Below are 144,179 nucleotides of genomic sequence, written 5' to 3'. Positions count from 1 at the left end.
TCTCTCTGCACCACTGCCTTCTGTGCTGGTTGAGATTTATCCTGTTTGTTTTGGTGCTATACAGTAGCAATGTGAACCCTCCTCCCCCTTCTCTCTCTCTCTCTGATGCAGATACCGGTATATGCACCTTCACTCCTTCAAAAGAACAAGTACATAATTACATATTCACACAAGGAGAGTGGGGGAGAGGGGGGGGGGGTACATTACAGAACGGCGGAGCTGATAAGGTTTCTTTCATCGCGCCGTTCCACTCTGAACATGTACATAAAGTAACTTTAACTCATGCTGTGGACCTTGATTCATAAAGAGCACACCACGTATAGATGCACAGTAATGAAGACAAAGTAGATACAGTTCGATATCAGGTAAAGCCCTTGGGAGGAAATTGTTGCTTTTGTAGTTCAGGAGTGTATATAGCCCTATATTGTGTGTGTGTGTGTGTGTGTGTGTGTGTGTGTGTGTGTGTGTGTGTGTGTGTGTGTGTGTGTGTGTGTTCATGCGTACATGCGTGCAGTGCACTCACGTACAGTGTGCATATCCCTCATGGGAGATGTAAATAATGTTTTGGACTACTAGCAGACAAATACAAATGCAGAAAACTAAATTTCAAGTAAATTCAGTGCAATTGAGTTAAATTTGATTTTACATAATAGAGCAGAGATCCGACATTGTCCGACCCTAAGCAAGCATTTTTGTGACAATGGACAGTGGAGGGGAAGTCTGCTGGCTGGTCACCCAGTCTGGGTCATGTAATCCACACGGCAAAATCTAAAAAGTGTCAACTTGAGAGTGTAAGAATACACCCCCTAATACTTTTGCACTTTTACTCAAGTCAATTTTGCCATTTGTCTGTGAGAGTTCAATTAAAACTTAATAATAATATCTGTGACTTATATAGCGCTTTTCATGACACTCAAAGACGCTTTACATGCTTGGAAATTTAATTCTGAACAGGTGGGTTTTCAGTGCAGATTTGAAGGTAGGAAGTGAGGGGGCATCTCGGATTATGTTTGGGGAGAGCATTCCAGAGGGTAAGGCCCTGTCATAATTCTACCACACAGGCACGCACGCAGGAGTGCCCTGGGGGCACCACAACAAACAGAACAGCCTCGATATTAGCTCATTCTCTTTGTTTAAAAAAAAAATCAATCCATGGTCCTGGAGCTGTCATCTACAGATGATGAAAGCAACTTCACAGAGGGACGTGTTTGCCTCATGCTCCTCGTATGCCTCTCTGCACCTTTCTCAAACAGCAAGGGGGCTGGGTGTGGGAGAAGATGCATCATTTAAGGTAACTGGTCTTCACTTGTGACAGCTGCTCCTAATGGGGAATCCCTCCAGAGAAGCCATCTGTCCAGCCCTTCTCAACCGGCTCTCCTAATAATCATTAAAAGACAGTGTGCGACGCACCGGCATGGACATGGGGGACACCAGAGTGTATGCGAGCACACTCTATATGATTCACATCACACACAGGCAGTGTCTCTCATTAAAAGGTGCCACCACGTCCACTGGCCAGGGTCACCCAGGGGCCAGTGGCGGTCCTCTCTCCACGGGGGGGGTCAACCGGCAATTTGAAATGTAAAACCGTCCCGTCGCCTTGCCTCGCCTCGCCGCCACTGACGAAAACAAATGGTAATGGCTTTTAAATGTGCGGCACACTCTGGGCACTTAACATGCAATGCATGAATAACGCCAAAGTATTAACCCGATAGTATGCATTACACGCCACTGCAATTCTCGTAGAATGTGTAAGAGATACCGAGCACTGGAGAGGGAGGAAGATGGATTTGTCTCGCTCTCGCTCGCTCGCTCTCTCTGTTTGATGTTGCGAGGCTGACAGACTGTGTCCACCGTGTGTTGGATTGTCACGGCACAGAAAACACAGCAGCTGCTGAACGCTAATTGCGGGCCTCAGGTGAGGTGGCAGCTGATGTTCTTTCAAACACCTGAACGGCGCGGGGATCTTTACCTATTGTAAATATGTCAGTCTATATGAGCAGACTGGAGGATGGCGTTATGTTTTGGACGCTGCGTGACCTTCAAGAGGCTGTTTTATACCCGTGACATAATATGCGATCCCTGGAAACCACAGTCTCCTGCATATCGGCCCATGTACAGTAATGTAGGCCAGAGTCTGTTAATGTATACAGCAAGACAATATTGTACAAGGATAGGCTTAATTGTAATCTTCCACATTACAAATGGAGACATATGTGCATGCAATATGCATGAGAGATAAAGTAGACATTTAAAGCATTTACCATTACTTATAAGAGTGTGCACACTAGCTGTGCTTATCAAGGTCACAGAGAGACAGAAATATTTCTATATAGTGTCTGAAAAAGTAAAGACACGTGAAGAGAGCTCTCCAGGACAGACAATGACAGGGCCCTGCGCTTCAAGGGGCCTACGGACTGATATGGAGCGATATAACAGGTTGTATCTGCTTTTATGCATGTTCATTTGCTGTTCATGTTCATATCACGAAGGGGATGTTCATGGTCCCATAATTGTAATCATTAAATATGCCATTTCTAAAGGTCTTGAGTTTATGTCTACAGCCCTTTTATTGGACTCGCCGCATCACCACACACACACACACACACACCCCTGCACAAAACACACCCCTTTCTTACCGTTTTGTCAACTGATTTTCTGCTGCCACCAAGTAAATGGAATCTGACAGAGTTGCGCGTGAGCAGGAAACATGGGTAATTGCTTATTTATTTTTTAAATTACATGAAGTCAAATAAATGCCACACACTAAAGACTATAATAGCTTTCTAATTGAGTTTGACCTCTTTTCCTCTGTGTGTGTGAGTGTGTGTTCGCACGCACACACACACACACACACACACACAAACACACACACACATGCGTGCAAGTGTTTGAGTGAGAGCAAGACAGACACAGAGCGAGAGAGATGGTGGAAAGGGGAGTAATATTGCTCTGCATCCGCTCCCCTGTTGCCCTGTGGCGATGACATGGTCTGTAGGACTTTCTCCATTAGGACGCACTGACCTAATGTAATAAACATCCAGGGCTGATTCCTCCCAGACTGTAAGTACTTTATCACAGATGATAAACCCTGTTCTGGTAAGGAATGAGGGCTGGAGGGAGGGATCGAGGTGGAGGCGTAAGGGCTGAGCACCACAGCTATTACAAAGGGCAGAGACAGTCATGCCATGTTTTTTCTTCTGAAGCCCCCTCTCTCTCTCTCTCTCTCTCTCTCTCTCTCTCTCGCCCTCCCTCCCCCACGTCTCTCACTGTGAATTCTGCTTCAGTTGTCAGGAAAATTGGCAAGCGTACTGTAGGGATATGAAAAAAGAGGGATCAACTTGAGCAAGCACCCAACTCGGAGACTGTGTGCTCAGACATTGAAAGAAGCAAAAGTGAAGGCCCTCCCAAGTAGAGCCCCCCCCCCCCCTCTAGTAGAAGTAGAAGTAGAAGAGAAGGAGAAAATAAAATAAACAAAAAACTAGTTATTTTTAGAACACTCTGCTATGGAGGTTTTATATACGACTCGTTAGTCATGACATGTGTACTAGCAAAGATGCATCTGAAACACCCACTCATGACCGTATGTGGAATTGTCAGAGATGGACCATGTCTGCAGCATATGACTTTATGCCTGCAGACAAAGTCAAACAAGCCTTTTTTCCCACTTGGACTTCACTTTCCCCAAACTCGGGTATACGTTCAAATAAAAAAAAGGTGCCGGACAGCGGGAGTCCTGTGTTGTCCCTGGAGCGGCTGTGCCTCTGAGGAGAATGTTCTTTATGTGGCTGTTAAACATGATGACATTCCTCACCTGTCCGTCTGTAGCAGGGCTCCTCACTTCCTGGGCTGCAGGAGAGCCACAAAGAGCGTCAGAATGTAGGGCATTCATCTTACTGGGGATTCTTCAGTGCAAGAGAAACATAAAAATTCTCCAAACTGAGGCACGGAACCCTCTGGTTCACACGCACTATAGTTTACGCACGCGCGCCCCGCATGCATGCACGCGCGTGCAAGCGCACACACACACACACACAAACACACACACACACTCTCTCTCTCTCTCTCTCTCTCTCTCTCTCTCTCTCTCTCTCTCTCTCTCTCTCTCTCTCTAGCCGATAGCCGATCTACAAGCTATGACGCGTTGTGAGCTTGTGGATCTGCTATTTTCAGGATGCAACCAAGTGTAAAATGACTTATACTGGATCTCATCCACTAGTCCCTTCCTAACATTTTAGTCTAGTTTTTATTTGTCGACGAAATGGTCAGTATATTTAGTCATAGTTTTTGTCATCATGGCTTAGTTTTCATTTAGTTTTCGTCAGTGAAAAAAGGTAGTCGGCGAACATTTTTCGTCTATAGTTTTAGTCGAGGAAAACAACACTGACGCAAGCGCTCGGCACAAACACAGAGTCACACAGACTAGCTTTGAACGCTGTATCGATGTTAAGACACCCTGCTTTGTTTTACTCCGAGGCGACTAACCCACATGCCTGTTCAAATGAAGCAGGTGGGCTCAGTAAAGAAAGCAGTGGAGGATTTGGTTGGCCTGGTGTTACTACCTGGGGCTTTAGTGATTAATATACCTCCCACGGTGCCGTGTCATTTATCAGGCAACTGGCGAGAACCGTGGGAACATTTGGACGTAACTCAAGTAATGGCCTCGATGCTGCCTGACTCACCTTGCTTCCCGTCTCCAGGAGCCTTTAAAAAATGTGGCTTTTAGCAGAGTATGTATGTTTGTATTTCTTTGATTCATCATTGTGCAAGAGGAACATGGCCCCCTTTGCTGTTTGCCATGCCAGGGCTCAATCACACACTGCCATTCCTGACCTTGCGAGCGAGTTCTTCTCGAAATGCAACAAAGAAAGGGAGACTGTGTAGGTACACGGTATCTGGTGCCGGGCCTGACCACTCCAATAATATTGATGTGGCCAACGGAGCTGTAATGGAGAGTCAAGGCTGAGGTTGGAATCTCAGAGGGGGGGGGGGGGGGGGCTCATACAGAACTAGAGCAGCACACACACACTGTGGCATTGCCTTTTTATACCGCGAATTTGAGATGAAAGGAAATAACGCTTATGTCAGAGGAGTGGAGGCACCGCTTGGCGGCGATCCAGTCAACATCCACTGTCCAGGGAGAAGCACAGAGCTGACACTGTGGACCGCCGAACATTGCAAACACTTAGGACTGACACCTTTCAATGGGCAATAAACGCGCCAGAAACTTACCACTTCTGGGGGTTTTTTTTTAACCCTTCTGAAAACGTCCATAAAAAGTGGAATCCTGCATGCTTTGCATTATAACTGAGCGAGAGAGCCGGAGGTTGGAGCTCGACCAGGCTGCTGGTGCCAGGTAATACATTGTAGTAAACCCATTAGAGGAGCCATTGGTATCTAATTGTCTGATAGGGGGCCAAGGCCCTGGAGGAGTTCAGTCCTAATGGGATTGGCTGAAGCGATGGCGCTGGCTGGGCTCTTTGTGTGTGTGTGTGTGTGTGTGTGTGTGTGTGTGTGTGTGTGTGTGTGTGACTGTGTGTGTGCGTGTGCACGTGTCTGCAGCCAGCACAACACAGGCAAAAGATAGCAATGACCTTTTCCTCCTAGTCGTACTGTATACAAAGCAAGGAGGGGATGCATGCAGCCATAATTAATTGGATTGTTTTTGGATGCAAAAGGCTGGAACAACACATGCACAGCTTTGTTGATTTATCACACTGCTGAAGTTGTGTGTGTGTGTGTGTGTGTGCGTGTGCATGTGTGTGTCATGTCCCTGAAGAGAGTATGCATAGGAAGCTAATCAGTGATTAAAAAGAAAAAGAAAAAAAGAAGCCCCATAAAAGTTACTTTGCACTATGCCTTGAAGGTGAACGTGAGGAGATGCTGCTTTGAAAACAAAGCACTTTCCTTGATCACAAAGTTAGAGATCGTTCTATGCCTTTGTCACGTGGCTGGGGAATTAGCCATAGCCTATTAAAGTTTCTATTAGCGCGCTGGCTGTTTATGGGAAAGGCAGACAAAGTCCACCCACTTCAGAATCAGTACAGTATAGATTTAATCCCACCCATTTATCCATTCAAATTAAGCGCATTGTGTGTGTGTGTGTGTGTGTGTGTGTGTGTGTGTGTGTGTGTGTGTGTGTGTGTGTGTGTGTGTGTGTGTGTGTGTGTGTGTGTGTGTGTGTGTGTGTGTGTGCGCGTGCAGCGCGCGCACGTGTGCATATGAATAGGATTTTGTAATGGAACATTTCTTCATGACCCAGGGGTTACTAATTTGTAACACACATCTATTGTACTATGCAATGTAAATGCAATGTATTCACTATGCACATACAATTATGTGATCAATTGATTGATTACTTCATTAACATTTTGCAAAAGTACAGAGGTACAATAATGCTAAACAGATAACACCTAAAGCTGAGGGCAAGTCTCTTGCACACCTATACAAAGGCGACAGGTGCATAGGAGAAGACCAAACAATGGTCCCACGCAATGGAAAAGAAGTAGATCCCGCACCCGGTCTTCAAATGCAATTAACGGCTTTAATGGGAAATATTAGACCTTCACCAGGCTATGATTATGTAAAGTGTAAATGTTAAGATAGCCCGATGAAAGTCTAATAGACCGAAACGTTGTGATTTCCCATTAAAGCCTTTAATTGCATTTGAAGACATTGCAGGATCTTCTTTTTTTTCAGTGGCATAATACAGTAGTAGAAGGAATTCATCTTCATGTTTGTGCCAAATACGGGAGGAATTAGATCTGTGGAGCTCCCTCTGGTGTTGGGCCCATGGGTGTCGTTAGACACAGGTATATGTACAGATTGGGCACTGGTCTGTGACTGTAAGGTTATGCTAATTCTTGCCACAGTATGTTCCTCTCAGTGGCGGAGAACTCCCTCCTGTGCGCTCAGGGTGTTAACACTTGAACGATATTTTATTAACATTTTTGAAAACATTTGAAGTCTTTTCAGATAGGGGTCCATGGCAAAATACAGATTAATTTGGGGGTCCTTGACAAGTGTCCTGGACTATTCTGCTGTCATACAGCAGATAGTTGAACTTCTCTCAAACAATATAGCACATTTCAACATTAATTCAGCATTCGTTGTCCTAATCAAGTGGAAGTCTCCCACTTTAAAAGGGGAACTATAGTGGTTTTCTGTAGTCCTATTGAATCTCTCCCCACGTCCAGCATGCACAGTGCATGCTTCCTGCTGGTAAATTAGCATTTCCATACATCTTCTGACAAATCCTGGGGGATCTGGGCCATTAAGAACCTGGGCTAAAGGTACCGTACGTGAATGCTAAATGAGCTGTTAAATAAAATCACCTTTTTCATATTTCTATGATGCGAGAAAGATCAGCGAGCACATGCAGTGAATAGTCCCGCCAGTGATATATTAACTGTACTGTGAGTGAGTGACACCGAGTGGAACGTACAGTAATGTCTCCGCTTTTACCTGCGAAATGATGCTTTTAAACCCACTCTCTCTGCAGTGGCCGTGTTTCTCAAACAATGCCTGCTACTAGCAGAGTTGCATGAGTGGTTTAGACGTGTTTAGTACATGTTTCCAAAAGATGAACATTTTCTCAAGTAATGCACGCCTGTTGAGTTCTGAATCCCGTAAAATATCCATTTGTATAACTTGCTTCAGTATGTCACGTACGAATCTAATTTTAGTAGATCAAATACGGCTTTATATTTATCATTTCCTGGCTGTGACCAAGGTAGGATTGTGACAATTAAGGCTTTTTAGTCGGTACAAACAAAATCTTCTCAGGGAATGAATTTAATTAACGCCGGATCATTTCAAAGACTTCAAAAGACTGCCATCTGCATTTATTAGCCTCACACATTCATGCATCTGATTGAAACACGGGCACACACACACACACACACACACACCAGTTGTTTCAGGTCTTTAAAAAAAACGTGAAGTGGTTGAAAGGCTACCCTCATTTGAGCTATCATTATACAGTTCACCTTTGCTAAATGGGTGAACTCCAGTCATGTTTCTTTTCTATACTGTGTGAGGTGGTGTCAGCTCTGAAAAGGGCGTTCAACCATATGAAAATGTTCAAACTTAATTTGGCCTTCAACTTGGTACCCACCCACGCACGCGCACGCGCACACACACACACACACACACACACACACACACACACACACACACACACACACACACACACACACACACACACACACCCCTTTCTGTCTCATTCTCCTCAGCCTGTCCTCCCACTGAGCTACACATTAAAGCTGAGAGGAGAGACAGCAGCTAGTGAAGGGGGAAGAAGTGCTCTGATTTGTTACTTAAACAAAAGTAGCAATACCACGATGTACACAATACGAAACATAATACACATAATATACAATACGAAAGTACAAATTTGGCAAACGTTTTCGAAAATTGTAGATCCACAAGCTCACAACATGTCACAATGTTGGGAGCTCGCAGATCAGCGAATTTCAAATTTCCAAAATATATAACAGTGCAATATTTGCGATAGCGTAGAGTAGAAGCATAAAGTCTAAAAAAGAAAAAAGAAAAAAAAAGCCTGGAAGCTGAAGGGAAGTACCACAAAATCACAAAAAGTACCACAAAATCGACTTAATTACAGTACTTGAGTACATGTACTTAGTTACTTTCCACCATTGGGAGAGAGTGGCTGGCATGCTATGAGCAAACGTGCTCCAAAGACCATGTCCGCTTTGCATGTCTGTGCTTGAAAAATGAGAAAAGTTTAATGAATCAATCAGTGAAACTTTAAAGCACTCAGTATCTTGTTTAAAAAAAAAAGAGAGAGAAAATATGTGGGATTATTTTTGCAAACGTTCTTCATATAGCCCTGAATCTGACAGCACTGTGAGGGCTGATATCAGACGAACATTGTCTGGCAGGCTGCCGCCGCAAACATCATTCCCCTGGCAGGGTCAAGGCCTGCTGAGAAAGCAGCAATTAGCCAGAACTTCCCGGGCATATGCATGCATATTCTTGACACCACACAGTACAATCCTCAGTGTTCATGTGGAAATGTAAAAAAAAAGGGCCCATTTAGGCCTGACGTCGAAAAAAAAAAAAAAAGTCTTCTGAAAGAATATATATTCAAAGATTTGTGCCACATTTTCACGATTTTTCAAAAATAGCAGACCTACAAGTTCATAGCGCACCACTCGGTGGCGCGCTATGAGCTTGTAGATCTGCTATTTTTCAACAGCTAAAGTATAACATAATGCTTAGTTAAAACACCAAAAGGGGCTCCCGCCCAGATTGAGTTAAAAAGTTATTTTACTGGGTCCATTCAGCAGAACAGGATCTGAAGTGGTACAATAACTGTGTAATGTCAAATCACATACGAAACAATTTAAAACAATCTTGTGCTTTAAATAAGCCAAGCAAGTAATCATAATCTCCTTTTAGTTTGGACAATGGACATACACGTGTATGTGTACATACGTGTTTCTTGAGCTTGTTTGTTTCTATTCTTTCGAAGGCAGTGTTTATGACACAAGAACTGTGTTACGAACAATGGGTAAGAAATTGGGTATGTAGTCATTGATTGATTGATTGATTGAAATATCAATCAGGACAACTATCTTCATATAATAGTTCCTCACTAATAATCATGATAAAATGGCACGATTTTTTTCTACTCTGTTTCTACTCTGTCCTCCTGTTTCTCATAGGAGGGCTGTGGGCAGTTTAGAAACCGTCTTCCAGTGACATCATCATTAGGCAGATGTTTTTACAAAAATGTTTAGATTTGCATTATCGTGAGAACGATGGCTTCCATTTTCAGTTTCTATTAGCTTGTATTCCCCATCGATGATGTCACTGGAAGACGGTTTCTGAACTGCCCACAGCCCTCCTATGAGACACAAACATTGCGCCATTTCTTCATGATTATTAGTGAAGACCTAGTATATGAAGATAGGTTGAAAAGTGGTGAAGTGGTCCTAATGGGTACATTTCACATGAAAGCACAACTCAATGACTCATGACCATGGTAAAAAGACTAAAAATATGCATTGTATTCATTACCAAAACTAATATAAAAATAATTCTATGCCCAATGCTACTCAAAGTGATACAGCATTGGGATAAAGCCTTGAAGATAACAGCATTTCAAAAATCCCTGTATCCTTGTAAGAATTTCTAGGGCATTATTAGCCCCCCCCGACACGGTCGAGGCAGATGGCCGCCCACCCTAGAGTCGGGTTCTGCCTGACGTTTCTTCCTAAAGGGGAGTTTTTCGTTACCATTGTCGCAAATTCGCAATATTGCTTGCTCTTTGTGGAACTTTGTTGGTTGTAAAGTGTCTTGAGACAACTTGTTGTGATTTGACACTATAATAAAATTGAATTGAATTGACATGGCGAACATCAAACCATGTTGAGAAGAAACAAGAGGATCTAGCGAGGTATTAAACCCTCATTTGTGTGCCTCCTTGTCTCATTTCTATCTCTACAGTTGCCCATGAATTGACCTCCATTGTATTGATTCGAGCAGTATTACATGAGAAGGCTACATGGCTTATGTTATGGAATATCTATAGCCATGAGAACGTGTCATCTCTTTTTTTTCTTAATTATGCTACAAATTATAAACGCGTCTATCATTAAGCTCAAACAATAGAGACAGATGGTAGAAGTTTTAGGATCTGTGGCTTTGACAGATTCAACATTCTGTTCATATTGTAAGGGAGACCAGCACTATAGTTGCTTTTTGCTTTCAATACATCACAGTCATTTATAAAATAAACTCTTGTGTACAAATATCTATTCTTTAAATGGGTATTTCTCACATTAATGTAAAAATATAAATGAAGTACAGTAAAGTAAATTTGTGACAAATTGCCCTATACTCGGGTATGTTGTCACACTATGCAGGGTAAATTGTGACATTTTAAAAGACTGATTTGTTTAGACAGATGTTTCAAATACTATGGCTTCATCAGTGTTAATGCATGAAAAAACTAATGAATTAACATATGACAATGTGCAAGACAGATTGTGTAAATAAATAAAACATTTATTTCCAAAATTTCATCCTGGCATGACTTTTTTCAGTTCTAATTAAAAACCTAGGTTGCTTGGTTCTGGCATGGCTGAGGCCTGGTGAGTCTTTGGCTAGAATAGGGCATTTTGTGGCCATATCATTTACAACAATTTAATTACTACTGCTAATACTGCGTGAAGCATCATTAGAGAACTGGGGTCAATTAAGGAACTATTTTGTATTTTATAAAATGTATTTTATAATTAGCCTACTACATGTTTTTGTGAGGTTACCTACCCTAAGGGACACGAATATGTATCCTGTTTTTGTTTTTATTCATTCATAATGCCAGACTGCATAATTATACTGTTTTTGTTATGAATAAAACACAACCATTACTTCTATGGTTGAAAAATCTTAAAACTGTTAGATTACAGTGACATACGTTGCATGTCAAGAGATAAATGACTTCAGAACAGTGAGCTGCACATACAACTGCCATTTTGTTAGATAACACCGTCTGGTTTTGGAGATACTATAGCCAGTGTACCAACTTACCCATGAGACTAGCCCGATAGTCTCTTACAATATTTAGAGGCTAATTAAGGCAAGTTTATTTATATAGCAAAAAGGGAATTGCTTTACCTAAGGCATAAAAGATATTAGAAGCATAACGATATAGCAGAAGAAAATACCGTGTTATATAAAATAAGCATACGAAGATCATGGGGTTTATGGTTATTCATCAGGAGTATAATGTATAACGTATTGTGTAAGTGCATTTTTATAGCACATGACTTTAGCCAATGGGCATCCACACACCAAGCACTATGACTAACTGTAACTATAACATATGTATGATGACTATGTACGTACTGGTTGTACTGGGGAAAATCTCTACAGTGTCAGACATTTCTCCTAAGATTAATGTCCGTAGTCAACAACAAATCTACCTACACTAGGCACCTCAAACAGGCTGCCAAGAACAGATGATGTAAAATTATCTTGGGAGGAAATAACAAATGCTTTTAGTGTTAATACATCTGGCAATGGTCCTATGAGAAGCTGAGGGACGGATATCTACGAATGACTGCTGCTTTGGTTCCGCGTGAACATATAGCAGGCCCTGAGCAGATGTCTGCCCAGGAGGTCTGTGCTGTGCAGCAGTATGTTTTTTTTGTTTTGTGTACATGCGTCCATGTGACCTCTCCATGATGAATGTTGCCTATGAAATGGGGTTAGTACACTCTGACTATTCTTTGACCTGCAGGTGGAGGACAGCTCAAACTGTGGCCCTCGACACCCAAATCGCAGTGCAATGACACACCTCATAGACTCATATTCTGCACTTTTCCTCCAAGACCAGTTCACAGTTACTACGCCAGATTGTAGCATTACGAGGAAGCGGGGATTGAATCCGGGGCTCCCACTCGCCAGACCAATGCGTTACCTACCGTGCCAATAGGGCTGAGCCCGATTGGCAGGTCTGTTGCAGGCTGGGTTTTGGCTGGGGGCTACACATACAGGGAGGAAAAAAACATGGTACTTCACCTTCGGGAATTGTCTATTTGTCTGTCTGCTGTGCGCCTCAACAAGGCTGACTCACTGGTAGCTCTGAGAATTTGTTTTTGTGAAGGTAGAATAGAAGAGGTCCAAGTATTCAACCTTGGTTAACTCCATTTCACGGTATTTCACTCTATTGTGTATAGCCTAGTTGCCAACGGAGACAAAATAGTCAATGTTATTGTGTTGTATATTTGAAAGAAGTACCCTGCCAGAACGTCCAACACAGTTTTCTAATCTGTATTCCAGCGATATTGTATGGTCTACACTCTCCACACAGTGTCAAAGGCAGCACTACGACAGAGAGGACAGGAGTTCAGGGGGATATCAGTCCTATGGGGAGTTTGTCAGTATATCAACAGTATTACGTTTTGTAAACTATGTTAGGGAAAAAGGATTGTCTAGACTAGATTTTATCAGTGACTGACAAGCTGTAAATGTGCAGTCTCTTTATAGATGTCCTGCCATTTCTGGCATTCTCTTTTCTGGATATTTACAGAAGTAGCATTTCTCCATGGAGCTTTTTTAGTTTTTAACCCTAACTGGTGCAATATGACAGCCATAACATTTACAATTTTAGAATGTAAATCATCTACTAGAAGGTAATTTACTTAGATTGAAGTTAGGGTTGGAAGTTGATCAAATGGCCTTCGAGTGAAACTAAACTAGTGTGTTCACATTGATCTACTGTTCTAACGCTATGATCTCATTTGGATATCAGGAGTAATAGAGATACCAAAGAAAACCCAGAAATGATCAGACAAGGCAAGGTCAATCATAGCAACCGTTGCTTGAAATATTGAATATTCAAATTAGACATGGCAAAAGTACAAAAGCGTCAAATGGAAAGAAGTTCCTATAGCATTATTGTCACTGGAATTATCAATGAATATTAATGTTATTCATACAGTAGTTATCACTAGGTCAAAGTAAATGGAAGCCTGCCAGTTCAATACAATGAATATTTTGCATACAAATTGCACTACTATGTGGCATACCATCCACTGAAAGGATTGTTCTAGAATCTAGATCTATGCATTTCATTTTGTTTTTCCAACTTGTAGGCTTAAGGCAACATTCTTATTTCACTTGACTGCACTTAGCTGGAGTTTTAGGTGGAACAAAAATAGAAGCAAGCTTTCCTACTGTACCATCGTCAGAATGCCCTGAAGACTTTCAAATCCTCTGAGATTTGATGATATATTTAGAAGTATTTGATGCATTTTGTTTTCTCTTGAGGCAGCCAAAACTGCTAAATGTCCCAAATACTTTCAAGGCCCCACAGGGCCCGCTGTAGGCATATCACAAGGATATATGGCCATTGATTGATTGAAATATTTATTAACAGTTTGCAGAATTACAGTACATTTCAAGCACAAACTCAATACAAAGACTGTGAGTGGATGACCCAATTAAGCATTACACTTGTTTACAAGAGGGTCCACCATGTTCAATTCATCAAAACATTTAGAGACGTACAAATAGACACTTCTATAATATAGAAGTGTATAGTAAAATGTATTATAGTATTATAGTATTATAGTAAAAGAACAGAACAGGAATTCATCATAAAGGAGGTAAAAAGGGAAAAGAAACATATACATTTAAGCACATTGTTAAAACAACTGAAAGGTTTCTATACACTTCACCCTAAATGTGGCCGTGACCGTTTCGTTAAAAATGTCTGTTGGTACTGAAATGTGGAAATGGTTTTCATCTTCTTCTGTTCATTATAGCCTACAGCAGATGTGTGCACAAGCAGGGTAGTTAAACACTAGTTTTTCTTCGCATGCAATTATTTTGTTTTGGACATGGAAATGAACTTTGAATGTTCTGTCCACTGCAAGATTTGCATTGCATTTATATTCCACTATGAACTCGGGATCCGGCAGGTTGTGTGTTTAATGAGTGTGGGGGGAGAATTATGCTGCCGTGAATCTCCCTGAGATTCCTTTCTACCTCCTGTTCAATCAGCCCCAGGAAATTACCTCAAACGGTGCAATGCATCCTACTACAACATGCACTCATTTTCTACAACATTTGCAGACAGCAGCTGTTGGAAAATTAAGTATAAAGGTGACTGAATGTGTGTGTGTGTGTGTGTGTGTGTGTGTGTGTGTGTGTGTTTTTTTTTCTTTCCAAGGAACAGCAATGTCCGTGTTCACCTATGTGTTCACCTATGTGACGTTAGTTAATGAGCCAATAGCCTGACCTAAGCAGAGACATTTCTGGCCTAGATGGGAGGGCCGCGGCTCAGAAAAACGCGCACCCTGATTGGATCTCATCGATCTGTCCGTCACCCCCGGCCCCTCCTCTCCCCCCTAGTGCAGCGCTACGTCACATCATTTAGAGCGACGCCTACGCGGAAGGGTTGACTCCCACTTTTAGACTGGTTCAGCCCACGGCTTTTTCCAGGCTTTCATCTTTCGCGCAGACGAAATGAAAGCCTGGGTATCGAGGCTAATGAGCCAATGACTATGAGTACCAGTAGGGGCGCTGTTGTGCCAGAAACAGAGAGAGAAAGCTAGTATTAGTGCTGCACTGTTGCCTGCTAATGAGAGAGAGAGAGAGAGAGGAGAGGGGAGAGAGAGGGGAGATGCACCACTCAGTTCACACGGGTGTGATTTATTTTTTTATTTTTCTGGTTTGTTCGCAAACCAGAAATAAGAATATAAGCTGTTGCAAAATAAAGTCCTGAGGCTAAATATTGTTTAGGTCTGTGTACAAAAAACAGAATACTGAATACGCCATATAATGCATGGCTTATTAATTAATTCATTCACTGCATTATGATTTTTTACATAAGCCAATAACATCGCCGCTAAAAAGCTTTGTGGCTGAAAATGCTCATCAGATCGTCACTCTTTTTTGATGCTCCCATCTCCCTCTAAATGAAGACAGACTGTTTCATTTATTTGCATAATTTATGTCCTATATCAATTTGTTATTCATGGGATATGAGAAATTGGCAGGCGTGCTTCCTCTGCTGTCTTCTGCAGATATCAGCACTTACAGTTCAAGCGCTACGGATGCAGTTATGTAACTTCTTGATTGAATGACACCCCCCCCCACCCCAAACGCACACACACACACACACACACACACACACACACACACACACACACACACACACACACCCCTAATAATTTTATAATATTAATTTTTCCTGAAAAATAGCACCAATAATGGCATTAAGCTCACAAAGCCTTGCAATGAGATGTGTTGGGATGAACTTATAGATCTGCTACTTTAAATTGAAATTGTTCAACATTTTTGTAAATAAATGCCCAAAATTGGGACACCATGTACAGTAGACAGAGGTTCAAGGAGTGAAAAATGTTGTGGAAATAATGGATGGATGGAAATATAACATCCATCCAGCTGTTTGTTAAACAGATTACTGGAAACAATTCACTAACGATCATGCAAAAATAATTGCGATTAGCCCAGGTGATTATGTAATGATTGTGACAGGCCATGCTGTGCTTGTATCCTCAACAACCTGACGGTGATTCATTTTCAGACGAGAGATGTGCTGCACTGGATTATCGCAAATGACGAACAAAATAAATGAAAAGAGGTGATTAATGACCGCAGCCTTGTTATTTGAAATGAAAATGCCATTATCGACAGGGAAGCAGGAAATCCTGTTTGACCTTCATTGAATCTGATTATGCGTTTCTCAGGTTCTGCCAGCGCCTTTTGTGTTGCATTCGGATGACATTTCCCATGGACCAGATCTGATTGTTCCTTAACAGGGATGTAATTACAACGACAGTGGATCACTCGAGGGGAGGATATCCATCTCTACTTGAACAGGAACATGTGCGTTTACACTTGATCACTCCATGCCTCGTTCCATTCATTGTTCCACCTCATTAAAAAATAAAATAAAGTAAAATCAGCTGTTTGCTGTTTACACATGTCTGGGGCCTGAAATGTCATGGTTCTATATTTACACTGGGTTAATGATCTCAGCTCATGTGTGACAGATCCAGGATACAGCGTGTTCTCCTTATTTAACACGTTGGGAGTATAATGATCTGCACTAAGAGGATGGGGGTTCTATTGAGAGCAAGACATTCCGGCCCTGTGTCCCCCTAATAAGGCCTGTCACTGGTCATTAGAGACTGTTGACAGGCCAGGCCCCGTGCGTTTGGCGCCTGCCTGGCACCAGACACGGCACGCAGGTTCTATTTCCTCCCCTTTTTATTATATTCTACCCAACTATGCACCCCAGCAAGTTCCTGTGTAAGTGTAAGTGTGCTTATACACGCACGCACACGCGCACATGCTCAGCACAATCATTATGTCAAACATGGTTCACAGGTCATGGTGGGGGAGATGTCCCCTGTCAAACCTCTGGGTCTCAGGGCCATGCTGGCTGATGGCCAGGTCTCTCATCAGAGGTCACTAGTTCACACTCAGTCAGCACAGCCCAGTGCAGCCGTTTCTATTCTGATCTGCCCTGGAACTTAAAGCTAAGCGCCGTGCCATCTACCAGTCTAGGGTATTTAAAGCCTCCAGGATTTTCCGCGTTTTATAGTATCTTCTGTCATTGACGAATAACCCCCTCTAAATGTCCTCTCTTGTTCTTCTGAAAGGGGGGACGGACCTTAGGCTAATTGTAAAGGAATGGCCGTGTCTCTTCCAAACGGCGTGTAGAAAGGTCTAATGACCTTTTTGGGAGCATGGGTTCGAGTGTTACAGACGGTACGTGCATTCCACCCACACACACACACACACCCACACACACACCACCACCACCACCACCGTGTATCTAGAGATTTAACCCAGGGCTTCATGCAGAGAACCACAGCCTCCAGAGAGACATGCTTGTATTTGACCCTCACCCTTAACCTGTGCTTGTACACATGGCCGTATATACAATTATACCGCGGCACAGTTATGGCATACTGAATACCGGCAACCTCCTCCTCTGTGCTGAGGGCAAAATTAATTTGTATGGAAGTCAAGGATAACTAATGGGCAGCCTAGACGAATAATACAATAAGTGCCCTCTTTTCCCACCGCATTACAAACACACAGGGCTTATTTAATTATATACGCACGCATGCTCAACCTTATCCACGGGACCTAATGACATGATAACGCATTGTTGTAAGCATTAGGCCTGATCTATCTCGGCCTAAACTACCTTGAAAGGCAATCACACCACAGACCCCAAATCCCCCAGAGTGCGTTTTACTTCTCGCTACCACTCTATTCTTCTAAAATCAGCTACAGTATTAATTGCGGGGTGTTAATTGCACATTGAACTACAGTTGACCTCTGCTGCTCCGTTGCAGTGCTGTATGCCCTAAGAGAACGGGCTAATAGATGAGAGAGAGAGAGAGAGAGGGACAGACGAGCGAGACGCGCTCTGCGGATTCAGTGAGTCTCCGCTAAACAGGAGCCAGTATGTCTGTCTTTTTGTTTTGTTTTAAGAGCACATTGGCAAAAGAGGAAAGCCAAAAGAAGCTGCCAGTTTTCATTTTAATTAAATAGCCAGCAGTACATTATTGTTACTCATCCTTACTGTACCTTTTCCCCGTCTGAGGACTACAGTAGTAGTACTGATGCACCTTTCCTGACCCCTGTACTATGAATGAAGTACGCGCTATGACTCTCAATATCCCCTAATCTGTCAGATGATGTGCTACGTGTCCTGTACTTAGTGTACCATGTTCATACATCAACAGACCCAAGTCGGCCAAATCTTCTATTCTCAGCGAGCGACACTATCGTACGTCAAAGTATACACGTCAGTCTTTAGGATGGACGTCTCCGTGGCGAGTGAAGGTACTGTGTCAGAGGAATCTCATTCCCCGCACCTCGAAAGCCTTTCTGAAGCTCTGAACATTTGACCTTTCTTTGTCACGATCCATCATATGCCAGCCATTACTCTGACACATGACAGCCATCTACCAATCAATTGCAGCCATAAATCATTTTTGTCCAATCAGACAATGCGGACAATGCCATCCGTGTTTGAGTAATACCGGCGAATGTAATCCGGCACATGGAAGTGGAGAAATGGAAGCGTGCGGTCGCAAGACTGACCGGGGAGCTGTCACAGCACGGCCAGCTCGGGTTCATGGGCCTATCAGCAGCCTTGTTGGTTGGGTATGTGGGCATGCTGTGAGCATTGGCCTATCAGCAGCCTTGTTGGTTGGGTATGTGGGCATGCTGTGAGCGTTAGCCTATCAGCAGCCTTGTTGGTTGGGTATATGGGCATGCTGTGAGCATTGGCCTATCAGCAGCCTTGTTGGTTGGTATATGGGCATGCTGTGAGCATTGGCCTATCAGCAGCCTTGTTGGTTGGGTATGTGGGCATGCTGTGAGCATTGGCCTATCAGGAGCCTTGTTGGTTGGGTATGTGGGCATGCTGTGAGCATTGGCCTATCAGCAACCTTGTTGGTTGGGTATGTGGGCATGCTGTGAGCGTTGGCCTATCAGCAGCCTTGTTGGTTGGGTATGTGGGCATGCTGTGAGCGTTGGCCTATCAGCAGCCTTGTTGGTTGGGTATGTGGGCATGCTGTGAGCGTTGGCCTATCAGCAGCCTTGTTGGTTGGGTATGTGGGCATGCTGTGAGCGTTGGCCTATCAGCAGCCTTGTTGGTTGGGTATGTGGGCATGCTGTGAGCATTGGCCTATCAGCAGCCTTGTTGGTTGGGTATGTGGGCATGCTGTGAGCGTTGGCCTTAATCGGCCATGATTATAGTGAATAGCTGTAATGATGAACGCTCTTCCACAGCAGGACAGTGCAATTAGGATCAAGCGATTTCAGATAGCAGCTCCCCAAGCAACTCTGCAAACTCTCTTGCCCTCACATAGTCTCTCTTCAGACAAACCTGTGTGTGCGCGACGCGTGCAGGTGCGTACAGTGTGCGTGCGTGTGTGCGTGCATGTGTGCGGTGCACGTGTGTGTCCCTCTCTCTCCGGCTGCATGTTCAGCATGAGAAACTTGTGCTGTATAAATCTCTGTGTTTTTCTTGATCATCGAGCGTGACTGCATTATTCATCATACAGAACTTGCCTCTGGATGAATTCTTCTCACCACCGACTGCTGTTTTGTTTATAAAGCAGGATTGAAAGCCTCTCTAAACTCTTCATACCCACATCTGACATTCTAAGGCTGCCTAAGGCCAGCAATAAGTCAATGTCTATTCACTCGATTACATTTGATTTGGTAGCATTACTCAAAAGACTCGTGTAGCTGGGGTGGCTATATACTATAGACAGTTGAGCAAAAGTTAGGCGTATATGTTCAACAGTCCAGCAGAGCAATGTTATGATTCATATTTAGCACCAGCAACGTACAGTTGATTGTGTAGGCTTTGACATAGAATTTATCTGGACTTGTATTTGACTGCCTTTCGGTTGCCCTGGATACTATGATCCTAAAAACATTGCAGTAGCAGCCGTGTACATTAAGAAACACAAAGTGTGGTTGACTTTAAGATTATAATTTTTGTTTTTGTCTATATGCCACTCCAGAAATGCATTATGCACACAGAGAAACAGATGCACTCAAATACACACGCACAATACTTTCATGAAATCAAGTCCATGTCTCCATGGAAACTAGAGTGGAATAAAGGGGGAGCCTTAATCACTCGATAAGTGCTGCAGAACCCGCTCTACTTGAGTCAAAGATGTCCAGTTTCCAATATGATATCAATTCCAATGTGTGAAATATGTGAAGTCATTTCATTCCATTACCCAGAGATATACAGGCTGACATCTGAGACAGCTCTCCAATACGTTGTACTTGGGGTTAATTAAAAACGTAATGGTCAAGTCTATATTTCTAATAGCCGTGACAGCGGCTCATATTTCATTCAAACTGATTAGATATTAAACTAGTGGTGTGCATAACCAGCATTCATAGCCATAGCCACGAGAAACAATTATCCTTGAATCAATGCTGATGGTCGCCCATTGCTCTGGACGTGAAAAGAAACCTTAAGGAAGCAATAAATGACTCTTGAATGGTTTATACTCATGGACTACTAATCCGTGGGCACGATGACATGTGAGAGTTGTTATGTGGGAAGCTTATGGCTAACATCACTTCTCCTCTAAACTATGTTTGATAAATTGTGACTATATATCACATAAGGGGACAAAAAAAACAGAGGGGAGCTTGTGCGAAGTGTCATGACGTTGCCATTATGCAAGCAGTGTGACAACTATCGCTCCACTGACTGCAGCTGTTTTTGATTTACTACAGTATGCTGGAACCCAAAAAAACCAAGCAGTGATTGATGTTCTCGTTGCAGGTCATCACTATAGCCGGTTCCAGGGGGACTGTGCAGGTTCACTCTGTGTACCATTCCTTTCCCCTGAGGTACGCGGCTCTTATGTGGACGAACTGAGGAATTATCCTTCTGGGGGAGAAAAGAGGCAGCTGCCTTTGTTTCTGCTGTTTCTTACCAGTATTTCTCATTTCAGTGGATATTTGCAGCCCCCAAAACATAGGTTATATGTCTTTCGTTTGCATTACATAATGAATCATCATCATTTTCTCAAGTGAATACCAAAGTTGAGTGGCCCTAAGGAACAATGTCAGAGAAATAATGTTTAAAATGTGCACAAAACACCATATTTTCACTGACAAATCTAAAGTAGTTGACACAGCAATCATGGCAACGAGAAACTTCTGTCTAATTATCAGAACATTGTCCACAGAATGCAACTGCTAACTACCAAGAGAGTTTGTTGAATTTGTTGCTCGTTTGTTGAATTTGAGAAACATTTATTGTGCTGCATGTAAGTTTGATAACTGAAAGACCACATAATTTACTTTCATGCAAATATGTGTTTGTTGTTTTGAAGCACTGGAGGTTTTGGTGCACCTCAGGCAAACACTTCTAATTTGTTTAAGATGCTTTTATGTTAGACTTTGTTTGTGGACTTATATGTTTATACATCAAAGCAATGTCAGTTTGAGAAACAATATACTGTATCTAATACTCTCTGCGATGGCAGAGGTTAATATTACCTCCAGAGGCACAACCAGGAGGCCCCCCGCAGGCACATTCTCTCCTCCCCAAACTGTGGTGGGTTTGAATAAAGCATATTGTGCTCATTAACGTCATCATTATAGCATATGGCTTCTTTTATGTCCTATTTGCAAACCATGTCAGATTTTCTTCTTTTTTTTAAGATCAGCTAAACTGCGCGGAATCCAAGCAGATATGCCGTAGGCTACAGTACTTGAACACGGAAAGAATATTTGATTCACCATGGTGGGAAATAAAACATACTACAGTGTTACTGGGTGGCATATGACCCGCTGACACTGAGACCTCAAAATAATGATGTTTCGAGCTTCGCAAATGACGTACATATGTTGGGAGAAAAAAAGAAAACCAAGTGAATCCGAGCTGATTATCTAAAGTCACGCTAAATGTGTGGCCTTCATGGCTTTTGATGTTTTATTTGTATTATTTATTTAATACTCCTATTTATTATTATTGCAATGTTTTGCACGTCGGCGAGCTGTTCTGTTCTCTGTTCTGGTCCTGGTGAAATGGAGCCATTATACATCTCAAGAGACGTGCACCCATAGCTAAATACACCGCCTGCATGTGCACTTTGCCATCACAGATGTACAAAATGTACTTTTTTGCGAACAACACACTCTGTTTCATTTGTTTATCTTTGTAAATATGTGCAACATACTGTACAATTCATAAAGTGCTTAGTTCCAGTCATCAGAATATATAGCAGTGCTGTTCTGGGCCAACACTCAGGCAGGAGAATGTACAGTATGAGAACACAAGCTTGCACAACCCAATGCATAACATGTGAACACGATTATTATTTCATTAAAACCAGTAAGACGCCCTGAGGTCGAGGGGCAGTGTCTTGAGGGTACAGGGTTTGATGAGGGACCAGGTAGGGCCGGGCCTACATTTTCGGGCCTGTTGAGAATTCTAGTTTTCGCCCGCTGCCGGGCGCGGCTCCGCTGCACTAATAATTTTGGGGTGGGCCCGTCTAGAGTTTGAATGGACAGGTATCAGTCAGAAGGGAGACATCGAAGAGGAAGGACTGGTATGGGAGGATCAACATGTGTAATGTCAGAACAGAGCAGCTCCATATATGGAGATCTAAGGGTTTGAGGTCAGATGTAAAGTTGCTGGCCGGCTCACGAAGCGTGACGGACTCACGGCCATATATGGTGGTGGTGTGACACGTCACGAGGCGTGAGGGACCGACGGCCATATATGGTGGTGTGACACGTCACGAGGCGTGAGGGACCGACGGCCATATATGGTGGTGTGACATGTCACGAGGCGTGACGGACTGACGGCCATATATGGTGGCGTGACGGAACGACTGACAGGTCTTATGGTCGCAATAATCTTTGTGCAATGTGTGTGTGTGTGTGTTTTGGGGGGGGGGGGGATGACAGGCCTAAAAATCCCAAATCAGCCGCTGATTGTGTTGAACTTTCCTTCCTAATGGCAAATGAGTAAAGATTATTTGTTTGATGTCAACAAAGCTAAAAGCCTCTTCCTCTGACTCACTCACCATGATTAAGTAGTGGAGGTGATTTAATAGCAGAGGCTGTCGCCCCAGAGCCCAGACTGCCGGTACTGAGTCACACACAAGCAAGCACAACTCCAATCCAAACCAAACATACTTCTGTTAACATCATCTCTCCTACCGTATAGTCCAGTTCTTCTCTTATTCCTACCTCCGGGCTGCTTCCCTACTTCCTTCACAGGTTAGCGATGATACTAATTAAGGCTTTGTTCCATTTAGTGTAGTCTCGCGTAGCCAGACAACTATTCCACAGTCTCCGAATCCTATATAGAGTCTGGAACTATAGCCCCCATGAGCTGAGTAAGAAAGCTGCCATTTCTGTTCACGAAAATATATTTTAAAATATATTTTATTTTCTGCTAAGTAACAAGCTATATATGTTTAGATGATTCATATTTATATTAGAATAAATGTGCGCTGTCACGGGGCAACCCGTGCCCTATATACAAAGACACAAACTGCTTTCTATAACATGCAAAGACTATTCCATTATTGTGTGGTGGAATGAAAATGATCACTGATTGGTTAGTTGTCTTTCCTGCACTGCTGGTGGCATTTCCCTTGATGAGGAAGTGGCCAAGTGCTATGCAGGAGAGGGGTGCTTTGAGTAATTGTCATTGAGTTTTCATTCTGATTTATACTTGTTTAATTGTAACACATTATTGAGAATGTTTAGGTTACTGTTTATTCAAGGTGGTTGATGGAAGTATTTATATTGGTGAAGTATGTGAGAAGAAATGTGCTAATTGAGTCTGTGCCCAGTGGTAGGATCCACTCCTATTTAAAGGAGGCTGCAGGGACAGGCTAGTTAGTTAGAAGTGGGCAATGACACAGGTAACATCCCTGAGGGAGAGCTACAGGGCCTTGTGTGATCAGGGTACAGCCTGAAGAGAGCTCTTATCCAGTTGGGTTTTGTTTGTAGTGTTTGCTCAAGTGTTCATTTCATTTCTCAGTATTATTATTATTTTCCTGGTTTCACACTGTTGAATCTGTACTGGACTTTGGTGGAGGAGTTTTAGGGAAAAATAAAGACCCTTAAACTGCATTACTGACTGTTCTTGGAGCCTTGGCTGTTCGGGCAACTTCACATGCGCGACTGTAAAGACGAAATGGAAGTGGGGAGGAGGCTCCACTTCCGCTTTATCGCTTACACATGATGGCTCTTCCATTGGTCCAGACTGTATGATGAAGCATTTGGAAATTGCGAGAGTCAACAGTCTGGTAACGCGAGACTACATTTAGTGTGCAGTGGTTCTCAAACTTTTTTAATTTCAAGGACCTCCACACTCTCTGATTTGAGACCCACTGGTGTAGCAGAGTGTTTCCAGTGAGCCATTTTGTTACGGGGGAGAGATTATTATTCAGGGCTTGTTACAGGTGGGAGCCACAAATGTCGATGTGCTGTAAGTGGAAAAATGACATTTATATTTTCTGGACCATTTTCCCCTTGTCTAGCACTTCAGAGTGAAGATTTATAAATTTGGCAATTTTTGAGGTGTCAGAAAATAGACTGAGGTTCAGCTTGAACACCAATATAGAGTTAGGTGTGGCTGTAAATTAATATTCTCCTATTTCCCAGTTGCCAAATGTCCCTGTCCCTACCCCTTATACCCCTTATTATATTAAACTATCAATCTATACCGTTGATGGCGTCCTTGGTTGCTTGTAAATGTAAGTTGTGAATGCAATTGGGAATTTAGCCTAAAATCTTGACGTATGCAATGGGAAATAGCATTTTCAAAACATGGTTTTCCCTGCCATCCCTGGCACAACATGTTTCAAAATTCACTGGTATGGACAACACATTCGACATCATGGTGGCTGTCAATATAAGTAACGTGAATCATAATATAAGCTTACATTGCATCACTATTTCGTAGGCGAGCCGTAATCTGAACCTCCGGGAATATTATGCACTTTTCTGACATGAAAATGTGCTTTCAGAAATGTGATGAGAAACCGTAACCAACGTGTATATGCTGGTTATATTTTCCACATGAACGGCCAAACTCACATTGTACGTGCTTCACCATGACAGACAGTGTGACCTTGCATAATGCATGGCTACATCCACCATCACCTCTCAATCAACATGCAAATGTTTTCAAATTAAGTAAATCTGCATGTAACTCAATTGTTTCATCTCTAAGGCTTCCAAACAGTGTTTTAGTTCACCTCTTGGCCTAATCTCATAAGAGTATTTTATTATTTCCAAAAGCCGGGATGAACTTCACGCCCACCAAATAACAGGTCAAGTGTTTTCTCTTCTCTATCCACCATTTAATGTGGTGAGGTTTCGGCTCAGGTTAATGTGAGAGCTGTTGAATGTGAGAGCTTGGCTGGTTGGGTGTAAGTGGATTTATCTGTGCTGTTGACCAAAGACCTGGCACCCTCAGAGACATGTACATTTACTTACTGTACGTACTGTACTTAAGTACAGTATTTGACTCAATACATTTCTAGGAAAGGAAAATGTGCTTCATAAATTAACCCCTTAAGGCTGTACTTCAGTTATTTTCACTATTATTGCTTTTATTCTTTGAATATTTTGGTAAATAGCTACATTTCAACACAGCAATGCATTGATATATAGAAGAAAATGTACTTTGAAATTTGTACTTTTGAATACTTCTGTATATAAATCTTTTTTAGAGCATTTACTTTTGAATACTGTTTGACAATACATCTTTCTTGCAACATCAAAGAAAAAGAAAACAGAGGTGGGGGAGAGTAGTAGCAGTAGGATCATACCATAGACAGAAAAAGAAAACCGAGGTGGGGGAGAGTAGTAGCAGTAGGATCATACCATAGACAGCATCAAAGAAAAAGAAAACAGAGGTGGGGGAGAGTAGTAGCAGTAGGATCATACCATAGACAGAAAAAGAAAACCGAGGTGGGGGAGAGTAGTAGCAGTAGGATCATACCATAGACAGAAAAAGAAAACAGAGGTGGGGGAGAGTAGTAGCAGTAGGATCATACCATAGACAGAAAAAGAAAACCGAGGTGGGGGAGAGTAGTAGCAGTAGGATCATACCATAGACAGCATCAAAGAAAAAGAAAACAGAGGTGGGGGAGAGTAGTAGCAGTAGGATCATACCATAGACAGAAAAAGAAAACCGAGGTGGGGGAGAGTAGTAGCAGTAGGATCATACCATAGACAGAAAAAGAAAACAGAGGTGGGGGAGAGTAGTAGCAGTAGGATCATACCATAGACAGAAAAAGAAAACCGAGGTGGGGGAGAGTAGTAGCAGTAGGATCATACCATAGACAGAAAAAGAAAACAGAGGTGGGGGAGAGTAGTAGCAGTAGGATCATACCATAGACAGCATCAAAGAAAAAGAAAACAGAGGTGGGGGAGAGTAGTAGCAGTAGGATCATACCATAGACAGAAAAAGAAAACAGAGGTGGGGGAGAGTAGTAGCAGTAGGATCATACCATAGACAGAAAAAGAAAACCGAGGTGGGGGAGAGTAGTAGCAGTAGGATCATACCATAGACAGAAAAAGAAAACAGAGGTGGGGGAGAGTAGTAGCAGTAGGATCATACCATAGACAGAAAAATAAAACAGAGGTGGGGGAGAGTAGTAGCAGTAGGATCATACCATAGACAGAAAACAGAGGTGGGGGAGAGTAGTAGCAGTAGGATCATACCATAGACAGAGGTGGGGGAGAGTAGTAGCAGTAGGATCATACCATAGACAGAGTAGTAGCAGTAGGATCATACCATAGACAGAGTAGTAGCAGTAGGATCATACCATAGACAGAGTAGTAGCAGTAGGATCATACCATAGACAGAGTAGTAGCAGTAGGATCATACCATAGACAGAGTAGTAGCAGTAGGATCATACCATAGACAGAGTAGTAGCAGTAGGATCATACCATAGACAGAGTAGTAGCAGTAGGATCATACCATAGACAGAGTAGTAGCAGTAGGATCATACCATAGACAGAGTAGTAGCAGTAGGATCATACCATAGACAGAGTAGTAGCAGTAGGATCATACCATAGACAGAGTAGTAGCAGTAGGATCATACCATAGACAGAGTAGTAGCAGTAGGATCATACCATAGACAGAGTAGTAGCAGTAGGATCATACCATAGACAGAGTAGTAGCAGTAGGATCATACCATAGACAGAGTAGTAGCAGTAGGATCATACCATAGACAGAGTAGTAGCAGTAGGATCATACCATAGACAGAGTAGTAACAGTAGGATCATACCATAGACAGAGTAGTAGCAGTAGGATCATACCATAGACAGAGTAGTAGCAGTAGGATCATACCATAGACAGAGTAGTAGCAGTAGGATCATACCATAGACAGAGTAGTAGCAGTAGGATCATACCATAGACAGAGTAGTAGCAGTAGGATCATACCATAGACAGAGTAGTAGCAGTAGGATCATACCATAGACAGAGTAGTAGCAGTAGGATCATACCATAGACAGCCGGAATGTTTAGGGTGAGGTGAGCAGTATGGGTTAGTGTTTGACTGAGCGACTTTCACTCCTAGAGTCCTAGTTGAGTAGTGTTTGACCAGGGGTATCTGCATTTTCACTCTAGTACGGGGGTTGAATACTTTGTCTACCACTGCCAGGGACCTCTCAGACGATGTCTGCAGGCCTGAGACAGTAGTAGGCTCTGATCGGATCGCCAGTCAGCTGAAACTTCATTAAAAACGCATGGAGCACGGAGATGCAAAGAGGATATTGACATGTACCATTCCCAAGGGACGGTTAGTAAGAAACGGAGGAATGTCACAGAAATCTAAAGAGTGGAGAGCACAGGGTGTCTACCCACTGAATAACATGGTGGATGGTCCATGATAAGTTGAATCCTTTACAAGATTGTTCTGGTCTGACAAGAATCTGACAAGAATCTTCTATACCGTATAGTGGTTGTTCCTGCTCTATTTAATCACATTAAACCTGGTGTACCCTTTTTGGATATGTCATTATACATGAAGATCATTCTTAATAAATGTGATTATTTATAAATCTTTTGTGAAAAGTTCTCCAAAATGGTGGAAATTGCAGATCTACAATGTTACGATGTGTCACACCGCGACACATTGTGAGCTTGATCTTGTAAATAGTAAATGGTGCACTTTGTATCCAACTGCTATTTTCTCACGACGTCCACAGAGCTTATTTAACCTGCCAGAAACTAATTTCAGCTCATTACAGCTGTAAAAGACATATTACATGTACATTATAGTGCATGGGATTCTGACTGTGCCTCCCTGTCAGTCACCGACGCTCACCGCATACTCTTGTTTACAACTTCATTTATTATATATTTTTCATGTTATCTTCGCAGGATGAGCAATTTAGAAGGACGAAAAGGGCACCCTGTGTTGATTCCGAGAAGCTCCAAACTTTTAATTAGGACAATCCACAAAACAACAACAGCCGCATTAACACTAGCATGCAAAACAATAAAAGGGTAATCATCGCGCAGCAATACTCTGGCTGCCAAGAACTCCATAAAACTAATTACCAATGTCTGACAGCAGATGGTTTGGGGGTGGCAAGTAATATCGGGAAGGTGTGTCTGTGTGCACGCACATACTTATAATAGTATACACATACACAAACATGCAGATGGCAAACACGCAGTAGTATATGTACGTTTGTGTGTGTGTGTGTGTGTGTGTGTGTGTGTGTGTGTGTGTGTGTGTGTGTGTGTTGTTGATTTCCAACAATATGTTATTTGTAGTCTGCCTGACTTTAGGTATACTTATTACCCCATGCAGCAATGCATTGCAGTGACAGACAAGTGAAAGAAAGACTGACAGGATGTCTTTAGAATTCAATTAATAAACAGGGCCGCCAGTATGCTCATCCAGGTCTAACATTTATCTTCTCTTTTTCTTTCTTTTTTGCTACAAAGAAACAGATTGGCAGAAGACGCACTGAGCAATCACAGTAGGCAACCAATGACCTTGGCCAACACTGCATTTCTTCCTGCACCTTAATAGCACATACAGTCCTCATTATACGGTCTCAATCGACCACATTCATCTTCAAAAGTGAAATAATTGCCTGCATCAGCCGCTGACAGGTGACTAATCCACAGATTTTCCATAGTTCTGTTACATTTTGCAACTGCAGGAAGATGCCAATAACGTGCGTGCGTTGTTTTATTTATTTTAGGGTTCTACATTATGAATAGTTTTGTAGGGCAATCCATATTTCACCTGTCACAGCCAAGCCTTTGAATATGACACTATTTGCACTTTAAAGAGGGAGAAGAGACCTCATTCCAGGGTGCATACAGTAGGTCGGTCTGTGGAATCTCAAAGTCCCTCTTGACAAGCATAGAACGAAAGACCTCACCTGGGACGTATCCTCAGTGATGTATCCCAAGGTCCTCGGGGTTTCGGGTCTCGCAACATCATACGTATACCCCTCACTTAGGTGACCCAGCCGGGGTGATCAAGTCCCAACTTACGTCCCAGTAGCTACCCTCAGTCCCATTAGGGAAAAACCAGGGCCACACAATCCGCTGCTCCAGAACTACTCTGCCGGCACTGGGCGGTAGAACCATCCGGTGAGTGGAGGGACTAGGCTCTTTGGGTTGACTCCTGGCCGGGCACCTCCTACGCCTCACCAGGTCCACTCCTGCTCTCACCAGGTGCAGCCAGGACCTGTGCGTTGCACCAGATTCCCAGCACCAGACACTTCATTCGGGATTGGTGGATTCTGCAGGCTCCACCTACAGGGAAACAGTGGTGCCACAGGCTCCGCTTGCGGCTTGAATGGCCCTCCTAAAGGCCTCACGTGGGTTTTTTGGGCTGGGGCGCTAACCCATACTGCTCACCTCTACCGTCTAAACCAATAGATCACAAAGGCTGTGCAGGTAGATCGCAGGACATGTCCCTAAAGAATATTTAATTTAAGGTAAGGTAAAAAAAGAAATTGCCATCTGCCACTTGAGTTAAAGGGTTGCTGTGCATAAACGTCTGTATCATTACAAATTCAATACAAAGAAAACCCTACTATTAGATTACCCCCCCTCTATTTCCCATTCCAAGTGCATTTGTCCTATACTGTAATGCCAGCGCCGCTATGCTAAAGCACTCTCAGGTCAACTATTTTCAGTAATGGTGGGTAGATCTTGTTGAGCTGATCATTTTGATCATAAAAGTGTGGTCACCCCTGGTCTAAACATTCCGGCTGGCTATGATATGATCCTACTGGATCGAGGAGGAACACCAAAGACAGTGGCTCTTCTGAAGGAGTATGAGCCATTTCACTTTCGGAGGAAGTAACTTTTTGAAGGTCACGTCTGTGTTTGTTTGCTCGCCAGAAGCCATGGGAGAACACGTGTTCCTGCTTGTGGACAGACGTCAGTTATCTCATCTTATCGGTCAAATTAAAAGAGAGCGCACCAAACAAACAGCGTTTAGTCAAAACAAACATCCCGGGATGGACTTAGAGGTAATGGGACATATTCAAATATGTCAGAACAAAGCGACAGCAGTCACAGCACATTGACGACGGGTCAGCATGCCTTGTTGCCTGAAGCCATGTGTTTCACTCAGCTTTAATGCTGTAAAGATTATATCTGGCCTTTTAACATGTACTTCTGCCTCTGTTCCATCGATGGCCCCGCGGTGGCTCTGTCTGTGTCTGTAGAATGAAATAAGGCCTTATTATTGAGTTTCAGGAGTGATCGCTCAGGCCCGTTTAAAAGGCTCTAACCTGGAACATGTTGAGGACACCACTTTATATTCCTGAAAGCGCTGTGGCTGCTTTCCAAAAGCACTGGGATAAATGTAATTAACAATTATGGTCGGCCCTGCTTGACATCTCATTATTTGAGCTTTCCTGATGTCCTTCGCCTTACCTATCCTAGGTCTCATTTCACTCTGCCACGGAAATGTATTAGCCAGTCAAAACACACAATGACAGTTTAGGGGGGTTGGGTGGAGAGACCACAGACAGACAGGAGTCTAAGGGAAGGTTCGTGTTTAAGTACATTTTTGGCCGGAGCTTCAAAAAGGTGGTTGAAAGAACTCCCAGCAAACAAGTGGATTAGAAAATCCATTTGTGTGCCTTGACACTGTGGTACCGCCCTTCGGTTACTTGGACATGAAAGCGTGGGCTGGCATGCACACATCAAACACAGTCAAAGATGGCAGCCTAATGCAAGCCTCTAGGCCCAGCAGGTGAAGTGGCTGACGGATGACATATCTGTCCGTCTTGAATTATTTCCATCCAGCTCAGTACATCATTTACTTTATTCATTCAGTAGATCCCGTGATATTTTGTGGCCAGATGTAATTTCCTGGGGTGTAGTAGAACTATAGTAAATGATAATAAAGAAATCGCTGTAAAATGTTGTCAAAAAAGACATATTTAGCCACTTTTTCAAATGCCCCCGCCCCCGTCAAAAATAGCTAAAACCGCTAATCCAAAGAAAGCATGAAATGAAAAAAATCTAACACTCATCTTTTACTTTCTTTAATATCACCAAAAACATGAACCTTGGTTGGAAAAAAAAACAAAGTTGTCCTTAAGTACTGTACTTAAGTACAATTCAATGTGCTTTACATAAAACAGTAAGCAAAAGAAACAGGAGATTTAATGGTGACAGCTACTTCTTGTGTTTATTGATTTTTGTGGGTGTTAGGTTGCATCCTCATCACCCCATCCTCATCACCCCCCATATTAAATACACACGACAGTATGTCAGTATCAAATATGTATGGAAGCTGACTTTCATGATCAACTGCAAAAGAGCAGCTATTGTTACAATGCTTACCAGTGAAGTAACGTTGCTTACCAGTGAAGTAACGTTGCTTACCAGTGATGTAACGTTGCTTACCAGTGATGTAACGTTGCATACCAGTTTCTGGGATACAGTTTCCCAACCAGTGTGACGCGGCACTTTAGTGTGCTGTGTAAGATGACGATGTGTGCCGTGAAAATAAATTAATGAAAGAAGTACTTTCTACTTTTACTTTACAATTGTCAGTACATTTACTTCTACTCCACAACATCTCAGAGGAAAATATTGTACTTTTACTCCACTACAATTATATGAAAACTTTAGTTACTACTTCAGCCATATTTCGGCCATTTGAAAATAGCAGATCTACATTGCGACACATTGTGAGCTTGTTGACCTGCTATTTTCAAAAGATTTGTATTATACATTTTGAACTTCTTTGGACATTCTGCACAATGAGTACTTTTACTTTTGGTAGTTTTAAGTACATTTTGATACAAATACTTCTACTTTTACTCAAGTACATTTTGAATTCCGGACTTTTACTTAGTATTTCTACATTACAGCATTAATACTACAAATGTGGCCCAGGCCATAGCGTAATGGTCTGGGCACCGGACTGGTGATCCAGTCGCGGTGTGCCGCGGGTTCGACTCCCGGACCCGACACGGCCTTTACCGCATGTCATCCCCCCATCTCTCTCCCGTTTCCTGTCAGCCTACTGTCTGTCCCTTAAAAAATCAATAAAGGCGTAAGCCACAAAAAAATATCTTAAAAAAAAAAAAATACTACAAATGTGAGTACTTTTTCCACCACTGGTAATTAGTTGCACAACAGTGTCTCATACTGAAAATAGCCAATCTACAAGCTCGGTGAGCTATTTTGAGTGGTGAGTATTTTCTGACTGGTGGGAATGCTCATGTAAACTCTGGATCTGCTCACCTCTGAGCATTTCATTTGTTCCTTCATGCTTACAGTTGTGCCTCAATGATAGGAGGCATTCAGTTGGCACACAAACATGGACTGAATCAACAGTCTTTGTGTAAAAGGTCTTTGTGTAAAAACACGTTCATAACTGTATTTTTTATTTTTCTTCTTTTTTATGGACATCACAATTACATTGCTCATTGTTGCACAATTGTACAATTAGTAGATGCATTGCTTACAGTGTGTTAGCACAAGTGCTAATTTTCACCACCTGTTCACAGAAGACTTTTCAAAAAATACAATAACACTTTAGTTTAAAAAGAACAAAAAAACAATCAAGTACAAGAAAGGAATATAACATAATCACTCAGATAACCATGTGAGCACAGTTGATTTGATTTCAACCATAGTTTGAGTCCTAGGTAGAACACGTTACCATCCGTCTCTACTTTTAGAACAGTAGGCAAGGAGTTCCAAAGATTTGCCCCCTTTACTGAGAAGGCAGACTGTCCGAATGAGTTGTTACACTTGTTGAGGCTCGTGTAGTTGCTCTACCTGAGTAGTATTTATCATATTCTTTATCACTTAAAGCAGCTATAACATTCATTTTAAAACTGTTTTAAGCGGACTTGAACTCATGCTTCCTTCATGCAAGTGTCCAAGTTGCTCCTTTTACACCTGACAGGGGGGAGTTTCCCTGGTTGGGAAGGAACATGTTATTCCAACCAGTTCCTTTACCCTCCATCAGGCACTCCAGCTGGCCAGGGGGAGGCAGTTTAGAGACCAGGATTACTGCATGTTTTTTGTGAGGGTACCTACCATGCTATATGTAGTAGGTCTATACTACCGTAAAAAAAATAAACATGCATTGCAGAGTGACAGCTGGCAACTTGAAAAGCACTAGAACGGTTTGATGAATACATCATAACAGAAGCCTTGATAAGAGGGCTACCCCACTGAGTCGTCATCGTGCAGATCTGGAACCGCCTTGTCAGTCACTCTGTGACCTAGTGCAAGGTCTGATCATTTACTACATGCATCAAAGAAAAACAATGTGCGCACGCATGGCTGATGGAACTTTTGGAGTTGACAGCAGTAGCCTCTCTCTTGTATCACGCATGGCTGATGGGACTTTTGGAGTTGACAGCAGTAGCCTCTCTCTCGTATCACGGGAAACGAGAAAACCACTCCTGGGCAAGTTCACTTGGCAAATCCTGCTTAACAGATAAATTATTCAAGTCTTGGCTTTGGGAAAGTGTGCATCATAAATCCAAAAGAGGAGTATGAGCCTTCAAAAGAGGACACACAACATGTGGTACATATCAATTAGAGGTTGATTTCTTTTTTTACAGAATAGCACTGTTTGTGTGTGTGTGTGTGTGTGTGTGTGTGTGTGTGTGTGTGTGTGTGTGTGTGTGTGTGTGTGTGTGTGTGTGTGTGTGTGTGTGTGTGTGTGTGTGTGTGTGTGTGTGTGTGTGTGTGTGTGTGTGTGTGTGTGTGTGTGTGTGTGTGTGTGTTTTGTCCGGAGGTAATCTCTCAAATGTATTGCACATCTTTAAAAATGGAGAACAACAAGTAGTGTTCTACATCTTAAAACATGTTCCTATGTACAGTATTTACTGTAGGTTATAGAATAAAAAAAACACTTAATTTGGTTCACACATGCAATGACATTGGTTGTCATGCTACAAATGCCAGCCCAAACTATCACATTTAACAATGGTGTTTTGCCATCATTTCATGGATTACAGCTTTCCTCGAAGGAATAATGCATGTAACTTAAGGATCTTAAATAGATCTTGAATTGACCCTGGAGCATTTTCCCCTGGCTGCTCTGAGAATCCCTGGGAAGGTTTGAAAAACAAGCTATACACTTGACTGAGATCAATACCTATAGTATAGGACAAAGTAAAATGGATGGTGCATCTGACCTGCAGCACTTGTTGGAACAGCACTGTGGGCTCCACTGGAGCATTCATGCAGGATGAGAACAAAGGAGACAGACCTTCAGCACGCAGAGGCCACGGAGAGGGCACAAATTATTAAGACTGCCACGTGCCTCTTCCCTATACCAGCTGAGAAACCCTACAAGTTGTGCCGTTGCTATCTCGTCATATTGAAAATAACATTGTACAGAGACAATATATCTCTTCGAAGGAGCAAGGACACCATTATTGGCACCTGCCGAACTGAGAGCGCCAGCTCTGAATTAAATGTCCTTGTTACTCTGATGTCTGTATGAAGTGGACCTTTCTTGTCACATTAATGTATCACATCTCTGCCAGACCATTACGTGCTCAGGTAATAGCCCCTTAATTGATTCGATGGAGCCTTTTAATGTACTTTTTATTATTAAACTTCCTCTTACTATTGATCAGGTGAAAATATACAATTCCCTTGCTCTTCTATAGCAGAGGAATCACTCAGGAGAGACTGTCCTATAATTACGAAACTGCCCAAAACCATTAAACCACTGCGAAGCCCGAGCTTCATGCGGTGTTGTCTGTGCAGCCTCCAGTGGTCCATTACTTTGATCTACAGGTCACAGAGGAACAGAACTCAATACGCAGGCTTTAGGCCACGTTATGGGCCATATCAAGATGAGTTCGTTGTCGGGGCTGGAAAACCATGACTTTTCCATATCAGGCCCTAATTTCTCAATACGATGGAGGAAGGAGATAAAATAGCTTAAGACTGTCACAGCACATCAATTCCGTAATACAGCTGAGCGGCAGGGACGGTGACAGAATGCATGAATAGGAAGGCCCCCACTCCAAACAGCTCCATCTAAAATAAAAAAAAGATAAGTGCATTCCACCACATTTGAATTTCAGTGGCACTGCCTGATGGGGTGCCATACTTCAAACGATAAACCAAGGCTCTTGGCATAGTAAGGACATCTACTGTACAGGCACAGCACTGAGAGCCTGTTCTTACCTTCAGTCTATATTAAGCATGCACTGACTAACTAGTATAAAATGATGAAATAATTCATGGTTTGCCAACTCACGCCTGGCCCAACGGTCTCTTCCTGATGGGGCCCTTCCTCTGTGGTGAAGCAGAGAGGATGCTGGCCTCTCTTCATTGGAACGAGAAACCTGCAAAGATATTATCTAGGCACGTTTGCACACGCTATCGTAAAACAACACCTCTTTTAAGGTGATATGAATGGGGTTTGTTTTGTACACCCAACCTGATACCGATAGATTACTGTCTAGATAAGTCATAGGTGTAAAAACACACAGGATGGACAGCTTGCGGTAAACAGGCCGGCTGAAGGTTTTACGGTCAACATCGTGCATCTCTCAAGACTAGTACAGTACAGTAAAGTACAGTGCTACATGCTGTTGATCACGTAACCATGAGTTGACACTGAGCTGACGTCTATGCATGATATGAAAATCATAACATTCCACCACATTTGAATTTCAGTGGCACTGCCTGATGGGGTGTCATACTTCAAAAGATAAACCAAGGCTCTTGGCATACTGTACATCTACTGTACAGGCACAGCACTGGGAGCCATAATGAAAAATGCTGTTCTTACCTTGAGTCTATATTAAGCATGCACTGACTAACTAGTATAAGATGATGAAATAATTAAATGTTTGCGCAACCCCTTAAAGTTTATTTAATGAGAAAACTGAAGCTTCCTGACAATTACTACAGACTTTTTACTTTACCACAACTCTCTAAAGCCCCAAACTACTTTCTATCTCACTTATAACAGTGGTTCCCAAAGTGGGGTCCGGGGACCCCCAGGGGTCCTTGAGGGAGTTCCAGGGGGTCCCCAGCTAAATTATAGTTTGGAACCAAATGGACCCTTATGGGTCTGTAACTCTGAGAGTGTAACAGGTCCATTTGGTTCCATTTGTACACTCTCAGAGTTAAATTAACATTTATTTTACACTATTAATTGAGGGTCCCAAAGATAGAAATGCCATTAAATGGGGGTCCGTAGACTAATGCATGTCAAACTGGGGGTCCTTGAAATTAAAATGGTTGAGAATCACTGCTAGAGCCGTAAAAATCTTGTCCTTGACATGAAACAGTTTGGGAACCACTGACTTATAGTACAAAGTTGATTATGTATAGGAAAGAGCAAGGCAAGGTCAGATACGTTTATTTGTACAGCATTCTTCAACCACAAGGCAAGTCAATGTGTTTTACATAAAACATTAACCAAAAGTAACACCGTTCAGTTCACACCTATGTGAACATCCAGGCCCCCAGGAACGTGCCGGCTCGGTTCCGGCGTGCCGCCCCGTGTCTGAAACGGTCGAGAAATGACAGAGTTACCGTGTGGGGGTCGCTGGAACTGGGGAGGCACCGCTCCAAAATGATACCATTCATGGAAACATGTCATTGAAACAGGTCACTTTATGTACATGCTGTGAGTAGCCATGATGACATACAGTATATTGACACGGGTAAATTCCTGTCCTCGGTATACAGTATACAGTATTGTAAATAGCACAAATCCATGCATTTGTAAACTGGTTCCCCACCATGTGGAATTCAACAAGGATGTGCTTCAAGTGATTTGTCTCCATAATTACCATTGGATTTGGGCTGCAAGCTTGAGAAAACCTTGCCTTCCCACACAACCTATCAATTCAACATCTGATTCCAATGGTTATCGCATGCAGGCAAATGGTAAATGCTGCCTGAAAGGCTGTGTAGAATATCTGGCTGAAGAATTTGTTTCCCTACAGAGAAAAATACCCCCTAAATCCTGCTATGAATTTGCAGAATGCTTCCATGCTCATTATCTCCTTTTAAAGGTAATGCATCTCAATCTGCCTGGTAAGAATTTCACGGACACTACAGTATAGCACAGCCATTCCTGATAAAGTTTCATAGGTTCTGTCCTGTCCTTGAAAGACTGAATATCACTATTATGCATTTAGTTATGCACAGGACTGTACAGCGAACTCCCTGATGACCAGACCACCTACTCAGTGTGAGAGACACTGCCAAAATGTAGGCTAGATCCTCTTAACTAATGGAAATAATGTACTGTCTTTGCTGCCTTGTGTTTTGAAACATTAAGCAGTCTCTCTGTGCTTCCAGGAGAGAGAGAGAGAGAGAGAGAAAGAGAGAGAGAGAGAGAGGGACTTTCTGTGACTCCTGATTGAATACTGACTTCCATCAGTGTGGTGAATTTAATGGTGTCATTTATAAAGAAGAATAGATTCACAGTGTCATGTTGTGCAATAATATAATTTTCATCAGAGATCCCTCCAGATCGTGGCTGTCATTGCAGGTGACAGCAGCAGAGGTATCCATAGTATTCCGGTTTGGAAACATACTCCCTGACACCTTCATAAGTGGCAGTTAGTGACAGTTAGACACAGGAGATACTTTGTTTCTCCTTTTAACAAGTTTTTTTATATATTTTTTGTCTTCTCTCATCAGCTTCCCGTGTTTGTTTCTCCCTGTCAAAACAGCTTTTGATGCTAATCGCGCGCAACTAAATTTAGGCATCGGGAAAATTGCCTTTCTGCTCCCGTGAAGATATATACTCATTAAAAGCAAAAAACACTGGCTTTGAATGTCCCCCATCTCGAGGGAGGGCCGATCCATTCATTTGCGGTACAATCTGTTCCCTCATCTTGTGTCATATCAGTCATGATCAGCTACTTGTAATGAGGGAAAAAAAGGAACTTCAAACATAATGTTCACTGAAAGAAGTGTGAAGGTAATAATCATAAACATAATCAGAAACAGTATGATGATGATGATCCACTGACTTGTTCTCCATGCTCTCTCTAGCTGTTTGTCCTGTTATATTCAGAATCCTTCCTGATCTCCCTGTATTCATGTTTCATTCATTCAGTCTGCTTATTTGTTTTCATGGTCACTATTTCTTCACTCTTTTCAGATCCTTACACTCCCACATGCCCTGTTATCAACTCGTTCCATTTGATTGATTGATTGATTGATTGATTGATTGAATACTTTATTAACAGTTTGCAAAAATACAGTTATACAATAATGCTAAAAGGATAACACAAAAAGCCCAGAGCGCTTGTTTCCCATTGTGGTCTGTGATATGTATGTGTTACATGTACAGTATACTTTATGCTAAGCCTTCCAGCACTCATTACCGATTCCTGAACCTTCCCTGCCTGCGTGTGCCTGATTACCTGGACTCTGATTCCCTGTCAGTTAAGTTTCTCTTCTCTGTTATTCTCATGTTATAGCTCTACCATGAGGCCAATTAGAAAATATAAGTTATTCCTTGACCTTGTCGTACTGGGAGTGTGAGTGCAAAGTTTCATGCCGATCAATCCAACAGTGCCAGAGATTAGCTCACAGACTCACAGGAGCGGAAAACAATGCATCGCCTTCACCCGCTCCGCTCTAGTTATAGGCGGAAAGGGGCTGAACTAGATTGTATGTTCTGTATTCTAGTGAATATATGATATGATATGAATACATCTGGCCAGTTCGTTGGTACTTTGCGCTCCTGCGTCGTTCGCGAGTACATCCACGTATGTTGGTGTGGGACGTCCTCGTGATCGATGCCCGTGTGTTGGTTCCCAGAGCACCAATTTGCTGGCTGGCAGTTCTCGATGTCTTCAAATTCCTCTGAGAACACTTGGACCACTTGTCAAGTGACATCCCTAGTGAGTGGAGGTTCTGTCCACCGAGACCACCTCGGACAAGCCTGGCGAGATGTCGGGGATGTCCCTAGAGGGGGGTTTCACTCACCGTGAATCCTTTCTTGTTCTCTCCATAGTCATGTTTCATTCATTCAAGTCTACTCGTCTGTTTTCATGTTCACTAACCTTCGTTCATTGATTCTCTTGCTCTGACCCTTGTCTGTTTACTGGAGTAAACCTTGTGAACGTTACACAGGAATGATAGTGAGTGATGTTCTGTGAGGCCTAAGTATGGCGCTTTCATTGAGGAATCAAATGGGGAACACGGAGCATGAGAGTGGCAGTGCTATTCTGCACTGGCATTGGTGTTGCTGTTAATAGTATAAATAAATGTACTTGTTATTGTTATTTTGACCTTCACTTCTTCAATCTTTAGACTCTTGTTGAATATATTCTTCCCATTGTCAAGGCAAGGCTACAACCTGAATGTCGACTTCTATTTACCAGTGTTAACGTTTGAGTCGTATCATATTTCTGCTAAAGAGGGTGAAGAGGAGACTCGGCCAGGCTGTTGTATAATTTTGGTTCAGGCTTACATCCACTGTATGATTTCACACTCCCCCAATTCTACTGGAATTTGAACGCCTGTTTATTTTCCTTGTACGTTCCTTACTGTAATTTAGACGGGGATAAACACAGTGGAAGGTTATCATGATCCGTGCCAGATTGGGGAGGAATCGTCACTGAGGAATTAATAAATCTGCTACTCAATGTCCAACTCCTCTCCACAGTGTGTGAGGCGTCACAGAAAAGGCATTCAGGGTGAGGCCTGTATTGCGATATCGCAGGGTGTTGGCATAGAGAGAGGTCTAGGAGCTGCCGGCACCATGGTGAAGTCATATTATGTCGCTGAAGCAGTTTCAGCCAGAGCCCAGGAGTATAACCTCTGTAGGAGCCAAGGCCAAGAGGTGTAGAATGTGTGGAGTATTTGTTCAGCTTATCTGCATGGAATGACTTCATTGGTTTCATTGTACCGGGAACAGATAAATGGAGAATGATATCAAATATTGACACGGGAAGCAGGCATTGTGAAAAAGCAGCTGCTCCATGTATGAAAGTACTGAATGTTTGAATTGTGCTAGGAAACCGTTCACAGCAAAAGGCCATTATTGTGCTGCATCTCTGTACAGCTGCAGTCCCTATCGGCTAAAGAAATCTCAAGAAAGGTCAATGAAACCAGCTCACCCTATTTATACCTTTGTGGCACAACATGATTCACTAGTTTAAGCCTCCTGACAAAATGTCAGTGAGTGACACAAGATTGATAGAAGCATTTCCCCTATGTGCCAAAGATGTAAGATAACAGAAGGCTGCCTATTACATATGTTATGGAACTGCCCACTTTTAATTGATTATTGGAAGTTCATCTGTCTCTGATATCATAGAGGTTGAAATACCACATGATCCAAGAATTTGGTTACTGGGTGACATTACATTGATCAACACAAATTTCAACTAAGCATACTTTGTGTTACTCGCCAGTACAGCTGTGAAGAAAATCATCTTGGTTAATTGGAAATCTGAAAAATCACCTTCACAGAGACACTGGCTGAATGAGCTTTCATCATACTGTACCCCTGAAAAGAAACTGTACAATGTAAGAAGAAGGCCTGCTACTTTTGAAAAGATATGGGGCAGGTTCTTTGAGGTTCTACCTTCAATATCTCCTCTGGGTTGATTTAGTTTTAGTTTTATTTATATTGTTATTTTCATGTATTTATCCGAGTTGTTGCTGTCAAGAGGTGTTGTGTACAATACAGAGTAATGAGAGCTGTGTAGTTTTCCTTTCTGGGGTTGGGGTGGGGGGTGGATGGGGGGGGTGTTTGTTTTTACTGTTTTTTGTCTTTTCCTTTTTGAGTTTGTCTTGTCTTGTTTAAAAAAAAAAAGAAATCATGATTCTGTTATTCATTGTTGTCTCCACCAGGCCGAAGGCATGGGGAGAGAGTATGTTTTGCACTCCGTCCGTCCGTCCGTCCGTCCGTCCGTGTGTGTGTGTGTGTGTCCGTCCGTGACCAGCTAATCTCGGCCACCGTTAACACGGTCGATGCCACATTTTGCACACACACTCCCTGGATGCCAACGATGAACCTCTGCCCCAAACTTTCCAGAACGGCCTGTTATAGCGCCACCAGGAGGCCGCTTTGTGCAAAACAAGTTTTTGCACAGTACACCTACAGATTTTGTCCAAACATCGCGCAAATTGGTACACAGTCTCTCTAGAGCCATTCAACGAAACCGGTCTTTCAGATTTCTCAGACTCCATCCTGATTGGTTAAGATTGGCTTCCAAAGTTCACAGGAGTGCTCAGTTTCAAACAAAATGCTGCAAATCATGAACACATCGCGTGATTTCCGTGAAATTGTGCACCCACATTCCCACTAGGCCGAGGACGAAATGCCACATGAACAATTTCAACTCAGCCTCAAGGTGGCGCTATAACTGGCCCAAAAGTGTTTTTACCTCTAACTGCACGGATCTGTGGATAACTTTGTATGCCAACTCCCTAGAGGCCAAGGAAAAACCTTTGCCTGGAATTTTTCACATTTGCTCATCCTGGTGGAGACCTGTGCCCAGAAGGGCACTTTTTCTAGTTGTAAATGATATCTGCATTATCAATAAATAAATCTTTAAAAAAAAAGAATGTCAGTGAGTGAGAGTGAGTGAGTTTTGTCAGGCAAATGGCGGAGTCACCTTTACTGACGGAAAACATAATTAGCCAGTGTGCTTTATTTCTCCCTTTTGTGATAGCTCACATTACAGCCTGCTCAGGCGCTCAGGAGACATCATTCATCAAACAACGTTACATTTGTCACGTGAATCAAAGTGTCCGCTTTCACCTATACTTTTGTGACGTATCAATCTGTACTGCACCAATACACAGAGAGCCATAACAGAGCTCTGTTCAAATCAAAGGGATTATTGAATGCAATGATATTAGTTGGATCAGTGGTATGCAAATTCGCCAGACAAATTCAGTTTGTGAGCCGGCATTAGTGACATCCCATTTAACAGAGCAGCAGGCAGGGAGCATATATGCTCCGACTGGACAGGAGGATCACCGGCAGAAACCCAGATAAGTGCCCAGCAACAGGGACATATTAATTTGGGAAACATCAATGGAAACTGAATATGTAGCTTTATTACCTCGCTCTGTATGGCTGTAAAACGAAATGAAAAAGAAGGGGGAGAAAATGCATGTGGGCTTTGACCTAGGACTAGGTTGAAGACTCTGATGTGGCTGCAAATACTACTGATGCGTTTTGTCCATATGGATGCTATTGTATATCTCCTTATTGTTTACCACAAACTAAAACGTTTTTTTTTTTTTGCCACAACATCACATGGTGTCAGATGAAGATATGAGTTTTATCATTTCGTCAAACGCTTTTGTGAATGTAATTTAAGTGCAGAAGTGACTCTGTAGAAGCAAAAAAAAAAAGCTAAAAAAAAAAAGGACAAAGGGTGTGGTTCTCACTGACACTGAAGTATTAAACCACATCAACCCTAGAGTCCCAATCATAGACTGTAAAAAATATGGACAAAGCGTTCCCCGGGTCTAACATGAACGTAAAATGAAGCCTGAAATCCCTTGCATTCTAATGCACTGTAAGTCGCCATCTTTCAAGATCCGTTTTGGCCCAGCTGGCCATTGGCTGGCCCAGACAACGAGGCGGGACTTCCCCCCTTCTTCTCCGTTGGTTTTTATTTTGACTCGAGTGGGTGGGGGATCCCGATCATAGACTGTAACGGTAGCCACGCCCCTCAGAACATACGCGACTTTATGGTCATTTCTTTTATAAATGGGACCATAATTTTCCAAAAAGAATATTATGACATTAGAAATGAGACTTTAAACTAGTGACTGGAAGCAGAAAGTATTCATGACCATGTTTATTAAGGTAATACAGTCTAGGTGAAGTTGGGCCAAAATACATGGGCCTCTATGGAGCTATGGGGCTTTTTGGGTCCAGTCCAGCGCCACAACAGGCCATTATATGAACTACCGATTTCAAATGAGGCTTCACGAAGTATCTGGCTGACTGCCCCCCTGGTCCCAATTCACAGGCAATCAGGCAAATGTTCACAATGCATTGCACTTGTAGATCAGCTATTTTTGGTGAAGGGATTGAGGGGGGGAAAAAGAGGGGGCCACAGTATAGTCCTCCTGGAAGACCCCGGTCAATCGAAGTGTATAGAGTTTAAAGGAGAATAATGGAAGCTGAATGCAGCTGAAGCTTGGAGGGCCCTGAACGTCATGGCTAGTGAATGGAACTCCAACCTCCCCCTTCAAACCAAACTCGGCTTCTTCTATTCAACGGTAGAGTCTGTTCTCCTATACGGCATTGAATGCTGGACCTGAAGCCAACAGAAGTCTCTCGATGGGTGCTCCACCAGAATGCTGTGTGCAGTACTTAACATCAGCAAGAGTACACATGTTACCAATAACAATCTGCATGATGGAATGCCAAGGGTGAGCCAGAAAATAGCAGCCAGGAGAATGAGACTATAGCAGGACACTGCCAAAGACACCAAGAGCTGCCTATACCAGCCAGCAAACTAATGCTGTGGAAACCAACACACGGGCACTGGTCACAAAGACGTCCCACGTTCATTAACATGTGGATGTGCTGAAGGAAGACGCAGGAGCGCAAAGCACCAACAAGCTGGCCAGATGTATGGAGAACCGGGATGACTGGAAGTGACGATGGAGGCCTCGTCTGAGGACGACCTAGAGAGAAGCTGGCCGCTGACTGCAACAGAGTCCCTTGAGTGTATAAAAGGCGACATTTCATTCTATATTGAAATTCCATCCACTTGAATAGAAGTACGCCTATCTGCCCCAACGCTTAGCATCTGAAGATTCATCAGCGCAAGTAATTATTTCTGAAGGCACAGAGAAGTCCTATGATAAACAATCCTCGCTGACAATGAAAACAGCACAAGATGTGTCAACTGTGCGAGCATGATTAATGATGATCATAAACATGATGGCGCATGAAGGACACCGGGAGGAGAAGTCTAGTTAAACATGCCAGTATTCACATATGAAATTTAATTAGCCACTATCAGATAACATATTTCTCCTATTTTGCATGCAGAGAGATATTCACGTGTCTGATTGCCCCTTCAAATCTTCGGATGAGAATATGAATTGAATTAACATTGTGATGATGTTACAGGGGACAATCTTCTACATCCTATTAATACAGTTTATTATGTTTGGGTTTCTTCCGCCCTCAGCGACCGGAGCTGAAGTGAATGCTTATGACGGAAGGCATTTCGAATGTCTGATGTGCTTTGTAAACAGCGTACAGACGCTAATGCACAGAGAATCAGAGCACGCCACGCGAGAAGGAATGTCTTCTGGCAATGGATGTGAGCCACGTTACAGATCTTCAGCCGCAGTTTTCCGCTAATTTAATCAAAACTCCCAGTGAAGGTTGGTGAAGGACAATAAAGCGGTCCAGCTGGTTGGCTCGGAGCATTGGCAGAGCCGAGACCATGACAGGACGCCACAGAGATGCCTGCTTCCATCCGCCTGCCTATAAGTAAAAAGAGGTCTTCATCCCATCAGGCAAAAATCATCAAAAAAGGCCTTCATGAATGCACAGAGGCATCATGCATCAAAATGAATAATTATGCCTGTGACACAATTAATATGGTTCCAATGAAAGGACAGTAACCTGGAGCAGTGACTTCCATCCCTAGCCACCCTGCCAGGCTGCCAACCATGTTCTGTGGTATGTATGTAACATGACAAGATAGAAGCCACAGGGGTGGAGTTCTCTCTCTCTGTGTGTGTGTGTGTGTGTGTGTGTGTGTGTGTGTGTGTGTGTGTGTGTGTGTGTGTGTGTGTGTGTGTGTGTGTGTGTGTGTGTGTGTGTGTGTGTGTGTGTGTGTGTGTGTGTGTGTGTGTGTGCGTGCGCACGGCCGTGGTGGGGGGAGGCTTGGATTTTTGTTTCAAGTTCACAACATAGAAGCCTGTTGATCAGCAGAGGAGCGTAAAGCTTTGATCTTATTGTTGTTATCTGACAAACAAGGTTATAAGTCATATGGATCTGAATATCAAAACACAGGTAACATGCACTCAGGGCTGTGTGCTTTTGTACATAACTATAAAGAACAGAGTTTGTTGTTTTTACTGCATGACTGGTAGGGGGCACGCCTTCTAAAACAGTTTTTGTGCGTGCGTGCGATCAGAGATGAATCTATGCTGTCAGTACGTAAGCCAATCTCTGAATCCTTTTCACATATTCAGTATTTAAGTCTGACGTCATTTTACAATTACAATTTACAATTTAGGCATTTAGCAGACGCTCTTAATCCAGAGCGACTTACATTTAAGCAAGAACAAAAAGCATGGGAATACATCACATAAAAGCATTTATCATGAAACATGCGTAAGCTAAGAAGGTAACAGTGGAATATCTATATAATGAAACTATACATACACTATACATATAAACTATACATATTTACTACTATGCTATACATATGTACTATGGCGTGCTATGACTATATACAATACAATTATAGTGCTGTCTACATAACATGCTATAAGTCTGTGTCAAATGCTATCTAAGCCAACAGAAATGCTATCTAAGGGGTTAGGGTAAGTGCTATGGGCCATGATGGAGTCTGAAAAGGTGGGTTTTCAGACTGCGGCGGAAGATTGGGAGTGATGCTGCAGTTCTGACTGTAATGGGAAGTGCATTCCACAGTTTTGGAGCCAGAAGGGAGAAGAGTTTGGGACGTGTGGAGCGTTGTCCCGGCGTTTTTAGTGAGGGTACTTCCAGTTTCCCTGCGTTGGCTGATCTGAGTGCGCGGGAGGGTTTGTAGGGTTCAATCATACTTGCAAGATATGGGGGAGCCATACCTTTGGTTGCTTTGAATGCCAGCATCAGAGTTTTGTATTCTGTGCGGGCAGCGACCGGGAGCCAGTGGAGGGAGCGGAGCAGGGGGGAGACATGTGAGAATTTTGGCTGGTTGAAGACCAAGCGAGCTGCTGCGTTTTGGATCAGCTGGAGAGGCTTAAGTGCACATGCTGGTAGGCCAGTAAGGAGGGAGTTACAATAGTCGAGTTTTGACAAGACTGTTGTCTGGATTAGGAGCTGGGCTGATTCCTGGGTGAGGAACGGTCTAATTCGTCGTATGTTATAGAGTGTGAACCTACATGATCGAGTGACAGCTGTGATGTGAGCTTTGAACGAGAGCTGACTGTCCAGGACAACACCAAGATTCCTGGCTGTTGGGACAGACGTTACCAGGGCGTTGTCTACGGAAATAGTTAGCTCCCGCATAGGGCAGGGCTTAGCTGGGAAGAAGAGAAGCTCAGTCTTGTAGTGCTATGTTACGTCCGGGTCCAAGTGGCACCAGCTCCCGTCCGCATCTCATTGTAAATTGAATATCTAAACGCGTGAATCTTTTTACAATGACGTTATTTTTCAGAAAGTAAGACATTGAGGGTTAAAATGGGTCAATGCTTCCAACTCGAGTAGAATTATTAATGTTTTTTTTTTAAAGCACATATTACATACAGTATTACTCAAGTTTTTGTTGGCTACCGTTGGAAAACATTTAGTTTAAAAGGTCAAGAGAAATTGCTGCTTTATTTTGTAACCTTTTTGGCTGATTGGTGACTCTTATTCAAAACAATTTGATTCAGTTCTAAAAGAAGCTGACTAAACAGATTGTGTTGTTGTCGTGTTTTTGCAGGTGTGTGTGTGGGGGGGAGTAATATGTAATATAATAATATAATATATTACTCTTGATTCCAAGTAATAAGTAATATAATATTGTAACTTTGAGAGGGAGTGCCACAATTTTTGTATTTTTCCAGTTTTTCACGTGTCTATGAGGTGACAATACTTCATTAGACACCCTGGAGTCGTTTTTATGTGCAATGGTGTATTAACTTTGTATTTAGGGTTTCTTCCTGGAGGCTGAACCCTTGACAGTCAAACGGGCCAATGAAATAAACAGTAATATAGTGACATCACACTATCAGCCCCTCCCCTAACCCCTCCCCCTTTATCATACAACTACAGCTGTGGGTGTGGCTTCAGTTCAGGTGGATCACCACCCATCACCACCCACCAGGCAAACCAGGCCTACTTAATGAACTGGTGGGCGTGCCCACATAAAAACAACATTTTAACAAATACTGTACACTTTTTTGAAAAAATTATACCTCCTTATATAACAATAAGACCTGATGATCATGTTTCAGGGTGGAAAAAAATCATGGCACTCCATCTTTAATAATATGCAGTACAGTGCAGTACAGGTACAGTATACAGTACAGTACAGTACAGTAACTAACAATACAAGTATAGTTGCACCACACAGGTGTTATGTATTTATTAGTTTTTATTAATATATGTTTTTAAACGTAAATAAAAGGGATATTTGAAAAATGGGTCCGCAACACAAAAATGGGTTCCAACCCTATGGTCCCAACTCGTCGTCTGAGGGAAAAGTGACCTACAGTATGTGAGTGTTCAGTTTAAAAAGTGACCTACAGTATGTGAGTGTTCAGTTTAAAAAGTGACCTACAGTATGTGAGTGTTCAGTTTAAAAAGTGACCTACAGTATGTGAGTGTTCAGTTTAAAAAGTGACCTACAGTATGTGAGTGTTCAGTTTAAAAAGTGACCTACAGTATGTGAGTGTTCAGTTTAAAAAGTGACCTACAGTATGTGAGTGTTCAGTTTAAAAAGTGACCTACAGTATGTGAGTGTTCAGTTTAAAAAGTGACCTACAGTATGTGAGTGTTCAGTTTAAAAAGTGACCTACAGTATGTGAGCGTTCAGTTTCATCCTGTGAGTTATACCTCGCTGCCACCGTGTTGAGCCTGACCCGTCCATCTGCACGGGGCTAATGTGAGACGACACTCTTGTCTCCAGAATCCTAAACGGAACCACTGCACAATCTGTCACTGCAGTCAGGAATCCATGACATTCATACAAGCTTTTCTGTCACTATCCATTTCTGTCTTGTTTTAAGAGTCCAGGAACTCAGCTTACCTGCCAAAAGATGCTCAAACCTGCAGTAAATCCATGGCCAAGACAAATGGTCGATCTAGCACAATATTTTCCTAACGTCAACATTTTCAGCGCAGACACGGAAAGATGTAACTGTGAAGAGTATCTTTCTTCTTTGATTTAAAAGCCCATATACCATATCATAAACACATCAAATCAATCTGAACTTTAAAATGCATTTAAATGCAACGATAAAGTAACTTTGACAAAAATAAAGGTGTTGGATTACCTATCTGAAGAAGAAAAAAATATATGTTACTGAAATAAACAGATAACACTTCATCCATGACGTCCGCCACGACCAAAAAAAATCGAAACAAAAAAAATGCTTTGGAAAATGGCCGGCTGTATAATGTCAAGTATTTATACCATGAGTCATAATCAGTGGGCTGTACATGCCAGGCCACCAGTATGCTCTTATGAAATGCCATTTTGATACACAAATCCCTTCATCCCTTCATTTGCATGCTGAAATGTACAGCCTACTATGCAAATATGTATCATACCCCCTGTCCAGATTATGCAAATTAATTAACTCTTGTGTAACTGAACCAAGCAGCGCATGCAGCGCTTGTAAAAAGCAACCTCCCACCATCAAGGTGACGTCTCTGGAATTTGGCCCGCTGAGGCAGACCTTAAATTAGGACCTAATGATGCATTTATGAGAGGTAATTTTTGACTCTCAAGGAAACAGAGTTAATTGGGTACAAGGGCGCAAAGATTTGGGCTCTTGACCCTATCACTCAAATCACGTCTGGAGTAGGCTACTGTGTGCTTCATATGCTGCTAGAGAGAGATGTGAGGTAAGGCATGAATAAATAACATTGGAGAGGCATTAATTGAAGGTTGATGTAACCTTTACATGTGTAAGGTTGGGCAATCAGTCTTAATGTGGGGAGGCCAGTGCTCTGTTAACCTACTCAGGTTGGATCACATCTAATAAGTCTGCCTTTTTGCAATCTGCCCGCATTAGAAACGCAGAGTAATGAACTGAATATGGGACCTAATTAAAATTTGACCATGTATCTGTATGTCAAAAGGTCAGCAATCTGTCTTATTGTACACCAGGGCCTTGCCGAATTAACCCTGTCAAGACGTATTAGGTTTAAACTATTCCTGACAGACAAAGAACCATAGCTCGAGTAAAATAACGAACTGACCGATGAAATCAATGCAGCTTTTTTAGACGGAGAAGCCTTAACCTCGGTAAGTTACTGCTCCCACGGCGGTCCAGGCACAGCGGAGTGATTAATGTTTCTATTTTTAGACAATTCTCCCTTGCTTTACTTTAATTATTTACTTACGTACTTATTTTTTCTAATGGAGGAGGCAAGACGGCCACGCTGCCAACAGAAATACTTTGTCAGCAACTTGATTGCATTTACATGGTAGAGTGGAGCCAAAGCCCCAGCAAATTAAAGAGCCGACTAGCCCCACAGGCTCTGCAGGAACAACACCAGGCACGTCTAGCAACACTGTGTATACTCTTCAAAAGCAACACTCCTCGAATCTCAGGCTTTTCCTGTAAAACATGCCCCCGAAATTAATACCACGTACGCACTCACCCTGATTGTGTCTATACCAGGCAGCAGCACATCTCCCTCTCAGTCTTCAGTTCTCTCCCGTTTATAATACCAATACCCCCCCCCCCCATCACCCCATGCTAAAAATAGGCACCAGGAGGAGACGTTAGGATTACGAGAGCAGCAGGGCCAGATGCACATGCTCTGTGTCAACTGGCCAGTTCATCGTGAGACTGCGTCGCTTGCCGAAAACTTTAATGCGCCATAAAGATATTTATTATGCATCATAATCAGCTTATGCAATCCTATTATACAATGACGAAACCTCTCTCTCTGTGTGTGTGTGTGTGTGTGTGTGTGTGTGTGTGTGTGTGTGTGTGTGTGTGTGTGTGTGTGTGTGTGTGTGTGTGTTTGTGTGTGCGTGCTTGCGTGCTTGCTTGCGTGTCTCTCTCTCTCACTCTCTATGTCTCTCTCTCTCTGTTTCTCTCTCTTTGTGTGTGTGTGTGTGTGTGTGTGTGTGTGTGTGTGTGTGTGTGTGTGTGTGTGCGCGTGTGTGTGTGCGTGGGTGCGTGCCCGTCCCCTCGCCGATCGATCTGAACTCTCACGATAAGGGTGATGGAGCCAGTTTTTCACTTTCCCCCCAAATGTAAGCTGTTTATTTGCGTTTTTGTAGCTCCGTCATACTCTAAGCAGCAGAGTTACGGTCCCCGCAGGCCGTAGGATCTGCTCTGTTTTCATGGCTGAGGTTGACTTAGCTTTGTTTGTAGCTACAGTATACTGACTGTGTGTGTACATAAGCGCACACACACACACACACACACACACACGCACGTGCAGTCACACACGCACATGCGCGTGCGCACACATAACACCATAAAGAGAAGAATAGCAGAACAGCTAAAGTTATGAAGGACTTTAATTCAAGAGCCAGCCAGGTCTACAGAAAGCGTTTCATGAGTGGAGGATCAAGTTTGGGTATCATGTCCATAGGGCACTCAAAGAGCATGTATTCACATGTGCAATGTTCGAATGAACGTTTTGCTATTATCAGCACAAATATAGCTGAACCAGGACAGGACAGGCTTCAGACGCGCCTCCTGCATGAGACTTGGGCTCTGATCTGAACCCATTTGATTTGGAGTTTTGTTACCATTTGTGACCACATGCCCTCGCTGACATCGACCACCCAGCAGGGCTCGAACCCACACCCTTTAGAGTGAATTCGTCTTAACCCACAAATTGCGTTGTGAAAAGTAGAGTAGTGATATAGCGATATAGTAGTGATATAGCGATATAGTGACCGATGGTCACTATATCGCAAAAATACTATATATACACAGCCATGCATTGCGCTGAAAGAGAAATGCTGACACTGGCATGATGTCATAAAAAGTGACAGTATGAGGGAGGGCAGAATCCATTTGTGCCGGCTTACGGGCCGGCCGGTAAACACCGTCGGCCGGTCATTTTAAGGGTCGGCCGGTCCCTGGATAGGTCGGCCGGTCGTTTGATAGGTTGGCCGGTCCGTGGATAGGTCGGCCGGTCCATGGATAGGTCGGCCGGCCAGTCGTTTTTTTTTTTTTTTTTTTTTTTAATTTAATCTTTAATTTAAAATTTGTTCCGGCCCGTCGGCCTGAAAAAAAATGGATTCTGCCCTTGCTGGAGGATAGTGTCCACAATGTATTTTTGCCAGGTGCTTGAAAAGCGATTGGACTACATTTACTAACGACCTTACCGACGATCGTAGTGACGCGTAATGACGAACGTAGTGGACACTTTCATGATTGGCTGCCTCTAGGCTGCCTCTAAGCCAATGGGAGACTTACCCATGAAACCCATAGTCTGAACGGCATTTTAAAAAAGCCCATAATCTGAACGCCTCAATGTGGAGCCGTATTGGCTGCTGTTGTGTAAGGGGTTTGTATGAGAAGGCAAGTGGAACGCTGCAAAAGAGCTATAATGTAATAATATAATAACTAGAGCTAGAGGAAAGCCATAACAAAACACAGTGAGTGAGTGAACCGACGAAATAACGTCAGAAACGAACGAAAACAACGGCCCGGAGGTTGTGACAGAGAAACAAAAGTTTATGACTGAGTCATAAAGTCTATATTCCTCCACATAAAACTCGGTATCGAAGGAGTGGTGAATGAGTTACTGGTTTTGGGCACGGCCATGGTCACTAACTAAACACTATACCATCATGCATTGCACTGGAATAATTGACAGATGGCCGAGAGGAGAGAGAGCAGTGCAACCTGTTCATAAATGCCTGTGTTTGGATGGTTCACCAGCCAATATTCATCTGGCACATTTTGTGCGACAGCAAACCGGGTAGTGTCCCCCCCGCCCCCTTTTTATTATTCTTTCTTTTTCTTTTTTTTAAAGTTCACTATAATAGTCCTCATAGAACTCCATATCGGGACTAGGAAGTAGTGAATGAGGACTTTAGGATTTTAGACACATCAATGTGATTAGAATGTGTGTACAGTAACTGATCCAAGATTAGCCCTCAGGATGTATTTACAGATTTACCCAAATGTAATGTGTTTAAGATTAAAAGCATTTTTTTAAACTCATGAAAATAGTCTCATTAACATATGTGACTTTATGTTAAATGTCAATTTGTAAATTTTGGGACTTAAATGAACATGTTACTGTGCATGGACACAACAATTCTGTATGTCATCGGGAAACTGATTTATGTAATATCCTCTACCTTCTGGCCCCAGAGTCCCGCTGACACAGCAGCTGTGTGCTGTGTGTACGTGTGTGTGCGTGTGAGCTTGCGTGCTTGCGTACATGTGTGTGTGTGTGCGTGCGTGTGTGCGCATGTGTGTGCGTGCGAGTGAGTGTGTGTGCGTGCGTGCATGAGCATATGTGTTTGCGTGTACCCATGCAGGTGGTAAGAGAGACTCGGGACAGCAAAGTCTGTGAGCTGTATTATGAATCTAGCAAGCTGCACACCTGAGGAGCTGTCACTGTCATAATCAACCGTTTATAATGCAGGACAGGAGGGACGAAGTGAAAACGAGGACACAGTTGGCAGGGCTCTGCCTGTAATATACACTTTCCTATCCTCTCTATTGCTGTATGCAAAAGCACAGAGGCGCTGCTGGTCGCTTCTTACTTCTCTTCTTTTTCTTTTTTTTCCTCCACACACTCGGCTTGAATCTCTTGACACTTTTATTACCCAGCAGCGTTCTTTCACAGTTTGTTGCCGAGCCAGAGAGCTGCATGGCTCCAACTCTCCCTCTCTCTCCTTCCTCTTCACGCACAGGTTGGCCCGGCAGGTGTGCGTCCTCCGGACACATCCTCCAGGAGATCCCAAGGTGACACGCTGACGGTGGCGGGCGCACGGCTGGCGGATGAGTGTTGGTTGTGTTTGTCCCCGGGTCTCACTGCCACCATGGCGTTCACCCTGCTCACCCGCTCCCTCTACTATAGGCCCATATACCTGAACAGGAGACCCATAGAACAGTGGGTAGTACACACAGCAGAACCCTCAAGCCTTTCGTTGTTTCGGCTGAGGTGGCTAATGCACTACTACTCTGTTGTGTGGGCTAGTGGAGCGGCAGGCTGACTCGCTTCCAGCTCTCTGACACAATCATTCAGGGCTCATTGTATAGGGAGTGTTGGGAGCTGGAAGAGTGCTTTTCTGCAGGGTCAGTGGAGCTGTGGCCAAACCAGCGTCATGGTGGATAAATCAATAGAACCCAATTAGACACAGAGAAAAGCCAAGGTGAGAGGGAAAATTGAATAGCTCAAAAAGAAGCGAATCTATACCTCCGGTATTCTTTTGTTATCTATTTTTTTTTGCAGAAATACCGGAGATCGACATAGTCATTCATTTAATGACTATACTTTCTGCTAGACCTCGTGTCTTGTGTGCATCATAGAGAGAGGAAAGCATTAAATAATGTATTCTCACAGTATCACTGATATGCCAATGAATGCAGTGCCATTTAAAATGTCATTGACGCCGCCTATCACTGGAGACAGATGTCTTGTTGTGGGTGGAAAGGCAATGTGAAGTATGGAAATGTATGTGTGGAGGAGTGTTTTGTGTGTCATATACAGTAAATATGTAGGCATTTGTTTGATTCTGCTGAACAAAATCAAACACTGTGGGCTGTAGGATAATGTGTAATGTTACAAATGTAACTTGTCTTTTACAAAAGGAAGATAAGAGGAGGCATCTGGAATACTAACTGATTGCATTGTTTGATATTTCAGACATTTTCTGGATCCAGGTGACCCTGTAAAGGCCGTGATGTAGTCTTTCAGAATTTTGTAAGTACTCAAGCGTCAAGGTTTTTATTGCAAGCAATTTACTGGGACACAATCTGTGCCAATGTTGCAGGCAATGACATTCTTGTGTACACACACACAGACAGATAATTGGTGCATTCATAGATAGATATACAGTATATTACACTGTATACTGTATACTGTACTGTATGCATATAATAGATATCACAGGTCACAAAAGTAGCAGCAATACTGACCAGTTTAGAATCATTCTGAGTACTGAATGCTGTAACTGCATGGGTGTGCCAGTATGTGCGATGGTATCTGGGAGTCACAGTGCGTATAGACTGCGTCTCATGGCCTGTGGATAGAAACGGTCCATGAACCTGCTACATCAGGCCCGCTGCTGCTCCACTGTACCGTTTGCCAGACAGTAACAGAGTGAATGGGCGGAGCTGGAAGAAAGGGCTGCCATATCCACTCTCTCTGGCAATGTACGTTCTGAAGACTGCAGTCATGTGCCCACACGCAGGGCAAGAGGAAGGGGAATATGCCTCATGATCACTTCCTGAGCCAGCCAAATGAGGAACCCTTGGCTCTGAGTATGGCCCTACAGCTAACATCTGCTGTTTTGGCCAAATGGTGATGCCTTTTATTTATTATTAATACTCACATCTTCATAATCACATACATTTTTGGTAGACGAGAATGACCATGATCGAATTCAGTGACGGCGATTGCATATTATATAATATTTCTGTTTAATGAAGGTCTTTCTTGGTAATGACAGACTTCTTGTACTAATTGGTGGATGCTGAAAATCAATGCAGCAAACACGCTTTCATTGATCATAAGGTTAAGCCTGATTTGCACTCAGTTGCACACTGGTGTGAAAATAGCAATGGCAACGGCAAGCTCACAATCCGCCATGATTGATCTCCTATTTTCGGTGTCCGTCAAGACAGCAATGTCTGTACAATATAGGCTACCACAGCAGCAGCACTCTTCATGTGCAAAGTGTGATATTATGCATAATATATTAAAAAGGGAAAAAAATCCCCAGCAATAATTCTAGTGAAGAGAGAGCCGAGTCTATTTCTGATTTAACAAATGGAAACGGCATCTAAGCATATGATAACCTGCTGACTATTCATGAGTGGTTGAGAATAGCTTGGCGGTGTTATATGCACCAGATTGTAATCCTGTTTATGTTGACAGCAGGAGAAAAATAAGATACCGATACCCTAAGGCAAGTGCGTTGGAAAAGGTACTGTGACAATTTCCACCAAGACAATATCTGATTTGAAAAACAAAATAAAAATAAACAACTGGAATAACATGAACAAATAACATTACTGAATAATATGTGTGTCATGTGATGACGATATCTAAAAATATAATATGACTGAAGAATGATCAGAAGCATTGTGACTTTGACAAGTGCCTAACTAATAAACAGAACTTTCTTTCTACCAGAGTGACCTGGTTGTCCTCTCCATCACATTCCCATTGTGATTTTAATCCACTGAAATGGGCACCTCTCTTTTAATCTTCCAAATTTACTGAAAGCAATCCAGTCCATTGCCAATTTGTTTGGCCACGGCATTTTAGGACCATCCCTTCTAATTATTATATACCATGCAAGCAAGCAAATGGATGTCAAAACTAAGCTATCCCAGCTGAAACCATTAAGACAACAAAAAATGAAACGCTTATTGACGGAACTTCTAATCTTGTTAGCTTTATGATTAGAAGAGCCATTGCCTCATTCCCTGGGTGCCTCCAAAACAAAGATTTTGCTGCCGCGTTGCTTAATTTTGTTCTCTCTCGTACAAAGCTGAAAATAGCACGACACCCGTGTGCAACGACGTATAAATCAGGCTAACGAATGTGTGTGAGGCACAAGTGGGTGGACATTTTGGATTATCCCAGCAGTAGTAGCAGCAGCAACAGCAGCAGCAGTCTTTATATAAATCCATCCCAGGGCAGGCAGGCTGATGGCCCATTCCTAAATCAGACAGACCGAGCTGTCAGGGCCTGACAGCTCGTCCCCCTTGCAGATCAATAGTGATAAGGGGAAATAGAATTCAGGCCACAAATATCAAAGTTAAAGGAAGTGGTGCTCAGGTTGCACACGCAGCATACAGTCACACACACACACACACACACACACACACACACACACACACACACACACACACACACACATGTATATTTGAATGCAGCAGAGGAAGTATTGCACATTATACAGGCAGACTGATGAAGATGACCTAGTTAACTTCATTTACACCTGTGAGAGCTACTGTAGACAAGTAGATAAACACGAGCAATGCATCACTTTTACAATGAAGGGAAAAGGCCTCGCTGGGATGATGTATGGTTGTCATATGATCCTCACTGTGATTCTGGGTATACTGTAGGTTCCCTCATTATATGCATACTTGCATGCACCGTGTTTGTCATTGCTTGTTATTGCAAATGATCTACAGTGTGGTTGTCCTTTTGACTGTACACAGTACAGTACACGGTATGTGACATGTCTTCTGATTTTTTTTTGTCTCCGCCAGTCCAAAGGCACCAGCCTGTTAGATTATTTTTTCCCCTTCATATTACTCTTACAGATTTTATCCACACATCAGGCAAATTATTACATATTATCTCTATGGGCATGTGTTCAAGATAGTTCTGTGACTCTGTCTGATTTTTTACTTCAAATTTGACACACTCGTTCCAGACCACCACATGGAGTGCATGCACAGAGACAGATACAGATCTCCATATGGGCATAAAAGGGACACAGACATATGGGTGGAACGGGTACTCTGACACGGGTACAGCGGGTATTGCATAGCCGGGTGGGGCATGGATCTCCAACTCCGGTGCTCTACAGCCGGGTAACACTAGGTACACAATGGAATGGTTAACTGGACATATTGTGCAACAAGATAACAAGTGGTGCACACAAACAAATCATTGGTTTCTGTTGCCACATGTGCTAGCAAAAATCAATAGCCACACTTTTATTGCTTCATTAAAGAACAGAAATCACACGATTCTTTCCTCGGTTTTCTCCCGACTTCAACACAGTGCACCTTAATCAGGTAATCAATCGCCATTAGTCATCCATGCCAAAGCAACACTCAACAGGCAGATGTGGCCCCCAGCTAAAACTACAACCCCTAAATTAGGCCAGACAATCAATTTGCTTGGAAGATGAGGATGGGGGACTGTCATCTTGCACAGAAACATTTGTCCAGGCGAGGCGGTGGCTCTGCTCTGCATGCAGCTCCTCTGAACTTGACATGTCTTTTCACAAGGAATTAAAATGGAAACTCTTTGGTTGAAATTAGATATGTATGATGTTCTTGCAGGGAACAATATGCGTTTCTTCGCTCTGCGTGCAGTGATCCATTAATCCCAGATGGTCCATCAAAACATGTCACACCGCAAATTCATGGCGTTCATGAAATCTGTCTGTTGGAAACATATGTTTGTTAAATATGGTACCAAAAACAAATAGTACTGGACTACTTTACTTTATTTGTTTATTTGGTTTATATTGATGAACATTACATTAAGAATGCAGTGTAAATATACCAGATTTAGCTAAATTTGCTCATTTCCATCTGCAGTCCCCAGACATTAAAAAAACATCAAACAATACAAACAGGACTGACATACAGGACATAGCATACAAATACCTAGTACATTTCAAACGTAATAAGACTAGTAAGAATAAGAAATAAGAAAAGATTAAACTATATTAGATTAGGGTAGGTTTACTCTAATAATCTCTCTAACACAGCATACAAAAGAAATACACCTAAAATAATCATGAATGGTTGCAGCTTTGGTTTTCAAGCAACCATTTTTTCAGATTGTATTTAAAAGAGGAAAATGTAGCACATTTCCTTATATGCAGAGGACGTCCATTCCATTTTACACAGCCCTGTACTGAGAGGACATTTTGGCCGAATGTTGGTTGCCGGTGCGGCACTTCGATTGCACATCGATTAGAGACTCAGCTTGCTATTGCATAGCAGCCGGTAAAAACAAGAAATGATTACATAGTAATATTTGTTAGGTGAAAGAAGCGCTGTCTCCGTTGTGTTCTTGTCCCTGTTGTGACGTCGCACACGATGTCCCTCATGTCCCTCATGTCCCTCACACGAGGATATCACGCTCCACGTCCTGCCGACTACGCCAGATTGTAGCATTACGTGGAAGCGGGGATTGAACCGGGGCTCCCACTCGCCAGACCAACGCGCAACCTGTCGTGCCAATAGGGCTGAGCCTGATTGGCAGGGCTGTTGCGGGCTGGGTCTTGGCTGGGGGCTACACATGGATGCCGGCCATAGAGTGTAGTAAAAGGATAGAGACCGAACCGGAGCAACAGCCCCGCCCCCCCGCTACTCACTTTTTCTATGGAAGTTGCTCAGTGGCGTTTTGAAGCACCCGGAAGAATGGTCTACTTCCACAAATCTTCGATTTAGACCCCAAATTTGGTGTCCAAAATGCGGAAGTGCAAACGGGCGCTCAATGTTAAACTCCAGCGGCACGGGGTTTCCTCGTCATAAATCCATGGGTCCGCCTGCAGTCCCACCTCTTACCAGTAGGGCCGAGTGCTTCAACGTTGGAGAGCCTCACTGGGGGCTTGATGCCGACATGCCGTTGCTTGCTATCCCATTGCCCAGAGGTGAGTGTGTGCATGGATGCCGTGAGGCAGACGAGGCAGCCGATCAGGCTCGTCAGTATGACAAGGGCTAGATAGGTCGTCTAGTTTTCAGGAGCTTTCATTAGTCAGGTGGTTTCACCTGACAAAAAGAAAAGAAAGAAAGCCACAGACAAGCCCCTGTATCAGACATGAACACAACACACTCACACATGTGCACGACTGCACGCACGCACACACACACACATTGAACGAGACTATTTGGCACGAGAGGAAAATAAGGATCGCATATCTGTGGCCCTTGGAGATCCTTTATTGAATGCATAACAATGAGGCTAGATTGAAATTGATAGCTGCTTTGAAGACCAGGTTGCTCCTCTTCACTCACTAATTTGTTGGAGGGCAACCTTTGACACGTCTAGGAATTCCTTAGGCTGCCTAATGATGTAATTAATCGATGGCTGGGGGTCAACATGTGTTCCGAAAGAGAAGATTTTTCCTCAAGACGATTGAATTGCTCGGGGTAAACAGTACACCATTGTAACCCTCTTCTGCAGCGTAGCTACTGTCATTTTACAGATTGTTATTGTACACTTCCGTGCACCAAGTAATGGGCCTGCTCCAAAACGACCACATACCTCAACAGCACTGCAAGCAGCAACACTGTCTGGGACCAAACAATCAGCGGCTCAGCCTGCTCCAAACAGCCTGAGCTGTGCTAATGTGTTAGGTTTCTGGTCTAGAGGGGCAGGTCGCGGCTCAGATTTGCGCATGCCCTGAATGGATCTCACCGATCTGTCAGTCACGGCCCCGGCCCCTCCTCTTCCCCCCTAGTGCAGCGCCACGTCACATCATTTGGAGCGCCGACGAAAATGAAAGCCTGGTACCGAGGCTAGGTATGGGTACTATATTTGTGTTCCTAACTTCCTATTCTAAATACATTATTGTGGTATAATTGTGTACTTATTTATTGGACAAAAATGTATTTTTGAAACAGATTGATGTTAATAGTTGTGTGTCTCACTCCCTGTTTGCTATACCGTAAATGTTCCTGCATGTAACAGCACGGGACATTGGTTTTATATAGGACAATAAATGTTTTGTCATCAAAGTTTTTTAATGATTTTTCAATTGTATATAGGACAATAAAGAAGAAATCTGTCTCAACCAAATTATTCAAACCAAACTTACACCCTTGGTGTGCATGCAGTGAGGGGTGCCCGGGCTGTCCATACCTAGGGGGCCTACCTAGGTGACTGCCTACATGTCACCTTGCCAAGTACTGCCAGCCACCGTTAAGCATTATTCAGAATTTACTTGGGGTGTTGAGGGAAACGCTCACCACGAAGACCTGCGTTGTCTCCTGCTTGGCCGGGCGCTACAACGAATACAACTGCCAGTGTTTGGCAGGGGAATGTGTCTTTGTCGCCGCACTAGCGACTACTTCTGGTTGGTCGGGGGTCTGTTCAGCGGGGAGGGGAACAGGGGAAGATAGCGTGAAACTGCCAGGTGTTACACTCTCCCAGTGACGCTCCTCACTGCTGTCAGGTGAAAGGAAGCTTGTGTCTCCATGTGTATAAGAAGAAACATGTGTTAGTCTATACCAGGGGTATTCAACTAGATTAGAAAAATTGCTAAATCGACTGAACTCTGCTAAGCTGGCATATGTGGGGGTGTGCAGGGTCAAATCACCTGTGATATCCCTGTAGCAGCACAAACACGGTGTGAATAAGTGCCGTGGATGTGAAAGCGCTGCTGACCTAGTCCGTTTTACTCCCGGGCAGCATCAAGGCCATATCGTGCCGCAACGCCCCGCACTGCATCCATTTGTGCAGAGTAATAGGCATGGAATCAAAGGACCTCCCAGGCCACCAGACCTCGGACACCGGCACTTATAAGAGTCAACAGCAGTGTCAGCAGCATGGCCCACATGCATCGTACAGCAGCTTCACAGATGACCACAGAATAATGCTTTTTTTGTTTAAGTTTAGATACTTAAACCAATGCATCACTGAGAAAGAAAATACTCTGAGACCTTCATGATCATGACTGAAAACACCAGCGATTGAACCTTTAAACAACCTCAATTTCAATCATCGACAAGAACAACAACACACTCTGGAAGAAATATGCTGCACAGATAGTTCTCAGGGGCCTAGAATGGCTTTATGAAATATGGAACATGATCTTGTTTGATTGAATGCACTGAGTCATAATTGGATTCCCACTAACGCCCCTTCCCCTCCCTGCCAAGATGAGCACTGATGAAAGATAACCGCTTCTATGTTAATCAGGGGAGGGGGGATTTATTTTCTTTTTTTTTATCCTACTCTAAATTAGATCAGATTACATAAACTTTAACAATTTTCTCTGAATATATGCTATGGGTATCAACAGGTCATTCAATTTCATCTTTCGCACTATAGGCAGGGTAAAGCCAGGACAATACAGGTTGTTCAGTTCTGGCCAAAGTAACCCCCTTGTACAAAAAAGGGAGTAAATTAGAACCCGGCAACTACCGCCCTATTTCTATTCTAAGCTCCATCTCGAAAGTGATGGAAAAAATAGTCTATGAACAGGTTGATAGACATCCCACTCCACTGACACATGCCTCCTCTATTTGAGCGACCACATCAAACACAAGGTGGATGCTGGAAAATACTGCGGCATGGTCATGCTGGACCACCAAAAGGCTTTTGACACTGTGAACCACTCCATACTGGTTAACAAGCTTAAAGCTATTGGTTTTGATAGCACATCAACGAGCTGGATGCAATCCTACCTGGAGGGGAGAGAACAGATGGTGGAGGTGAACGGAACACTCATCCCTCCTCCCAGTGAGCTGTGGCGTCCCACAAGGAAGCATACTAGGGCCTTTACTGTTCCTAATATATGTTAACGACATGACTTCAGCTTGTGACTGCAACTTGTTCCTGTTCGCAGATGACTCAGCACTGCTGGTCTCGGACAGAAACAAACTGCAGGTTGAAAAGACCCTCAGCTCTGAACTCGGTAGAATCTGCACTTGGCTCGCTGATAACAAACTATCCTTACACCTGGGAAAAACTGAATCCATTCTCTTCGGATCAAATAGTAATCTCAGCAAGGCAGATGGCTTCTTGGTTAGAGTGGGTGACAATATTATCACACGAAAAGATGAAATTACCTACCTAGGTTCCATCCTGGAGGCCAATCTTTCCGGTGATAAAATGGCCACCAACGTAATCAAAAAAGTCAATCAAAGAACAAGATTCCTTTACAGGATCTCCTCGCTGGTCAACAAAAACACCTTGAAGACCTTAACAGGAGCCCTCGTACAAGGTTTCTTTGACTATGCATCCACCTCTTGGTACCACAGCACCTCAAAGGCCCTAAAAATAAGGCTCCAGACCTCCCAAAACAAACTGGTCAGGCTCCTACTTGGCCTCACCCCCCGAACCCCTGCACACTTTGACAGGCTGGAATGGCTTAGGGTCGACGACAGAGTACAGCATCTTGCAATGGGTCTGGTCCACAAGATTCGATACACCACCAAGATACCCATGTACCTGTCTAAATACTTCCTTAATGTAAACGAAGTCCACACCCACAACACCAGAGGGAGTACAACAAACCATGTACAACCCAGATTCGGCACAAACAAGGGACTTAATTATTTTCACTCCTATGCCACCAAAATGTGGAACGCCCTACCAACAGTCATCAAGACATGTGAATCCCTTGACTCCTTCAAAACCGTTCTCAAAGGGCACCTACGGATGGCTGCAATTCGAAACTGGCCTCTGTAGAATCTGAATCCCCCCCACCGCCCCCCCCCCCTTTTTCCCCTCACTGTATATGTATCCTTTCCCTTTTTGCTTCCTATATGATGAATTCCTGTTCTGTTCTTTAACTACATAGAAGTGTCTATTTGTATGTCTCTAAATGTTTTGATGAATTGAACAATGTGGACCCTGTTGTAAACAAGTGTAATGCTTAATTGGGTCGTCCACTCACAGTTAACAGTCTTTGTATTGAGTTTGTGCTTAAAATGTACTGTCAATTCTACAAACTGTTAATAAATATTTCAATCAATCAATCAATCAATTTAAACCCCATTTATCAATTACCATTTCATTCCATGTGGAACATAAGGCTGTGACTATCTGCCATTTATCAACGATTTACGGAAATTCTGACAAATTTTCATATTACTCTTTTAGGAGTGGTATTTAATTAAATTCATTATATGACTCGCCAAGATACATGTATGCATCAAGAACAGTCTTCCTGAAAACTTGTTTGAAAAACAAAGTAATTCATCTACATTACAACAACAATTGTTGCACATCCCTTCAAAGTAACTACCAACAAATTAACAAACACACTCCGTCTATGATCATGAATGCAAATCAATGCGAAGAATGTGAAAATGGCAATTGTGTGTTACAGCATAATTATGTTAACTGTCACTGAGCACTTTCAACAACTGCTATCCAACCCACTCTCCTTCCTGAGTATGCTTAACCCTAAGTCGTATGTGACGGGGCCTGCTGTTTGTTGAGGATTACAGAACGCTTTCAGGTTGCTTTGGTTTGTAGGAGGGAGAGAACAGCATGGTTTTCATCACATACTCCCTTTACCATTTCAACACACCAATAACACAAGATTGCCTTGGACTTGGAGGAAGCAAACCAAAAGTCACCCCTTGTTTATTATTTGGAGTAGTAGGAGGGGGACAGGGGGGGGGGGCATTTTCTAGTTAGACCAAAGTGAAATATCTCTGTGCCATGCAGGGATGTTTTCTATTCCACAGAGCCATCTCTGGATGGTTAATTATGTGTCAGCTGCAAAACTGAGGTAATTTAACCTTCATCAGGATTCATCATATGAGAAGATAATGTAAGGGAATTATTCATTGCAAGTTTTAGGGGAACACAAAATAATACTTTACTTACTGTAGGGACTCTAGGCTTAAGTAGGGATGAAAGAACTGAATGCTAAATTAGTAAATTCCATATTGAACAGGGACATTTCTGAAACAGTATGTTGCACAAAATGTCTATAGTATATTAGAGACAGACAGACAGACCGACAGACAGACAGACAGACAGACAGACAGACAGACGCCCCTTTGTTCAGGATCTCATCAACATATAATTAAGCCTTCCTTAATCAAAAATCAATTGCCAATTAATAATCCTTAAGATGGGTCAAGAGCCATGATCAAGGGTGTAGTAAACAATTATCTGAAGGCAATGTTAAGAAAGTTGTCCATCTAATGATCAATACAGGTTCTGCTTTAGTATTTGTCAAGGTGAGAGTGAGTAATAATGCACTCTAGCACTGGTCTTTGCATAATATCTGATTTGACTGTGCTGTGCCTTCCCGTTATTTGGCTTGTTATTTGAAACTTTCTTCTGTATTCTCTCTTCCCTGTAGTGATTCCTGCAATGTTGAGAAAACACACACACACACACACACACACACACACACACACACACGCACACAAACAAATGGAACAAATGGCTATTAAAAATGTGTACCGGTAAATGTTTTCATTTGGCTTAAAAGTCACAAAAATAGTCACACATTTAAGAATACTAAGCAGTAAGCACGAAGAGTTGGTAAATATTGTGACTTCCCTGGGCATAACATCTTCACAGTCTGTTCTAACAGAAAAGCACATGATGCATATAGCACAAAACAGCATCTAGCACATAACAACACAACACCAAGACAATACATGACGTTCCCAAGATACACAAACACAAACCATATATATATATATATATATATATATATCTCTCTCTCTCTCTCTCTCTCTCTCTCTCTATGTCTCTCTCTCTTGTGTGTGTGTGTGTGTGTGTGTGTGTGTGTGTGTGTGTGTGTGTGTGTGTGTGTGTGTGTGTGTGTGTGTGTGTGTGTGTGTGTGTGTGTGTGTGTGTGTGTGTGCACAATGCACACAATTCATGAATTTCATATACAGTTGAGTAGGTCTATTTTGAGGTCTTCACTCTGTGCACGAATGAACAGTGAAATTGGCAAGACGGCCAGTAGGGGTCAGTGAGGTGAGCTTTTAGCCCCAGTGGCCTTTCTTTTTCATTTTTTGTCGGTGTTGGATTGCATGGGAGAGAGTTCGCAGCAGCAGCACTGAGCAGCAGCCTCAGTACCAGGCAGTGATCTCACAGAGCACTACTATTAGTGGAGGAGACACTAGACACTAGACAGTGGATAGAGAGAGAGAGGGGAGGCTGCTGCATGCTGCCGCCGCTGCCTTTTGTCGTAGCCGAAGAGGGGAACGTTTTCACCACGACCACGCCGAAGAAGCAGGCGGATATATAGCGGATTCCAAGGGGATATATTCGAACCGTTAGCCGGTCGGCATCATGATATCCATGTGCTTACACGCGGCGGGCAGGGGTCTCCTCATTCTGTTCGCGGTCTTGGCAGGACTGCAGGTAGGAATGACTGCATTTTGTATGTATGTATAGGGTTTGGGACGAGAGTTGAGTTGTTGCACCCACCCGGTTCCAGTTTGAAGCGCTTGGCTTTTTGAGACGATGCTATAATGCGATAGGATCCATCTGCCTTCCTACTGTCCACTTGTCCAGCCGTTTGCTAGCTCGGACATGTCCGTTGGTAGTTTCTAGCAGGCATGCGGTCGGTGGACAGACAGATATATATGTTGGTTGATGTACAATTTGAAAAGAAGTCTACGTCGTTGACGGGATATTCACATCCCTTGTAAACGATTGTGTCGACGTATTGCTTTGTAAAACAGTGGGGAAAATCTCCTGAAAGTCCGTTTATTTCAGTTGATCCGTTTTTATATCGTTATATTATATAGCCCCCTTTTACAGAGTTCCTGTCGCGATCTTGTTTGTTTGTAGTTAGGAAGTGTAGCAGTATTGTGTGTTGTTGCAGTTACTGGGTTTTACTTTTAAATAACATAAATGTGATTTATTATCAGGTTTGATGCTGCTTCATAACTGTTAAGGGTTGGCAAATATCGTTTGCCATCAACAGTGCTGGGTAATGTGAGCCAGAGTGAACTGGCAGACAAACGCCTTCAAATTTGTCTTAGTTAGCTCAAATAGCCTACTGACGTTTCCTAGAACAATGATCGTTATCTGTCTACTTGATTTAATTTGTTCGATTTATTGCTTATTTAAATGTCCTAGCCAGCCTACATGCCCAGAGCATTGTTCTTGTCCCTTTAAAGTTACGTGGGACTCGGGTTATCGTTTTTTTTAAAGAGTAAAAACAAAATAACATCAAAGCAATTGTAATTAGGCTAATTAAAGTTGTAAATCTAACGTTTCCTCAGCACACAGGTTAACAAAAGTGTTCTAGATTGTGGATTGGGTGGTTGAAAGGCTAACTGCTCCTCCCCCTTCCCAAGCATCCTCGATTTAAATTCCACTGATTAGAATGACAAGTGGCACGGATACCCACAATGCTCTTTTTCAGTGGGACTTTCTTTTGAGGGTTGCATCTGAAGAAAATAGGATTAGCCCTCTGTGGGTTAATGCCCACCCTATATGCTTGAGGAGATTTGCACATGCCTGTACACACACTGGGTTATTTTGTCATTTTCACAAAACACCCATCTGGGTTTAGCCTACATTTAGTTGGAATTTCTGTCTTTCTTTGCGTTATAAAGTCTCACAATGTATTTGAAATATATTAGTGTTTTCCTCCCATACAAGTATGTCCTGATTAATTATTTCCCAGAAAACTGATGTTCCAAAGCCACTGTTTGCTTGATTGTTCTGTTCACAACACTAGATGAACAGCCCTGACCTTGCAGTTCCTTGAATGATCATCAGGAAGGCAGCGTCATAGACTCATTATGCTATGCTCGCTTATTCAGAGTTTGACACACACACACACACACACACACACACACGGAATAACCGATAATATTGTGTGTGTGTGTGTGTGTCAAACTCTGAATAACCGAGCATATGATAATATGTGTGTATTTGTACACACAATATTATCATTATGCTCGGTTATTCAAAGTTTGACACACACAAATACACACACACACACACACACACACACACACACACACACACACACACTACTTTATTCCAACAGTGGTGGGTTGTAAGTGTCAGGTTTTACTGGGACCATGTTAATGCACTTCAAAGTGTTGTGTTTGTGTAGCGTAGTGTAGTGGTCAGAATACATGGCTTGGAGTCATGGATCTGACCGAAGCCCAGGCCTGGGCCCCTCCAGAGTATAAATGGAGCTTGTTCTTGCCTAGCCATGCTTTTTGGCTAATGCTTAACCCCTTTGGCCTCATTATCCTAATTGCGGTCCCCCTTAAAACAACAACAGATGCTTTTGTACAACTTCAGGGATTTCAGAACATGGCAGAGTTTTTTTTTCTTCGAGGAATTCAACTGCATATCGGAGCGTTGATTTATGACTCATCCATGTCTTCCCGCAGATCGCAGCGGCGGGCACTCTCACCGACCCCCAGCATAAATGCCAAGATCCACATTTCTCTGACTTTGAATACAATGAGGAGCTAACAAATGAGAGAGACGTAAAGATGGGAGAGTGGGTTTTCAAAGGTAAGGAGCTGTGTGTGTGTGTGTGTGTGTGTGTGTGTGTGTGTGTGTGTGTGTGTGTGTGTGTGTGTGTGTGTGTGTGTGTACACGCGTGCGTATTGCAATACATACATGTGCAGTTGTGCAGGCAATGTTTGCTTATGTAGGTTTAACATTGAGTGGAGACTCACAAGGCTTTGGCATCAGTATCAAATCTACAAGTTATGTAGATTTGCTTGTAAACCAACTAAAATGTAGATCCATTTTATTTTTGCATGCACAAAGAAAAAATCACACCTGTGTGAAGTGAGGGGCGCTCTTATCATACGTCATCATCTTCTTCTGGCCAATCACAATTTGTGTCCTCACTTTTGTCTTCAATGTATGTTTTTAACCAATTCTGGGCGGGAACCCATATTGGTATCTTACCCCCTCAGCCCGGGAACCCATATTTGGGTTCTGTACAGTATGTACAGTATTCAAAAATGTATTTTTTTTAATGCTGCTATATAAATATTTGAAGTTTTTCAGAAACCTTAGGTCAGGATTTAGAGGCGTTTTTAGAATCGGCCTTAATACTTTTGTCTTCAACGTGTTTACACAGACCCTCAAGAACAAACTAGCTCATGATGGTACTAGCAAACATTTACTTTTCAGCAGATTGTTACGAATGGCAAACTTAACATTTTGTTTTGTAATTTCAATTTAGGCCTATGTTTTCCTGATATGGATATCAGAAATAGCAAAGCTGAAGTTATTTTCCAAACATTTATAAAGGTGGCCAAAGACCACAATTCACCCACAGAACACTTCTAACCTATTTAAAAGTGTTTTGTTAGTGCAACAGAGTGGGATTAGATGACTCTTTGTTTCTCCAACCCACATATCCTCTTGCAAACAACAAAGTGAAAAATAATGGTTTTTGTAATAAGCCATTACATAGCAGAAAGCATGACCAATATCGCCTCCTTACTGTTTAATATCGCCATGCAGAAGCTACGTTGCTGGGCTTTACAGAGTACAGATGGCAATAAAATTGGAATATATCACCTGTGTGCCATTATAGAGGCCAGATCCTTGAGGTCATTTGGGCCAGAAGGCCCAGAAAACATTCTTGCTTGTGTTGGATTTCACAGTGTGTGCCTAAAACTCACAGGCAGCTGTTTGGTGGTGTGAGTCAGAGAGATGGAGGTGGAGATAGAGATGCCTATACGAACGTAAGGAGAAAGTAAGGAGAAAGGCAAGCGGGTTGAAGCGGCTCAACCTTTTGTCTTTCCCCCTCACTGTGTGTGTGTGCCCTACCTTTGTGGGGTTTAGAAGGGGGGAGTGGAGAGCTTTCACTGGAACTTACCTGCCGCACAAGCTTCCATTTGATCCTTTGGGTGATGGATTTCCCTCTCTGTTGGCTTGTGGATGAGCCGTGACCGGGGGTAATCAGGTTCCCCTTTGTTTGCCCCCCCACACCATCTCCTTCACCCTCTCCCCTTTTCTTTACCGTCCCCTCCCCCAGTGGGGCTGTTGCTCTCTATGGAGGGTTCCTTGACGGAGCAGCTCCCCTGCATCATTGTAATGCAGGAGGGGCTCAGCTACGTGGGATGATGTTAATGAAACTCCTTTCACTAATGAAAGGCTCCCGTGGCATGTTTTTGAAAGACAAAGCCCCCACAGTGTGCAGAGGAGGCCGGTAAAGCCCCACATTGTTCCAAAATGTCTTTCACCGTGCTGATGTGGAATATTGTTTCTGACAATCTGACCAGCAGGTCGGGTTTTTTTAAGGGTGCTCTGACAGCCACATGAGGTGAAGCAGGCTGAATGCCACCATGCTCTACTATAAGGATGACTACATGCATTTCATTATCTTTCTTAATTGCACCCAGGGGCCGTAAATAATGAATGAATGAGACCTGAGTGAATCTTGGGGAGTCATTCTAGTCCTCATTCCAATGCAATGCCCTTGCTTTGTTCAAAATTACCATGCCAGCTCATTTCTATATAGATACTTTTTTGTCCCTATTTTAGAGCTGGATTGTTGTGAGCGACTTCTATCTTTCTGGAGGGATCAGTACATTGCTTATATGAGAAGGGATATGTGTGTATAGTGTGTGTGTGTAATAGTACCAGGACAAAGTATTAGGTGACAGAAATGTGACTCCATTGCTCCTGCTTGTGTTGCTGTTGACCCTAGGTACAGTATGCATGAGGTGATGTGGGGGTTAGGCTATTGAATATCTCTCACATCATTGAAGGCTTCCTCTCATGGTTAACAGAATACACACTCATCCTAAGATCTTTTAAAACCTGGAACTAAGCAACATTCAGATGCAAACGGTCAGAATTGAGTGTTCTAACGTAAGCACATCCTGTGTATTAAAATAAATAGTTATTTCCATTTTTGAGATTGAATAAAATAAATGGGTGACTCAAGAGATTAACCCAGGTGGATATTGAATTTGGCCGATTAGCAGAGCAGTCAGGGAGGACAATTTGTGTTTAGACTATAAGAGATCTCCTCTCCAGTGATATTTTTTATTTTGGTTGTTTGTGGCTGAATCACCATGTGAGGCATTGGCGGGTTCCCACAGCCTACTCTCTGGGGCCCCGTATGACCTTGCCTTAAAGATTAGGATATTTACTCAGGCTTGATACAGAGTGGGAAGGAGTGACCAAACATGGCTACTCATGTCTCCATACTCGCACCGTCACGTCACGCACATGCCGAGAACACGGATATACGGGCTTAAACATTAATGCGGTATTTCCTGACGTCGTCGTTTAGTTCCTGGATAAGTTGAGTCATTCTGTTTAACCGTCTTCAATTGCAGGTGAAATGCGCAAATAGCAGTCTTGTTACTAACCGCTAATGGAATTCTGTTGGCTTTAGAGGTCTGACACACACATTGTGATCTTCTTTCGACGAGGCCTTTAAAAGGCCGGCTTGTAAAGTGAGCCGGCCTGACTCTGAGAATGATTCAGCAGAGGCTTCCCCCTCCAAAACTGGGTTAATGAAAAGCCCAAAAGCCTAATTGAACTTAATACACTCTTATGCTGCTATTCTGCCATACAACCAACCCCCAATCCATCCTACTTTCCATTTCGTGTGTGTGTGTGTGTGTGTGTGTGTGTGTGTGGGGCGCCAATTAAGAATGCTCTGGCGATGCGAGGGAAGTAGTTCAGACTTCTACGTTTGTGTGCTTTTTATGACCAGCATGTTTGGAATATCCAGAGATCTGTCTCAGTAGTTGACATTCAGACTTTGTTGTGGAGTTGTAGTGAGCTCAGGTCATTCATTATTGTTGTATCAACTATTCAGGTTTGTTACTTAAGTGAAAGTAGCAATGCCACTGTGCCATGGTATAAAAAATATATTTTAAATGTTGTTTTACCAAAAAAAAGGTCTGGATTAATTAAATTTATAGAAAAGTCTAAATTAAAAGTATTGCCATCAAAATATGTTTACAGTACCAATGTAAAAGTATCCATACATGAGCACTCAAATTGTACTATTTTCTGATCTGGTAGATCAGCTATTTTAAATACTATAAAATAGGGCTTAAAGCACGACATTACCTGTTTTCAACCTATCTTCATATAATTGGTCCACTCCTCAGCTAAACATTTTTTTTACATGCAGAAAAATAAAGGTAGAGTACTAAAAGTTAATAAAACATTCTGTGAAGTGAACGAAATCCCACATCTAGTTTTGACTAAGTCCATCTATAAATGTTGTTGTTCTGGGTCCCTGCACTCTGTCATGGCTGTGATCGTGATGGCCCCCCTGGTACAGCTGGGGCCACTCTCGGATTTGTCGGAAAGGCCCCAGTGTTTGGTCAAACGTGACCCTGCTTGACCCCCTCCCGTAAATTGGGCCAAGTGCTCACTGCTCAGCAACAGACTCGACCTTTAAAAAAAAAAAAAAAAAGGAAAAACCCACTGGAGGTTGGTGTTTTTTTGCCATGCTCTAGCTGAATGGAAGACCAGCCAAGGGGGTCCTGACCCTCACCAGGGAGGCCCCCGATGCACGGCACCTCTCGGCACATGTTGTCCTGACCTGCAGAGTTGAACATCTATCACTGGGACAAGCGGTGTGCCAGGCCAGGCATTAAAGCTGAGGTGAACGGGCCACGACGCGACTCAGAACGTCGCTGCTGGATTTGTACAGATTCTTCAAAACCTTACTCAGACAAAAATGTTTTGGTTTCTCTCCAATTCAATAGCATGATCGATGAACTTGAAACACTTTCTGTTGGGTTCATTCAGTAGGGTTGTTGTAGCCTCCAGTCACAGACACAACGTGAGCTTGCGAGTCTGTTCGAGGCATATACTGTAAGGCCAACGACTGATGTCTGTGGCTAAATAATTCAGCAGTCAGTCATGACATTTTTTTATGTTCAAATCCCTGTTCAAGGAGAGATTCTGGAAGTCATGCAGTCAGACATGGAGTACACAAAGCAGCAGGAGACGGCCGAGATGCGCTTACCTTTTTTCATTAGGGCGGCTTCTGCGTCTTTCACATATTCTCATCTCTTTTTTTATGGTCGGAGCACATCAAGCACTACCACACCGCACTTCACTGTTTGATAGGGCTCTAAATCCCCCTCTTCTCTCTTTTTTTCTTCTTTTTTAAAGCCGAGGCAGCACTTCCACTGTAAGCTTGTTTGCCAGACCAGTCCATTGCTCTCCTTCTCATTCGACTCTTGTTTTTTTTTTCCTGTTTTTTTTCTTTTCTTTCTGGAAGCATGGAAGCAGATCAATAAATCCAGGGTCTTTCGTTTGGACTAATCAATACGTTGTAATGAATGCTGCGCTCCAATTCCCAGCCAAAGCATCGCTGGCGGGTTTGGGAGGAATCTGCTCTTCCTTCTTTATTGTTATGAAACCCAATAAATTTTCACCACCCATCACTGTTGGTTTTTCCTGGGCATGCCATGGCCTAGATAGCATCCACACATATTGTGCTGGCTAATTGGACCCTGGTAGCATATGGCTTAAAATCTAGGCTACACCTTTTGATGCAATTTTCCTACATGACAGAATAAAATGGAAGTAGCGTCAGTCTAGTATTATTCAGTGGTAGGGCCATGACACGGTCACACATCGCCGTCTGCGGCTCCATTGCAGTCCTGTAAGTGACCTGTGAAATAATAATGTTGTTAGCATATAAGCAAGCCCATCCATCTGTGACGTGTGTGTGTGTGTGTGTGTGTGTGTGTGTGTGTGTGTGTGTGTGTGTGTGTGTGTGTGTGTGTGTGTGTGTGTGTGTGTGTGTGTGTGTGTGTGTGTGTGTGTGTGTGTGTGTGTGTGTGTGTGTGTGTGTGTGTGTGTGTGTGTGTGTGTGTGCGCTCGCTCTGACGGTGGCACTGAGTGCTTTTAGGGCTTACTGGGTGGTGTGACAGGAGAGGACATATTTTATTTATGTCTGACCTTTGCCGGCACCTTCTTATCGGAGCAGGTAGTCTGCATATCCTCTCTTCACATTTCGGAGTCAGACAGGGACTCGTGAAATGCCTGAAAGCAGATAAAGTATTGTGTTGGGGGGCTAACATTGCCTGGTTGGCTTCTCAGCACCTCCGCTGGTATCGTTCATATCAGCCTGGAGCCATGCCCCCTGCTATTGGCGGCTGGGAGTGTGTGTGACGCTGACATTGGCCAGTCGTTAAGGTGCCTCTTTTTGTGTGTGTGGCTGTTTGTCCTTGGCATATAATTAGCTTGTTCAACCCTAGTCTACTCTCGCATAGCCAGACAACTACTCCACAATCGCCGAATTCTATATAGAGTGTGGAACTACACCTCCCCGAAATCGGAGCAAGGGATCTGCCATTTTGGTTCACGAAAATATATTTAAAAATATTTATTTTTAGAATAAATGTATGGCTTTATCGCTTGCTCGTGATCAGAGCTTCCGTTCTCCAGATTGTACGACTAGTTGAACTTCAATCCATACAGGTCTCATGTCAGTGGAAGGTGGGGGCTCCTCCAGAAGCCTCCGCTGTTCATTTTGACAGCACATTTTGATTTAGTTTTAGCCATAGTCTTTGAATACATTTTCATTTAGTTTGAGTCACATTTCAGTCACCTGAAATGTTTTTGTGTTGATCTAGTTTTAATCGACTAAATGTCATAAGATTTTAGTCGACTAAAATGTGTTTTGCCAGGCCTTGATGGTGTCGTAATGCCAGATTTTACACTTGGTTGCGCTCTGAAAATGGCAGATCTACAAACTTGAGCTTGTAGATCTGCTATTTTCAGAGCGCAGCCAAACATAAAATGACTTATCTTTTAGTTCTCTTGTCTAGTCTAGTTTTTAATTTGTTGCCGAAATTGTCAATACATTTAGTCATTTTTATTCGGTTTTCCTCCGTGAAAATAGGTAGTCGACGAATATGCTTTGTCGTAGTTTTAGTCGACGAAACCAACGCTACTAAGGACTAGGGCCGGCTATGTGTTCTCAGACCGCCGCTGTCAGCACACGACGTGACATTTGGACAACCCCTGTTAATTCAGCTCTTCGGTTAAATGTAGATGAACTTTTTGTCTTTTTTCCCCCCAACCGTATCTCCATAAATCGGTCCTCCTCACTACTGCTCATTATAAGTTGGTATAAGGTTGTTCCTGTCTGCTTGGCTCAGTGTCTCTGAGATGAAGGCGAGCTGTGGAGAGATTCAACATGTACCTGCCGCCCATGATGTCATCGGTGGGTTTCGCGGGCTAAAATTGCAGTTGCACTAATTATAAAAAACCTTTAAAGATAAAGCGGGTACATCCACGAGTAGACTTTAATGGTACTGTCCTTGTTTGACTCGTATGGATATGAAGAAGCATCTGCATGGTGAGAAAACGCTAATTTACTGCCACCAAATTAGTTCACATTTTGCCAGAAACTGACTATATCGTAAACTATACAGAGGCACCTCCCGACGATATCGCCAATGCCGAGACAGTTTGTTTATTTTCGGACCACAATGATGCTTATATGATAACGATTTTAAGATTACCCCATAGAGAAAAACATCCGCGACTCAGGGGATGAACGAGTGACTTCGGGCACTCTAGAGTGAGTGTGAGTGAGGACCAAAATATAGGAGATATTGTTGTTGAAACTTGTTTCCCTCTACAATGAAAATGACTGATTTTTCAGCTCACACCGCGGCACGCTGCAAATTGCAATGCATTGTGAGCTTGTAGATCGGCTACTGCAAATTTTCTGCAAAGAGGTTTGGTGTAGAGGGAAACAAAGGGCAGGCCGCCAAGTAAAGAGCTAAAAGGTCAAGTCAAGTGTACTAACTATTGAGGGTTGAAGTGGTTAAGTCAAGTGCACTAACTATTGAGGGTTTAATTGGTTAAGGTGGAGTATAACTGTGTGCAAATGAAAATGTCATATTAGTGAGTGCATTCTATTCCACGGGGAATAGATGTGGAGTTGAAGAGCAGCCCCGCTAACAGCATTGCACCGTCACCCAGCCATATGAAGGTTATAAGCTTTTATGGGTGATTTGGCTCTAGAACACACCTGGGCCCATATAGCCTTGACGCGGTATTGCTTAGGTTTTCACAGGGATGTGTGTGCTTCAATCTAAAAGACTGTCAAACAGGAAAAGATTCATTTCCTTTTCTAAAACAATCCCTTCCAGGAAGTACTCAGTCATGACATGACGGGGGGGGCTGGAATCAGACCTGGCGATTGGTGGTCCGCTGGGCCTGACTCTTTGGTTTAGACGTGTGAGTTTTACTTAACATAAGAAAAGACATCTAGAATCTGCATAACATAACCCCACTAGCAAATGAGGTCATGTATTAATAGCAGTATTTGACCTGGCTTTCCGCATAACGGTATATACCTGCATTTTTAATGGCTAGTATTATTTCTTGCCATTAAAACAGTGTGAGAAGAAATGCTAGATTGCACGTGGAAGAGTGTCAGAGATCAACACTAGAGTTATATACTAAAGCACATTCTGTGCTTCTTTGGCGCTCTTCGCAGAATGAACAACTCCTCGCCTGCTAGAGCTATACAATAAAAGCACAGCTTAGAGTGTTGCTCCGGCAGTTTATGCATTGAGCAATATGCCGACCCCATTTAAAACATGCCTGCCTCCAATTTGTTCTTTCTCCTCCTCCTATACTGTGCTTGTTTTTCTCATCATAGTACCGAGCTTGCTGAGGGTGTGGAGAGCAACGGGCCTTCTCCATTACGTCCCTCTCTAGACCGTTGCTGGGGTCGTTCACAAGAATTCCCCACTACTTCTCTCTCTGTGTTGATCTTTATTTTTGCTGGAATACTCTGTATTCTTATCTTCAGTCTGGTTGGTGACTCCAGCTGCACAAGTGTTTGATTCGGCTGCCTTACCTATGTCAGTGGTTCCCAAACCTTTTTATGTCAGGGACCCCCAAATCGACACTAATTAGCCTGCAGACCCCCATTTGAAAACATATACCAGGGACCCCCATAAGAGAAGATTTGTACGGCTCTAGCTCAACCCGTTTAATTTAAAGGACCCCCAGTTTGACATGCATATTAGTCTACACTACAGACCCCCATTTAATGGCATTCCTATCTCTGAGACCCCAATTTATATTGTACAATCAATGTTAATTTAACTCTGAGGGTTTACATTTGTTTCCAAACTATCATTTAGCTGGGGACCCCCTGGAATTCCCTCAATGACCCCTGTGGGTCCCCGGACCCCACTTTGGGGAACCACTGACCTATGTCACATAGCTGTGAACAAGAGACTCTCGCATACGCTTCGGGTTTAGTTTAGTTTATTATTGTATATATACTTTTTGTCATGTAACATGTGTTACGGGGTTTTACAAACCTCATGGTCGCCGCAATTCAACAAGAATTGTCTGCACTATTATTCCTCTTGACAACAAAAGTGAAATTTGAGGCAGGGCTACATTAATTGACCCAGATACTGTAACCATGTTCACAAAGACCAATATCCTGGCAGAGAAGAGACGGCCGCCTCCCGCCGGGCCACGCCAACTATTGTGTTCCAGCCCAGGCTTCTATTTCATTGCACCAGCGGTTCCCGGGGATCCAACCTCTGATGTCTGGCTATAGGTCATGTCTCGTGACATCCCCTCATGCAACACCCTCCCTTCATCTGTACCGCTGTCCTACAGCTTATTGCCCCATTACACGCGCGTGTGCGCGCACACACACACACACACACACACACACACACACCCCCCTGAAGATGTACGAGCCCACATGTCTGATTGATTTGGCTTAATCCATTTAGGCCTGACCTCGCAATTTAAAAAAAGATCTTCTAAATCCTCCAGTTTTCTGAAATAAATATTTTCACGATTTTTCAGACCTACAAGCTCGTAGCGTGCCACCGAGTGGCGCGCTAGAGCTTGTAGATCTGCTATTTTTCAATAGCTAAAGCATAACATGATGCTAACACCAAAAGGGGTTCCTGCCCAGAATGGCTTAATTGAGAAAAGTGTGAGACATTCCATTCCTGACTCTTATAATGTGTCAAAACAAACAAACAAACAAGCCAGGCTCATTTTTGTGTGATGACCTCTGCTGTAGTGTGAGTTTGGTCAAGAAGAGTGTGAGGTTCTGGTTATTGCTGGCTTCTAATATTTGCTAGCATTTATTTTCAGTTTGCCCCCCCCCCCCCCAGGGGAGAGACAGGATAGTAAAACGGACTATGTACTCGTGACCATCCATTAGTCAAGGGTCAGATCACCAGGCACCTGCTGCGAGGGGATGGGTATTGATATTTGGACCGGTCGTTATCTCGATTTTTACTCATTTGATCAAGTAGTTGAATCTTGATGAGGAAACATTGACTCCCGTCCCCTACCCAAACTGTTTGCTCATCAGATGGGTGTGTGAGGCTGTCTGTATCTCGTGTCTGGCCTGTTGAGTGATCGACTGGCGCTGAGGCCTTTGCTGACTGCGGCGCCTGCCGTCCAGGGCTGTACTTAAAAGTAAAATTTTTAGGTATTTGTGCTTTACTTGAGTATTTTCTGATTTCCAATCTCTTACTTCTACTCCACTACATCTCAAGAGGCAAATATTGTATTGTTACTTTGATTATTATTACAAAAATACATTAAACACGTCGGCCCTATATACATCTCGGCCCTTTGAAAATAGCCAATCTACAAGCTCACAATGTGTCGCATCGCGAGCTTGTAGATCGGCCATTTTCAAAATATTTTCATACAGTTGACATCTTGAAATGGGACATTCTGCATAGCAGGAGTAATTTCTACTTTTGGTACTTTAAGTACGTTTTGACCAATACATTTGTACTTTTGCTACTTTTACTTAAGTAAAAACATACTTTTTCCACCACTGGCTGACTCCGGTGTGCCTGCCGTCGCACGGGCGCACTGTATGATTGACCCCCGTACAGATTTGTACTTTACTATTTCAGCTGAACGCTGCAGGGGTGAATGCAGCATATCGTTCCGTGGCCCATATACATTGTCTGGGCTTTATCTCTCTCTCTCTCTCTCTCTCTCTCTCTCTCTCTTCCTCTGTCGATATTTACAGAGGCATTAAAGACTGTGCAGCATGTCGCCACTTTATTTCCTGTAGGATCGCAGGCTCAGCATGGGACTGGGACCGAGGAGAGGTTGTAGGGGCACTGGAGGGTGTAACTACTGCAAGAAGCTGAAGGTCTGCTCACTACGCCATGCATATCGGCTGCTCCGGTATTGCAGCCTAAGCACATTGAATGCACCGGGGGAGATGCCCGATAGGAGAGTGCAGTATACAGAGCTGGCAATTATTTTTATATTTTTTGTGATTTATTTGATTTGCTTGATCCCGTAGTGGATGATACAGCATATTTAGCCAGTGGTATTAAATGCTGTTTCATGTGAGTTTTGAACATGAGGAAACCGAGGTGAGTTTTTCTGAGTTTACCAAACGAGGAATGAAATTGAGTTAATATCGTGTTTCGTTAAACATGCCAAAACACATCCCAGAACACCATATTATGCAACCGTCTCTGTGAGCTCGGCAAACAGTTGAACTGGTTATTGCAGGTGCCTCGTTGGCGGCGTGTCACCCCGCCCACCACCACCCCCGCCCCAGTATATACGTAGTACCACCAGAGAGCTAAACGCTCAATCGTGTATAGATTCTGTGTCAGCCTTTCACTCTCACACTAAGTGTTCTAAGCACTGTGACCTTTGTAGAAGATAAGCTTCCTTCGGCTGACTTGAAGAGTTTGGAATAACGGCCTCACCCATTAATTTATGGCATTGCTAACCATATGAGGGCTATGAGCCAAGGTTATTGACCTTTCACGCCTGTCAGTAGTGATAGAGGGAGTCGGGCCCTGGAGGAAAATGAATTGGCCTTATTAAGGCATGCGGGGCATTGAATCATACAGAGGGGCAACTCTATCTTCCCATTTCCGCTTTCATCTGGGAATTTAAATCATTACTCTTTTACACTATTTGACCAATTGTCTTCTGCCAAAATGGAAACGGAGAGCCCACGCAGTCACACTGAAGAGTCACACTGGATCACGCTCTGTGTGAGAGAGAGCGAGAGAGAGGGAGAGATCAGACCCAAATGTGCCAACTGATTGAAGGATTAACACTCGCGGCACAAACGTATTACAGCAGCTCATCGTGAACCGAGGTCATCATTATCAGATGCAGATGAAGGCCCCCGTGGTTTTCTAAATCGGCGATCAAGGCCTTCACACGGCGGGGATTTACACAGCTGTGGCGTGGCTTCGTGGCTTTATTTCAATCAGTACAATTGTTTTATCTTATCCGGTTCTTTATTGTTTTTGTGTTATTTATTTGCTTGTTGTTGCAATGTTGTCGAACATAATGTGGCTGGCTGTGGAAAGACAAAAGGAGAATGGTTGAGCCGGGCCAGAACATTTGAATTAATTGAAGTATGTGAGGAATGCTGTGCTGGACGTGGGAGCAGCAGTTGGAGCCACGCATGGGGCAGGGAGAGATGGACCACATGTTCTCTCTGCCTCGTCCTCTCTGAGTGAGCCACGCATGGGGCAGGAGGGGAGATGGACCACATGTTCTCTCTGCCTCGTCCTCTCTGAGTGAGCCACGCATGGGGCAGGAGGGGAGATGGACCACATGTTCTCTCTGAGTGAGCCACGCATGGGGCAGGAGGGGAGATGGACCACATGTTCTCTCTGAGTGAGCCACGCATGGGGCAGGAGGGGAGATGGACCACATGTTCTCTCTGAGTGAGCCACGCATGGGGCAGGGGGAGATGGACCACATGTTCTCTCTGAGTGAGCCACGCATGGGGCAGGGAGAGATGGACCACATGTTCTCTCTGAGTGAGCCACGCATGGGGCAGGGAGAGATGGACCACATGTCCTCTCTGAGTGAGCCACGCATGGGGCAGGGAGAGATGGACCACATGTTCTCTCTGAGTGAGCCACGCATGGGGCAGGGAGAGATGGACCACATGTCCTCTCTGAGTGAGCCACGCATGGGGCAGGGGGAGATGGACCACATGTTCTCTCTGAGTGAGCCACGCATGGGGCAGGGGGAGATGGACCACATGTTCTCTCTGAGTGAGCCACGCATGGGGCAGGGAGAGATGGACCACATGTTCTCTCTGAGTGAGCCACGCATGGGGCAGGGGGAGATGGACCACATGTTCTCTCTGAGTGAGCCACGCATGGGGCAGGGGGAGATGGACCACATGTTCTCTCTGAGTGAGCCACGCATGGGGCAGGGAGAGATGGACCACATGTTCTCTCTCTGAGTGAACACCCCCGGTCTGAAGAGCCTAGTGGGAGGCGAGAGAGGCATGCATTTATATTGGATCAGCATGCCGCGGTCCTATTTCTCCAGCCGTGGTACTTTGTGTGTATACTTGCACTTTGTCCCTTGTGGGGGTTCAACTAAAACCATTTTTATTGACTTTGGAGAAGCTTATCGGGGCGCAATACATTGTTAAGGTATTTGTGCATATAAGACCGCCACCACATCCCAGTGGAAATGAAAAACAACAACAACAACATTGAATTGATGGTGCACCATTTCTCTGTTTGTTATTAGAAGCTGTCCCTGGTGAGGTCCAGCTGGAAAGGACATTTTTAATAATGCACGCGCAGCTTATTAGCCTGGGTTGCTCAGTGATTCATACACACGGAATACTTCACATATTACATCATGTAGCCTCGGCTATAGGCTGATTTGGAGAGCAAAGAACGGAGAAGCACTGATGTTGTCACAGCCGTCCTCGGAGGTATTCATTCATTCAGATTCCCTTGTTGAATTTTTCAAGTGTTTGTTTATATGCCGCCAGATTGCCATGGACAAATGTATCGGGGTGTGTTTATGTGTGTATTCAAGAGGGTGCGTGAATGGGAGTGTACTGTATATGCAACACATAAGTGTGTATGTGTGTGACGTCTCCGGGGGATGGGGTGAGGGGTTCTGTGTGGGCCCAGAGTATACTTTTCATGGCTGTGTACTGTAGCAGCCACAAGGGACAGTGTATGCCTGTACGCCCCTAACCCAACGCAGTTCTGTACGTAGTACTACATACTACACGTTCGTGTCTGCAGGCGTGCCGTGCACACGCGCCACACATGTGCACAGCAAATCAAAAATCGTTCTCGGACGGAGACACAGCTTCTTCCGCCCGCGTAGTATACACTTTCATCTCTTCCAACTGTCAGGGCAATTTCCCTCCCAAGAATTGAAGCCCATTTGGTTTGTCTTTATCGTCTTTTAACGCTGAGTTATTCCTGCTGTTAGTGATGGATCTTCTTCACTCAAGCAGTATAGTCTATAGGTATTCTTTTCTAGTGCATGTGCAGTGAATATACTTGTCCGCCAGTCCGAACATAAAGTATAGACAGCCACAAAATCTGTGAGTCTGCACGGGCGTGTGTCTGAGCAAGCTGCTGGCGAAATGTACATCATGCTAGTAGGACTAGTGGACCCTAGCTAGCAGATCCTCGCAGCTGCGGACACAGAACTGTGTCCTTAAGACGAGTGTGTAGGTGAGGCATGCGTTTGGGGAGGGGTCGGTCTATTTTGGAACTGGAAAAGCTCCCTATCGCAACACTCACAGGAGGAGCATGGACAAGTGGGTGCCAGCTGACTGGGATCACATAAGCACTTCTAAAGCCTCTGTATGTTGTAGACGGCTGACCAAGAACATAAACCATTCCAGTTTGACATGCCATTGTTACGTCTGTACTACCAACTGTTTCTTTTTGGCTATAGGCTAATACTAGAGCTGCTCCCTAGTCCCTCCTACAAGCCTCACTTTAAAGTGGACTTTATTGGAAGATCAGCAGAGAGACAACTGTGGTGAAACCATCTGAATGAGAAAGGATTGTTTTTCCCGGCTTGTGTCCTGCTGAGAATGCGTTGTCTAGGAGGACTGAGGTCACACCGTCACAAACAAGCCATTGTGTTGCATTTACCGGCCCTATTCTGTGCTGAGTGACTAGCAACCAATGGGGGCCATTGTCTGGGCTCTTTTTATGTGTCCACTCTGAGTGATTGCCCGGTTGAATAGAAATGTGATGAATGCACTGTTGCAAACTGTTCCGTATCAGTTGTGTTCCGTTTTGACTAACAGGATAATTAATTGCACTTTCACGGTCGTTGGATAAAAACATATTGACCAGTCGCGGTTGTGGTCTTGTGCGCACGGAAATGATCAATGTCCTACTGGGCGTGTTGATATGTGGAGGAGCTCCGAGGCTTTACAGTGATGGATGTTTGACGGATGCACGATGATGAAGCACGTCACAATCCACTTTTGCTGTTTGATATTTTAGACTACAGCGGTTTTACATGCAAGCAAAGCATGCAGTCCTGCTGGTGCATTGTCATGCCTGCAGCTGTGCACACTACCCATGATTCATAGCGTTTGAATCAGACAAATGGATGTGGTTCCACAGGGCTGGTGCTAAAGTAGGACTGTCTAGATGAATAATCCGAGTGCAAAGCCAGGGGGAGCCTTCTGCAATGACTGTGTTCTGTCCACACCCACCTGTCACACACTGCTTGAATCAGTCTGTCGCACGCAAGACATTATGGCGGCTTTCATGGTATAAACCAAGCTATTGTCATTCTGAGGCTGCAGTTCGTTTCATGTACAGTAACTACATGCCCAGGCTCTGAAGGCAAGGCATTAAGGGGGCTGCGTGTGTGCAGTATTAAGTGCCGGGGACCCTGTCAACAGCTGGCAAGAAATCCCATGCCACTTAGCCATAGCTAGGTGAAGCAGTGGCCTGTCCTCGGCCTATCCCCTCCATTCCTAGCCTCTGATTAGACCTGGACTATATTTATTGGTCCGGCGTCCACAGCATGCTTGGAAAATGTGATTGCACCAACATCGATTTGTGTCTGTTTGAAATAAGGTGGTGCGGACACTGTGCACACAAACACACGCATACATAAGTGAGTTTTTCCTCTCTCCCTCCTAACCACACCCACACCCCTACCCCTCACACCACCCCTCCATTTTAAGCGAATCCATCCTCAGACACGGCATACACGTACAGAGGATGGCAGCATGGCGCGCTGAGGCACGATAGCTAGCTGCCTCGGCGTGTGTCATGATGCTTGGCACCCACACCACCAAGGGTGGTCTACGCAAGTGTGTGTGTACACATGCAGCTGTGTGCACACCGCTGTCAACTTCCATTCTGTGTGGGATAAGTGGGGATTGGCATGTTCTGTGCCCATCAGACGGAGGTTTCATCTGCTCAAAACTGCGACAGCTGGGCAGAGCTTTGGTCTATGCCAAGTCGCCAAACATCTGATTGCAGCCTTCCTATTAGAAAGAGAGAGGGAGAGAGAGAGAACGCGAAAGAGAGAGTTGCCACAGCTTCCTGACTGTGGCTTGGAGGAGCAAAGCGAATGTTGGCACATGTGTTATGAGTTAGTGCCGACATAACAGCTTTAAGAGTGGCCTAACACGTTAAAGATGTGTGGCTGTGCTCCTCCACTTTCTCTTGTTGCTTTCTGTGCTGTAAACATAGAGTGGTAATAGAAGGAAGGGCATACGAAGAGTAATTTATGTGCGGAGGAGAAGGCTCAGATGAGCCCTCCCTCAGGGATTAATGGGAGTCTCTGTCTCTCTGTTCACAGGAAATATGAAAGGCCCTTTGTTGGTGAAGGGCTTGCTGCTGCCAGCAAATAACTACCCCTGTCATATCGAAAATCCCCCCAACCTCTAAATTCATTGCCTACACCACCTCTCATCCTTCAACCTTATTTATTTTTTCTCCCCCGTTCCTTAAGCCTGTGTGTTTTGTGTCAGTCGCTCATTTATGATTCGGCGGCCGTGCCGTGCCTACCGCACAGTGACCCAGGAGACGCCGGCTGCCGCTGTTGGTATTCACTGTCACTGGTGGAGTTCCGGCCACTGGGCGAGCAGGAGGCAAGTGTTGGATGAAAGGAGAAGTGCACAGGTGGACCATTGATTCAAACAATCACCTGTGCTGCTGGCCGTCATATTTTCCTAGCTGCTGCTTTTTGTCTGCTTCCTTTTCTTCATTTGTGTGTGTAATGTGTGAGCCAGTGGTGCGAACTGTTTATTTTTACTGAGGTGACGTGTGCGTGTGTGTGTGTGTGTGTGTGTGTGTGTGTGTGTTTGCCTGTTGGACTAAGCTATTTGTAAGAACAAACATGCCACCCTAGTCTGAGGGAGAGATAAAGAACGACCTATCAGTGAAGGGGAAATGGACATTTGGCACTCCATTGGGAGTGTGTCTTTCATCAGGTCACACTTGGTGTTCTCACACCTGCCGCTCAGGACAGGAAGGTGAAGGGAGGCTGGGAGGTGTTAATTGTTTGAAGACACCTGCTAAATAAGGAGCCTTGTCTGGAAAACAACGTGTGACAAGGAATTAAATCCCTGGCCCTCATTTCCTCAAAAGTCTGTGCAAAGGCTTTATTCCATTAAGCATAATTGTTTTACATCGTTCTTTTTTTATATATATATTGGGAGAAGTAACGTGTCAGATGCTATTGTTATGTTCTTCTCTGCCCCCCCCCCCCCCCCCCCCCCTTGAAGTGGAATTCTCTGTCTGTTAAGCACTTCAGTACAGTACGGAGATTAAAGTGTTTTATACAAAAATCCTCTTTTCTCTGAGCTTACCAACACTACTGAAAAGAGTTCCATTATAATTTTTCTTCCTCACTACATGTCTGGATCTTCTTTTTTGGACGCAGTGTCTCCAGGAATGTTCATTTCCTCTTTCTTTTTTTTACCATTTGTTAACATTTGCTGGGTGTAAGTGGGATGTTTGCCGTAGACACCTTTAAAATCTAGAGGAGCTGTTTGCGTGAAACCAACTCCTCCTGACGGATTAGGAGGATTCAGGATCAAGATAAAGAATTGTTTGATTTGTTCTTTCGGTGTTTTTGAACTCTCCCTCTGTTGTTTTAAACCGTGTCGTTCTCCCGTCCTACAGAGTGGGCTCAGAGTGAATCTATATTGGCTTCCTCAGGCCTTCTCCAATGGATTTGACATGGATATCACTGTTGTGTTTATCATGCAAGGGGGAGGGGGACTTAATAAAGGCAGGAGACCCCCAGCTGGAAGAAGCTAAAAGAAAAGAAGAAGAGCTCAAATGAAGAGGACATGGGTTGTCAAGGGCAACTGAAATGGCTGTGCATAACCGGCCTGATTCTCAGTTGGCTGCAGTGGTGGACAGTAACTTGTACAAGTAATTTACTTGAGTACTGTACTTAAGTCAGTTTTTGGGAATATTTGTTTTTAGTTTTCGATTCATTACTTTCTTACTTACTTTCAGAAATGTAAACGGCACAAATTACGATTTCGGTATTTAGCTTACTTAATCCACAGCGATTTACAATAATGTAACGAAAACATCCAAATACCTAGAAAAAATAGTCATCAAGAATCATACATACTGTAAGCTAAGAACGTAACAGTGGACAATATACAAGTTTTCAGTGTGAAGCGTTCAAAGCTTGTATTTTTTTTTGGATTTATTTTCAGTACTTTTTTATTCTGACAATTTCTGAAAATGTACTTTGTAATTTATACTTTTGAACAATTGAGTATTTACTTGAGTATTATGCTTTGTCCGCTTGAATGCACACACGGGACAGGCAGAGGTTCACACTGAATACGAAGCAGACATGGAAGAGATGATGCAAAGACATGTTGGATTCCGTAGGAACTTTATAAACGTTTTTTTATAATCCTGTTGACCCAGGCAGTGTACACCGGAAAATCCAGAGTTATCCCTGAGTGTCACAGGTCCGTTTGTACACTCGCAGATTAAAATGAACACTCCAGATTTGACTGCGTCGATGCGATGAAGTAGTCCCTAAATGAGTTACAAAGTTCTACTACGTTATATTATTATAATTTTTTTGTTTAAATGAGTTACAAAGTTCTACGTTATATTATGTTTTTTTTAATGTAACTGTGAGGAAGTCATTCGTTTGTTTAATTCACTGTACTGGGAGTTGATGGCTGGGCTGGCTTGGCGCGGGGGGGAATTTAATGGCCGTCCTCTGGAAAGGGATAAGGCTGATTAGGTCTGATGTGCCTCCTGTCTCATATAACCTAATGTGGCCATGATAGACGGAGGATTCTGGGTTTGGATACATTGGAACTATAAATTGGAACATATTCCCTGGCCCTGGAGTTTGTAATTGGCCATTAAGGGCCATGCTTGGAGATGGAGAGCCAGATGTCCCTGATGTGACTCAGGGTCCACCGTGGACTGCACGATGAGGCAGAGGGAGGAGGCTGTTAAAGCGAAGGGGGAGCGAGGGCTGGACACCGTCCCTCATTAAAGTGACCTGGTCTTTGCTGTCAGGGCCATAAAAGTCCTTTTAATGTTCTTACCAGAGAAGCTCCACAATTTGCCCGCAATTCCACAGCCGCCGTAAAAAACGAGGACGGGGGCGTCGAGTTCCCCAGGAATCCTCCTGCTGCCGCGGCTCACGGCACCAGCTGTCCGTCCGTGTTTGAATCGAACCCACGGGCGCTCCTCCCTGCCGTCAGTTTGGAGTGTGCCATATGTAACATTGATCTTAGAAAGGTTGGCTCCTGCTGGTCTGCTCCGACTGTTTTCTTCCAAAGAAGAGCTCAGGCTGATTGAGGGGGACACATGCAAGGACAACATTAAGGATTCCAGCATTTGGCGTAATATCGTATGACGCCTGTGATGTTATCATGATTGATTTATGATGCATATGGGGGCTCTCATGTTACCGCTCTCGTTATCTTAACCTCATTCCTGTCGAGCCAACATATGCAGGTTTGATTCAACTACACGTCTCATGAAATGATGACTTCACTTACTTACTACAGCGTCAGGCTTATATGAAATGTGGCAGCAGCCCCTCCGTCTCCCTGAAACCCCCTGTCTCTTGTTTATGTTTAGGACTTAAACTCCGCGTGCACAGCTGCCAGAGGGCATGTCTGAGGGTCACTGCTCTGGTGACAACCTCCTAATGTGGATTCCAGTGAGGCAGAAAGGCAAATGTTTGTGGTTCCAGATCGCCATGGCATCCCGGGTCGCCACAGCTGTCACGTTACCTCCTTCCTGCCCGCTCCCATCTAGTTCAGAATGCAACTCAATATCCACTCGTGGTTGGACTCGGTTTGAGATATATCCGCTAATATTCTTCTGACTGAAGCCTGTGTGCATATTTAATCATTTGGGGCTTCCGGCACAATAAGCCCTCCCTGAGGCTCGAGGTCCCAAACCAGGAAAACAACAAACTGTAGTTTCAAGAAAGGAATCCGATTTAAAGTCGTCATAATACCATGTTCTCCAAGTGGTACAGAATGAACTTCAAATGAACTACGCTCAGCCAAGGCATTTCATTAAAAAAGGGCTTAGGGTAAAAGGTGTACTATCCTGTATGCTCCGTAGTTGCCCCTAGATACAGGGCAAAAATGCTCCCTCCCACCGTGTCTTTAAGTGCATTGTTTTCCCTCTTTTTTGGGGGGGGAATGTTATAGCTTTCTTTGTCTGCTGGCCGCTATGAGTGGAAATCTTATTTACACTAGCCGGTTTACGGTCTTTTGGCCCATGCAATGGAAAGTGTCCCCTCTTGGCCAGGCAGTAGAGATTTCACTAAAAAGCCCTGTGCCTTGACGGATGGGTCTTTTTAATGTGACGACTGAAAGCAGCCCTGTGGTGTCCCCCTGGACCAGGATGTTACAAAACGGATACTAGCACAGCACCGCTTGCTTTCACTCATTTACCCTTTTCTCCTCCTCTTTGGACCAGGAGGCTTTTTGTTTTGTTATTTCTGCTTATCTGCCAATGTTTCCCCACTTCTCCTTCCTTCCACACCGTCCTCTGCTCACTCTCCCTTCGGTCGAAAAGTGATAATATGCTAAGAGACAGCTTCGGGTTACAGTGCTGCAGCCCTGGACGATACTTTTCAAAAGGTAACTCTGCATGGAGAATAACTGGATATGGTGGTGCTCTGGGTGAGGGGGGGTGGGGGTGGTATGGGTGAAAGCATTCAGCGAACTGCCCATTGTGAGTCCACACTCAAAGGGTCTGCTGTGTGATGGAGACGACCCCTGACCCCTGTACGCCCACAGTATGCTAATCAGGGGGAGGAACAATACAAACATTACGACACACAACCAAGTTTATTTTGTATGTGCTTACAACCCACCGCTGTTGGAAAAGAATGTGTGTGTGTGTGTGTGTGACTGTGTTGTTTGGGCAAGTGCTCTCCTTCTCGTTGTGTGTTTGCGTTAGGATACTAAAGCGTATTTGCTGCTTACAAATCAGCACCGGAGGCATCTAAACGGCGTGGTACACCTAGAGAAATAAATGCACCCAAGATAAACCGGTTGCCGTGTGTAAAGCGAGCCCTTCCTTCCCGTGTTGTTATGACACCGCTATTGAGGGTAACCAGAGCTCGCCAACCTCGGCCTTCTGGGCCCCCCTCCCAAAAGCTGTCATTGTCCCCGCTACATAAAGGATTGGGGGGACCAGTAATACAAGACAGGGCAACGTGTTGAGGTTCACAGACAACGCCCTTTCCCAGATTGTATCCCCTGCTGACCATTACTGTTCCGAGGGGGGGGATACTCTCTCTGCTGAGCCACTCGATAGCCCTGAACATCTCCCATGAAAGCAAGTTAACATTCATTTGCTATTTTACCCCCTGGCTTTAAACAAACCCTGGAAACATATGTCTGCCCCTCCCTTTTGTGTGTGGGCCATAATGAATATGAGAGTGCTCCATTTGACACCTCGGTAATGGAAGTTGCGCAGGTGGACTTAATGGAGCTCAGTACTATTTCAGAGTTGTCTTTTGTGTACACTACTACACTCCTCTCCTGGACAGTGAGGCAAATTCAAATGGATAATTTCGTTCAGAAAGAAATTATTTAGCCGGTGTTACTCAAAACTACTTTCAAAAGTCCTACTTTAGAAGAATTCTTGCAGTTTGATAAATTTGCCACTGTACGACGTGTGTTTGGGCACACGTGCAAGGCTGCAAGCCCCTTTCTAATTCCTTATTCCATAATAAACATCACTGTGACATCCGCTTGAAGGAAACTGTTTGGCAAATCATTAAAAAAAATAAACCAGCGAAACAGCTCTGCATGTTTGGGGGTGCTTTCTCCTTCCCGCGTGCCATCTGTTTTTCGATAGCATGACCACATAAGTCAATAACAGGGTCAATAATTCTATATTTTCACATGCATGGTATGATGTGTTATTCAATTTGTGTAAAAGGCACTGTGGCTTTGCACATACATGGGACCTTTACTCTATTCCAAAACCCAGCATGGCTCCGGCTCACATGATTCAAACCATCTGTTGAAGGGGGGGCTTTAAAGGCTACCGCGGTTAGCATCCACACGCTAGGCTTGGGTCTGCATTGTGTGACCTCATAGTGCTGCCATATTATGCAAATACTCTGCTCGCTCCAAAGCCCATGTCTAGCAGCGCTAACTAACCGACTGCCCTTCTTTGTCAAGGTCTAACCTTCAAAAATGATCAGTTTCGTATTTTCCAGAGAAAGGTGCATCATGGGGGCGAGTCAGGCGGCCGGCAATGTGAAGGTTTAGGGTTCCTGCAGTTTCTGTGATGTCAGCACAGTGCTGACATCACAGAACCGGTATATAAGACTCTAAAGCTGTCGGCGGAGCGTGTGTTATTTATGGCTGCCATATCTGTGTATTGGGAGAACACCTCTTCAACGGCAGCCGCAGTGTGTTGTAGTGTGAGGGGAGATGGCATGCGGTGTCTGCGAGGTGGCCATGGACACTGAGTTACGGCCCTGCAGCCCCGCTCGGCACTGCTGAAGATTAGCGATTCTAACACACTGGGGATATTAAACTTAGTTTTACTGCTCCCGTCAACAACCTGCATGCCGGGGCCATATAGGCATGTGTTATTGAATTTCATATAATATGAGTTATTGGGCTGTACGTCTTGACCCTCCACCTATATCGCAGGATCTGAGGAGGTCCTACATTGTAATGGGGTGGCAATGGAGATTATATTCTCGTTAATAAGTAGAGGTTATGGGCGCCTAGCCACAGGACATAACGTATTGATGAAGAAAAAGACCGTTTTCATCACACATGGTAACTTGCATGGCTTCGCGAGTGGTACATGCTTATTTGTGAGGTCCAAATAATCTTTACTAAATTCCGAAATAATACAATGAGAAACTCCCTAAGCTTACTTGATGAATGAGATTACACAGTGAATCAGAGACCAGTGGGTAACTGCCTGGTAACTAAGAACCCCCCCCTAAATCAGCATGAGAGAAGCTGCTGGTGACTAATCTAAATAGGACCAGCCGCAGTCAAGGTAATGCATCCCTCCATCGTTTCTGTCTGCCTGTTCGCATGCTCCAAAGAATGGGATCAATCCCACTCCAGAATTGCTATTCTTATACCTGGAGGCCTAGCAGGGGACTTTTGAAGAAAATGGGACGCCACCTGGCACAATTTAATCCTCTGACTGTTTCCAACGTAGAAGCGGCGCTCTATCCACTGTATGTTATAGGAGCCTGCAGGCGAGTCGTTGCCAAGTTTAGATTTCTCCGCCCTCAGCCTTATACCCGGAGAGTGAAACAGCAGACTCAGTAAGCATCAGAAAGCCAAAGGACGTTTCCTTTTTATTGTAGGTTGAGAGGTTCTAATTTGCAAATAAATCATGCAGGATAAAAGTGGTTCAGAAATCTATATTAAAATACCTTCTTTATGCATTTCAAATTGATCGTGAATATTATTTAGTTTTAGCATCAAAGTAGTGGTAGTAAATGCCTAAAATCTATGAGCAAAAAACAAGCTAAACCTGGCTGAGACCACACGTGGAGCTTGGATGGTGGATTAGTGTGAAGTGCTCTGGTTTTGATGTTTAATCGCTCGTCGTGTGGGAGCCGTTCAAAGGCAGGATAGAGAGAGAGAGAGAGGTCTTTCAGTAAATACGGACCAGCTTTAATGGCAGGGGATGTCTTCCCAATGAGTCTCTTCTCTGTTGGCATAACACGCTGTGAACCTGCATCTTTGTTGTCTGAGAGGTACCATTGAAGCAGGGGTGACAAGCAGGACAGGCCAGACGGTGCTGTTCTCTATGTGCTATGTCTATCTCGGGTACAGTCGAGGGTGATTCAGGTGGCATTCAGGAGGCATCATGCTTGCCTGCACATTCTTGAAGCCTGATACTGCACAGCTACGGTAATTGCTGCACTAATGTGCTTTCCGGTCTGGTCCAAAGGCATTGCCTAATTGAACGATAACTATTTGTACAAATGCATTTCAAAGCAACAATGGGGGAGAACTGCCAAGGAAGCGGAATATTTGTGACTTTACACATAACAAGCTCCCATGTGGATCTCGGACTTCAGACTGATCTGACCCTCATATAATATAAATATTTACAAAAAGTATTAAGAATAATTTGATCAAATAAATGTGGCACTCGAGGTTGAGTGGTCCAGTGGTTTGCGAGATTAGCCCCAGATGGACAAACATACACACCCAATTTGTGGACGCTAGCCTCTCCAGAGCCACGGCGTAAAAAACAATTCTGTCATAATTAGAGGAGCATCACCCCATATCCTCCCTGCGTGGCACATACAGTACTGTAGGCTAGTCAGTGAACACCAGTGGCTGTCTATAAGCATTCCACTGTACATCACCCCCCACGCAAGTACACTCCTGACTTGTTTATGCCACCGTTGCGCATGCCAGTGTGACCCTGTCGAACATTGTTATCGGCTGCGAGGTGACATGAGCGACATGACTATTCCCATGAGTCCCGGCGTTAAAAAAAAACCCCAACGTCTGGGAAACATTTCCGCAGGCGGCCCGTCCAAGTGGAGACAGATTTGTACATGGTCGTGCTTGTGGTTTTGGTGTTTTAGCTGAAGACAAACCGAGGACAGATGTGTTTGGAGTCGTTTTCCCCCTTTTTCTCTCCCTTCCCTCCTCATACTCACTCGCCACCCCCCGCCCCCCCACCTCCCGCCCCCTCCTAATCTGGGACTCATTGTGTCTGTAATAAAGCACAGCTGCACCGATCCTTTTGCTGAACCCGCTCAGTTCAGCTGATTACACTGGGGTAAGAGGGCTCTCCTCTCACGGAGCCCTGTCAAACAGCCATGCTCCGGCACACTGAGGCTCTGCCGTTCCTTTGAGAACGGAGTCGACTTCTCACTCCTTTAGTGCACTATTGGCAGGATTAATTGTTCGCACCTATCGTGATGCAGCATTTGCACCGAGCACGAACCACAGTGGGCTACCTTTTGTAGTGCGCTTGGGTTGCTGTATCCATCCGTCTTAGTAATGTAACACGGACTGTGCCCACATCAGCAAAACCAGATCCTGTCATCGTCTTGTTGTGCATGTGAAGAATGGAAAGATGTATTACAGCCTTGCAGATTGGATATGTTTGGCATTGGCATTGGCATGTTTTTTTGTGTTGGTTTTCCTTTTAGATTTTCTTTTCTCCTTTCACTTTTTCTTTTCTTTTTCTAGTGTCCAATCGCTTACTGCTAGCACTGCATTATGGTCAGGCAAACCTCCCTCCTGCAACACTGTAGTGTACACATCAACATGGTGGGCTGGATTAAAGGAGGCCTGCATATGAACGTCAGTCAGCAGCTCTAATAGAAAGATGCGTGTCTCTTACAAATTGACGCTGCAGCTGAGCTTCAAAGGCTAAAAATGTTCTGCATCAAAGACGACAGTAAAAAGAGATCTGCAACCACTCTGGTTTTTTTGCACGTGAAATCTCTATCAATTTTCACTAACTTTCTCTCGTGCACTAGATAAACACTTGGGGTCCTCAAAGCCTCCGCTGCAGACTGTGGCAGAACCTAAGCGGCTTTTACACGGGATTTCTTTATTTATCTACTGCAACAGACCATCAGTGCAATTACAAGGACTCTGTGCTATCAATTTGAAAAGAATGTGATTCATGCAGCCTGAAGATACAGACATTAATTACTCTGCACAGATGGATGATCCTATACTACACTCAGTACAGCGTTCTCCCATCCCCCCCCCCCCCCCATCCTTTCTGTTCCATTAGACTCACTTGATCCTCCTTTGAGCACCAACGTGTGGGGGAGGGTTGGGTCAGGCAGGTCGAAGTGAGTCATGTATAAGTCAACTATAGCTTGATATCTTATAAGGCAGTGGTTTTCAACCACATTTAGCCTCTCAGACACACAACTTAGAATATTTATCGTTGGATACGATTTTTGTCCACATTTCCATGCTGTGTTGATGTGGTACCATTTAGGACCACTGGTTGAAAACCACTGTCTGTTATAAGAAAATCACGTCGCTCAAAGCCACTATCGGGGTTGCCAAGTCCGCTTGTTTCCCTGCCAATGTTGGCTTGTATTGTTTTGTTTTTTACCAGAGGTGCTGGTTGCGTTTATTTTTTATTCAAAAAATTCAGTGGCTTATTTCGAACAAGCCAACATTTCTTTGATGTATGTACTATAAATACCCATTGGTTTGGGGGAGTGTGAATCACACCACGTCTGGTGTCTCTACTTATTAAGCCCTGGCTAAAGTATGTGTGTAATAGTATAATAAATGACCAAAAGCATTAATTATTATAGACATACATAGAATTTATAATGATAAATGCATCAAATCTTTTATTATTAGGATTATATGGCCATATTATTGGGCTTGTTTTTCGAGGGGAGATTTGGCATATTTCTCTTGCAAGAGATGGCTTGTTTTTGGAGGTGGGTTGGCTTATTTCTCTCACAAGAGTTGGCAACAGTGGCCACTTCGTTTGGTCGACACTCTACACGACACGCGAGAAAGCACACAAATGCATGCTTTCCTCATGTGTTGCCTTTCTTCAACTAGCGCTGCTGCTGCACATAACAAGCTGTCATACGTCTGAAAAGCTGTGTATGTGTGCTGAACGTGAACGCTCTTGAGTGGAACATTGTGCTCGCCTTTAATCTTCCTGCTGTGTGTTTTTTTTCTTCTTTTTTATTTTTGCACAGGCTAATTGTGTTTCAAGCAGAATTTGACACGTATTGATTCAAACGTGCAGCAGTGGCAAACACGCACACACACCCTGTGTATTGGCAGCTGCCCTAATCCTTTTCTTTGAAGAAACCGCGCATTCTTTGGCCTCATTGTTTTTCAAGGAATGTTTTTTCTTTTCTCTTTTTGTCTTTCTATGTCGGTTTAAAGTAAGCATGTTTCTAAACCCAAGGAAGGACTCCAAAGCAGAGCACATATCTATATGTGTGTACACACACAAGCTATCAACGACTGCTTACATTGCCTGAGCACCACGGTAATGTATTTAGTATGTTAACGACAGCGCGTGTGTGTGTGTGTGTGTGTGTGTGTGTGTGTGTGTGTGTGTGTGTGTGTGTGTGTGTGTGTGTGTGTGTGTGTGTGTGTGTGTGTGTGTGTGTGTGTGTGTGTGTGTGTGTGTGTGTGTGTGTGTGTGTGTGTGTGTGTGTGTGTGTGTGTGCGCCTCAGTAAATCAGTTTTTCCCCTTTGACAGTGAAACAGAACCAGCCCACTATCTTTCAGTATAATGGTCTTCTCCAGAGACTGTCAGCCTCACCTTCCTTTGTCTCGCGGTTCATTTCCCAGCCAAAGAGGATTCAGATGCAGACCCTCCTGTCTATTCTCCCTCCCCGTGCCTTCACTTCTCCAAAGGAGAAAGGCAGAGAGTGCAGGAATCCCATTAGCTGTTCTCCCTAGAAGCCAGCATGAACACACAAACTGCTTCATGCACAGTGACATAATGGCTCAGGGACTGCCTCCAGTCTCATTCATTTTTCGTCAGCTTTTATTGTACAATGTTATAGCGGGGAACGCATCGTAACATGAAAATTAAACATGCCCCCCTTGAGTATCGTTAATTGGTCTTTTTATAGACTGAATACGTTGTGGAAAAAAACCTCTACACCTACTGTTTTTTTTAATTTGTGCATTTGTCCCAAATTATTTACTTGGCAGTTTTAGGGAAAAAAAATGACTAGGCTACGGACTACAGTAGTTGTTTACATAGTGTGTGTGTGTGTGTGTGTGTGTGTGTGTGTGTGTGTGTGTGTGTGTGTGTGTGTGTGTGTGTGTGTGTGTGTGTGTGAGAGACTGTGTGTGCGAGAAAGAGAGGGAACGCAACCTGCATGTGTGTGTGTGGTTAGTTTTGTAATTGGATGCAGTGGACCATGTCAGTCCTTACCTGAGCCAGTCACTTTGCATGGCTTTTGATTGGCAACAGAACTATGCAAAGCAGGCACATTCGTACGCTGTCTCCAGTCAGTGGACGTAGAGATGCTGTGCCAACCGTGCCTGCTTCATTAGCAATATATTTCTGATTAATTAGTATTCAAATTATTATTGCTAGTGAGTCAGTCCACAGCATTCTGTACAGAGATTCAGGCACAGCAGAAAAGAGAGGGTAAAAATAAGCATTTACTATCATAGATACACTGTTGTTCGGAACCCTTGTCCAAAACTGTCACTTTTCAGGAAATGAAAAAATACCATGTGGTCCAGTGGAACCATTGGAGTAATGGTAATTATGTAGTCATAAGCTCTTGTTAATACTTGTATGTATAAAACTCTGTTTATGTATACAACTCAGACCACTTTCAAATTAGTGGCCCTATTTTGGGCATGACATTATAGGTTAAAACTTTTAAACGTTTTCAAAAATTGCATACCTGCAAGACCACACACGCGATATTATGTTGTAAGCTTGTAGATTGGCTATTTTTTCAGTTACAAGTACAACAATGTATAGGACATGCTTTGTTTGTGCTCGACAGCGACGATATTCCAAACATCTAGTATTAGCGTTATTTATATTTTATGTATGTATATTTAATGAACACAACACAAACAATGCCATGTAAGATACGCTGCTGTATGCTACTATGCTTACATTTGGGTGCTAGCATTTTCTGTCAGTGTGGGAGGGTGGGGGGAGGGGGGGGGGGGGGGCTGGTGGAGGGGTATCCTTAGTGACTGAGTGTACGAAATGAGACTTGTGCAAACCCGGCTTGTTGAACAGCTTGTGGGAAGCAGTGCATGTAATTTGGAAATATTCTTGTTATTTTGTCACATATTGCCTTAGACGTCACACGATGTCCATATGCCATCGCGCAGCTACGGAGGGCTGTGTAGCCTGATGGAGGCGAGCTTAAATTGAAATCTTAACATTATTTCTGTTCTGTATAATGAAATGGCATTGGGGAGGAGGATGAAGGAACTTATTTTTTTTTCTCCCATCACCAGACCGAAGGAAATGAGAACCTGAGGACTGGTATGAGAGCAATAAGCCTGTGCTGTGTGTAAATATGAGCGGTGCGTGTCACATCTGTGTGATTACCAGGGCCACATACCTCTGTCACGCGTGATGGTTATTATTTGCGGTCGCTGACGCTTGCCTCCTCGCAAGCGTTTAATGTACTGCGTGTTGAGCACTGGGCACGGGAGGTTAGACAATTTGTCAGAATTTAATCATGGCCCAATGTACGGCTGTGGTAATTTTATCAAAATTGATAACGTACAAATAGCTTCCTCTCTGGTCAGGCCCCCGGGAAATGCCTTTTGTCTTCTTGCACTTTAATTTGCACGGTGCTTGTCCGTTGCAAATCAAAGTTCCAACCAACGCCCTTGTGGTTTGTGTTCACCTGCTTCTATCTCTGCCATAAATGATCTTCAGCCATGTGGCAAAGAATTAATTTTAGACAAAGATGAATTGGCACTTTAATTAAATCCTCAATTGCATTTGTTGATTTTCCTTTCATCGCCATTATTATGGAGGAATCAATCAGTCGGAGGCTTCTTAAAGCTATAGTATGTATTTATTGTTCCTGTTGCACATCCTCTTTCGAATCGATACTGAAACAAACAATTCAACCTAATGATCTGCACTGGCCAGGCTTTCAGAGTACAAGTACTCGATGCTGATGTCCTCCTCCACCATCAGAAATACTGATTCAGCTGTCGGGTGAACTTCCCTTGTCCTGGCATCTATATTAAGCCCGGCATGGTACACAAACTTTGTTGCGAGTTTGTCTACCATGCCGTAAAACATCAGAGGCACAAGCTCACCACGTGCTGTGCAGCAACATCTTTGTGAGCTTGTAGATCGTCTATTTTCGGGGTGGGACGCCAGCGTACGACCAAGTATAAATCAGGCTTAAGGGCGACCGTGCATGAACTTGGCATAGCGTTTACACCCAGGATGTATTTTGGGGGCGGGGGAAAATGCACATGCTTCTCTGAACAGATATGCTGAACAACCATGGCCGTACTCTACCCAACAAGCTGCTGAGAGGTAATTTGAATTGGGTGGTGATGCAAATCATGTCTGGTTGAGCTTGCAAATGCCTCAGCGTGTATTTTATACTTTCGCTGAAGCAGCATTAGATTGGCCTTAGGTAGGAAATAACATTAATTTTTTAGCATGTCTACTCTGCACTGGAATTTAATAGGAATGCCAGCAACAAGCAAAGTAAGGCTTTTGAGGCCAACTAGTATTGATCAGACATCAACCTCTCAGTCAGTTGTTTGTCTTTGATGTTTCTAAATGTTTTTAATTTTTTAATTTTTCATTATGAATTGTTTGTGCTCTAACGGGACATAAGAGGCATCGTGGTTATTGGGCAAGGATGCTTAAGTAATTACAGATATGAGGCACTGTCATTATTGCCAACGTAGTCACCACCGCATGTCACCCATTGGTATGCACTGTGTGGAGTACTGTTCTGCAAATTGACATGATGTCTCTACCCCCAGAGACTTGTCAATCACAAGTTCAGTGCCACCCTCTAGGCATACCCTGCTTTGTTGTCATTGCAATGTTTCTACGTTTAAATGGGGACCATCATTTACTAAATGAACATTGTGCTGTTGTATTGGAGAAAACGTGAAAGAAACTAGCAATTGAAAACTCATTATTGTTTTACTGTAATCAAGTTCGAAATCTTCGTTCCTACTCTCACCTATGGTCATGAAGTGTGGGTCATGACCGAAAGAATAATGTTGCGGATACAAGCGGCCAAAATGAGTTTTCTCTGACAGGTGGCTGGCATCTCCCTTAGAGATAGGGTGAGAAGGTCAGTCACGTGAGAGAGACTCAGAGTAGAGTCGCTGCTTCTTCGCTTGGAAAGAAGCCAGCTTAGGTGGTTCGGGCATCTGATTAGGATGCCTCTCGAGCGTCTCCCTAGGGAGGTCCTCGATACACGTCCGACTGGGAGGAGACCCTCTGGCAGACGAAGGTTCAGATGGAGGGATTATATTTCTAAACTGGCCCTGGAACGTCTTGGGATCCCCCAGGAGGAAGTTACTAATGTTGCTCTGGAGAGGGAAGTCTGGAGCTCTCTGGTGGAGCTGTTACCCCCGCGAACCGACTACGGTTAGTGGTTGAAGATGGATGGGATGGATGAAGTTAGAAGTGGAGTGTCATAGTTTTACTCTCATAGTTTTTGCGACCAGTGGAGTTGTCCCCTGGTGTCCATTTGAGAGAAACGGGAACACTTTTGATGTGGGTTTTGACTTTTGACATATAATAATTTTGGAAATATTCCAATTTTCGAAGAGAAAAACAATCTGTGATCGGGATCTGTCCCAAAAAACCTGATCAGAGCACCTCTAGTACTTGCAGTAGTTATACTAGTCTGCTCACAGCAGACCTGGCTAGTCTACAGGTCTGCTGTGAGCAACAATCCAACGATAGGTGCCTTTCTGCCAGAGTCTAATAAAAAGTCTTACAAGACCCTATGAACGTGCCTATGGAGGATACCTCACCAGCAGCCATGTCTCCTATTGCTTTTTATGATGGCATTCTGACAGAAATGATCAAGGAATGAAATGAACTGCGTTGAAACTGTGGGTTGGAGATCAAAAGGGACAACTAATGCCCCTATTATAGGGCTGCACTCAGCCAGTTTAGTGCCCAGCCCTCATGATCCAGCCGCCTCTGAAAAAAATATGCTGGGCTTGGCACCGGAGACCTGGGGTTCAGAGTGATCAGCTGATAAGGCTGCCTTTCTTTTATGGTTTTCATTCCCCATGGAATTCCACCGAGGTTTATATAGGCTGTTTTCTGTGGATAGGACACATTCAGGTGGCAGCATACAGAACAAAGAACTGTATGAAAAGGTATGATGATGTGGACGGATGGCTGTTTTTTAAGCACAACTTGCAAAATGCATACACCCTTTTTAGCCCAATAGCAGTGTGTGGGTTTAAGGATGCGAAATGCATACACTCATTTTAGCCATTTAGCCCAATGGAGGGTATATGAGCATGCATTAAAGTGAATGGCACATCGAGTGGTAAAGCAACATGCAAAGTGAGTTTAATGTTGTTTAATGCAATCAGATAGGACTTTTCTGTTTGGATGCATGGGTTGTCAAGGCCAGAAAGTAGGGTTTTTTTGCCGCTTGGTAGGCATTCCTGCATAACTTCCGTGTTTGATGATGACGTCACGCGCGTACCCTCTATAGCAGTGTGTAGGTTTAAGGATGGGAACGTCGGTCTTTCCATCCATCACTTTGGTCTTAAACGAGACTGGATTCTGTCTGGATTCCATGGAATATACTGTGCTGCCTTCGTGCCTCCTGGAGGTTTTTGGTGACCCCGTGGTCTTTTTCTTCAGCAGAAAAAAATGTGAGCGCACACAAAAACTGTCAAAATCGATTGAGCAGATTTGCCATGAAACTTCTTTTTGTTCTTTTCGTGATAATCGTGGTGTTGCAATTGACCCTCTGTCTGTCTTTATGTTCAATCTTCTGCTTCACACAGTGGATTGTCTACCGTCTCCCTCCACCACTCTTTCTTAGCCCCACCAGCCAGAGTGCAGCCAGGTCTCTTAAGGATGGCCAAACCCGTTCAGACTACTTTAAAGATGGCCAAACCCGTTCAGACTACTTTAATCATGGCAAAGAACTTTAGAACTTTTTAAAGGCAGTGCTGTTGAACAATACGTGTCCTGCATCTCTGACACACAAAATAATCTGCAAACTCACTGTTGCTGCATCCAGCGGATGCACCTTACTTTTACCCTGATAATGCTACATTGTGATAAAAGAATTAACATCTGAAGAAGCCATACCGCTCAATGTTTACAATGACGAAACTGTGGGCATCATTGACGGTCTTTGAAACACCACTGTGTAGCCAGAGCCATTGGATCTGTGTAGTGTGTAGCCTCACTAGCCTGTACACGTGGAGACATATCCGCCTCTCGTCTGTCTAAATAAGCCAAAACACATTCCATGTTCATAAGCTGACTAAAGAAAATGATGCAATTTCAAGTATCGTGGTTATTCTGTCCAGTTACTGTTAAACTCGAGAAAATCACCAGCGATCGTTCAATTGTTGGGGAATTAAAGGTTTTATTAGCCCCTCTAGCGAAACTGTAGGGTTTTAACAAGGAGGGCAATCTTGGCCAGAGCCAGTCGCTCAATCGGGGTCGGCTACTTTGATCTGGTTGTTGTGTGTAAGAATCAGCGCGGCATCTAGGGACCGCTAAGCTAGACTTTTTAGCCTCTTAGTTTTGTTAATTGTACAGTTTAATAATAAATGTGTAATTTATAAAACTGCAGACGTGCCCAGCAGTGCCATTACTGCATTTTAAAACACCAGCTTCTTTTATTCTTTATCGAGCTAGCTTGCATTTGATGCTCTAAACATTTATTATTAGGCTAATGACATAATATTAAACAGCTTTTCAAGTTCAAGTTGAATCCTTCATTGTCATTGTACAGTCGGCACAAAGAAACCTCCCGGCATTCTGTATTCGACGCAGCAGTAAAATAAAGTAATGATTATTCCAATACATGAAAGTTGTGCATGAGGCTTTAACGCGTTCATATTTGTGTGAATCCTACTGATCTAGGCAGATGCATATTTTGTGCTGGCGGAATCTGTTTTCTTGGCACACCGGCGACAAAATATGGAAGGCATTCAATCTTTTAGATTTCACATTCATGGTAATTTCATTTTCCAGAAATGTCATGATGAGAAGAGTGTTTGAGTGTATCTTTTTCTAAATAGAAGCACATAGATGGCTTGGGTAGGCTTCAAATTGGAAATGCCTCCAAGGCAATAGCAGTGTAACAGTACCATGGCGATGTGTGTGTGATGGAGATGGATGCTGCTCGAGGCTGTGGAACATTTCCCAAAATGCATTTCACTGCACCGTGTGGTCACTGAAGAAATGGCCTTTTGCCACTTTGGATTGTACAGTCAAATCCTGCATGTGGACACATAGGTAGAATGGCTTATTATTATTTGCAATCTCATTTCAAAGAGCCGTCCCAGTGTGTTTAGACCTGCCTCTGTCCTGCTACCTCACACAGATTGCTTTTCCACACCGCCGCCCTCTTCTGCCCCCCTCCCCCTCAGGCACACCCACACACACACACACACACACACACAGTCCAGCAGCAAGTGCAGACTGGACAGAGAACCAGCGGACAGAAGAAAGACGATGGAGCGCAATTAAAAGCCAATGACCTTTATAAAAGAGGGCATATAGTGTGAGGTTGAAGTGCAGCCGTTATAGATACCGTATGAAAGTTTAAAACCTATTTTCTTTTAATTATGTTTGTTTTAGATGTGAGGGGTTCAGCAGGCTAGGTGTTCGTTGCCTGCTCAACACAAACCCTCCAGCCACTCTGACCCTCTCATTTAGCCCCATCGTGACCACAATATTTACCTACTGCTTCCATTTTCCACAAAATATATGTTGTTGAGCAGAACAAGCAAAAATAGCCGTTAGAAATGGCTCACAACGATGATGTGACACGTGAATTTGTAAATCTACTATTTTCTGTTATTAAAAAAACCCAAACAATTCAATTCAATATTGGCCTGTACTGACATGCCTATCTCTGGGTTTTGGACTTTTGGTTTCCGCCCGACAGCGACGTTATTCATTATCTGTTAGTATTGGAGGAAAAGGCACTATGAAACATGCTGTGGCTATTTCTGTCCAGCTTCCATATAAAGCTGTCAGCGATGTCATTTTAGCCATCTGGATGACCAGCAGTATACTAATGCAGTGCTCCTGATAATGAGGTTCACCTGTATACAATCACAGGGCCAACAGAGCTTTGCTGAAAGGCATCATAAAGTTAGCAAGTATTTGACATCCTGGTAATGTGGTCAATTTAATACCCTAGTACTAAAGCCATTGAATCAAGCTGCCCTGTCTCGATAGCTCACAGAACAAAATCCCAGTAGCTATGCCGCTGATAAGTGTAGAAGGATGTAGCTTAGCCTTATCAGCTCTTGGCTCCAGTGACACAGTAATCCACCCAATGCTAGGCTGTCATTGCGCTGGAAAACAGAACCATTTCATTTACCCAACAAATGCCTTAGACTCATTCTCATATCTCCCCATGCTTCCTCTTCGCTGCTGAAGTGCAGAGATTGCTGAGGCTAATTTCTGGAGACCTATTATACGCTGTGTGCAAGTACATGATGGGGTAGTATGACACTTTAGTAGAAAAGGCTGTTCCACCACTGGAATGAGAGACCCTCCTCGTATGGCAGTTCACTAGCAATGGCAGAGGCCAGTTGCCATCAGCTATAGACATTAATTCAGTCAGAACTCGACAAGCAGCGAACGGTCTTCTTGTCTACATGAAGACATCATATTGCCAGAGGAGAGAGCAAAGGCTAATGTCCTAGCAGCCAACCGTTGCTCAAGCAAAACACAGAGCCTTTGTACGCTAATAGGGTGGAGCTTTTTGGCTATGAAAGGAAATGGAGGTGACTCTCTGGGCCTGGCAGGGAGTTGGTCTGTAATATCTGTATACCTTGTTATTGTCCATAGAACAGAGTAGAGTGATTGTCAAAGAGGCCAGCGAAATAGACATGCGCAAGTGTGATAGAAATGCTACATTTAAAACAAAGTAGTGGTGAGAATCTCATTTTGTGAAATGCTTTCTTTTTTTGCTTCCCCTAAGGGGCTGGTATGGTATATCAAGGGAGCTTATTAGTCGTTATATCTGAAATTGCAGTATGGATTTATTGCCACATCAGTGTCCATGCTGCTGGTGTTTTTCAGTGTGTATATGCCAGCAGGGCCGTTTGTGATAAGAGAGGTTGGTATCAATGCCCTTTATATACCTCCCTAATTGAAGCAGCGGGTTTTAGGAAGGGAAAGTGGTTCCAACATCATGCATTAAACTGAACACTCTTAAGTGCTGGGAGAAGCTAAGAAAATGAACCAACGTGTGTACTGTGTGTACTCCTAGTCATTTCTTTCATGTAAACCCTTACATATTTTAGGCGTTGGTTGTAAATGCATGGCGTCCTTTGTGTGTTTGAAGTGCAATGCATTAGTAAACCGCCTTCAAGGCGCCCAATCTAGGCAAAAGAAAAGGCAACATCATTCCCCACATCTCAGTTTCCCGTACAAAACTTTATTTTTCTTCTGAAGAACCCCTTTTAGCTGACATATCTAGAGGATAGAGCTGCCTGATCTTCATCCCAGCATCTCATGATGACTGAGCACGTTTTAGATTCAGTCCAGAATTAGGGAAGTTAAGGCATCACCTCCTACAGCTTTGTTTGGGTTATCTGGACTACACTGAAAATTCATGGGTGTTACACAGGTCCATTTGGTTACATTTGTACACTCGTCGGAGTGAAATGAACACTTTAGGATTTACTGTGTATGTGGCAGGCAGTGACAGTTTCTGCATTCTGAAGCTGAAAAGGGTTTGTTTAGCCTACGTTTGTTTATATAAATGTTGGAGTAGATTGCAGTTTTGTGTTACAACCGGGATCCAAAATTTAGGAAAAGGTTATTTTGCACGAGACAGTCTTACATTAGAATGTCTTGGATTTGAAGCATTTACATAAACATGTGCATACCTTATCCATAATTATGGCTTTTAAGTTAAGCAATCTGAAAGTAAAGAATAGGCTATGGCTAGCGGTGTCATAGTACTAGTTAGATGTATGCTCAGTGCTTGAGCATAGGCACACACACACACACACACACACACACACACACACACACACACCATTTACATGTAAGATGAAGTTATGCTATTTACAGTATTACTATGATGTCCTATTGGCAGGTAGAAATGTATGCCCATAATGATTATTTTGTGTTGGGGTATAAGTGTAGAATTTCCTGTCACTGGAATCTGAACCAAAGGTACCAGAGAGCTGCCTGCAACCTCTGCTGAGGTGAAACAGCATCTTATATATAAACAAAACACCAATGCTGCCACTGCATGTTGTTCAGTTTGAGCCTCCACCTGCTCTATATATATATATATATACAGTAGTGAGATTGTCTCATTCCCAATGCAGGATACTCGCAGGACACACACGCAACCTGGTCATGTGTGTTTGTGAATAATGCATTTTGTCAGGCGGTGTCCGTGCATTTTGCCCAATGGAATTGCCTCCGGGGCACTTGCTTGGTCTCAGTGGTGGAAAAAGTACTCCATTTGAAGTTTTCAAATGGGAAATTGGGAAATGTATGTAGATTGGCTATGTCCTATTTCTAAATGGCCGAAATGTATATAGGCCTGAAGTGATTAACGTATGTTTTGTAATAATAATAAATTACAAAACAAAAAAAGAGTAAAAGTACAATATTTGCCTGTTAGATGTAGTGGAGTAGAAGTAAATGTACTGGAAATTGGAAATACTCAAGTAAAGTACAAATACCTCCAAAGTTGTATTTACATACAGTACTTTAGTAAATGTACTTAGTACTTAGTTACACCACTGATTGCCTCCGGGGCACTTGCCTAGTCTGCATTTCTCCCCAGCTAGTGATAAAACACCCTTACTTGGTATTTCTCACCTCTCGGTGACATCACTTATTCCCGGAGATGAATGATGGTAATATCGGGATGATCCCCACATGGGAGGGTTCAATCTTGTTACATTTACAGCACATTAGAGGGAACTCCAGCTTTTTTACTCACTTTATGCACAGTATGGCCGATTGGCAGACGATGGGCATAAAAGCTGAGACTCTGGAACATTTTATGTACTATGTGCAATCACAGACGGACTCTTTATGTGTTTCCACATGCCGTGTTCCAAATTAAATGCATTCTCTCTCTCACACACACTGTGTGTGTGTGTGCTTGTGTGTGTCTCTCTCTTTCACTATTCGTTTTGTCCGAGTTAGGGTTATCACGTGGTGAAGCAGACAATAGAGTGGCACTTTGGAGAGGTTAGCTTGGGTTTTTGTGTTGCTCGTCAGCCAAGGGGTGGGGGCTTGCGAGCGGTGAATAGGATCGTTGAGTCGGAGGTAATTTTGGGCCCCGGTTGCGGGGCATTAGTTGGACTAGCCTATCTGCTGACTGGTCTGTTTTTCTATTTCCCCTCTTTTTTCTTTTTTTTTCTTTTTCTTTTTTTTTAACTCCCAGCAGCCCCCCTCTGCTGCATCGGCGTTTCTGTCCAAACCAAAGGCCTTTATCTTTGTGTCCATGACGGCATGTCTGATAGGGTGTGGTAGCCAAGATCTCTTTTACCCCTCTACTCTGGGGAGCCAATACATCTAGATACCGATACCTTAACAGCAGCCAGGTTTTCAGCAGTGAGCTATACCATACGTTGCCCCGGCTTTTATAAGCCACTGGAGTGTTGGTGATAAATGAATGGACACATGCTGGACATCCCCATTCATTATCATTGGAAATAGCGCTGCCCTGTTGGGAGTTTATGTAGCGAATTGCCATGGCGGCTGAGTGCTGAAATGGCCTCCCAGAGGTCTTCCGATGGCTCAAATCCCAGGCATTGCTAAAGAGCTCAGGCTCAACTCAATAAGGTTTGGGCTGGAAAAAGATCACAGGGGACACATAGCAGTCAAATATATCCATGCTGTTATTGCACATTTTCACGAAGATGAAGAATCCTGCAGGTATATATTATTGAGATATCATATGCCCCTGTTCTTGTTAAACCCATGTGCTTTGTAACACAACATCTGATCACATAAGGTGGCCCCATTTCGTCTAGTCGTCATCAACGCTCATATGTATATTCACATTATAATCGCTGCATATTTTAGCCGAGTGTGTGAGTAGCCTTGAATTTCAACTAGCATGGTTGAATTGTCACTGGCCCAGATTCTATTAGCTTGTTTGCTCATAAAAGTGCATGATAACTGTGCTAACCACTATATATTGTTGTCCAAGATACAAGCCTGAAATATCATTTAGATATCTCATCTCATTCTCTCACTCTTGCACGCTCGCTCGCGCGCACACACACACACACACACGCACACACGCACGAGTGGAACCGCACAGTCGATGATTTATATGATAATCCAAGCACCTCATTAGGGGAAGCGTGAATGAGATTTCCTCACCTCTCCGTTCGACATTGCAAAGCTTCACAAATCTATAAACAGCGAGCCTGCTGTATTGTGAGCAGAGTTATTTTGACACTCCTTTGCTCTGTATTCCATCGCTGTCGACGGAGCATCCATCTGCACAGGCCGTGGCTGGCTAGGTGATTGCTCGAAGGCTTTGAATTCATAGGTGGTTGGCTTGAAGGCAACACCTTCAGAGAGTGAAGGTCATTCGTTGGTTCTGAAGTCGGCTTTGTCCTGTTCAAACAAACAAAGAGAAACTAATTGGCGGAGGAGGAGGGCTTGAACAAAAGGAGCCAGGAGAGGTGGTTTGCTCAATATGAAGCACGTTCCTCCAATGCAGAATAGATTTGATCCTTTGCATCTTGTATCTTCATTAAATACGCTGTTTTGTTCTCTCTCCATGTTACTTCACCCACGGTGAAACCCTTGTGTGCTTTGCATCAATATTTAGATGAATGGCTACACCTCAGGTGAAACAAGCCCATATAGAATGCTACAGCATATTCTCATCTGTAAGCTGCAACCAGAGTCCACATAAATTTGTTCCCCCTCTCTTTGTGTACAGTAGATACACCGTCTAGGACATAATTGTATTTCCATTTTTATTGATGTTTCTTCTGTCACTGTACTCTCTTTTGCTGTTCTCAATTTCAATTTGCATACAGTAGGAGTACAAGACAAGTTTTGTATTTGGGAATGTGTTTTCCACTACTTTTCACCTAATTTACAATCTGGTTTTAGTTTCCGCCGCGCTGCTTTCAGCCACTGTGCAATACGAAAATAAAATAAATGAAAATACACTTTGTCAATGGTGGGCCTAGTACGTGTCTCAGTAAAACGTTGCCTCTCCTGCTGGTACAGTAAAAGTAATAAAGATGGGTTTTAACCACTTACAACCTGGTATCCCTATTTGGGGCATGTAATAGTAGGTTACACAGTATATTATATGATTTCAAACATTTTGAAAACTTTACTAGACTATCAGATATACAAAAAATATCTATAAATTTCAAATTGATGGTCTAGGACTCGGACCCCAAAAATCTGGCATCACTCATGCTCTATAAAGTAACCAGACAAGTGCTAAAGCCACTCCTGCCCTCACTGACACAGTTGCTATTCTAGTCCTCGTAATCAAGTGTGTGCATCTGTCTGTATGTAATTGTCATCTTAACCATTTAAACCCTGTACTTAGTTGCCCCGGAGTCCCCCAGGGCTCTATACCGCTAGACTGCTTCCTTTCCCCCACCCTCTGCACTAAAGTATCTTTACTGAAGATAGCCAATCTACAAGCGCGCAATGCTTTGTGAGCTTGTAGATCCGCTATTTCTAGCGAATGGTCGTCTTGCCCTCGGCATAGGGACACCAGGGTTCATCATGTGGCTGAATTGAGTCGTGCCTTTTGCGTTCCTGTCACGCCGTGCAGCCTCAGCATCACCCATAGGAGCTAGCTTGGTGTGCTCTGACTTCAGACGATGCTCAGAAAAGTCATCGCCGTGTCCTCAAGGTAGCAACGAGAAAGGAAGATTAGGTGCCCCCCCCCTGCTCGCTCAAGGCTTTTGTTAAGTAATTCCACGTCTGAGTTTAATAATTCACGACGACGGCTCCGGCAGAGCCTCCTCCTCCACTGCAGCGATACATCTTAACGCTGTGATGTTGGAGCACTGGGAGTAACTTCAGTGTCCTCTCTCTGTCTGTACGCCGCGGTGCACACTATAAACACCAGGCACCACTGCATGGGAAGTTTATCCCCACAAGGGGAACTGCCAACGAAGCTTTTAGCTGCCGAGGTGTGTGTGTGTGTGTGTAGTGTATTTGTTTATTGTGTGTGTGTGTGTGTGTGTGTGTGTGTGTGTGTGTGTGTGTGTGTGTGTGTGTGGGGCTTTGTCATTCACCTGTAACATGAACCAGTGTTGTGTCATTGCCACTGAGGCAGTCCGTCTTGAGCCACCTGTCTGTGAGGCTGTGGCTGTGTGTGAATTTCCATGTGTCTTGTGTTTGTACATACTGATGAAATAAACATCACACACTTCACCCTCCTGGGAGGATGAGGATGGGTAGCCATCCACGAAAAGCATCCCTGTTTGTCATCGGGGACAAAGCTAGCGTGCAAAAGCTTGTTGTTGAAATGTTTTGAAAAGAGAAAAAGGATAGAAGAAAAAGAAAAACGTAAATTCCTTTGGATTATTCTTTTACTTATTTGTTTAGTTTCTCCTCCCTTTCTTTTGTGTCTTCTCTTTTATTCAGACACATTCTAATTTACATGGGCAGGCTTTAAATATAGCTAATGTTTGGGTATTTTTTGGGTGTTTCTTTTATAGCCCTTATAACGGGGACATCTCTCTCTTTCCTCCACTGACGCACCTGTTTTGAGCAATACCTTTGGGGCACAGCTTGAAGTGAATAATGTATGAGTTAGAGGAAGAACCTTTGTGGACTGCACTACACAGTCTGCAAAGAAGTGTGGGAGGAAGGCCTTCTGTCTTCTGTCTCTTTGTCTGCCTGCCTGTCAGTCTTCATTCCTCTGTCGCTGCTTTTCCATTGTGTTTTTTCTTTCCTTTTTTATTATCCCCACAGTCTTAAAATCTAACACCCGCAATCTTTCTGTGTGTTTCTTCCAGTGACGTTTCAGGACTGCTGGGAGCAAGCGGGACTCTTCGTGTTCAATCGCACCTCCCCGGCAAAAATCGAGATCATGGAAACTGCCGGAATGGTCCTATTCGGGATCGCCGCCTGCGACCTAAAGCTCTCTGCACTGCAAGGGTCGCCGATGGTGGTGACCGCCACGCACGTCCACGAAGAGAAACAATTCAAGATGCAAACGACGCTGACATTTCCGGTGGGTTACTACCTACGTAGCTCCATCCCTTCCAGAACACATTTGTCTTGTTTGTCTGACTGGTGTTCCTGTTGTACAGTCTCTGAATAATCAATTCTGCCCTCGCATCAAATAACTTGCGCTTATTAGGCACACACCACATTCACAGATGACTTGTTCCCTAAATTGTTAGCAGGTGTTACGGGAGACTGGATGGATGCTCGCTAATTAAAACGTAATGTGACAATTTACTAGGAGCACAAACATATACTCAACACGGTCAGTGGGTAGCGAGAGCAGATGCAAAATGGTTCCTCGTTAAAGCCGGATTTCAATGAGCCAGCCTCCCCGCGCCGGCGAGGTTATTGCCTTGTCATCCAAAAGGGGGACACACCCCCTACCGGTGATTTGGAAGATGGGTAGCATCTGTCTTAGCTGGATAGAGTGTCGTTTCAGCCGTTCCGCCGGCCGCTTTGTGCAGTCATCTGCAGTCTGTTAGACTGACCGTGCTCTCGTGTGTCAACGTTGTGGTTGGCTGTAGATGAGAGGAGGGGAGTATACCAATCGAGCATCAAAACGTGTCCCGCCCTCCCCCCCTGCTATTTAACCAGGAAATGGGAAAACCGCTCTATCGACTGTTGAGGTGCTTTAACTTCATTGCCAGCGGATTATATCAGCCGGTTCAATTAGATAATATCTGTTGCTTCTTGCCACTTACTGGAATTATGCCATTTGCCCTTCATCTGTCTTGCCTCCCACTCTCTAAGTATTCTGTGGCTTGTGTTTGCTGTGCCATCAGTGAGCCTTTATATGCGTATTACAGTAATCACTGCAATGAGATGTTAGATTATGGGACTCTTGGATGTCTTAATGAACATCTCGTCTAAATACAATAACCGTGTTTGTTCTACAAAGACCACAGCGCCGCTTCTCCTTTTTCCTCCAGTCCCCATACTTCTCAAATGAATGGCCATTTCAACATGTGCAGCGCCCCAGATAATCCCATTAAAGGTGAACGTCGTATTTTATGTGGCCACAGATTAAAAGTTAATGCTGACAGTTATGTCTAGTTGCTGTCAGTGCTGCAGGCGCGGCGGTCTCATGGGCTGAAATTAAACTTCTTGCATGGAGTGATTTACCATGGCTTCTCAAAACGCCATCGTTGGCTACTGACACTCATTTACTATAGTGACTCCTGCAGGTATGTGATTTTAATGATTCCATTAGTCTCTGTTGACGGTTAGTTTAAGACAAATGCAGAGTTGTCCAAAACAGACAAACATTGCCATGCAACAGCTTTTTTAAATGGAGGCCAAAACCTCATGCTGGCTGACATATATATATTTGACTGGAAACAAGCATTTATTTACAGTTCCTTCGGCTGTTGCGTGCGTGTCGCTTCCATTAGTCTGTCCCATTTGCCTTGATTTGATTGTAATGAAATCAGGGATTGCGTTTCCCCTATCTCGCATGTTTATGAGGTCAGGAGGAGGAGCGGTTATCTCTCCCACAGAAAAATGAATGTCATGAATCATCATGCATCTCATAATCACATCAGCGATTAGATTTTTTTATTAGCACACCATGAATGCCTCGGCCCCCAGGGAAATATTTTAATCAATGACAGCTAAACAATAAACTCATTAGCATGGGGACTGACCTCCCCTACTCAAGCTGCTGCTACTGTAAGTTCAACTTCACTGCAGAGGTCCCTCAGGAGCGGTTTGCGGAATTTAATGTGAAAGCATAAGACTCACGTAGTCACGTACGGTATACGCAGCAATCTCTGGCCCTGCCACAGTCTTTCACCCAACACTATCATTCAGCAGCCTCCCATTACTCCTAGTGTCGGAACGGAATTAGTCCTCCAATGTTTTTAAGGCCAAGGACACCATAGCTGAGAGATGTATGAAGCAGGGACCCCCTCCCCCCACTACATACGCCTATTGCAGTGGTTTTCAAACCTTTGAGCCACTGACCACCATTTTGATGACATTTAGCATCACATACCCAAAACGTAGGAATATTTTGTCGTCGTTGGATGACATTTTGTCCACAATTCCATGCTGTACTGATATTGGTGCCATTAGGAGGGATAACAGGCAAACGTACAATTCTGCTACTTTCTCTAAATGTGTAAACTTCTTGTAAATGAAGTAATGCAGATGTTTAACAATAATTGAACTCTTGACAGTGTAAAATGAAACCAAATGGACCCATTTGGTTTCATTTTACACTCGAGAGTTAAAGATCTATAAGGGTCCATTTGGTTACCACCTCTGCATCATTTAGCTGGGGACCACCTGGCACTCCCTCAAGGACCACTGGTGTTGCAGATTGATCATTTTCATAGATTTCAGCAGCACTGTCACGACTAACCAGTTTATTTTCAGACATTTAACCACTTGAATACTTTAGTCAACTTGACATTTGGCTCTGTACTCTGGTCTTCTGTTTTTCCCCTCTACATCAAATCTCTTCACCAAAAGTTGGCGATCTAGGTACAAAGATCAAAGGAGATCGCCTATTTTCGGCTAATGTTCCCTCCAGAATAGGGATACTAGGGTTCAAGTGGTTAAGGGGATATTTCACTTAAAAAAAAAACTCTCGATCATTTCATCGTCTACTCAGGCTTATGCGAACACCCCAGACAGTTGTTGCACTAAGTTGCTTGATTCAGTATTTAGATATCTGATATTCATTTTAGAACCCCCTTCCTATACAAACACATTGTAACTTCAACCTTCAATATGTGAGGTGCCCGTGTTTGTTTTATTACTTTTTCATTTTTTTATTCTTTCACTGTTGCTTTTCATTTTCCAAAATAATTATTAAAATAAATAAAAAATAAACACGGTCACCGATCTCATGTATTAGGAGGGCAGCATCAGTCACCAGAACAAAAAGGACGGGTGTTTCGATGAATCTGTCATGGTCAGCATCGAGTTTGAAGATGCAGTGGGTTCGAAGGGGGCGGGGCAGCTAAAATCAATATGACATATATCTAAACACTGAATCGAGCAACTTAAAAACTGGGGTGTTCACATAAGCCTGAGTAGACGATGAAATCACTAAAGGTTTTTTTTTTAAGTGAAATATCCCTTTAATGTAAAAAAAAATTGCGGACCCCCTGTAGTAACTCTGAAAGACCCCATAGGGGCCCCCGAACCCCCTGTTGAAGATCCATGCCCTAGTCAGAAGATGGAGGGTTTTTTTGCACAGTTTTCGCACAGACCTCCAGCACTGCAGAGATAGATGTGTGCTGGGCTGAGCAAAACCAGCCACGTCATTCATCATTCCAGACACAGGTCGCAAATAATTACTGCTCTCACTCGTGCCCATTTTAATAGGGTAATAGATATCTCTGAAGCGTGCTCCTTCGCTATCTGTCCGCTTGCCTCTCTGCATTTCAAATGTGCGAAAGCACAGTATAATCGGATTTCAAACATGATTAGTGGAAGCACTCCGACACCTCCCCGGATCTTAGTGGGTCATGTCGTAAGGCGCCAAATTCTTAATTAATTTCGGTTTCCTTTTCCACACTGAAGTTTCCGCTACTTTCTAGCATTTAGCGACCGTAGCTGGAGGGAAGGTACCTTGTCGTAGGTGTCATAGCCGGTCTTTCTTTTCTCGAGGTGTGTGTGACGACGAACGATGCCACGAGAACTACAGCTGTCATTCGCCGACTCTGACAAGCTGTACATAATGTTTTTCTGTTGTCGCTGCTTTCTGGCCCTGTGTTGTTCAAGGTTATTTTAACTTTCGCTGGCACTGCTTCAGTCTCTCTCCGTCTCTGGAGCAGCGCAGGCAATTTGAGCCATCTGGGTGTTTAGTGTCTAGCTTGCAGGTACCATCCTCCTTTGTTTCAGATCTCATTCATTACAGCCAAGGGAGGGTGGCAGATCCATTATGGAAGCCTGCGTGTCTGTGTGGGCATGTTTTATCGGGACGTGAGACAGTGGGGTCTGCCATTTATAGCAATCTGTTTTTCCGTAACATGGGGTGGGAAGGGGGTGTTAGCTGCTGCAGTTGTGCCACCAAAGACTTTAATACACGTGCTAAAAGGCATATCATCGCAACCATTACTTGCACAAAAGGCCACAAAAGGAGTCTTAAAATACTTTATTGTAGGAAACGACACGCAATTTAAGATTTACAATTTCATACCATTGCAATAGGAATGGCAAAAATGGTCAGCTTTACGCACCAATCAAGCACTATGTACATTATTTTATTTTATCTTTTATTTATTGTTATAGTAGTAGTGCTTGGTGTGAATGGCCTTTAAGGATAGGCATTAATCAATATTCGCTGCCAATAACTTATTGTAATTTAGCTCATGCATTGCGTCAGCCTTTCTAAGATTTCTAAGGTTTGATTCCCACACCTGACCACATACCAAAAAAGCTTTTAGACTCAAGCATGTCGTTGTCGTGTATGGACCTGATTTCTAAAATGTTGTCATTTCCTCTTTCAGGATGTCGCTGACCTTCCAGGGACGCCCCCGACTTTGAGGGAAATAGCGTTCCCGCCACGACAAACAAACAGCAAGCTCCAGCGCATGAAGAGAGACTGGGTCATCCCCCCAATCAACGTCCCAGAGAACTCCCGAGGGCCATTCCCACAGGAACTTGTTCGGGTAAGACAAATCTCAGACAGGCACTCATGTACAGTACGTACACACACACACACACACACACACTCTAGCCTCCCCCGCCTCTCCCACACTCTTTCAAACGCATATATACTTCCATGTCAGACAAAAGTCTCAATATTTACCATCCCGTTGCTAAAGGTCAGGACACTTTGCTCACGATGTTTATCTTTTCTTTCGGTACCCAGCGTTACTTTAAAACACAGTGGAATCTAAAGTGCCCACCAGTGGGCTGTTACCCCACGTTGACTGTTGAGATATTATCCTCCTTTTATCGTGGCTCAAGGACACTACTGGCTGGTACATCCATTTCCCGACTCTCCCGAGTCACGGCAGGGTGTGGGCGGCCCGACGGAACACCAGAAATCCTTCTCATGTCTGTTAAAGAAGTAGATCCCTTCTCACCATAAGCTGACTTCCTGACTGACTGCTAAGTCCTGTATATACCATCTGTATGTATTGTATTTAATCCAGCCGTATTAAGGGGGGGATGTTTCTGGGCTTTAATGGATGATGTGAGGGTGAGGAAATCGCCTGTTTGCTCAGTGTGGCTCCAGGATGTGTGGAACGTACGCCGTGTGTCTTGGCTTACACGGCCGGCGAGTGGGATTGACGACGGTATAGGCGAGACTATTTTGTTTTTAATAATAAAGTGAAACGCTTCCCCGCTACCTACACAGCGGGGTGGGAGCTGCTGGGTCCTATTTTATTTTTTTAATCACTTGTGCAGCACACAGTACTTAGTGCTGTGCTGTTACAGTATCCCTTATCGTAGTACTCTTGAGAGGCAAGTCTTTGACGTCAGCCATTCTATGGTGCACCATGATTGTGCATCTGGGCAAAAACATTGACACAGACAGATAGACAGAGATTCCTGGATTTATAAATAGATACCACCATAGACATATAAGGCTAGATGGAGCAAGGCAGAGAGTCTCTGGCGTCGTTCACCGAAGGCCATCTTGTAAGTTGCTACAGTGAACCTTTCTGGTGCGCTCTGTGTTAGCTGGTGATCAGCTCAAACAAAAATACTCTTAACTCTCTGAAATCTTGATTCATTACATAACGTTATCAACGTGCCTTTGATTCAGGATGGTTATCTGCTTAACGTTTTTATGTGAAGGTCCATTATAAGTATGCAGTATCATCTGACGTTTATAACAAACCAAACCGTTTAAAAACTGGTTGAAAATTGCAGGAGAGCCATCTATTCTTTCCTATACGCACACACACACACACACACACACACACACACACACACACACACACCATTATATACAGGTCTTACTACTACTTAATACTGTTGTGTATCCATTATTAATTATTAACGTATGATGCTGCCAGAGTTCTTCAGAATATAGGCACTAGAGTGGTAAGCAGATGGGCAGATCTTACTCCATTTCCCCCCAACACTGGGATGTATGATGTTATGATCTCTCTCTAGAAGCGTTACTATTCCAGACCAGATGCTTGGTTAAGTCAGAAATTAGGACAGAACATCGCCGTTCTGATCAAAACCATGGAGAGCGTAGATTCAGAGATATGAGCAACATTTTGTCGGCCCCATAAATAAGGAAGTGAACGGCTGCGAGCATGCAGCGAAAAACATGTCCAGGAGCACTGTACAAGCCGTTGCCTAGCAACGAGAGCTGTCAAAAAATAGATTACAGCCGTTTTATATCATTAAAAAGACTCGTATACACGTCCAAGTCACATCCCGGTTTGATTAGAGAAGACGTGCATACACGGTTTTAGCATCATAGGTGTTAACTCTCCACTGTGCCTGCACACAGATCCGATCGGACCACGATAAGAACCGCTCCCTGAGGTACAGTGTGACTGGGCCCGGTGCTGACCAGCCTCCCACCGGCATCTTCATCATCAACCCCATCGACGGAGAGCTGTCCGTCAACAAGCCCCTGGACAGAGAGCACATCAACAACTTCCACGTAAGTCTCTAGACTGTAAAAAAGAAAAAAAAATAACATACAAGGTTTCCACCTGACAGCAGCGAGATTAACACTCAGGGTTTTGGCACTAGTGTTCCAATATCAATCAAATGCCTTTTCTGAGCTAAAGTGTTGCCCGCAACAATCTCTTTTGTGAATGTTTTCCCAACCTGCTTTTATCTCGTGCTATGGTATGTGCTCTGGCTGCATGGTGAGGATTGTACATTCCAGTCTGGCCTGTTGGCCTCTGCTCAAGGACCCCACGTAGCCCAAACACTGCAGCCCCCATATGCACATACTAGTCCCCTCATAGAGGCTGGGGCGTGCCTGGGCCGTTGGTCCTTGAAGAAATCTGACTTATCCGTCTGAGAATTTAAAGCATTCTATTCTTTCAAAAAAAGGCTGTATGGCTATGAAGTATTGTTCTCAGCTCCAGACAGTGTCTGTTTGAATAAAAGGGGAAACTTTAAAATGCAACTAAAGGGCATTGCAAACGGGGAGCGATAAAACGATCCTATAGTTCATTTTCAATGAGAACTGCGTTTTTGCTCGGAGAAGTCACGGTGCGACAACGCAAGCGTATTTACGTGAGCGCGGTCCCGTGCATTTGTTGCGCGCGTGCTCGTTACGTGCACACGCCCGCGACTCACCAGACCGGGGTGATAAGACTCACCCCGGTGTGTGCCCGTTTTTCCTCCCGGAATTTTCCCCAGTGAGGGGGATAACTTTGTAATATGCTATTGGCTGTTTGTATTCTTTTTGGAAAAATATAAAAAGATACTCCTGTGGAAAGGCTATATTATATTACTTATATTGACCCTATAAACAATTTAGTATTATTTCGTATATGTAAGGTTTTGCCCCCTCAAATGGTACTAATCCCCACATATCCTACAACAACTTCTGTGAACAGACTTCACTGTAGTAGCTTTTCATAAATTATATTTGTACTTAGGCTGTCTGCTGTCATGAAAGTTTATAGTTAGAGAAATTCAAAATCCAGCCGTCTGCTGGCCAGCCTCTCCCACCCCTAACTGGGGAAAATTCTGGGAGGAAAACAGAAACGGGGTGAGTCTTCTTGTATTCATTCTATTTAGCTTCTTTTTTTACGCTTGCGTTGTTGCGCCCCTCTTCAACAGACCTGGAGGGAGACCTGTGTTGGAGGGTTGATCCAGGCAACAACGCCTGCGTTCCTCGTTTAACGTTTGCAAGGCCCTTAAGGCTTTTATGCTTGTTTGTTGATGGGTTTCATTCTTATGTGTGTTTGTGTGTTATATTTGTTTATTTATGTTTTTTTTATATCCTTTTCCCAGCTGAGAGCTCATGCGGTCGACCTCAACGGAAACCAAGTGGAGAATCCCATTGACATTGTGATCAATGTGATCGACATGAACGACAACAGGCCAGAGTTCATCCATCAGATCTGGAACGGCACCGTCCCTGAAGGTTCCAAGCCAGGTAAGACAGTTGCTTCCCAAACCTTTCAGTCCGTGACCCCAAAACATACAACACATTTGCCCGGGACCCAAACTAGTGAAAATAGCAGATCGACAAGCTCACAACGTGTCACTTCGCGCCACGTTGTGAGCTTGGAGATCGCCTATTTTCACAAATATTTGTTCTAATTTATGGAATTTCTTAGATTTTTCTTTCATTTCTTCATGACATTACTGGAAAATAATCATTGGATTGTGTTATTAAATCATGAAAAGTTTTGCTTTTTTGGAATGTTTTTTTTTAAATATATATTTTGAAATAATAATAATAATAATAATTAAAAACCAAATGTAGGAAACAAAAACTAAGGGGGCCCATACAAGTGAGGTATGACAACCAGTCCAAGGCCAGGCCAACCAACCTCCAACTCTGCTCTGGTAGTGTACTGTGGTCTGAGTAATCCAGCTCTACTCTGGTAGTGTACTGTGGTCTGAGTAATCCAGCTCTGCTCTGGTAGTGTACTGTGGTCTGAGTAATCCAGCTCTACTCTGGTAGTGTACTGTGGTCTGAGTAATCCAGCTCTACTCTGGTAGTGTACTGTGGTCTGAGTAATCCAGCTCTACTCTGGTAGTGTACTGTGGTCTGAGTAATCCAGCTCTGCTCTGGTAGTGTACTGTGGTCTGAGTAATCCAGCTCTACTCTGGTAGTGTACTGTGGTCTGAGTAATCCAGCTCTACTCTGGTAGTGTACTATGGTCTGAGTAATCCAGCTCTACTCTGGTAGTGTACTGTGGTCTGAGTAATCCAGCTCTACTCTGGTAGTGTACTGTGGTCTGAGTAATCCAGCTCTACTCTGGTAGTGTACTGTGGTCTGAGTAATCCAGCTCTACTCTGGTAGTGTACTGTGGTCTGAGTAATCCAGCTCTGCTCTGGTAGTGTACTGTGGTCTGAGTAATCCAGCTCTGCTCTGGTAGTGTACTGTGGTCTGAGTAATCCAGCTCTACTCTCCGTCACAGTACTAACGGATCACATAGCGCTGATGGCACTCGCGGGCACAGCTGCTTTGTTAAGGTGGCTGCCGTTAAGTATTGATGTGATCTATGCCATTCTTAAACCTCACGAGAAGTACTCTGGCAGTGTGGCAGTGTATAATTCGAGGGTTTAAAAATCTGGAGACTCACTCACTGCACCGTTCCAATTCTAATGCCTTCTTCATTGCCAAAGTATAGTGCATTAAGTGTAGCTAAATTTGATACTGTACTTGACTGAGAGACAAAAGGAAGTGTGTGTGTGCGTGCGTGCGTGCATGTCTGTCTGTCTGTCTAATTTCATTGTCATTTGTGTCATTCTTTCCTTCAGGGACATTTGTCATGACTGTAACTTCTGTTGACAAAGATGACCCTAAAACAGCCAATGGAATGCTGCGTTACAAGATCCTGTCCCAGAACCCAGAGAGCCCGACCTCTAATATGTTCACCATTAACAACAAGACAGGAGGCATCATTACTGTGGCAGCAGGCCTGGACAGAGAGGTTGGTTTCTCTCTCTCTGTCTTTCTGTGTGTGTGTGTGTGTGTGTGTGTCTCTCTCTCTCTCTCTCTCTCTCTCTCTCTCTCTCTCTCTCTCTCTCTCTCTCTCTCTCTCTCTCTCTGTCTTTCTCGGTCTTTCTCTCTATCTCTCTCTCTCTCCTCTCTCCTCTCTTCTCTCTCATATTAAATTCCTCCCTCCCTCCCTCCCTCCCTCCCTCCCTCCCTCCCTCGTATATTTGAGTTCTATTAAAATGATGGGTTGATGAGAGTTTATTCTCATTAGCACAGCCATCCATGACATGAATTCATGTTATTTTTGGTTGTACATAATAGTAAGTATAAAAATGAGTACAAATAGACTCAGGCACGTCATACTTATTTACTATTACATGGTGGCAACGTGCACCGTTGTGCATTAAAATGTTATCTCTTTTTCCACCTTTTTTTATTTTTGTTCTCTTTCCTTTACAATAAAATCATTTAATTGGATTGCACAGCTGTGTGGGATGTGGGGGGGGGGGGATACCAAGAGGAAAAAAATATATATAAAGCGAGAGCCAGTTGGTGTAATTCTGGTGAGAGCAATCTGGCTAGGTGGCTGTTCAATCACTTCCGCCCTGGGGCCGCTGTTAGATGTCCGGCAGTTGCCACCGTGAAAGTAATTTGCCCAGTTCTCATTACCTCGCAACTGGTCCGTCACCTGAGTGCCTTTTAATGTGAAAGGAGCCATTTGTTACCTCCGGATCCCCCATCATGCCTCATGATGTTCCACAGAGCGGAGGTGTCTCTTTCACACGTACCAAAATCATAACGCCTCAAATTCCTCCTCCTGTGGGGGGAATAAATGGGAACGCGTTATTTGGGAAAGCTGGCATTAGTCATCGCAATTAGGTGGCGACCGGCGAGCAAATCACAAATTGAAAGCTGTATACATTGACTTTTTTTCAGAGACGGGACTAAATGTTATCAGATATAGAAACTGCATGTTTTATAACATATGTCCGTTTTCTTCTCCCCTCCTGCAGAAAGTGCCTCAGTACACGCTCATCATCCAGGCCACCGACATGGAGGGCAACCCCATGTATGGGCTCTCCAACACCGCCACCGCCGTCATCAAAGTCACCGACGTCAACGACAACCCCCCAGAGTTCACGGTCGACACGGTAAAAATGACACTCATATCTAACGGCAGATTTATACTTTGCCTTACAGCGGTATATGCCACGCATATGAAAGTATGTGTATTGTTCTGATGCAAAATAAGTACTTGCCGGCAATCTTTGCATTGTTTATTTGTAGGCATGTAATGATTCACTCAACTCACGATACGATTCGTATCACGATATGAGGTTCATGATACGATGTTTTCACGATATTAAAAAGAAAATATATTTTAAAGAAAAATTACAGTTTTTTAAATTTTATATAATTTATCTTCCCCCTGAGATTTTTTATTTAACTACATTGCAAAAGAAGTAGCATTACTTTTGACAGTGCAGAAACATAATTGCCTTCCTTGACGAGCATCAACGAGCATCATCACCTGGGAACAGTCACAGACACACACATCTCCCCTCTACAGTGCTCTACTACTGAATGTGACTATCATTTCTCTCCAAAAGCACTTGAATATGATGGAATATGACTAAAGCTCACATTTCACATCACACTAGTACAATGTATAAATCAGGCCTGAGGCCTTGACGCAGCACCCGTCCCGGACGCCTCCCCACCTTCCTCCCTAGTGTGGCTATACACACACTCAGCCAACACACTCGCACATTCACTTTTTGCTTGCGTAGCATGTTTGGTGCCGCGTCAACAACCCGGCAGCCAGCCATGCGTTCGCTGTTATAACCCCTCCGCTCCAAATGTTGACACATGCGAGCGCTGTGATGGCAAGCGGCCCTGCTGTACATCAGGGCGAATGAGGCACTTATGGCGGTTGTGAATAACTGAAACGTCTATTGCAATTGTTGTGCCATCAGTAGCAGGGGAGCGCGTGAGATGATCGCGATGACATGATAAGTTGCCGTAGATATCTATTTACCTGGAACGGGTCCTGGTTGGGGCTCGGTCGCCGGTCTCTCTCCCTGTGTACTTTCTGCTGGCCCAGCAGTATCACTTAACGGCTCACCGTTGTTGACTCCTGACTCATGCCTTATTCATGCAGTTCTTCGGCGAGGTACCAGAGAACCGGGTGAACGTCATCGTGGCCAACCTGACGGTGACGGACAAAGACCAGCCCAACACGCAGGCCTGGAACACAGTCTACAAGATCACCGGCGGCGACCCCACGGGCAGGTTCTCCGTGCCCACTGACCCCACCTCTAACGAGGGCCTGGTAACCGTGGTCAAGGTAAGTCCACACGCCTGCCTGCATCTCCCCCGAGAGATGTTCACCTTGAATGTATGAGATCCGGATAAATTCTTTATAATGCTGCCGTTGGGTTAGTGCACCACACCACATGCTGTAGTGAGCTGTGGTGTGCCGGTCAGTCTGTGTGAATGAATATGAATGAAAAATAAATAAATGTTTAAAGACATACATACGTGCATGCATGCATAGTTTGCATACATACATACATACTGTACATGCATACATACACACATGCATACATAGATTACATACACATGGTCCTTTCTGCGGTAGTGCACACAGCAAAAATGTTGGTTTCCCTCCTTATGGGTCAATTTTTATGCTCGTAAGTTGAACTAAAACCTGATCAATACTAGCTTATTTCTGTCGAGACCTGGTATTTAATCTAAATTCCAATCATGAAGCTTTGCTCCACTCGAGGCACACGGTGGGAGTCACCGGGACGCTCAGAGAGTGCAAAACGCTCTGCAGGTTTTGCACTCAAAAAGATTACCGCGGAAGCCGAAAGGCATTTGGATAGTTTTTTACGAGGGGGTTGACAAGAGTACAGACGTTCCAGCCTGTAGCTATCATCAGTCTGTTGTCAGTACACTGATGTATGCTGATGACGGCTGCGGGGTGGTGGAACCTTCCATTTCACTAGTCTGTGGAAGGGGGAGCGATGAGAGAGAGGCACACGAGAGGAATTCATAAGAGTCGGATGGGAGATCTGCTCGTTGGCATACGCTGGGGCCGATTTGGAATTGTCATCACAAAACGATGCCATTTGCTTCATTTAAGGTGATCATCATCATCACAATGATGACGAAGCTTGATTATGATCATGCATCACCATCGACTCTCGTTCAGATTCGGTATTGTGCGGTTAGGGGTCATTCCCGTCGTGAGCTCCTCGGCGGCGAGACGCGAGAGAATCTATCTTTATCGTTATGTCCCCATTTGCACTTGATGGACATTTTCGGAGATTGTCACTTATTACTGACATTCTGACAAGTGTCATTTTCTTCTGTTTATCCCGTTCAGGCCCGACGTCGAAATTATTATTATTTTTGAGTGGCGCAACCAGCAATGTCTGTGCGTATCTATGTATACGCGTATCTATGTATCAGTGGTCATGAGCACGAGTATGTGACTTATTAGTACCAGTAGGGGGCGCCAGAAACAGAGCGGCATAGTGCTGTGCCTGCTGCCTGCTAATGAGAGAGAGAGAGAGAGAGAGAGGTGGGGGGGGGGTTCACACGGGTGTGATTTTCTTTTGTAAATCATGACAATTTTCTGAAAGATTTGAGGCACATTTTAACGATTTTTCAAAAATAGCAGACCTACAAGCTCATAGCGCACCACCGAGTGGCGCGCTATGAGCTTGTAGGTCTGCTATTTTTCAATTGCTAAATTATAACATAACCACCAAAAGGGGTTCCCGCTCAAAATGGGTTATCTTGCATCACATTATGTTCCGTCTCACATTCATCCGTCCTCTCCATTATCTTTCCCCCCCGGCAGCCCATCGACTACGAGTCGTTCAGGACGTACGTGCTGACGGTGGCGGCGGTAAACGAGGTGCCGCTGGCACGCGGCATCCACTCGCCGCGCCAGTCCACCGCCACCGTCTCCATCCGCGTGCTGGACATGAACGAGAGCCCCTACTTCGACCCCAACCCCAAGCTGGTCAAGCTGGAGGAGGGCGTGCCTCCCGAGTCCACGCTGACCACCTTCACGGCGCAGGACCCCGACCGCTTCATGCAGCAAAACATCAGGTACTTTAGGACCATGGGTTCCCCAAAGTGTGGTCCAGGGACCCCCGGGGGTACTTGAGGGAGTTCCAAGGGGTACCTAGCTCAATCTTGAGATAGTTGGGAACCAAATGGACCCTTATGGGTCTGTGACTCAGAGAGTGTATACATTTGTACACTCCCAGAGTTAAATTAACAGTGGTTTTACAATATAAATTGGGGTCCCAGAGATAGAAATGCCATTCAATCAGGGGTCCGTAGCATAATGCGTGTCAAACTGGGGGTCCATGAAATGAATGTGTTTCGGAATCACTGCTAGAGCCGTAAGAATCCTCCCTTATCGGGGTCACTGGCATATTGTCTTAAAATGGGGGGTCCGTGGCCTAATAAATGTTGATTTTGGGGTCCTTGACACGAAAAAGTTTGGGAACCACTGCTTTAGGAAAAGGACTGGAGGTGGGCCATTGTGTCTGTCAAGGCACAGTGGAGCCTAATTGAAGCGGCGCATTTTCAAAGGAAGCTCATGAAACCAGGTGCAGAGAGAGAGAATAATATTCTCTCTCAGGCATAAACACAGGCATCAAAAGGGACTATATTATAGTCCCTTTTTATGCCTGTGTTTATGCCTTTCCAGGCATACTCAGTACAGCTTTTTTTAAGCTGTGCTAAAAAGTCACAATGACGTTGAATGTTGTTTTGAACTCTTAAAAGTGAATGCTTAAGGATTATGAGCTTTTTGTTTAATCGCTCATTCTTTTGTCTCCTCTCAGATACGCAAAACTCACGGATCCTGCCAACTGGCTGAAGATAGACCCCAACACTGGCCGAATCACCACGATAGCCGTTCTAGACCGAGAGTCCCCCTTTGTGAAGAACAATTTGTACAATGCAACATTCATGGCCTCGGATAACGGTATGTTGCAAAAAATATCACCCTGTAATGCACCCGACTGTAAAGTTTTAGTTGTTTTAATGTAGCCTGCCTCTTTTCAAAAGCCAACCCCACTGCAGGCTGTCATTGTTGGCGCCGCCGGGAACAGACAAGAGTCATGTTTATGAAAGTATACGTGGCACAAGGTGGCCTTGTGTGGCCAATCTTTTGAAGGTCTCTCTTCTACCCGGCACACCAAATAGACTGCTTTTGTTATTTGCCTTTTATACCAGGCACGGCTATATCAGTGCACCCAATCTGTGGAGGATTTATTTTCCTCGGAGGCACAAAAGCAGCATCCATGCTTGAAGGGCAGCTCCGCGCCGAGCACTTGGCATGTCTGGTACGCCAGCTAGCTTTAGTTGAAGGTTAATGTGGATCCTAGAACCACGGTGCGGCGTGCGGGGCATAGTCACCTCTCCTGCAACCTGACAGGATTTTACCTCTGTTCAGGTTTACCCTGTTCCGTGGAGCATGCGATCAGGCCAATAAGCTTAAAAACTCCACCAATAAAGAGGTTTCTCAGCCTTAATGGGTCAGGATTGGATGACTAGCCCCTTTGAGCGTGGCCCGAATGGTAAAAAAGCCTCTTAACTCAGTGAATGCATAGAAGAGGACGCTGAGAGGAGGTGACAGTGGGCTCTGTCTGTCTCTGCCCTTTAGTATTCCCATCCCGTGGCCGTCGCCAGGAAGATATTCCTCAGGCACATGCATGTGTGCTTACACTCACGCACGCATGCATGCATACTCACGCGCGCACGCAAATCTGCACACACACAATGTGGGTGTGCAGATATTGCCCAAATATCAGTCCGTCGCTCTGACTCACCCACCCCATTTGCGATTAGCTTCTCAGATCAGTATGCGGTCTTCGCCCACATGAACCCGATGTTTGAAGTGCCCTATTTTGAATGTGGTTTCCACACAGAAAAATACTTGTTTTGTGTTTTTTGCGTTGCATTATACAATATCCTCATAAATATCTTTGTTATTTTATGTGCGTGCCCACGCCGCATCCAGGCATACCGACAGCAACTGGCACGGGCACTCTGCAGATCTTCCTGCTGGACATCAACGACAATGCCCCGCGGGTGTTTCCCCAGGAGGCCGAGGTGTGTGAGAAACCGGAGCCCAACGCCATCAACATCACGGCGCTGGACGGAGACCTGAACCCCAACGCCGGGCCGTTTGCCTTCGAGCTGGCCCACAAGCCGCTGGACGTCAGGAGGAACTGGACCATCACCAGACTCAGTGGTAAGGGAGAGAAGACACAACATAACACGAGCACTCTTATATAGCAATTGGTTTAACTAGTAGCACTTTTTAACCCATTTAGGGCCTGACGTCGAAATTCTAAAATGTCTTCTAAATCCTGACGGTTTTCTGTCAGGATTTGTGCCACATTTTCACATTTTCCCCCAAAACATAGCAGACCTACAAGCTCGTAGCACGCCACTCGGTGGCGCGCTATGAGCTTGTAGACTGCTATTTTTCAATGGCTAAATTATAACAATGTTTAAAACACCAAAAGGGGTTCCCGCCCAAAATGGGTTAAAACGGCAATGCGGTGATTCAAACTGTACTGGGTCTCCATCAAATGTGTACCTCTGAGCTAAAAGAGAACACCCACTTGGTGAGGGGGAATATTGGGCTTATAAGGTTCAGGCAGCATCACTTCACACACAACGAGTCTCCACAGAAGAGAAGGCAGACAACAACTGCACATGTACTAGTTACAGTATATTGTATTAGCATTTGCAAGTTAAATATGACCTTAAAACAACAATAACAAAACATAATCATCACCAATCATAATCATTTAATCACGGTTCATATTAATCCTTTGGGGATTAGAAAAACAACTGAGCTTTAATGAACATTGTTGCTTATTACTGGCATTCATTTATTGAAAGATTGGTGCGCCTGTAATATTGTGAATGTTGTTCTTCGTTTAATTCGTGCCACAGTCTGGAGACGACCTGCAGTTAAATGTGGCAATGTCAGCAAATATAAACGTCCATTGTACAAATATAACTTACATTCCATATACCGTATGCAGATGGTAATACATGTTTACATTGGGAAACGGCCTTTAATTGATTATTTTCATTCAGAACAAATATGAGGGAAATCGTGTATTATTGTGCGTTAGCGATTAGATGCAGTGAGTCATAACGCAGTGAGTATATCTTAATAGGATAACGGGCATATGGATTATAGTGGCAGGGAGTTTATTCTAAGCAGTATTATCAAAAGGTATTCAGTAGAGTTCTGAGCTGCAAATCTAAATCCTGACCATATTTTGGATTAGATAGGTAGGAACTCATGCCGCATACTCATTGCAAAGTGGTAATAAGGTCATAATCATATTGTGAACACAGGCACTACAAATGACTGTTTTGACTTAATCCCCCTCGCTTGAAAATGTTTTCTCTAAATGGCTTCATTGTATTCTTCTAAAAGCTTCTTTTATAACGCTGAAGTACAAATCTCTCTCTCTCTCTCTCTCTGTCTCTCTCTATGTCACTCTCTCAGGTGACTATGCGCAGGTGAGCATGAAGATTGGCTTTCTGGAAAGCGGCATCTACGAGATCCCCATAATCATCACCGACTCGGGCAACCTGCCCATGTCCAACACGTCCTACCTGCGCATCAAAGTGTGCCAGTGTGACATCAACGGCTACTGCACTGACGCGCAGCACATAATGGCCGCCGGCCTGGGCACGGGCGCCATCATCGCCATTCTCCTCTGCATCATCATCCTCCTTAGTGAGTGCCCCCCACCTCCTCCTTCGGACAGCTGTGCCCACACTTATTATGCCCAATTTATGCTCTGTTGTACTGAAAACACCCGATCTATAAGCTCACAACATGTTGCATCCGTGCTGCGTTTATGAGCTTGTGGATCTGCTATTTTCCGCTATGTGCTATTTTCAGTAAATCGGTCTGGTATAAATTAGGCTTTACCACATGGACACAGGGATTATAAAGATAGACAACAACAGACAAACATCATCCGAGATACAGCCAGATTATTGCAGGATTACCAAAAAAGATAGCCCCGTGTCCCGAGCTCTGAAACACCATCAGTCCCCTGTCCCGAGCTCTAAAAACACTGGATTGGATTGTTTTATCTGGAGAAAATATGTACCTTTGTTCTTTTGGCTTGAGTAACGTGAGGTCTTGTCTCTTTCTCACTGCAGTCCTGGTGCTGCTGTTTGTGGTGTGGATGAAGCGTCGCGATAAGGAGTGTCACGCCAAGCTGCTGCTCATCGACCCCGAGGACGACGTCCGAGACAACATCCTCAAGTACGACGAGGAAGGAGGAGGAGAGGAGGATCAGGTACGGTGGAACGCACGCCCACACACATCACTGTCCGGTGAAAACATTGAATCACCCGCTTTATTTATTTGTAGATAAATATGTATTTTTTTTCCCTTTTTTTTTTCTAGTTAATGAATATGAATAGTTTGGAATATGCAAGGGTCCCACCTGACGGCGGCGATATGCTGACAGCCCAGCCTCATGGCCACACATACACCGTACTACACTCTCAAATGCAATTGTCATAATGACCTCTGGTTAGCAGCTGGGAATCGTTTCATAGTCGTACGAAATGGGCTATTTTCTTGCTGCTGGCTAAATTGTTCCCCGAGTCCACATGGAGCTCAGGTACGGCAGAGATGAGTGGGAGAGCCCTTCCCTTCCCTTCCCCGGGCCGGACCGGGGCTAAATTAGCCTCAGAGACTTGTAATTGGAAAGCTAATGTCATTTAGAGACAGACAGCTGCTGGGCTGTAATAATGGAGCTCTGTCTAAGGTAACGATATGACTGCAAAGCCATTACACATCTGGTGGTGATTAGGCAGGCGGTAGCGTGCGCGCACGCACGCACACAGACAAACACGCACAGACGGATATGCACCCACACAAAATCCCAGTCGGTGATCTCTAAACTGTTGTGAAAGGGAACATGTTGAAATAAAACCGTTTTATGATATAACGCCTCTGAAAGGCAAAAAAAAGAAGAAAGTAGAGAACAGACTGATCGAAGGAAAACAAGTTTTCCATTTGGAGTGCTCCAAAGTGCTGCAGAGGAGGGCAGGTTGCCAGGACAAAATGGTCTCGTCGGCCGTAGAATCGAGGAGTCAAATGAGCCTGACTTTTCTGGCGATGTGGTCTTTATAATGCCCACCTCTGTTCTCCGCATCTCCCGCTGGGGAGGAAATTGAAGTGTCAGACCATTGGTTGCTTTGCCAGTATTAGATTTTTGTTACTGCTGCCATTGCTGTTGTTTGTATTGGGTTTGCGGGGGATAATCATTTTCAGGAGAGTGGGTGACTGCGCAGGCGACGCTCACCCAAAGAAAGAAACGCATCATGTAGACATGATGTCAAGTTGTATGTGTTACTGTTGGAGAGTGAAAAGCAACAGGATGGAGATCAATCCTCACAGCTCTTTAAATGACCATGCAGTAAAATGTAGCATGTGTTAACCCTAAACGGTGTTGATTTTAAAAGAAACTGAAAACTGAAGAGGAAATACCTTTCAAATCCAGTCAATATATAACCTGCCACTGTTTTTTGTTGAATTTTTTTTAAGCCTATTTATTCAAAAACTGCAGGTGTCTCTCATTTGTGCCTGTAAATAAACAGAATTCTCGACTGCACCGCAAGACCACTTCTAACCAAACCATTTTAAATTCAAGTTCCATTAGTGTAATATATTCACTCCTTAATTCATTCATTCATTCATTCATTATACAGTTTGTTGTTCAGGTCTATCTTTCAGACCGGAGTGTGTAAGCAGCCAGCTAGTGTATTGAATTTGAATGTAGATCAGGCATAAGGTGGTACTACACAGTAAAACCATCGGTGTCAAGTGTCTATTTAAAAAATAAATAGTGATCTACAACGTGTCGCATTGTGCCACGCTGTGAGCTTATAGATTTGTTGCCTATAATTGCCCAAAATAGCAATACCAAGCGATGTGGTAAAGTTAACTTAAAGTGAAGTATTTTTACACTCTTGATGTAACTCTGCAGTAGCATAAACAACGTTACTGTTATGTGAATAGCAGGTCCTCCACTGCCATGTGTCATGAGGGCGGCAGCAGAGCTAGATGTTCCAGGTTAACTATCTACTATAAGACCATGTTGCAGTCGCTGTCACTAACTCCTGACCCTTGTCGTGAACCTCTGCATCCCCCACAACGTCCCAGAGGGGTCAGGGCAGGCTGACGTGAAGTCGAGCCGACAGACCACATCCTGTGTGTGTGTGCGATGTGTGGTGGCCACTGTCCTTTTTGCTGCCGGCCTGAGGGTTACTGTCATTGGCCGTGACATCGAATTACACATGAATAATCTATGCGTTTTGTTTTTTTGGATTTGGGATGATACTTATTAGTGTGAAATTGAGTAGGTGTTTGTTTGTCGAGTGTCCGCATGCTCAGTTGTGTTGTTTGCATGTCTCGGTTTGTTTGCGCGACAGCATAGGGTTTATATACCGGTATTTTACCCCCCCCCCCTCATGTTTATTTTTAAATCGGAGTGTCTGCAGTCTGTGTGCTTGAGTGCGTGTCCGTGCGCGCGTGTAGGTACATATTTGTGAAAACCGGGCAAAGACAATTTTGAAGACTGATATCACAGTTGGATGGATTACGGAAAGTCTCCTAAAGAGAGACAATTCATCATGCACGCCTATTAGGCACACATGTCCCGATTCTTAGATGGCGTTTTCTCTATCATGTCCGCTCGGTGGCCATGATACCGTCTAGTTCACCCAGCTGCACTCTCTCATCACAGTACATTTCTCACTCTCTCTCTCTGTCTCTCTCTCTCTCTCGCCCGTGTGCACTCCTCGCTCAAATCCTGTCTCCCATTCTCTTGCCTATATTGTCTTTCTCTGTCGCTCTCACGTCCTCTCTCTCATGCTTAAAAATAGCCCACAATGTATCAAATCGTGATGAGCTTGTAGATCAGTTATGTGTAGATCAGCTTGCAGTTATACTTCCTTGTATGATTCCATCATACAAGGAAGTTGGTTCCATCATGCGATGATGTAGGCCTATATAGATTGGGCGTTACTCTAAACTCATTCCCTCACTCTTCACTTCATCCTCTGCTCCATCCTCTTCCCCTGCCTGTGACTGTATGTGCAAACTGCAAGCCATTCAGGTTGCCTTGGTAATGTTAATAGGATTAGCCATAGCTTATGCGTATCCACCATCCCGTGTCTGGGGCCTGATTAGAGCAAAACAGTCGCTAACACACACACACTTCCTGCAGCACACCTCGCATGGTGGAAAAGCTCTGCGACTTATGATTTGCTCCCGAAAGCTTGGATACCCTCACTGTTGGCTGTATTTTTATTAAACGCATCAATTCGCCCCCGAGCTTGTGCTTCACACAAACAACCAGATTAAAGTTCCCCTCCACCTGCCGTAGCCTTTTGCTCAAATGAAACCCTGCGTTCTAACTTTGGAACCTTTTATATCCCACTTAAATAAACTTCTCTTCTCTTAGTGTTTTTTTTGTTGAGAAATCCAACGTGATACGAACACGCTCTTGCCTCTATTCATATGGTTGCCGACGCGCCGTTTCTCTCGAGGCGTTTTATTAGTTCTCGGTCGAGCCCAAAAGAAAAGCCCAAAAGCTTGCTGTCGTCGAGTGGTTTCGGGGGTCTGTCTCCAGGCACTATTGGCTCGGTCGGTTCTCAACCCCCATCTGTCCGTCTTTGTCGTCTTCCTCCAGGATTACGACCTCAGCCAGCTCCAGCAGCCAGACACGATAGAGCCCGACGCCATCAAGCCTGTGGGGATCCGCCGCATGGACGAGAGGCCCCTCCATCCTGAGCCTCAGTACCCCATGAGGTCAGCGGCTCCACACCCCGGAGACATCGGCGACTTCATCAATGAGGTAAAAAAACAGCAGCCAAACAGCCGTCACATGCTGCATGCCTGTGTGAAAAAGAAAAAAAGGGATTATCTTTCTAAAGTCATGCGATTAATTAGGAATGTTTAAGGTGTTAATAAAAACTATATATAACACTTGGAATAAACGCTGGATGAATAATGATGTGACACATCTATCATGTTCTCCGTTGCGGTTTATTTGAGATGTACAGTGCTTATTTTAAGGTTTGAAATGGATATCTTTGACTGTCAAACGGATGCATGTATCCGATGTTCTGAGACTGTTCAGGAACTGTTTGGAGAAGAAACCAATCAGTCTTTTGTCTTTAACTCAAATCTGTTAGATTTTCACATCGTGTGTGTGTGTGTGTGTGTGTGTGTGTGTGCACAAACACACACGGCGGAAGTAATTTCTGAAAAAACTAAATGTTAAACACATTTTTCTATCCATGTATGGGTAATTGTTCAATACAGTTTTGAGTTTGTTTTTCAGTTTTCAATTTCATTTTGAAATTGAATGACAGTGATTGTATCTAAATTAACAATTGTTTATATGAAAGTGTGTAGACTGAAAGAGTGTAATATCTTGCGCTTGCTTGCTTACCTCTACAGTATATTCAAGGCAATTACTAAGACAGGAAAGTGTTTCTTATCTGACTTTTATCAACCCAGACAAATATGTAAAGTCAGAACATTACATGATGTTCTTTTCTCAACCCAGACATTATGTAAAGTCAGAACATTACATGATGCTACTGTCATTTAGTTGGATATAATTGTTTACCCGCTTGTTCCTCGCCTTAAAGTGAGCAGAGTAATAGATGTGACAGCGTAGAAATAAGGGATGAGAGAAACCTCAGCTTTCCATAGACGCACACTGCTCTGCACCCTGAGCTGCCCCAGGCCATCATTGACTCCAGCAAGAAGGGAGAATGTAAAATGAAAAGGACGGTCATGTATTTTTCAGCTCCAACAGACCAGAGTTTCACAGCAGTACAAATGGAGCACAGTTTTGAGTTCGTTCCCACATTGTCTCTCCCCCCCCCCCCCCCCCCCCCCACACACACACACACACACACACACATTCTGTAACTCCCTTCCCCGAATAGTGTCTTGAATACACTTGTCATACCAACTCGCTATTGAGAGAGGTTGAGTGTCTTTACACTGCTCTGTAAAAAAAAAGGACAGGTGCATACTCAAGGGAGTGACAATCTGCTGGTGCCTACATTTATTTTTCCCCCAATAACTGTGTGTGTGTGTTGGTTTGGGGGGGGTTCCAGTCAGTGTCCCGTGACTCCCTCCCAGAAATTCGCATTACGGCCCCCAAATGACGGCCTGTGTTCAATCCCAGATTTGAACATCGCTAAAGCTCAGTCATGGTGAATCTGCGGCTGGAATTTGACCTGAACATTCATTGCTCTGGCTGGCCTCCAGAGAAGCTTGGGGGGGTTTCTTATTTTGTGCATGCAATGATGGGTGAATACAACCCCATAGCCATAGAGCCTTTCGCTCCTAATTAAATAGGAGGGATACAAAAAAAAGTAAGCCTAGGTCGCAAATCTGCCCAGGAATTTAACCTTTCAGTGGGTCCAACAATGCTCTTTTATTCAACCTTATATTCTGTTTTTACTGAGGGGGCTAATGTCTGGCATATTAGCGCAGAGTGCCATGGCATGTACACATCTTAAGTGTAAGACAGTGAGAAAGCACGTACGCACACACACACACACACACGAGCGAGCGGAAATTAAGTGATGGATTGCTTGCTGGACTACTATACCCCTTGTTTCCAATGGCATGGTCGTTTTCTTTAACTCGTATCTTAGTCAATTTGATCACAGATCCCCATTGTCTCTCTGTCGGACAGAGAGTGATGAGCAAATCCCCTGAACTGAGAACATTTCATCATTTGACTAAGAGGGGCATTGTTTCCAGTACAGTGAATAAGTCTGTTTTAATGGAATTAGCAGGGAGAGCTCTATGATTGACTAACCTTATAAGACCGCTAGTTGGGGCGCCGCGTTGGGTTCTAGACGGAGACGGCTATAACTAGCAGAGCAGTGATGACTGTAATTGTAATGAAAGATCCATCTGTCATATTTCACACCAAATTATCAGCACTACAGCCCTGAGCAAACATTTAACGAGGGCTAACAAGTAGAAAATAATCACTAAGTGCGCAGGCACTTTGTTTCAATCCATCTTTTCATTTGAGGGCATTGCAGTTCTATAATGACAGGCTTAGAGGGCCCTATACATCTCTGACATGTTCCCAATGAGCTGGGCTCCTCTCTTTCTCTCTGTGTTGTGTTGCACAGTTTCTTCTAATTCAGTTATTATTTGTTAGATGTCCTCAGTTTGCGCGATAAGAGAGAGAGACCAGGCACCAGGCTCACATCCAAAGTGCTTCATGGCCAAAGCACATCTCCACCGCTAGATTAGCAATCCATCAAGTCTCCTGAGTCCCGTTAAGGAATGGGCTGGGAAATCAATACCAATCCATAAGGACCTCTCATGACGCTATATGAGGGCTTCTGGGAATGTTAAGCACAATCTTCTAAAATGGAAACACCTCCACAAACCGCACGCACGCCGCATGGAGTGCGCGCACGTATGCATGCACTCACGCAAGGACATGTTTTTGAGTAAAATGGCCACCCCTGGTTTTAGATAGCAGTAGAAAGTGGAAGGAGAAATGTGAAATGGAAAGAAAAATGATTGCCACCCAGGCACTAGATTACAAAGTGTCAGTGCCAGAGTTATCCTGGCCAATGCCGGCCCACGGATAGATGGGATGGGGAGGGCAGTGGTGATGGTAGGGGGGTTCAGAGGGGGAAAGGGGTTGCCTGATTTGCCTCATTAGAGGAGAGGATTCCAGAGATCTGAGGCGGCTGGTCATGCTTTTTCTTGGCTTTTGATCAGGCAATGTATAATCCTCCAACCCAGAAACCATCGGGAGAATCCCGACAACCAAAATGCCGTGTTAACTCACAGGAACTTTAGAGCCTGACTAATCTGGACAAGGACCTGATATCCTGAACATGTGTGCAGAGGGGGAAAACCCCACTGTTAGAGCTCACAATACATTATACTTTTGGGGTCGCGCGAGAGCAGGGTGGGGTGGTGATGTGTTGATATCCATTATTCCTGGCAGGCAACATTGGTGTACGTTTACAACACTGCCTGCAGTCTGCTCAGCTAACCATGTTTCTGTATTTCCTTGTGTCCAGGGACTTAAGGCAGCGGACAACGATCCCACCGCCCCTCCCTATGACTCCCTGCTGGTGTTTGACTATGAGGGAAGTGGCTCCACCGCCGGCTCCCTAAGCTCCCTCAACTCGTCTAGCAGCGGGGGCGACCAGGACTACGATTACCTCAACGACTGGGGCCCTCGCTTCAGAAAACTGGCAGACATGTATGGCGGAAGTGACGACTAGGGCGCATGTAGCCCCCTTCACAGAGGTGGAAGAATGAAGACGAACGGTGAAGAAAAGGAAAGAGGATCTTGTTGTTGTTTTTTTCCCCCCTCCCCTGTTGATGGGACGTGGACAGCTTCTGATACACTGATGTTCTCTGACAGAGTGAAGGAGGATTTGACAGAAAAGTACAAAAAATTTAAATGAGTATCAATTTTGTTTTTGTTTTGTTTTTCAAAAAACAACCAACCTAGGCTTATTGTTGTAGTCTGCGCATACATATGCTTGTTGAAGGCTTAGGTTATAGGCTATTGTCCAGGTTTGGAGCAAGGCGGATCGGGACATTGGTGGACTGTCACCATTGGGATCGTTGGTATTGAACGCGCTCAGTTACACTTGAATTTCACAGTACAGAAGCACTGGGATATAATGTGCCTTTTTGTACATTTTTTGGATCTGAATGATTAGTTTTATGTTCAAGGCTTTAATGGTACTGACTTTTGGAGTGATTTCGAAACAAGAAAGTATGTTACACTATGGTATGCTTCTACATGCTTTTTTTGTTTTTTTGGTTACACAATACTGCTGTTTGTTGAAAATGACTATTTAAATACAAATATGAAGATGAAGACATGAAGGATCCCTTGTTAAGCTTGGATGGGAAGGAACAGTTAAGAACAGCACTGTACAGTATGCTAGACTTTTAGACTTTTTCACTAAAAAGAATTTAAACTTATGCAGCTGGTTGCAAATAAAGGGAGTCATAAATCATACTTTTGTAGCAGATTTTGTTTTCTTTATTTCTGAAGTGGTGTAGTATTTTGCAAATAAAACAAAAGTGTTTTGTTATAATACAGTACATGTACACTTCATTTGCCTTATTCATCATTGAATATTTTCAACTTTTACTTCACTGTAAAAAGACGTGTGTACATAATGTTTTTTTTTTTCTTTTTTTCTTTCCTTTTTCTTTTGATGTAGTATGATGATGAAGTGCAAAAAGTTCCAAACTTGTAAATGTGTAATTTGGACTACAAATTAAAAGTTTTTGCATGTTTTTATCTTTTCACAAGAAAAATGTTGATCCCAAAATTTATTTACAAAGTGAAAGAAAAAGAAAAAATCTGGGTGACATTAAATGTGTAGAAGTTAAATTTTTTTGTATAAAAGAAGAAAAAGAAAAAAATCATCTGAGTGAATAAATAAATAAAAAGAAAATAAAAAAAATGCATTCTTGTCAGCACAACTGTTTGAATACCAAATTCTACCAAAAAGAGGTTGGAGGAGGAGGGGGAGGGAGTAGGGGTCCTGGGGCATTGTAGGCAGTGGGCACTAATTACTGAATCAGCTTTAAGACTGGGAAAGGTTTTGAACTGAAGCCTTGTGGAGAAACGTTATGTACTGGAATACAAATTACCGTATACATCTCTGACCCCAACCATCCAAATAAAATGCTAATTTTGGAGCTAACCACTGCGTCATTATTTGTTTGTTTTCCTCGAGCTCAGCGTTGGTTCAGGGGCTTAATGAGGTTGCAAATTGCATCTCTACAGTATCTCACAGGGAAATAACTAGATGAAAAATTGTTCATTGTTTTTTGTTCTTTTTTTTTGGCAGAATTTAGAATAAGTTATTTAAGGCCAATTAAAAATTCTGTTTATTGTTTTCACGTGTTGAATACATGAGTTAAATGCTGAAGGCTCCCATGATCTTAGAATATTGATGATGCTGTCTGGGAGGTAAGAATAAACTATCAAACTTGTGCTGTTAATGCGTCCCCTAGGTAACTCAAGGCCAGAGGTCGGGAAAAGACCAAATCGATCCACTGCTGAGCAAGTATCCTCTGGCATCTTGGAATGCATAGTACAGCAGTCCAGAGTGACCTTGACCTCGAGAGGAAGGTCACACGGCTAGCCACTGCCCGCAGGGACTGTGAAATATGCATGTATTTGGACTCCTGGGCCAAGTGGGTCTGTGGTTCCTGGCTGTTAGAAAACACAGAACCACTTAGCCCACTGCTCCCCTGAATTCTCTCCCTGTCCCCTCTCTTGCTCTGGGACCTGTAATTCAGGGAGCTGCCACTTGCACCTAGTTGAATAGATGTGGACAAGGCTTATTAATTCTATTTAATTGGACAAGAGTAGTTGTAGTTCTTGGACGGAATACAACAGATGTCTATAGTACAGTAGCTTGCTGCTGAGCTCGCTGCCTTTATAAGCCTTTCTTGTCATTAGCTGCCCTGGTCTCATCCATTCCAGTCGTTTCTCAAAAACCTTTGTATATTTTCATACTCCCCTTTTACGTGACCCTTTGAGTGTTCTCCCACTGAGTTGTGTTCGGATGGCCTTGTCTGGTGCATATCACTTATCCCTCAATGTGCTTAGCTAAGCGCCCTGTTTCCCAGAAGAAGAAACACACATTTTTATGTTCTTCAAGTCGGAAATGATGTTAAACACTAAAGTGCCTGACCCAGAGGGCTTTTTTAACTGCAGCTGAGTCAGATTTGGTTCAGTAAAGGTCACTTCCTTTAACTTTGAGGTTTTCAATCCAGACGCCTGCTTTTAATGTGGCTCCTTTCTGTTAATATAATGGTTTCTCCTCTCAAGCATGCCAGCTTAGAGAGAGCCTTTTCATGACTCCACTCTAAAGTTTGCACCGGCCCCAATAGACATGGATGTGGTTAGCAGTGTCTCACCAGCTGCCTGCATACTGGACTTCATCAAGTCCATGCATGGACCAGTCGGACTGACCAGGCAGCTGTCATACTATGATTTGACATTGAGATGTACTCAAACAATAGTCGTCAGGAGGTGCACGCACATCCAAAGAAATTCAACGGGTGCTCGAACAAAAGAGTTAAACTAAAGAGAAGGAGGAAGTCTGCACACCTTCTTTCGTGTATATCATTAATGTCCAACTCAGTATCGAGTAGCCACGCCCTTGTCTCTGGTCCCACGTGGAAGAGGCCGGCCTCCGAAGGAGGTCTGTACACGGGGCAGGTGTTAATTATGTGTTCGGCAGACTGCTCAGGCTCGCCACACTCGCATACGGCACTGTCTGTCAAGTCCCACTTCTTCATTGCTGATTTGAAGGAGCCGACTCCAGTGCGCAGGCGGTTCAGTAGGGTCCATTGTCGGCGTGGTACGTCCTCTCCTTCGAGGCCATCACCTGGGTCACAGATGATAGTGGTGCATACGGGAGGGCTCCGCAGACTCCCACTCCTGCTTCCAAGAACCATTTTGAATGCTCAAACACAGAATGTTTCGGCCTCTGTGGCCCTTGTCAGGTATAGCTGACATACCTGACGAAGGCCACACAGAGGCCTAAACGTTCTGTGTTTTTTTTACCACTTTGGTATAAAATTATTTTGGGAGCATTCAAAACGGTTTGCAGACTTCCTCCTTCTCTTTATGTACTCAAACAATGTGTGTGTGTGTGTGTGTGTGTGTGTGTGTGTGTGTGTGTGTGTGTGTGTGTGTGTGTGTGTGTGTGTGTGTGTGTATAGTACTATGTAGATGCTATTTCTAATGTTTTATGTGCACACAGACATGCACACGCGCACGCACACACGCACGCACACACACACCGACACACACACACACACACACACACACACACACACACACACACACACACACAAACACACACACACACACACACACACACACACACACACACACACACACACATTCACAGTCCAAACGCATCTACAGTCCAAACGCATCTACAGTCTACAGGCAAGATATAGCATTGCATTGTCATTCTGATGCTCAGCTATGGGTTCATATCCATCAAGAACGTATAAGTCCTGTTTCATTTTTTAACCCTCAGTATAGGAGAGGGAAAAAAATGATATTCTAGCTCTGCACTTCAATTTCCCTCTATGGATTATCCCCAAGGGAATCCGGGCAATCTGACTGAGCCTAGGATGTGGTTAGACTGCTACTGCTACCTCACTTTATATTCACCCCAAAAATACAATTTTGTAGCTTTTATAGACTCTTGTCTTGAGATTGAAATAGTATAGGTCAGTGGTTCTTAGCCCCTTTTGCGGCCCTTGGTTACAGGTTTTGTATTTGGGACGTCTGTGGTACCATGCAGTGGCCCTTGAGAGGGTTCCAGGTGGCCTCCAGTTAAACTTAACGTGCCGTAATTTTTGAGTGGTGCAACCACTCCAAAGAACAGCAATGACCTTATACCTGTCCCTATGTCCGTCCCTATGTTTAGAGTACCAGTAGGGGCAAAAGTGGCGCTGTTGTGCTAGAAACAGAGAGAGAGAGATAGTGTTGCACTGTTGCCTGCTAGAGAGAGAGAGAGAGAGAGAGAGAGAGAGAGAGAGAGAGAGAGAGAGAGAGATATCTGCTATATGCTAATATAGGCTCGACGGAACCGGACTGGCACCCACCGGGAACCCCCAAACGGAGTTGCACCACTCAGTTCACATGGGTGTGATTTTTGTATTTTATCCTGTTTTTCATGTGTTTATGAGGTGACAGTGGAGGAGGGACTTGGAAGCAAAAGGAATGCCCATAGCAGATGTACCCATCATAGGGATGGATGCAGTGGAATTAGGAGTCCTAATTGGCGGAGACCAATATTGGAAAATGGTCACAGGAAAAATGGAGAGACTGAATGAAGGACTAGTTGCACTGGAAAGTGTATTTGGATGGCTGGTGCAAGGAGAAGTCACCACGTCGGAGAGGAACAGGCACTGTCAGATCAGTTACGCAACTTTTGGGAAATCGAATCCCTTGGAATCCACATGAAATAAATGCATTCTGAGAAGGAAGACATGGCAGTGTATCCCAAGCCGTGCATATCCACGGCTTCCCAAGCCGTGCATGCCTATTCCCACTATAGGCTGAGTAGGCAACTTACATGTTATTTTGATCAACGTTTGCATTTTATCTCTCCTCATTGGTACTACATTGTAATCAATACAGCATGGAATTGTGGACCACATCTTATCCAACGACAACAAAATATAAGGCAGGTGTTGGGTCTGAGTCATCTAATGGAGAACAATGGACTAGTGTCCAGTGGACCTTGACATGAAAAGGTTGAAAAGAAAACCACCTCTCTAGAAAGTAAACAATTGGTAAGCAACGGAGTAACGACTTGTATTATAAAATATAACGTAATTGAAACATCAGTTTAATTTGTTTTTTGAAAGTATCAAAGTAACGTGCCTTGACCTGGCCTTAAAGGCAGCGGGCTCTGGCCAACCAGAGGCAGGCGGGCGTTTCATCCTCCGTTAGCCACGCCCCTCCCCCCCTCCACACGCACTGCTCTGAGCAAATGTTGTTTGGTAGGATACATTGGTAGGCTACTAGTAAATAGAGTGAAATTAACTTACACCTCATGGAAGTCGAATGTAGTCGTCTGGTTGTTAGGAATTGAAAACGCCAACGGCTCAGCCTCATACAGTCACACTCACAAGTGTGTGACAGTTTGAAAGAGAAGTTAATCCATCTTCAAAACAAACTGCTGCTTGGCGATTTGTTTATTTTGCAGGTGAGTGAGTGAGTGAGTGAGTGAGAGGGAGGGACGGGTGAATGTGAAATGAACAATTTAAACAAAGGTGCTTGAAGTGCTCTGTGCATGGTTCCTATTTATTTATTTATAGAATAAATACACACTAGCCTACAGTTTTGTTTGGGGTGTGTCACTCAGCACCAAATCCTTGTAAGAAACTGTTGTAATATACAACATGCTGTGTACTACTTGGTACTTGTACGTGAATATGCAATGTACTTATATGTATGGTGCACTGCCTGAACTGTAACATACTTTAGAGCTGTGTTAGGGCACGCTGAAGGCTGCGTGCTGCAGGCAGTGATTGTGATGTCTAGTCAGTGACGTCATTAGGACATGAAGTATCCAAGCTATCTATATATGATTCTGTATGTGTAATAAACTGTGTGAATGATTTAATGTGACCAAGCCTCGCGTCATGTTAATATCTTCTCCCGGGCCGGCCTGTTCGTCTGTCCGCCGTAACCATGGAAATGTCAAAGGTCGTCACACACCAGAACCAGACGAGGGTCCAAATACTTAGAACAGAGAATCGTAACAAAAGAAACTTCATTCTTATTGTTTACCAATGATGGTTTCATTGAAAGTGATATTGAACGTGTTACAACCTGAAGTGTTACAACCTGATATGCACATCTAGATTTCTATTTTTCCAAGGCATACCCTAGTCCAGTTGTTCCCAAAGTGGGGTCCGGGGACCCCATGGGGTACCTGAGGGAGTTCCAGGGGGTCCCCAGCTAAATGATAGTTTGGAACCAAATGGACCATTATGGGTCTGTAACTCTGAGGGTGTACAAATGGAACCAAATGGCCATTTGTACACTCTCAGAGTTAAAATAACATTGATTTTATAATATAAATTGTCAAACTGGGGGGTCAGAGGTGGGACAAAGTCCCTATGTTGCAAGTCCAAGTCGAGTCTCAAGTCTTTGCTCTCAAGTCCCGAGTCAAGTCCAAGTCAACACAGGCAAGTCCCAAGTCAAGTCCAAGTCCTGAACTTTTTGTTTCGAGTCCCAACCAAGTCCTAAGCATTTTGTTTCAAGTCCCAACCAAGTCCTTACTTTTTGTTTCGAGTCCCTAACAAGTCCCACCAAGACATAATACTAATTAATGATATGTAAAGATTTACATAAATCATGAGCATTTTCCACAATTTGCATTTATTATTAAACAAGGGTTCTGGAGTCCACCAACAAAATGCAGATACTGTACTTTTCAATTTCCTCCGTGAGGACAGGGTTTAACGCACCACTCTGTACAATGGGGTGGTTGTAGTTTGTCTCTCTGCTCTTCTATTGAGCCATTTAGATCATGTCAAAGGTCATGTCTCACCGAGACACAGGATCTGACACAAATTCAATGTTTCCCCTGAGCAAGCAGGCTATTATTATTACAATGGTAAAATGTCATTACTTGCACTGAAACCGTGTTCAAATCCAGGGTAGAAGAGGAATGTTACATTATATACCAATACCAAACCATTTTACATGTCATACAAAAGATAATCAGATAAACTTAAATAATAAGAAACTTAAACTGTGCACAAAAATAAGGAAGACTCTAATACAATCAAACATTAAACTGATGCTCTAATTCACTGTTCCAAAACAGCAACGACGGCAGGAGTGAAGCCGGTATGTGCTTGTTTATGTGCAACACGTGGAACACAGGCGACGCTAGTACACGATACTACATGATTAAGGTTACCAGTTTAAATTAACAGAAATTAAAAGATGTGTCCTGTTTTGAACTGATACTGATACTTTAATGTTGGGGAATCAATACGAATTACAAGGCGATTTATGTGCTGTCCTCCTGTCTCGTTGTTGTTGTGTTACCGTCAATGGGACTGTGAGTTTGTCAGTGTTGCCATGTATCGTGAGAGAAATAAGCAAACCGACCAAAAAAGAAACAAGACAAAAACAAGCAATTTTCTTCTCCAGAACGTTACACTTTTTAAACATTTTAATATTATTTGGGCTTGCTGTAAGGCAGGGGTCCTCAACTAGAAATGCTGAAGGTCCACAAATATTTTTTGAACAAGACCATGGTCCAGTCTCATGCGCACGGAAATAAAATTGCTGCGCCCCTCACCTAGAAACAACCAATTACCAAGGTATACAAACCGGGTTTGTATAGCTCTTTCACTTTGACAAAATATTCATTATTCACACCTCCAGCACTGAGAAAACTGTTGCGCCTTTCTTCGTCCTTTTTTTCTTCAAACTTAACTACGGTAGCAGTGGTTCATTCAACTGAATGTGTGAATGTGAGCCAGTCAGCGCAACATTGTCATCATGACATGCCGGCCCATAATACACACATTAAGAGTGTTAATTGCGTTTCTGGGCATTGATCGAATACAACGGAGAATTCAACTCGCGGTTGCGGTGACTTTTTTTCTTCTCTTTATTCTGTTTTTTTTATGTTTTGTTGCGGCTTTCGCCTTTATTTTATATTCTTTATGGAGGGATAGACAGTATAGGCTGACAGGAAATGGGGAGAGAGATGGGGGGTCACTCCCCCATCTCTCTCCCCATTTCCTGTCGGGATCGGGAGTCGAACCCGCGGCACACTGCCAGACTGGATTACCAGCCAAGGTGCCTGGACCACTGAGCCACGGCCCAGGCCTTTTCTCCAGGGTGCGCAGAGAGGTGTGTCGCAGTCAGGTCGTGGACCGCGGTCCGCCTGTTGAGGACCACTGCTGTAAGGTATTAAGTGACTTGAAAATGTTCAAGTCAAGAGGGCTCAAGTCAAGTCAAGTCTCAAGTCCTTGGCGTTCAAGTCAAGTCAAGTCTCAAGTCTTTGGCATTCAAGTCCCAAGCAAGTCCAAGTCTATTTTTGATTTGATCAAGCAAGTCTAAAGTCATCAAAATCGGGACTCGAGTCCAAGTCGAGTCTCGAGTCCAAGTCCCCACCTCTGTGGGGGGTCCTTGAAATTAAATGGGTTGAGAATCACTGCTAGAGCTGTACATATCTTCTTTTATGGGGGTCCCTGGCATATCCTTTCAAATGGGGGTCTGCAGGCTAATTAGTGTCCATTTGGGTTACTTTAGTGTTACTCCGCTCTGAATCTCGTCAGCCATCATCTCCCTTCATGTTTGTTATGAAATAACAGCACAGCGTGGCTGGGCGCTGTGACGTAAAATACTGCCGTAACGCTTGTTTTGCGACACAACGATATAAACGATAGGGAACATTTTTCACGATAGACATTTTCTATCGTCTATACGATATATATCGTCACGTCACCCAGCCCTAGTCCTTGGCATGAAAAGGTTTGGGAAGCACTGCCCTAGTCCAGGGCATGTCCTAAGTCCCCACAGATTCCTTCCTAAAATGTATTATTTATCCGATATAAAACTAACATTATTACATATAGGCTGTGTACTGTATGTTGTGACAGGATATACTAGGCTATACTGTTGTAACCGGAAGGATGCAGTATACATATACAGGCAGTGTATGTTTATCTGCTGTTACTAGTGAGTTTCTACCTTACTTACTCATTTATACTCTTATGCTTATGGTGTCTCTCTCAACCTGCTCCACAGGTACACGAACCAGGGTGATGACCCAGACCAGACCCCCAAGCTCAGCCTCTTCTCAGCCCTGAGTCCATTCTCCAGTGACATGCTGTGAATGCTGGACCCTAGAGCCTGCCCTAAATCCCTAACCACTGCACTACTACACCAGAATGATATGTGCAGTACTAAACATCAAAGGCTGAGTGAGAAGATGGCAGCCAGGAGAGTGAGGCTGGTGAGGTCAGGTGCCATTGATACTGGGAGGAAAGTACTGGCCAGCTAGCCAGATGTACTGTATGGAGGATGGAGATGACTGGAGACGCCGCTGGAGGGCTCATCATGAACTAGAGAGAGAGCCGGGGGCAAGGTAGGAACATAGTTTTTTGCCTCTTTGCTGCTGCTGCTGCTTGTGTTGTATGCTGTGTGCGATTCAAGTTGGTTGTTGGTGTTGTATCTGGTGTTGTATCTGCCGTTGAAGGTGTTGCAACAGGGAACACTAGTATATGTGGCTCTTGATCACTTCAATAATCCAAGGAGTGAATTTGCTATTTCTTTTTGTTCGAGCTAGAGATTTTTTTTACTTAATTATAATGTCACTAAAAAACTATGTCTTCTCTAAATATCTAATATTTCCCAAATTCATTTGGTAAAGTGTCGGGATGACATTACTTTCTAGTCATTAATTACCCCACCCCAACATCAAAGCACCTGTCAATTGTGCAATTACCGGTAGCTGACTAGTGGACACACACCCTCATTACACCCTACAAACAAGCGTTAACAACTATTAAGTTGTCCCCTTCCCAGGATAGCATGGACGTGTTCTATGGCTGATGTCTTACTCTTTATGTATAAATGCGCACTAGGAATAATATGTATTATTATTGCCACTGCTGCTCAATGTGTCGAGTCTGTCGACTATGGAATTCAAGCTTTGTTGTTGTCGAGAGAGAGAAATATAGAGGGTATGTGCATGACATCATCATACCCGGAAGTCATGCAGGAACGCCTACTGAGTGGCAAAACACTACTTTCTGGCCTTGACATCCAAACAGAAAAATCTGAGCGCATACCC

The 144,179-nt window shown here is 43.8% G+C and overlaps 1 protein-coding gene across 1 annotated transcript; it reads left to right on the top strand.

Moving 5' to 3' along the window:
- Nucleotides 1-65,093: 65,093 nt before the first annotated feature.
- On the top strand, nt 65,094-135,271 carry LOC310870405 (cadherin-2-like). Its single transcript, XM_083781614.1, has 16 exons — nt 65,094-65,378; nt 67,379-67,505; nt 108,904-109,121; nt 113,578-113,739; nt 115,548-115,703; nt 117,017-117,161; nt 118,499-118,671; nt 119,693-119,830; nt 120,841-121,026; nt 122,551-122,804; nt 123,551-123,693; nt 124,732-124,965; nt 126,247-126,480; nt 126,915-127,054; nt 130,463-130,627; nt 133,857-135,271. Exons 1-16 carry the CDS (start codon nt 65,307-65,309, stop codon nt 134,061-134,063), a joined length of 2,754 nt encoding a protein of 917 aa, XP_083637740.1. The 5' UTR covers nt 65,094-65,306; the 3' UTR covers nt 134,064-135,271.
- Nucleotides 135,272-144,179: the final 8,908 nt, after the last annotated feature.

This window comes from Protomyctophum parallelum (assembly GCF_964188405.1).
Source record: "Protomyctophum parallelum genome assembly, chromosome: 14".
In the NCBI taxonomy this organism is placed as follows: Eukaryota; Metazoa; Chordata; class Actinopteri; order Myctophiformes; family Myctophidae; genus Protomyctophum; species Protomyctophum parallelum.
Note: the sequence above shows the minus strand (reverse complement) of the source record. Positions and strands in the feature narration are given on the sequence as shown.

Coding starts and splice junctions, on each gene's coding strand:
- LOC310870405 (XM_083781614.1), top strand. CDS start 65,307: ATGATATCCATGTGCTTACACGCGGCGGGCAGGGGTCTCCTCATTCTG. Junction 109,122..113,577: donor AAACGACGCTGACATTTCCG/GTGGGTTACTAC, acceptor TTCCTCTTTCAG/GATGTCGCTGACCTTCCAGG. Junction 130,628..133,856: donor TCGGCGACTTCATCAATGAG/GTAAAAAAACAG, acceptor CCTTGTGTCCAG/GGACTTAAGGCAGCGGACAA.